At 27.9% G+C, this 122,236-nt stretch overlaps 12 protein-coding genes across 15 annotated transcripts in view; 10 read left to right on the forward strand and 2 right to left on the reverse strand.

Annotated features, from left to right (window-relative positions):
* The window catches only part of LOC140671306 (uncharacterized), a 3,295-nt gene extending 2,981 nt beyond the window's left edge, over positions 1 to 314 (forward strand). The window contains exons 7-8 of the mRNA XM_072902564.1: positions 57 to 189; positions 249 to 314. Of these exons, the coding sequence (XP_072758665.1) occupies positions 57 to 189; positions 249 to 314 (199 nt within the window). The remainder of the gene's footprint in view (positions 1 to 56; positions 190 to 248) is intronic.
* Positions 315 to 4,022: 3,708 nt separating this feature from the next.
* LOC140671307 (uncharacterized) lies at positions 4,023 to 9,099 on the forward strand. The gene is made up of 9 exons (XM_072902565.1): positions 4,023 to 4,166; positions 5,300 to 5,413; positions 5,596 to 5,713; positions 7,292 to 7,553; positions 7,690 to 7,806; positions 7,885 to 7,975; positions 8,482 to 8,606; positions 8,788 to 8,920; positions 9,046 to 9,099. Exons 1-9 carry the CDS (start codon positions 4,023 to 4,025, stop codon positions 9,097 to 9,099), a joined length of 1,158 nt encoding a protein of 385 aa, XP_072758666.1.
* Positions 9,100 to 12,041: 2,942 nt separating this feature from the next.
* On the forward strand, positions 12,042 to 17,658 carry LOC140671079 (uncharacterized). The gene is made up of 9 exons (XM_072902131.1): positions 12,042 to 12,366; positions 14,252 to 14,365; positions 14,555 to 14,672; positions 15,865 to 16,126; positions 16,264 to 16,380; positions 16,459 to 16,549; positions 16,951 to 17,075; positions 17,257 to 17,389; positions 17,501 to 17,658. Exons 1-9 carry the CDS (start codon positions 12,223 to 12,225, stop codon positions 17,552 to 17,554), a joined length of 1,158 nt encoding a protein of 385 aa, XP_072758232.1. The 5' UTR covers positions 12,042 to 12,222; the 3' UTR covers positions 17,555 to 17,658.
* A 3,221-nt stretch (positions 17,659 to 20,879) lies between these two features.
* On the forward strand, positions 20,880 to 27,699 carry LOC140671128 (uncharacterized). Its single transcript, XM_072902247.1, has 9 exons — positions 20,880 to 21,042; positions 22,444 to 22,557; positions 22,739 to 22,856; positions 25,223 to 25,484; positions 25,621 to 25,737; positions 25,816 to 25,906; positions 26,328 to 26,452; positions 27,341 to 27,473; positions 27,600 to 27,699. Exons 1-9 carry the CDS (start codon positions 20,899 to 20,901, stop codon positions 27,651 to 27,653), a joined length of 1,158 nt encoding a protein of 385 aa, XP_072758348.1. The 5' UTR covers positions 20,880 to 20,898; the 3' UTR covers positions 27,654 to 27,699.
* A 3,240-nt stretch (positions 27,700 to 30,939) lies between these two features.
* LOC140671129 (uncharacterized) lies at positions 30,940 to 38,492 on the forward strand. Its single transcript, XM_072902249.1, has 9 exons — positions 30,940 to 31,117; positions 32,914 to 33,027; positions 33,213 to 33,330; positions 34,919 to 35,180; positions 35,317 to 35,433; positions 35,512 to 35,602; positions 36,050 to 36,174; positions 38,106 to 38,238; positions 38,361 to 38,492. Exons 1-9 carry the CDS (start codon positions 30,974 to 30,976, stop codon positions 38,412 to 38,414), a joined length of 1,158 nt encoding a protein of 385 aa, XP_072758350.1. The 5' UTR covers positions 30,940 to 30,973; the 3' UTR covers positions 38,415 to 38,492.
* A 3,698-nt stretch (positions 38,493 to 42,190) lies between these two features.
* On the forward strand, positions 42,191 to 61,237 carry LOC140671150 (anoctamin-4). Of its 3 annotated transcripts, none has more exons than XM_072902291.1 (13): positions 42,191 to 43,253; positions 43,964 to 44,282; positions 47,263 to 47,410; positions 50,738 to 51,020; positions 51,101 to 51,255; positions 52,603 to 53,048; positions 53,139 to 53,276; positions 54,448 to 54,665; positions 54,771 to 55,079; positions 55,156 to 55,465; positions 57,652 to 57,857; positions 59,353 to 59,643; positions 60,776 to 61,237. In XM_072902291.1, exons 1-13 carry the CDS (start codon positions 43,155 to 43,157, stop codon positions 61,061 to 61,063), a joined length of 3,210 nt encoding a protein of 1,069 aa, XP_072758392.1. In that variant the 5' UTR covers positions 42,191 to 43,154; the 3' UTR covers positions 61,064 to 61,237. The 3 variants fall into 3 exon arrangements, with proteins under 3 accessions (XP_072758392.1, XP_072758393.1, XP_072758394.1); XM_072902292.1 differs by having other exon boundaries at positions 42,193 to 43,253; positions 51,104 to 51,255; XM_072902293.1 differs by having other exon boundaries at positions 42,193 to 43,190.
* A 724-nt stretch (positions 61,238 to 61,961) lies between these two features.
* LOC140670982 (protein son of sevenless-like) lies at positions 61,962 to 70,055 on the reverse strand. The gene is given in 17 exon segments (XM_072901943.1): positions 61,962 to 62,019; positions 62,100 to 62,500; positions 62,929 to 63,050; positions 64,392 to 64,521; positions 64,603 to 64,739; positions 64,961 to 65,078; positions 66,083 to 66,265; positions 66,351 to 66,506; positions 66,604 to 66,840; positions 66,925 to 67,111; positions 67,187 to 67,553; positions 67,627 to 67,851; positions 67,933 to 68,179; positions 68,317 to 68,500; positions 68,571 to 68,779; positions 68,843 to 68,971; positions 70,019 to 70,055. Coding segments are annotated over 15 exon segments (2,997 nt in total). The 5' UTR covers positions 68,963 to 68,971; positions 70,019 to 70,055; the 3' UTR covers positions 61,962 to 62,019; positions 62,100 to 62,125.
* A 6,057-nt stretch (positions 70,056 to 76,112) lies between these two features.
* LOC140670853 (fatty acid synthase-like) lies at positions 76,113 to 77,007 on the forward strand. Its single transcript, XM_072901638.1, has 3 exons — positions 76,113 to 76,340; positions 76,440 to 76,671; positions 76,889 to 77,007. The coding sequence occupies exons 1-3, from the start codon at positions 76,113 to 76,115 to the stop codon at positions 77,005 to 77,007; spliced, it is 579 nt and encodes a 192-aa protein (XP_072757739.1).
* Positions 77,008 to 79,457: 2,450 nt separating this feature from the next.
* On the forward strand, positions 79,458 to 80,403 carry LOC140671397 (fatty acid synthase-like). The gene is made up of 4 exons (XM_072902641.1): positions 79,458 to 79,545; positions 79,633 to 79,793; positions 79,899 to 80,216; positions 80,343 to 80,403. Exons 1-4 carry the CDS (start codon positions 79,542 to 79,544, stop codon positions 80,358 to 80,360), a joined length of 501 nt encoding a protein of 166 aa, XP_072758742.1. The 5' UTR covers positions 79,458 to 79,541; the 3' UTR covers positions 80,361 to 80,403.
* A 4,223-nt stretch (positions 80,404 to 84,626) lies between these two features.
* Positions 84,627 to 85,579, forward strand: LOC140671452 (fatty acid synthase-like). Of its 2 annotated transcripts, XR_012047738.1 has the most exons (4): positions 84,627 to 84,714; positions 84,802 to 84,962; positions 85,068 to 85,381; positions 85,508 to 85,579. XR_012047738.1 is itself a non-coding variant. In XM_072902754.1 (3 exons), the coding sequence occupies exons 1-3, from the start codon at positions 84,711 to 84,713 to the stop codon at positions 85,272 to 85,274; spliced, it is 372 nt and encodes a 123-aa protein (XP_072758855.1). In that variant the 5' UTR covers positions 84,627 to 84,710; the 3' UTR covers positions 85,275 to 85,439. The 2 variants fall into 2 exon arrangements, 1 of the variants encoding a protein (XP_072758855.1); XM_072902754.1 differs by lacking the exon at positions 85,508 to 85,579 and having other exon boundaries at positions 85,068 to 85,439.
* A 4,351-nt stretch (positions 85,580 to 89,930) lies between these two features.
* LOC140671202 (fatty acid synthase-like) lies at positions 89,931 to 105,459 on the forward strand. The gene is made up of 19 exons (XM_072902384.1): positions 89,931 to 90,196; positions 91,198 to 91,448; positions 91,549 to 91,783; positions 92,001 to 92,419; positions 94,073 to 94,366; positions 94,444 to 94,654; positions 94,742 to 94,902; positions 95,008 to 95,325; positions 95,431 to 95,930; positions 97,471 to 97,766; positions 97,873 to 98,277; positions 98,410 to 99,428; positions 99,768 to 100,012; positions 100,076 to 100,769; positions 100,911 to 101,742; positions 102,196 to 102,665; positions 104,078 to 104,332; positions 104,805 to 105,056; positions 105,138 to 105,459. Exons 1-19 carry the CDS (start codon positions 90,028 to 90,030, stop codon positions 105,237 to 105,239), a joined length of 7,128 nt encoding a protein of 2,375 aa, XP_072758485.1. The 5' UTR covers positions 89,931 to 90,027; the 3' UTR covers positions 105,240 to 105,459.
* Positions 105,460 to 106,914: 1,455 nt separating this feature from the next.
* LOC140670924 (protein son of sevenless-like) lies at positions 106,915 to 119,148 on the reverse strand. Its single transcript, XM_072901799.1, has 17 exons — positions 118,373 to 119,148; positions 115,046 to 115,198; positions 114,774 to 114,982; positions 114,505 to 114,688; positions 114,150 to 114,396; positions 113,845 to 114,060; positions 113,406 to 113,772; positions 110,925 to 111,114; positions 110,609 to 110,845; positions 110,361 to 110,516; positions 110,097 to 110,279; positions 109,122 to 109,239; positions 108,760 to 109,049; positions 108,501 to 108,678; positions 108,148 to 108,263; positions 107,317 to 107,708; positions 106,915 to 107,220 (listed from the first exon to the last, which is right to left on the reverse strand). The coding sequence occupies exons 1-16, from the start codon at positions 118,406 to 118,408 to the stop codon at positions 107,322 to 107,324; spliced, it is 3,267 nt and encodes a 1,088-aa protein (XP_072757900.1). The 5' UTR covers positions 118,409 to 119,148; the 3' UTR covers positions 106,915 to 107,220; positions 107,317 to 107,321.
* Between the last annotated feature and the right edge of the window lie 3,088 nt (positions 119,149 to 122,236).

The raw sequence follows: 122,236 nt of genomic DNA on the forward strand, positions 1-122,236 counted from the left end.
AGATACATTAAAGAGATTTTCATGTAAATTTATTATTTAAAATATACGTTTTCTAGGTATAGCGTTCGGTGGTATGTAGCTTCATTGTACATACAGAAAATGATACTGTTCCTGTTACAAAGAAATTCGATAGTCTTTGCTCTTAAAACAGGTGGAGTGTTTGTTGCATCTATGCAGTGCTTTGCTTCGGTATGAAAAAAAAGATGTAAAATATATCTAGAAGAGTGCATAATAAACATAAAAATTAGATTTTTTTTATTCCAGCTGATAAGACTTCAGTGTCTTATTTTACAGTCATATATTCCACACAATGACGAGATTAATATAATTTTAGTTAAATGAAATCACGATAAAAGAAAAAATAAATATGGAAATTGTAATGAAGAAAAAAAATATATAACTCACATATTTTTCATATATTAGAAAAATAATAAAATTTATTTTTTTGACGTAGTTTAGATTATAGTTAGAGGCTTTCTTGTGCAGCGAATAAAAGAACGTAGTTATTAAATCTCTCTCTCTCTCTCTCTCTCTCTACACTTCTAAATAAATATTTATTGGTACATCCGTACAATCATTTAATTTGTAAAGTTTTAATAATACATATGTATGATACGTATGTGCACTAAATTAAAAAAAATATACATATATAATTTTTAATATAAAGAATGATATATTAATATAAATGCTATAAAAAATCTTCATTGCGTTAATTGTCTAACTTTTGTTTTTAATTCGAAAGCGCATTTTTACTTTGACTCGTTTTTGAGAAAATGTTTACATAAAGGTATAGTGCAGAATTGTTTTTACGCAAAAGGGAAAGGAACATTCACGCACGCGCTTTTAGGGTATCGATCGTTTAATCGTGCACACTTCATTTTTTTGAATCGCACGTGTTTGATCTCACGCTGGCACTTTGCGTACCTTTTTTTTTTGTATTACACATATTACAATAATTTGCTATTTTAAAAATGCTAGAAAAGGAAGAAAAATGACCAAGAATAAAGGAATAAGATAAAAATTTACTGAAAGAATATAGAAGTAAAGAATAGCAATATTCTTTTTCATGCTCTATGTAAATTGGAACATGTTAAATTATATTATCAAAGAAAAAAACCAAAAGACAATTTTTGAAAATAAAAATAGTTAAAGGAGAAGTGAGATTTGAGATAAAAGATACAGAAGAATCAAGTAATAATCTAAAAAAGATCGTTTTAGAGAAATAAAAAATCGAATAACAAAAAATAAAAACAGATGAGAAGAAAGAGATAATGAAATGTATATTTGTAGAAATGGAATGTTAGGAATGTTAAAATATTAATAGAAATAATAGAAGAACGTTTTAATTAAATAACGTTTTAATTTAAACGTTAAATCTTTAAAGTAGTACATTAGTTATTCGAAAGAATAGTAAAGACTCGAGAACAAATTTAACAGGAAAGATTGAGAATTTTACATAGATATAAGATATAGAAAATTGTGTATGATAAGAAATGAAAATATCTCAAAATACTTAAGACAACAAAATCAAAAGGATTTTCAAAAAATTATTTCTAGATTTATAATAGATGTAAAAACGAGGAACTTTGTAAGAAATTTTGAACAGGAAACGAAGGGAGTGAGCGTAATGTCATCGAATTTTTCGTAGTCACATATTCTGAAGTTTATAAAAAATAATCAATCGCTTAACAATATCGTGTAATGTTAATAAGATAGTCCTTTTATTGATTTTCTTTTTTGATATTCTGACAATCTTGACTATTTTCTTTCAAGTAGAACAATGTTTAAACTGTAAGGAAAGCTAAAGTTTATATAACACATACTTTTTTATTTTTTATCATATATTTCAATTATTTATAATTTATATCAAACTGTATTTACAACTAAAAAATTAAAAAATTTTCTATTATATATACAAAGTAAAGATAAAACAATACAGTACACAATAAAATAATAATAAACTTTGTAAAAAATTATTGAAAGATATAGAATAAGATAAAGATAAATAAAACTATTTTGTATATAAAAAAATTAATTTATAACGCGTTAATGTATGTATATTATCTTATATATTTCGTGTAAAATATGTATATGTTAGGCTCAAAGATGCAGGTTTGACGTTACATGATAAAAATACCTTGTTTCTTAGATACAATAATAGAAAAAAATCGATTGCTATTCTAATACAGAATTTAATGTTATCAGATAATTAATGATTTTTCTATTTAATTACTGCGCATATTGTTTTTTTTATATTCAATGAGGAAATCTACTGCAATTTTACAATAATTTACTTAGCTTAGCGAAATTATATATTTGGCCTACGAATTTATCTCGTCCACCAGGACTCGATAAACACACTGACAAGTCTTTTTAGGTCTCTTTCGCTTCAACAATCCCTTTTTACTTATTTGTATGTTTAGCACTTAGGGTAATTCCTCCAACATCGCTTATCCGACCCTCTCAACCATAATTTCATATTTTTGCCCGGTGAATCGTTGTCAGTGACGTTGTATATGTGACACTGACATATAATATTTATATTATTTAATTTAGTTTTTTAAATTTCCTTATAATTAATAATTACTTTTATTATATTTTTAATTTAATTTAATTTCACATTATGTATATTTATAAATAATTGCTTTTAATTTAATAATTTAACAGTAATTTTTTCAAATAAATGATATACATTATTTTCTGTTGTATTTTTCTTTTCTTTAATACTGCTTTCAAATATAATATTATAATATAAAAATAATATAAAGTTTATTCCGTTTTATTATTGAAAAAAATCTAATTAAAAAATCTATTCGTAACTTGATCTTTCGTCATCTTATTAATCCATTATTAAAAGTCATTCTATCTGCATGTGGTGTCGAAATGACAAAATTAACACTTTCTTAAGAAAACCTAATTTTCTAAAAATAATAATTTATTTATTAATTTTTCAATTATTATATATGATAAACAAAAGCTTTAAAAAATTTGAAAAAATAAATTAATTTTATAAAAATGTTCATAAAAATTAGGAAAAATCAACAAACTTTAAAATCATATTATTTTATTTTCGCTTTCTTTAAAATGTACAAGAACTTTGTTTTTCTTTCAAAAACATATTATAAATCAGTCTCAAAATATACACTTATATAATAAAAGACAGAAAGAGAGAGAGAGAGAGAGAGAGAGAGAGAGAGAGAGAGAGAGAGAGAGAAAGAAAGAGACAGAGGAAGAGAGAGAGAGAAAACGAAAAGACAATTATATTTAAATTAAGTAAATTAATATTTTTTATTAAAATAAAAAAATTTTAAATTAAATAAATTTTAAAAATTGAGAGAAACTCGAGAGAATCTCTATTAAATTTGACTTACCAACATTACACGCAGACACGTACACATATGAATATACACGTATATATAATTCAACGTAAGACAATTTATTTATAAATACACAATTTCTAATACAAATTTCAAAATATTGAATTAATAAACAAAAATACTTTATAAATAAAATTAAAAAATTATTAAAAATGCCGTACGTAATTCTGATTAATTCGGAAATAGCACAAGCTGTAAAACCGAAAGATACTGAAAAGCTCAAAACTGAATATTCTTCTCGAGGAGTTTATGTTATGGAGAGAAGTGTATGTTACGAATGCGCACAAGAAACTGAAGTGTGTGAAATTGTGGTATAAAAAAAGTGACCATTATGCGTGCGCGACTTTTGCGTAAATATTCTCAATGAATGTATTTTCTTATTTTCTTATGGAAAAAAAGACATTCGGTTAATTTCATTTATTATATCGATCGCATAGATAGAGACTGTATTCCGAGTAAGATAAAGAAAATGCACAAGATAATATCTTATGTCGCCTTGTATCATACGAAATTAAGTAATTTGTGCTAAAATTTACACCAAAAAAAAAACAGTAAATAATAGTTGATCGATCAATGGAAAAGAGGGGATAAGAGTAACTCGTCAGCTACTCCACCATTCATACACGTCTCACTCCTTTGAAAAAAATGATCGACATCGAGACTAAATTCTTTCATTTGAACAAGATTCTTCTACTCGCTGTTGGCCTGTGGCCTTACCAACAATCAAACTTTACTCGATTTCAATTTATTTGTCTATCTGGTATTCTAACGACAAACGTTATATTTCAGGTAAGTTTTAATAGATTCAGTAAATATTTCCATATGATTAATTACTGTGAAGCAATATTTTTTTATATTTTTGATATAGAATTTGAATATCATAAATTAGATATACATGAAATTATTATGTCAACTATATTACAATTGTATATAATAGTAACACTTTGCTTATAGTTCAGTTATATAATATATATACATACACATACATATATTATATACACATACATATAATATATATACATACATTAATATATATATAATTTTTCTTTGAGTTGCAATGGTTTCAAAATAGTCAAATTTTTAGGGTATGAAAAGCGTTCCTAAAAGAATAAATATTAAACATTTACCCAGATGTAGAATTCTACATATACGTGCAGTCTATTTTTTTTAATGTTTATATTATAAATGAAATTATAAAAAATCTGTCATAAATATTATCAATTCTGAGAAAAGATTTAATAATATAAAATACACATTTTATGTGTTTATGTTCTTTCTCTATGTGTGTGTGTGTGTGTGTGTGTGTGTGTGTGTGTGTGTGTGTGTGTGTGTGTGTGTGTTTGTGTGTGTATACGAATAACTTTAGAGAAATAAAAAAATAATAAACATATAGTATATAAATAAGCTCTCCTGATAAAAAAATCAAAATTGGAATAAACAAACCAATTAGAACCAAGATGTAGCAAATAGATGTAATGAAGTATTAAATATCAAAGAAATGCGACTTTATTTTTATTTTCCATTTTAAATGGTACACTCACCTGTAAAAGTTTGATCAATGCCACTATATACATGGAAGAGGGTTAGGTGAAGCGTCAAAGAGGGAAGAGTTAGGTCTGTCTTCGTCGTACAATTGAATGCAAAAGTTTTGCTGTGCTATCAGAGCATATGTATACCTCTGTTATCTTACAAGCAAGGTAAAATTTTAATAAATTTTTGACGTTGTCTGTACTACTGTATACACAGTATGTAACTTGTAACGTTCTGCGCAGACACAATAACGAAAGAAGAAAAGAAAATAAATCGTCAAGTTATTACGTACTACTTTCTGCGTCCTGGCTCTAATGGACCTGTTTCTTTTTCCAATTTTGATTTAAGAGAACTTTTCAGTGTAAATTTGTAAGTAAAATTATTATTTGCAGTGTACCATATTTATCTCACAAAGATGTACTCCGGACCTCTTTACCAAAGTTCTGTCTTCCGTAATTTTCTATCTTCTCTTTGTAATCAAATACAGCATGTTCTCTGTCAAAGCAGTAAGTTGGTAGCTTACAGAGTTGAAAACTTATATAGCTTAAATACAGTTAATAACTTTATGAGTTGACTCATAGTTTACTTATCTGACGGGATAAACATACTTGTCGAATAAATTTTTACGTTTTTATGCTTTCCGTCTTATTAAGTAAAAAATCAATATATAAAATTGCTAAAACAATAGGTGAGGGATGTATTGGAAGAACTACTACATGTATATAATAAGTTAACAGATAAAACAGAAATTGCTATTGTAGACGAATATAGACGTAATAGCAAACGTTATACCATTGCACTTTCAAGTAAGACAATCTTCTTAACCCGCAAGAACTGTCAAGATTTCACTTTCAGAAAATCGAAAAACTGGAAAATGATTTTACAATTATAATAATCTTTCTGTGTACACGTATTTATTATTAATTCTCTTTGGGATTATAAAAATAGTAGTAATATTTTTTTAGTTCTTTCCTTTTATATATAAATTAAAAACAAAATTAAATTTAAGATTATTAACCAGGAAAAAATATCAATATATATATATATTTACATATATATATATATTATATATGTGAGAGAGAGTGTGTGTGTGTGTGTGAGAGAAAGAGAAGATGCATTTGTTTTATGTACGCGTGATTGGTGTGTACGTATGATTGATGCATGATTGGCAGCGAAATGCGCGACGCGCGTATGCATACATGAGAGCGCGACATAAGTCCGCGACAATTGAATAGCAAAAAAAAAATATTATGACACATCAGGAGAAGACATTAAGACATTAGTGTGTGTGCAGTTTTATCGCGAGGTTTCTTTTTGAGGTGATTTAATTTTCCGTTTGATTAGTGTCCCTTTTCTTTCGGGATAGTTTAACTATTTAATAAATAGCAAGAAAATATTATCCCACATATATATATATATATATATATATATATATAGATATATTCAATACAAATAAATATTATATATAAAATATGTCCATATATGTTTCTTGTGTATAATCATTGTTGTATATACAAGAAAAATAGTAAAAAATAAATGAATAAAAAAATAATCAAAAGAAATTTTTTTTGGAACAACACATGTTTTAAGAAGTCAGACAATATTATTTAAACGTTATTATACAGAATGCTGCCAGGTTACATAGCTAAACTTGAAATATGCATTTAGGATTCAAAACAAAATAAATTTTTTCTAGAACACTTTCTTCACAAACGTTTCCTTCAAAAAATATTAACTTCTTAAGTTACAGAATTATGGAAATAAATAATGTTGAAATAATCTTTTAGATTTATTCTCTTTTTTGTTTTACAGTAATTAATATTTAATTGTTAAATGTTTTGTTGATGGTCCCTAACCCGAAGGCATGTATCAATCGATGAGAGAACGACTGACATTCAAAACAAAAAAAAAAGAGACATTTCGACATTATTCATTCTGTAAAACTTAAACAAAGGGTTTTTGAACATACTTCCAAAGAGTTTTCTTTTGTTTTAAGGTCTTAAATACATAATTCAAGTTTGGAAAATTAATTCAAAAACACTCTGGATCTACATTTTTATATGCGCAATTTCGTCTCACTTATTCAAATTTCTAAATTTTTTCTAAAAAAAAAAATGGTAAAATTATTCTTTTATTTTTCAATTATTCTTATTATTTTATTTATCTCTTTTTTGTATATACGGACAGAGATTGCACAAGAGAAAAAAAACATATATAAACATATGTTATAATATACATATAATTACAAAAATAAATTTATATTTGATTGTATATAAATTTTTTCCCGGATGTCTATATACATAAATATAAGATAACGTATAAATCAATGTAAAACTTATATAGAAGAAATTTAAATGGCAATATATTTTCTAACACCTTTTTAGTGTATGCCGTTATCATAATGTTGATTTTTATTGTTGCATCACTTTGGTCGAATATTTTGAACATTTTTTTCCCGACAAACGTGTCAATATCACATCACTTGCTAATTATGACGGAATATTTTTTTGATGAAGAAGAATATTTTTATATTATACTACTTCACTCTATTGCATCGGTGTGTATTGGAGCAACTACAGTGGTAGCGACAGGAACAATGTTTCTCTCGTACCTTCAACATGTTTGTGGAATGTTCAAAATTGCCAGGTATCAGCAGGTGAACGCAAAAATGGCCATATAGATTCGGATAATTTTCAAAAAAATCAGTTAAATTTAATCAAAAACAATTATTCTCTATTTGATAAATATTTGTAAATAATTACAACACGAACATTATTTATAGTTATTGTATCCAATGTGCAATGAGCATGGACATGTTACAAAATATTAATCTCAGAAAACAAATTTTGATATTTAAGGGTTTAATTTGTGCTGTAAATATTCATCGAGAAGCTATGAAGTTTGTATAAACTCGATAATCAAAATACGTTATATGTAGACATACATATTACATTAATAAATTTTTTTATTTTTATAGATTGTCCAAACACTTGCAATACAGTTGTGAAACAATGATGTTTTGTTTAATATTATTTGGAGTAGTCTCGCTGAGCCTCAATTTATTTCGAGTAAGATTTCTAATTCATTGTTATTATACATCTACTCTCGGCCGATAACATGCATAAGATGTACAGAAATACAAATGTTTTATTATATTATTACGTGACAGTATTCTTTATTAAGTACAGCTAGAGTCGCTTATTTTAATGAAAAAAACAAAACAAAATAATTATTATTTTTTAACTATTGCAATCTATAAATTTTTGGTAATTATTTACTTTTTAAGAAATAACAATCGACGGTTAAAACCTTTTGAACATTATGCAGGACAGTGACCTTGACAACATATGTCAAGATCAAGGTCATTGAAGCTGCCTTTCCTATAGTAAATAATTACCAAATTTTTTATTGCAAAAAAATTATTTTTAATATATTTTACAGGTATTTTAAATGTGCTATGACTCTAATATACCATTGTAGAATTTTTATTGCAATTAATCAATATATAATATTAAGTATATTATTAGAACTATTATTAAATTATTGAGGATCAAATAATTTTCAATTTTTTCAGATAGCATCTGCAGAGGAAGTAATATTACCCTTTCTATTTACTTGTGGCACTATCTTGTATGTGTTTTTAGCCAATTATGTCTGTCAAATTGTAATGAATCACAATCATCACGTATATATTATCGCGTAAGAAACGAATCTACACTAAAAAATATGCAGTATGCACAAGGAGTCACACTTACATTAAATGTAGAAATCAATAACTCAGCTCAACAAGCATAATGTTGAAGTTAACAAATACAAAACATTTTGCAAAACACTTCAGAGATTTTATCGGAAAAATTGTCACTTGTAATTCATTTTCTAGATATAATGCTCGATGGTATGTAGCTCCATTGCATATACAACGAATGATACTGTTTCTGTTACAAAGAGAATCGAAAACTTTTAATTTGTGCGTCGGTGGATTGTTTATTCCATCTATAAAGAATTTTACTACGGTATGAGAAAAGATGTAATAAAATATGTACATATATTAAAATATATAGCATATGTGATAAAAGTGATAACTATAATAAGCAGCATAAATAATAGTCTCAAAAAAATGAGATAAATTTCATTGCAGCTCCTGAAGACTTCGATATCTTATTTTACAGTCATATATTCTACACGGAAATAAGATTATAATAGTTTGAATTAAATAAAATTAAGAGATAAAAGAGACAGCATAATAAAGAAACATTATAATTAAAAAACAAAATATTGTGTTTTTATTATAATTATGTGTGCGTGCGTGCGTGCGTGCGTGCGTGCGAGCTGAACAAAATGCAAAATTTGTTTTATACTTTCTGGGCCTGTTACGTGCCTAAAAAAAATCTGCGAAAATTTTAAACTTTCCAATGTGAAAACTTACAGTTTTCTCTGTAAAATCATTTTTTTTATTTGTTAACAATTTTTTTACTGAGTTGCCTTTCATCAAATAAAAAGTGAACACCTTGACTTTGATTGTTAATAACTTCGTATCGTATACCGCTATGAGCAAAAAAGATTCTTAAAGCTGACCCTTTGCTCTATTAAACGGAATAATAATCAGATTTTTTAAACAAACATTTAATCATGCTATAAATGAATAAAAGTAACATAAAAATTCTCAACTTTTCCTTTTTTTTTTTTAAGAAAGCAATTGTGTGGATTAATCACAAATTTTTGAACTACACGTTTTCTTACACTTTGAAGTACACTATATTTGACAAAGAATGGTCGAATAGCTATAAGATTTTTTCATGATGGTCACTATAATTTTATGAGACAAAATGTACTAGAAATTGTGAAATTGCTTAATTTCAGTAAGAAAAAATGGGAAATAAAGTCAATTAATGTTAAAAAATTGGTTTCCAGTACATTGACACTACATTGTGTTTTACTAATTGTAAGTGGCAGTAAGAGGAACAAAAACATTTTTTTATTTTTTTTCCATTAAAATTTAAAAAAATTTCAAAACCGCAAAAATTTCAAGGTTTAAAACTCCTTTCTTTTAAATTTAAGTTTCGTTCATTTTTATCAAAGTTACAGCTGTTTGAACTTTGTCTATTTTTAAAAAAAATGTAAATGTTTTCTTTCTAATTATTGTGCAGTATGTATATATAAAGCATAGATAAAGCACAGCATAATACACAAGAAAGTAATAAACTTTGTAAAAATTAATTAAAAAATATAGAATAAAACTGTTCCGTACATAAAAAAACTAGAAAATGAATTTATAATGCATTAACTATATGTACATTATCTTATATATGTAAATTTGGTGTAAAATAAGTATACAAGAACGTATGTAAATATTCTGTGAAAGAAATTAAAAATGTAATATTTTACAAGTAATTTATTAGATAGAACTTCATTATTTTAAATTACTTTATTATAAATTATTGCTTTGTGTAAATACATTAGAATGTGAATAAGCTTTTTACATACTATAGCAATAGAAAAAAATTGATTGCTATTCTAGAAGATTTAATAATGTCAAATAATTAAAAATAATTATAATTTAATTACTGCACATATTGTTTTTTTTATTCAATGAGAAAATCTAATGCAATTTTACGATTACTTATTTGGCTCGGTAAAATGTATTTGACTTGCAAATCCATGTTTTTTAGGTGTTAGTACTCTATAAACGTACTAACCAGTCTTTAGGTCTCTTTCACTTCAACAGTCCCTTTTTCTTTGTACGTTTGACACGTGGGGTGAGTTCTGAGTCCTAACATCGCTTGTCCGGCCCCACTCAACCGTATCGTCATGTTTTTGCTCGGTAAATCGTTGTCATTGACGTTGTATTAGTGACATTGACATATGATATTTATATTATTTAATTTAGTTTCTTAAATATTTCTAAATAATTAATAATTATTTCTATTATACTTCTAATTTAATATAATTTTACATTATGTATATTTATAAATAATTGCTTTTAATTTAATATTTTAATAATAATTTTTTCAAGTAGATAATATAAATTTTATGTTGTATTTTTCTTTATGTTTATGTTCCTTATATTTTAATACTGCTTTCGAATATAATGTTATAATATAAAAACAATATAAAGTTTATTCTATTTTATTATTGAAAAATATCCAATTAAAAAAGCTATTTGTAACTTGATCTTTCGTCATCTTATCCATTACTAAATGTCATTCTATCTGCATGTGATGTTGATATAACGAAATTAATATTTTGTTAAAAACAACTAATTTTTAAAAAATACTAATTTATATGATTTTTTAATTTTTACACATATGATAAGCAAAACTTTAATAAATGTGAAAAAATAAACTATTTTTATATTTTCGTAGAAATTAAGATGAATCGACAAACTTTAACATCATTATTTTAGTTTTGTTTTCTCCTAAATGCACAACAACTTTGTTTTTCTTTCAAAAACATATTATAAATCAGTCTCAAAACATACACTTATATAATACAAAAAACAGAAAAGAAAAGAAAAAAAAGAAGGGGAAACAAAGAAGAGACAATTACATACAAATTAAATAAATTAAAAATTTAGAATAAATTTAACAAGTTTTATTTAATTACATAAATTTTAAAAATTTTGAAAAACTCGAGGGAATCTCTCTTAAATTTGACTTACCAACATTACACGCAGACACGTACACATATGAATATTCACGTATGTGTAATTTACCATTGAACATTTATTTATAAATACACGATTTCTAATGCACATTTCAAGAGATTGAATTAATAAACAAAAATGCTGTATAAATAATATTAAAATAATTATTAAAAACGCTCTACGCAGACCTGATCAATTCATCTTTAAAAGTAACACGAGCTATAGAATAGAAAGATACTGAAAAGCTGAACATTTCTGTCGAGGAGTACATGTTATGGAGAGAAGTGTACGTTACGAATGCGCACAAGAAACTGGAGGGTGTGAAATTGTGGTATAAAAAAATGTGACGACTACGCGTGCGCGACTTTTGCGTAAATATTCTCAATGAATGTAAGTATTTTCTTATTTTCTTATAGAAAAAAAGATATTCGGTTAATTTCAGTTATTATATCGATCGCATAGATAGAGACTGTATTCCGAGTAAGGTAAAGAAAATGCACAAGATAATATCTTATGTCGCCTTGTATCATACGAAATTAAGTAATTTGTGCTAAAATTTACACCAAAGGAAACAGTGAATAATAGTTGATCGATCAATGGATAAAAGAGGGGATAACAGTAAGTCTTGTCAGCTATTCCACCAGTCATACACGTCCCAGTGTTTTGAAAAAAATGATCGACATCGAGACTAAATACTTTAATCTGAATAGAATTCTTCTACTCATTATTGGCCTGTGGCCTTATCAACAATCAAATTTTACTCGACTTCAATTTCTTTGTCTATCTTGTATTCTAACGACACACGTTATATTTCAGGTAAGTTTTAATTGTGAATGTAAATATTTTCATATAATTTTAATTACTATGAAGCAATCTTTTTCTATATTTTTGATATAGAATTTAAATATCATAAATTAGATTAACATTAAATTATTATGTCAACTATATTACAATTGTATATAATCATAACTTTGCTTATAGTTTAGTTATATAATATATACACACACACACACACACACGCACACATATTTACATAAACTATGTATGTATATAATTTTTCTTTGAGTTGCAATGGTTTGAAAATAGTCAAATTTTTAAGTATGAAAAATATATTTTTAAGTAGTATACACACACATTACCTGTATATGTAGAGGGTATTTTATTTTAAACAATACATTTAACATCTTTTTTTGTAACTTATAGACAAAAATTGTACATGTTCGAGAAAAACACATAATAAAAATATAGATTTGATCTCGGGTATAATCTCCCGAAGTTTAGATCAAAGTCATCAATGTTTTTTGTAAATAAGGTCATATATTTTTGAATGTAGATTATGTTATTGTTTGAAAAATTTTTGTTTACAAGATTGCATTATTTAAAATGAGACACTATACATATACATAATAAAATTACAACCTACATACATAAAAAATTAATATTAAACATTTGCACAGATGTATAATTCTACTTATACATGTGTTCTGTTTTCTTAAATGTTTATATTGTTGTGAGTTATTTGAGCGCTGTGAGATCGATTGAATTAGTTAAGATCACGCGTTATTTGCGTGGTAACTGTGCTCTCTTTCCCTTCGGGGTAGGAGAGATTTGGCCAAGGGAAGGGAAAGAGTCGTCGCTCATGGGAAGTCGTTCTCGAAAACGGTAGGACTCGAGTGGCAGTTCGTCTGTAGATCCATATTGGAAAGGCGTTAATGTGTAATTAATGTGTGTCGCGTCATCGTGCTTAGATGGTATAAGGATCGTTAACTATTGTGACGCGGATGACTCTAAGACATGAAATTACATTAATTATTATAAATTATAGTGGATTATCGCATCTCGACTAGGGCGGTCGTGCGGTGGACCGCTGCTCATCGCTGCGCTCATCGAATAACAACTTAATAAACCAGCAATTATTATATGTGCGTGTAATTATTGAATTTCCAATATAACTAGCAAAGATCCACGCGCGTTTAAGAAATTCACAAACATATATTATAAATAAAAATTTGTCACATGTATTTTGTCAACATGTCAATTTTGAGAAAAGATTTAATAATACAAAATTCACATTTTATATCTTTTTTCTGTGTGTGTGTGTGTGTGTGTGTGTGTGTGTGTATACGAATAACTTTAGAGAAATAAAAAAATAATAAATATATAGTATATAAATAAGCTCTCCTGATAAAAAAATCAAAATTGGAATAAACAAACCAATTAGAACAAGGCTGTAGCAAGTAGATGTAATGGAGTATTAAATATCAAAGAAATGCGATTTTATTTTTATTTTCCATTTTAAATGGTACACTCACCTGTAAAAGTTTGATCGATGCCACTACTGAACTATATACATGGAAGAGGGTTACCTGAAGCGTCAAAGAGGGAAGAGTTAGGTCTGTCTTTGCCGTACAATCGAATCCAAAAGTTTTGCTTTGCTATCAGAGCATATGTATACCTCTGTTACCTTACAAGCGAGGTAAAACTTCAATAAATTTTTGACGTGTTCTGTACTACTGTATATACAGTATGTAACTTATTACGTTCTGCGTAGACACAATAACGAAAAAAGAAAAGAAAATAAATTGTCAAGTTATTACGTACTACTTTCTACGTCCTAGCTCTAATAGACCTGTTTCTTTTTCTAATTTTGATTTAAAAGAACTTTGCAGTGTAAATTTGTAAGTAAAATTACTATTTGCAGTGTACCATATTTATCTCACAAAGATGTACTCCGGACCTCCTTACCAAAGTTCTATCTTCCGTATTTTTCTATCTTCTCTTTGTAATCAAATACAGCATGTTCTCTGTCAAAGCAGTAAGTTGATAGCTTACGGAGTTGAAAACTTATACAGCTTAAATACAGTTAATAACTTTATGAGTTGACTTATAGTTTACTCATCTGACGGGATAAAACATACTTACCGAATAAGTTTTTACGTTTTTATGTTTTTATGTTTTATGGCTTATTAAATACAAAAATCAACATATAAAGTTGCTAAAACAGGTAAGGAATTTATTGGAAGAACTACTACATGTATATAATGGGTTAATAGATGAAACAGAAATTGCTATTGTAAACGAATATGGACGTAACAGCAAACGTTATACCATTGCACTTATAAGTAAGATAATCTTCTTAACCCGCAAGTGCTGTCAAGATTTCACTTTCAGAAAATCGAAAAACTGGAAAATGATTTTACAATTATAATAATCTTTCTGTGTACACGTATTTATTATTAATTCCCTTTGGGATTATAGAAATAGTAGTAATATTTTTTTAGTTCTTTCCTTTTATAAATAAATTAAAAACAAAATTAAATTTAAGATTATTAATCAGGAAAAAATATCAATATATATATATATATATATACATGTATTTAATACAATTAAATATAAATATATATAATTATATATAAAATATATCCAAATATGTTTCTTGTGTGTAATCATTGTTGTATATACAAGAAAAATAGTAAAAAATAAATTAATAAAAAAATAATCAAAAAAAATTTTTTTTAGAACAACATATTTTTTAAGTAGTCAGAAAATATTATTTATACATTATTATACAGAATGCTGCCAGGTTACATAGTTAAACTTGAAATATGCATTTAGGATTCAAAACAAAATAAATTTTTTCTAGAAAATTTTCCTCAAACGTTTTTTTCAAAAAATATTAACTTCTTAAGTTACAGAATTATAGAAATAAATAATGTTGAAATAATCTTTTAGATTTATTCTCTTTTTTGTTTTACAGTAATTAATATTTAATTGTTAAATGTTTTGTTGATGGTCCCTAACCCGAAGGCATGTATCAATCTATGAGAGAACGACTGACATTCGAAACAAAAAAAAAAAAGAGACATTTCGACATTATTCATTCTGTAAAACTTAAACAAAGAGTTTTTGAACGTACTTCCAGAGAATTTTCTTTTGTTTTAAGGTCTTAAATACATAATTCAAGTTTGGCAAATTAATTCAAAAACACTCTGGATTTACATTTTTATATGCGCAATTTCGTCTCACTTATTCAAATTTCTAAATTTTTTCTAAAAAAAAATGGTAAAATTATTCTTTTATTTTTCAATTATTCTTATTATTTTATTTTTCTCTTTTTTGTATATACGGACAGAGATTGCACAAGAAAAAAAGACATATGTTGTAATATACATATAATTATAAACATATATTTGATTGTATATAAATTTTTTCCCGTACATCCATATGTACATAAATGTAAGGTAACGTATAAATCTACGTAAAACTTATATAGCAGAAATTTAAATTGCAATATATTTTCTAACACTTTTTTAGTGTTTGCTGTTATCATAATGTTGTCTTTTATCGTTGCATCATTTTGGTCGAATATTTTGAATATTTTTTTCCCAACAAACGTGTCAAGATCACATCACTTGCTAATTTTGACGGAATATTTTTTTGATGAAGAAGAATATTTTTATTTTATACTACTTCACTCTATTGCATCGATGTGCATCGGAACAACTTCAATGTTAGCGATAGGAACAATGTTCATTGCGTACTTTCAACATGTTTGTGGAATGTTTAAAATTGCCAGGTATCGGCAAGTGAACGTAAAAATGATCATAAAGATTTGGATAATTTATTTTTAAAGAAAACAATTAAATTTAATTGAAAACAATACTCTATTTGATCAATGTTTGTGTATAATTACAACACAAACATTATTTATAGTTATCGTATCGAATGTGCAATGAGCATGGACATGTTACAAAATATTAATCTCAGAAAACAAATTTTGATATTTAAGGGTTTAATTTGTGCTGTAAATATTCATCGAGAAGCTATGAAGTTTGTATAAACTCGATAATCAGAATACGTTATATGTAGACATACATATTATATTAATAAATTTTTTTATTTTCAAAGATTGTCCAAACACTTGCAATACAGTTGTGAAACAATGATGTTTTTTTTAGTATTATTTGGAGTAGTCTCGCTGAGTCTCAATTTATTTAGAGTAAGTTTTCTGATTCATAATTATTATAAATCTACTCTCAGACGATAACAAGCATAAGATTTACAAAAATACGAATGTTTCATTACATTATTATGTGCCAATATTCTTTATTAAGTACAGCCAGAATTGCTTATTTTAATAAAAGAAACAAAAAAAACATAATTATTATTTTCTGCAATTATTTTTTAACTATTGCAATCTATAAATTTTTTATTGCAAAAAAATTATTTTTAATATATTTTACATGTATTTTAAATGTAATTTATCGTGCTATGTTTCTGTTATACCATGTATTATAGAATTTTTATTGCAGTTAATCAATATATATAATTATATAATACATAATATTATTAGAACTATTATTAAATTATTGAGGATCAAATAATTTTCAATTTTTTCAGATAGCGTCTGCAGAGGAAGTTATATTACCCTTTCTATTTACATGTGGCGCTATCTTGTACATGTTTTTAGCCAATTATGTCTGTCAAATTGTAATGAATCACAATCATCACGTATATATTACCGCGTAAGAAACGAATCTACACTAAAAAATATGCAGTATGCACAAAGAGTCACACTTACATTAAATGTAAAAATCAATAACTCAGCACAACAAGCATGATGTTGAAGTTAATTAATATAAAACATTTTGCAAAGCACTTCAGAGATTTTATCGAAAGAATTGCCACTTGTAATTCATTTTCTAGATATAATGCTCGATGGTATGTAGCTCCATTGCATATACAACGAATGATACTGTTTCTGTTACAAAGAGAATCGAAAACTTTTAATTTGGGCGTAGGTGGATTGGTGATTGCATCTATAGAGTGTTTTGCTACGGTATGAGAAAAAGATGTACATTTATTAAAATATATAGCATATGTAAAAATGACAACTATAATAAGCAGCATAAATAATAGCCTCAAAAAAATGAAATAAATTTCATTGCAGCTCCTGAAGACATCGATATCTTATTTTACAGTCATATATTCTACACGGAAATGAGATTATAATAATTTGAAATAAATAAAATTAAGAGATAAAAGAGACAGCATAATAAAGAAACATCATAATTAAGAAACAAAATATTGTATTTTTATTATAATTATGTGTCATGCGTGCGTGCGTGCGTGCGTGCGTGCATGCGTGCGTGCGTGTGTGTGTGTGTAAATTCTGTACACACACATACACACACAACAATTATGGGACAGTCAAATTTTTTTAAAAAGTAGCAAAAATACGACCAGCTGTAACTTCTAAAGTGAACAAAATTTAAATGCGAAAAAAGATTTTTAAAACTTGAAATCTTTACTTTCAAAAGCTTACCATTATTTATATGTTCCTGTGAATTTGATTACTTTTACATGTAGAAAACTACGAGCTTAACAAAATGCAAAATTTGTTTTATACTTTCTGGGCCTGTTACGTGCCTAAAAAAAATCTGCGAAAATTTTAAATTTTCCAATGTGAAAACTTACAGTTTTCTCTATAAAATTATTTTTTTTATTTGTTAACAATTTTTTTACTGAGTTGCCTTTCATCAAATAAAAAGTGAACACCTTGACTTTGATTGCTAATAACTTCGTATCGTATACCGCTATGAGCAAAAAAGATTCTTAAAGCTGAAACTTTGCTCTATTAAACGGAATAATAATCAGATTTTTTAAACAAACATTTAAACATGCTATAAATGAATAAAAGTAACATAAAAATTCTCAACTTTTCCTTTTTTTTTTAAGAAAGCAATTGTGTGGTTTAATCACAAATTTTTGAACTACACGTTTTTTACACTTTGAAGTACACTATATTTGACAAAGAATGGCCGAATAGCTATAAGATTTTTTTCATGATGGTCACTATAATTTTATGAAGCAAAATGTACTAAAAATTGTGAAATTGCTTAATTTCAGTAAAAAAATGAGAAATAAAGTCAATTAATGTTAAAAAATTGGTTTCCAGTACACTGACACTACATTGTGTTTTACTAATTGTAAGTGGCAGTAAGAGGAACAGAAACATTTTTTTATTTTTTTTCCATTAAAATTTAAAAAAAACTTCAAAACCGCAAATATTTCAAAGTTTAAAACTCCTTTCCTTTAAATTTAAGTTTCGTTCATTTTTATTAAAGTTAGAGTTGTTTGAACTATGTCTATTTTAAAAAAAAATGTAAATGTTTTCTTGCTAATTATTGTACAGTATGTATATATGAAGCAAAGATAAAGCAAAGCACAGTACACAAGAAAGTAATAAACTTTGTAAAAATTAGTTAAAAGATATAGAATAAAACTGTTCCGTACATAATAAAACTAGAAAATTAATTTATAATGCGTTAACTATATGTACATTATTTTATATATGTAAATTTGGTGTAAAATAAGTATACAAGAACGTATGTAAATATTCTGTGAAAAAAATTAAAAATGTAATATTTTACAAGTAATTTGTTAAATAGAACTTCATTATTTTCAATTATTTTATTATAAATTATTGCTTTGTGTAAATACAATAGAATGTGAATAAGCTTTTTACATACTATAGCAATAGAAAAAAATTGATTGTTATTCTAGAAGATTTAATAATGTCAAATAATTAAAAATAGTTATAATTTAATTACTGCGCATATTATTTTTTTTTTTATTCAATGAGAAAATCTAATGCAATTTTACGATTACTTATTTGGCTCGGTAAAATGTATTTGACCTAACCTGCAAATCCATGTTTTCCAGCTGCTAGTACTCGATACACGTACTAACCAGTCTTTAGGTCTCTTTCACTTCAACAATCCCTTTTTCTTTGTACGATTGACACGTGGGGTGAGTTCTGAGTCCTAACATCGCTTGTCTGGCCCCACTCAACCGTATCGTCATATTTTTGCCCGGTAAATCGTTGTCATTAACGTTGTATTAGTGACATTGACATATGATATTTATATTATTTAATTTAGTTTCTTAAATATCTCTAAATAATTAATAATTATTTCTTATATACTTCTAATTTAATATAATCTTACATTATGTATATTTATAAATAATTGCTTTTAAATTAATATTTAATATTTTAATAATAATTTTTTCAAATAGATAATATAAATTTTATGTTTATGTTTCTTATATTTTAATACTGCTTTCAAATATAATGTTATAATATAAAAACAATATAAAGTTTATTCCATTTTACTATTGAAAAAAATTCAATTAAAAAAGCTATTTGTAACTTGATCTTTCGTCATCTTATCCATTACTAAATATCATTCTATCTGCATGTGTTGATATAACGAAATTAATATTTTGTTAAAAATATCTAATTTTTTAAAAATAATTTATATGATTTTTTAATTTTTACACATATGATAAGCAAAACTTTAATAATGTGAAAAAATAAATTATTTTTATATTTTCGTAGAAATTAAGATGAATCGACAAACTTTAACATTATTATTTTAGTTTTGTTTTCTCCTAAATACATAACAACTTTGTTTTTCTTTTAAAAACATATTATAAATCAGTCTCAAAACATACACTTATATAATACAAAAAACAAAAAAGAAAAGGAAAAAAAGAAAGGGAAACAAAGAAGACACAATTACATACAAATTAAATAAATTAAAAATTTAGAATAAATTTAACAAGTTTTATTTAATTAAATAAATTTTAAAAATAGTGAAAAACTCGAGGGATTCTCTCTTAAATTTGACTTACCAACATTACACGAAGCCACGTACACATATGAATATTCACGTATGTGTAATTTATCATTGAGCATTTATTTATAAATACACGATTTCTAATGCACATTTCAAGAGATTGAATTAATAAACAAAAATATTTTATAAATAAAATTAAAATAATTATTAAAAACGCTCTACGCAGACCTGATCAATTCATCTTCAAAACGAGCTATAGAATAGAAAGATACTGAAAAGCTGAACATTTCTGTCGAGGAGTACATGTTATGGAGAGAAGTGTACGTTACGAATGCGCACAAGAAACTGAAGGGTGTGAAATTGTGATATAAAAAAATGTAACGACTACGCGTGCGCGACTTTTGCGTAAATATTCTCAATGAATGTAAGTATTTTCTTATTTTCTTATAGAAAAAAAGATATTCGGTTAATTTCAGTTATTATATCGATCGCATAGATAGAGACTGTATTCCGAGTAAGGTAAAGAAAATGCACAAGATAATATCTTATGTCGCCTTGTATCATACGAAATTAAGTAATTTGTGCTAAAATTTACACCAAAGGAAACAGTGAATAATAGTTGATCGATCAATGGATAAAAGAGGGGATAACAGTAAGTCTCGTCAGCTATTCCACCAGTCATACACGTCCCAGTGTTTTGAAAAAAATGATCGACATCGAGACTAAATACTTTAATCTGAATAGAATTCTTCTACTCATTATTGGCCTGTGGCCTTATCAACAATCAAATTTTACTCGACTTCAATTTATTTGTCTATCTTGTATTCTAACGACACACGTTATATTTCAGGTAAGTTTTAATAGTGAATGTAAATATTTTCATATAATTTTAATTATACTATGAAGCAATCTTTTTCTATATTTTTGATATAAAATTTAAATATCATAAATTAGATTAACATTAAATTATTATGTCAACTATATTACAATTGTATATAATCATAACTTTGCTTATAGTTTAGTTATATAATATATACACACACACACACACACACACGCAAACATATATATATAAACTATGTATGTATATAATTTTTCTTTGAGTTGCACTGGTTTGAAAATAGTCAAATTTTTAAGTATAAAAAGTATTTCTTATATTTTTAAGTAGTATACACACACACTATTTGTATATGTAGAGAGTATTTCATTTTGAACAATACATTTTAACATTTTTTTTGTAACTCATAGACAAAAATTGTACAGTTTCGAGAAAAGCACATAATAAAAATATAGATTTGACTTTGGGTATAATCTTCTGAAGATTAGATCAAAGTCATCGATGTTTTTAAATAAGATCTTTTTGAAGATAAGATATTTTCGAATGTAGATTATTGTGGGAAAAATTTTTGTTTTAAAATTGCATTATTTAAAATGAGGCATAATACATATATATAATAAAATTACAACCTACATACATAAAAAATTAATATTAAACATTTGCACAGATGTATAATTCTACGTATACATGTATTCTGTTTTTTTCAATGTTTATGTTATAAATAAAAATCTGTCACAAGTATTATCAATTTTGAGAAAAGATTTATTAATATAAAATACACATTTTATATGTTTATGTTTTCTTTCTCTCTCTCTCTCTCTCTCTCTCTCTATGTGTGCGTATGCGCGCATAGCTTTAGAGGAATAAAAAAATAATAAACATAATATGTAAATAACCTTTTCTGATAAAAAAATCAGAATTTGAATATACAAGCCAATTAGAACGAGAATGCAAAAAGTGTAGATGTAATGAAGTATTAAATATCAGAAAAATAAGCATTTTATTTTCTTTTTCCATTTTAAATGGTACACTTACCTATAAAAGTTTGATCCATATCACTACTGAACTATATACATAAAAGAGGGTTGCCTAAAGCGTGAAAGAGGGAAGAGTTAGGTTTCGTCGTACAATCAAATTCAAAAGTTTTGCTTTACTATGAAAGCATATACCACTATTATCTTAGCAAGGTAAAACTTCAATAAATTTTTGACATTGTCTGTATCACTGTATACATAGTATGTAATTTGTTGCGTTCTGCGTAGGCGCAGTACCAAAAAAAAAAAAAAAATTAAATTGTCAAGTTATTACGTACTACTTTTTACATCCTGGCTCTAATTGACCTGTTTCTTTCTTTCAATTTTCATATAATGGAGCTTTTCAGTATAAATTTGTAAATAAAATTACTGTTTGCAGTGTACCATATTTATCTCACAAAAATGTACTCCGGATCTCATTACCAAAGTTCTATCTTCCATATTTTTCTATTTACTTTTTGTAATCAAATACAACATGTTCTCTGTCAAAGCTGTAAGTTGATAGCTTACAGAGTTAAAGACTTATACAGCTTATATACAGTTAATAACTTTATGAGTTGACTCAAAGTTTACTCATCTGACGGGATAAAACATACTTATCAAATAAGTTTTTACGTTTCTATATTTTCTGGCTTATTAAATACAAAAATCAACATATAAAGTTGCTAAAACAGGTAAAGGATTTATTGGAAGAACTACTACATGTATACAATGGGTTAATAGATAAAACAGAAATTGCTATTGTAGACGAATATGGACGTAATAGCAAACGTTACACCATTGCACTTACAAGTAAGATAATCTTCTTAACACGCAAGTGCTGTCAAGATTTCACTTTTAGAAAATCGAAAAATTGAAAAATTGATTTTACAATTATAATAATTTCTCTGTGTACATGTTATTATTACTCTTCCACTTTGGGGTTACGGAAATCGTAGTAAAATTTTTTTAGTTTTTCTTTTTCTTATGCATGCTTACAATAACTAATCTTATTTAACTTATATTCTGTTTTTAATCTAGTAATTAATCTTTATTACTATCTCTTATTTTATATATTATAATATCTAACTTCTTTGCTCATGCGACTCTCTTTCTTCCTCTCTCTCCTCTCTCTCTCTCTCTCTCTCTCTCTCTCTCTCTCTCTCTCTCTCTCTCTCTCTCTCTCTCTCTCTCTCTCTCTCTCTCTCTCTCTCTCTCTCTCTCTCTCTCTCTCTCTCTCTCTCTCTCTCTCTCTCTCTCTCTCTCTCTCTCTCTCTCTCTCTCTCTCTCTCTCTCTCTCTCTCTCTCTCTCTCTCTCTCTCTCTCTCTCTCTCTCTCTCTCTCTCTCTCTCTCTCTCTCTCTCTCTCTCTCTCTCTCTCTCTCTCTCTCTCTCTCTCTCTCTCTCTCTCTCTCCTCTCTCTCTCTCTCTCTCTCTCTCTCTCTCTCTCTCTCTCTCTCTCTCTCTCTCTCTCTCTCTCTCTCTCTTCTCTCTCTCTCTCTCTCTCTCTCTCTCTCTCTCTCTCTCTCTCTCTCTCTCTCTCTCTCTCTCTCTCTCTCTCTCTTTCTCTCTCTCTCTCTCTCTCTCTCTCTCTCTCTCTCTCTCTCTCTCTCTCTCTCTCTCTCTCTCTCTCTCTCTCTCTCTCTCTCTCTCTCTCTCTCTCTCTCTCTCTCTCTCTCTCTCTCTCTCTCTCTCTCTCTCTCTCTCTCTCTCTCTCTCTCTCTCTCTCTCTCTCTCTCTCTCTCTCTCTCTCTCTCTCTCTCTCTCTCTCTCTCTCTCTCTCTCTCTCTCTCTCTCTCTCTCTCTCTCTCTCTCTCTCTCTCTCTCTCTCTCTCTCTCTCTCTCTCTCTCTCTCTCTCTCTCTCTCTCTCTCTCTCTCTCTCTCTCTCTCTCTCTCTCTCTCTCTCTCTCTCTCTCTCTCTCTCTCTCTCTCTCTCTCTCTCTCTCTCTCTCTCTCTCTCTCTCTCTCTCTCTCTCTCTTTCTCTCTCTCGCACAATATTTTTTTATTTCTATACCTTTTATTCTCTTTTCTATTTTTCCTTTTATCAGCATCAATCTTCTTTGTCTGCATCTTCTATCAATCTCTTTATAATATATAATGTATAATATATAGTATAATATAGTATACAGTATACAGTAAACAATATATAGTAGTAAAGATATAGTTGCAATGTATTCATGATTGCAATTAAAAGTGAATGCGTAAATGGATAAAAAAAAATTAAAAGTAAATTAGAGAAAGTAAATTAAATATTAAATTATTATTCAGGAAGAAGTATCAATCAATAGAAGTATCAATTAAGATACAATCAATAAAATTTAATATAAATGTATACAATTACATATAAAATATGTCTATATATGTTTTTTGTGTGTGTAATTTTAGTCTTACATTCAAGATAAATAGTAAAAAGCATGCAAATAAAAAATAATTAAGAAGAAATTTTTTTTGACACATTTTTTAATTATTAAGAAAACATTATTTACACGTTATTATGCAGGATGCTGACAGGTTAAGTAGCCAAGCTTGAAATATAAATTTAAAAATCAAAAAAATAATTTTTTATAGAAGTCTTTCTTCGCAAACGTTTCCTTTAAGAAATATTAGTTTCTTAAGTTAGAAAACTATAGAAATAAATGATATAATTTAGGTTTATTCTCTTTATTGTTTTACAGTAATTAATATTTTTTAATTATTAAATGATGTGTTAATTGTCTCTAACCCGAAGGCATGTATCAATCGATGAGAGAACAAGTGACTTTCAAAACAAAAAAAGAGATATTTTGACATTATTCATTCTGTAAAACTTGACTAAAAGACAAGTTTGGCAAATTAATACAAAAACATCCTGGATATACATTTTTATATGCGCAATTTCGTCTCACTTATTCAAATTTCTAAAAAAAACTATTCTAAAATTATTCTTCTATTTTTCAATTATTCTTATTATTTTATTTATCTTTTTTTGGTATATACAATAAGAGATTGCACAAGAGAAAAAAAATATATAAACATATCTTATAATACATATAATTATAAACATATATTTATATTTTATTATATATAAATTTTTTTCACGGATATACATATGTACAAAAATATAAGGTAATGTATAAACCAATGTAAAATGTATATAACAGAAATTTAATTGGCAATATATTTTCCAACATTTTTTTAGTATTTGCCGTTATCATAATGTTTGCTTTTATCGTTGCATCATTTTGGTCGAATATTTTGAACATTTTTTTCCCGACAAACGTGTCAAGATCACATCACTTGCTAATTATGACGGAATATTTTTTTGATGATGAAGAATATGTTTATTTTATACTATTTCACTCTATTGCATCGATGTGCATCGGCACAACTACAGCGGTAGCGACAGGAACAATGTTTCTCTCGTACCTTCAACATGTTTGTGGAATGTTCAAAATTGCCAGGTATCAGCAGGTGAACGCAAAAATGGCCATAAAGATTCGGATAATTTTCAAAAAAATCAGTTAAATTTAATCAAAAACAATTATTCTCTATTTGATAAATATTTGTAAATAATTACAACACGAACATTATTTATAGTTATCGCATCCAATGTGCAATGAGCACGGATATGTTACAAAATATTAATCTTAGAAAACAAATTTTGATATTTAAGAGTTTAATTTGTGCTGTAAATATTCATCGAGAAGCTATGAAGTTTGTATAAACTCGATAATCAGAATACGTTATATGTAGACATACATTTTATATTAATAAATTTTTTTATTTTCAAAGATTGTCCAAACACTTGCAATACAGTTGTGAAACAATGATGTTTTTTTTAGTATTATTTGGAGTAGTCTCGCTGAGTCTCAATTTATTTCGAGTAAGTTTTCTGATTCATAGTTATTATAAATCTACTCTCAGACGATAACAAGCATATGATGTGCAGAAATACGAATGTTTCATTACATTATTATGTGCCAGTACTTTTTATTAAGTACAGTCAGAATCGCTTATCTTAATAAACTAAAAAAAAACACAAGAGAAATAGTAGTTATTTTTTACAATTATTTTTGAACGATTCCAGTCCATAAATTTCTTATTACGTCAAAATTTTGAGATATTTGCGATTATATTCGCAAAAAGATTATTTTAAGATATTATAGATATATTTTAAATGTATTTTATCATGTTATGACTTTGATATATAATGTATTTTCATAGTAATTAATCAATATATAATATTAAGTATATTATTAGAACTATTATTGAGGACCAAATAATTTTTAATTTAATTTTTTTAGATTGCGTCAACAGAAGAAGTCATATTGCCGTTTCTAGGTGCATCTGCGGCTATCTTGTATATGTTTTTAGCCAATTATATCTGTCAAATTGTAATGAATCATAATCATGACGTATATGTTACCGCGTAAGAATCTTCAGTAAAATATATACAGTATGCATAAAGACTCATATACTTATATTAAATGTAGAGATCAATAATTCAGCACAACAAGCATGATATTGTTAAAGTTAACTCATAACAAACATTTTTCAATGCACAGAGATTTTATCGAGAGATTTGTCGCTTATAATTCATTTTTGGTAGTTATACAGAATAACGGACCACCTCCCGATGTCAATGACCTTGACATAAATTATCAAGGTCATGAGTAAGGTACTGAAGGTCTTAGGCGCTCGTTGTTTATTAAAAAGTTATTAATAAAAAATGTATAATAGACAATATGTAACTTTCGGATACCGTGTAGCCATGTTTTCGTATTGTTATATTGTATCGCTGAGAATAGTAATTCGTCTTTGTTTATCTTTTTTATTGAAATTTTACTTCTATGTTCGTGACATTTCTTGTAAACTTGAAATTCTTTTGAGGACAATAATGAATCGTACTTTCAATGGATCTATTAAATGTGATACATTGAATGCGTAGGCGGAGCCCCTCCCCTTGCAACCCTTCCCCACAAAAAACTAACCCAACTCCACCTGTATCTAAAGTATATTAGATTTTGCTTTGTGATACAGATTGGGTTGGGTTCGTTTTTTATGCGATAGGAGTGCAGGCGCCCACGCGTTTACTATAAAGTCATTATACATTGTTTAATGTTACTTCACTTTCGACAAAAACGAAAAATTACATCTCATTTTTCAAACTATTTTTTTTTAATAACTTTTTAATAAACAACGAGTGCCGGCTAAAACCTTGAGAACCTTATTTAGGGTCATGACCTTAATAATATATGTCAAGGTCATTGACATCAGGAGATGGTCCGTTATTCTGTATAATTACCTCATTTTTTAGATATAATGCTCGATGGTATGTAGCTCCATTGCATATACAGAGAATGATACTGTTTCTGTTACAAAGACAATCGAAAACTTTTAATTTGGGCGTTGGTGGATTGTTTATCGCATCTATAGAGTGTTTTGCTACGGTATGAGAAAAAGATGTAATAAAATATGTACATATATTAAAATATATAGCGTATGCGATAAAAATGACAAGTATAATAAGCAGCATAAATAATAGCCTGAAAAAAATGAAATAAATTACATTGCAGCTCGTGAAAACCTCGATATCTTATTTTACAGTCATATATTCTACACGGAAATAAGATTATAATAGTTTGAATTAAATAAAATTAAGAGATAAAAGAGACATAATAAAGAAACATCGTAATTAAGAAACAAAATATTGTGTTTTTATTATAATTATGTGTGCATGCGCGCGTGCGTGCGTGCGTGCATGCGTGCGTGCGTGCATGCGTGCGTGTGTGTGTGTGTGTGTGTGTAAATTCTGCAATTATGGAACAGTTAAATTTTCTTAAAAAGTAGGAAAAATTCGACCAACTGTAACTTCGTTAAAATGAACAAAATTTAAATGTGAAAAAAATTTTTAAAGCTTGAAACCTTTACTTTCAAAAACTTACCATTATTTATATGTTCCTGTGAATTTCATTACTTTTACATGTAGAAAACTACGAGCTGAACAAAATGCAAAATTTGTTTTTTACTTTCTGGGCCTGTTACGTGCCTAAAAAAAATCTACGAAAATTTTAAACTTTCAAATGTGAAAAGTTTTCTCAATAAAATCATTTTTTTTATTTGTTAACAATTTTTTTACTGAGTTGCCTTCCATCAAATAAAAAGTGAGCACCTTGACTTTGATTGCTAATAACTTCGTTAAAAATCATCGTACACCGCTATGAGCAAAAAAGATTCTTAAAGCTGGAACTTTGCTCTATCAAATGGAATAATAATCAGATTTTTTAAACAAACATTTAAACATGCTATAAAGAGATAAAAATAACGTAAAAATTATCAACTTTTCCTTTTTTTTAAGAAAGCAATTGTGTGGATAATTCACAAATTTTTGAACTACACGTTTTTTTACACTTTGAAGTACACTATATTTGACAAAGAATGGTCGAATAGCTATAATATTTTTTCATGATGGTCACTATAATTTTATGAGGCAAAATGTACTAGAAATTATGAAATTGCTTAATTTCAGTAAGAAAAAATGGGAAATAAAGTCAATTAATGTTAAAAAATTGGTTTCCAGTACACTGACACTACATTGTGTTTTACTAATTGTAAGTGGCAGTAAGAGGAACAGAAACATTTTTTTATTTTTTTTCCATTAAAATTTAAAAAAATTTCAAAACCGCAAAAATTTCAAAGTTTAAAACTCCTTTCCTTTAAATTTAAGTTTTGTCCATTTTTTTCAAAGTTACAGTTGTTTGAACTTTGTCTATTTAAAAAAAAAATGTAAATGCTTTCTTCCTAATTATTGTGCAGTATGTATATATGAAGCAAAGATAAAGCACAGCACAATACACAAAAAAGTAATAAACTTTGTAAAAATTAGTTAAAAGATATAGAATAAAACTGTTCCGTACATAAAAAAACTAGAAAATTAATTTATAATGCGTTAACTATATGTACATTATCTTATATATGTAAATTTGGTGTAAAATAAGTATACAAAAACGTATGCAAATATTCTGTGAAAGAAATTAAAAATGTAATATTTTACAAGTAATTTGTTAAATAGAACTTCATTATTTTCAATTACTTTATTATAAATTATTGCTTTGTGTAAATAAAATAGAATGTGAATAAGCTTTTTACATACTATAGCAATAGAAAAAAATTGATTGTTATTCTAGAAGATTTAATAATGTCAAATAATTAAAAATAATTATAATTTAATTATTGCGCATATTATTTTTTTTTTTATTTAATGAGAAAATCTAATGCAATTTTACGATTACTTATTTGGCTCGGTAAAATGTATTTGACCTAACCTGCAAATCCATGTTTTCCAGCTGCTAGTACTCGATACACGTACTTACCAGTCTTTAGGTCTCTTTCACTTCAACAATCCCTTTTTCTTTGTACGATTGACACGTGGGGTGAGTTTTGTGTCCTAACATCGCTTGTCTGGCCCCACTCAACCGTATCGTCATATTTTTGCCCGGTAAATCGTTGTCATTGACGTTGTATTAGTGACATTGACATATGTATAGTTTCTTAAATATCTCTAAATAATTAATAATTTTTTTTTATATACTTCTAATTTAATATAATCTTACATTATGTATATTTATAAATAATTGCTTTTAATTTAATATTTAATATTTTAATAATAATTTTTTCAAATAGATAATATAAATTTTATGTTTATGTTTCTTATATTTTAATACTGCTTTCAAATATAATATAAAAACAATATAAAGTTTATTCCATTTTACTATTGAAAAAAATTCAATTAAAAAAGCTATTTGTAACTTGATCTTTCGTCATTTTATCCATTACTAAATATCATTCTATCTGCATGTGTTGATATAACGAAATTAATATTTTGTTAAAAATAACTAATTTTTTAAAAATAATTTATATGATTTTTTAATTTTTACACATATGATAAGCAAAACTTTAATAATGTGAAAAAATAAATTATTTTTATATTTTCGTAGAAATTAAGATGAATCGATAAACTTTAACATCATTATTTTAGTTTTGTTTTCTCCTAAATGCACAACAACTTTGTTTTTCTTTCAAAAACATATTATAAATCAGTCTCAAAACATATACTTATATAATACAAAAAACAGAAAAGAAAAGAAAAAAAAGAAATGGAAACAAAGAAGAGACAATTACATACAAATTAAATAAATTAAAAATTTAGAATAAATTTAACAAGTTTTATTTAATTACATAAATTTTAAAAATTGTGAAAAACTCGAGGGATTCTTTCTTAAATTTGACTTACCAACATTACACGCAGACACGTTCACATATGAATATTCACGTATGTGTAATTTACCATTGAACATTTATTTATAAATACACGATTTCTAATGCACATTTTAAGATATTGAATTAATAAACAAAAATGCTCTATAAATAATATTAAAATAATTATTAAAAACGCTCTACGCAGACCTGATCAATTCATCTTCAAAAGTAACACGAGCTATAGAATAGAAAGATACTGAAAAACTGAACATTTTTGTCGAGGAGTACATGTTATGGAGAGAAGTGTACGTTACGAATGCGCACAAGAAACTGAAGGGTGTGAAATTGTGGTATAAAAAATGTGACGACTACGCGTGCGCGACTTTTGCGTAAATATTCTCAATGAATGTAAGTATTTTCTTATTTTCTTATGGAAAATAAGATATTTGGTTAATTTCAGTTATTATATCGATCGCATAGATAGAGACTGTATTCCGAGTAAGGTAAAGAAAATGCACAAGATAATATCTTATGTCGCCTTGTATCATACGAAATTAAGTAATTTGTGCTCAAATTTACACCAAAAGAAAACAGTGAATAATAGTTGATCGATCAATGGATAAAAGAGGGGATAACAGTAAGTCTCGTCAGCTACTCCACCAGTCATACACGTCCCAGTGTTTTGAAAAAAATGATTGACATCGAGACTAAATACTTTAATCTGAATAGGATTCTTCTACTCGCTATTGGTCTGTGGCCTTATCAACAATCAAATTTTACTCGACTTCAATTTATTTGTCTATCTTGTATTCTAACGACACACGTTATATTTCAGGTAAGTTTTAATAGTGAATGTAAATATTTTCATATAATTTTAATTACTGTGAAGCAATCTATTTCTATATTTTTGATATAGAATTTAAATATCATAAATTAGATTAACATTAAATTATTATGTCAACTATATTACAATTGTATATAATCATAACTTTGCTTATAGTTTAGTTATATAATATACACACACACACACACACAAACTATGTATGTATATAATTTTTCTTTGAGTTGCAATGGTTTGAAAATAGTCAAATTTTTAAGTATGAAAAGTATTTCTTATATTTTTAAGTAGTATACACACACACTATCTGTATATGTAGAGAGTATTTTATTTTGAACAATACATTTTAACATCTTTTTTGTAACTCATAGACAAAAATTGTACAGTTTTGAGAAGAGCACATAATAAAAATATAGATTTGACTTTGGGTATAATCTTCTGAAGATTAGATCAAAGTCATTGATGTTTTTAAATAAGATCTTTTTGAAGATAAGATATTTTCGAATGTAGATTATTGTGGGAAAAATTTTTGTTTTAAAATTGCATTATTTAAAATGAGGCATAATACATATATATAATAAAATTATAACCCATATACATAAAAAATTAATATTAAACATTTGCACAGATGTATAATTCTACGTATACATGTATTCTGTTTTTTTCAATGTTTATGTTATAAATAATAATCTGTCACAAGTATTATCAATTTTGAGAAAAGATTTATTAATACAAAATACACATTTTATATGTTTATGTTTTCTCTCTCTCTCTCTCTCTCTCTCTATCTCTATCTCTCTCTTTCTTTCTCTCTGTGTGTGTGTGTGTGTGTGTGTGTGTGTGTGTGTGTGTGTGTGTGTGTGTGTGTGTGTGTGTGTACGTATGCGCGCATAGCTTTGGAGGAATATTAAAGTAATTAACATAATATGTAAATAACCTTTCCTGATAAAAAAATCAGAATCTGAATATACAAGCCAATTAGAACGAGGATGCAAAAAGTGTAGATGTAATGAAGAATTAAATATCAGAAAAATATGCGATTTTATTTTCTTTTTCGATTTTAAATGGTACATTTACCTATAAAAGTTTGATCCATATCACTACTATATACATAAAAGAGAGTTGCCTAAAGCGTGAAAGAGGGAAGAGTTAGGTTTCGTCGTACAATCAAATTCAAAAGTTTTGCTTTACTATTGTGGGATAATATTTTCTTGCTATCTATTAAATAGTTAAACTATCCCGAAAGAAAAGGGACACTAATCAAACGGAAAATTAAATCACCTCAAAAAGAAACCTCGCGATAAAACTGCACACACACTAATGTCTTAATGTCTTCTCCTGATGTGTCATAATATTTTTTTTTTTTTTGCTATTCAATTGTCGCGGACTTATGTCGCGCTCTCATGTATGCATACGCGCGTTGCGCATTTCGCTGCCAATCATGCATCAATCATACGTACACACCAATCACGCGTACATAAAACAAATGCATCTTCTCTTTCTCTCACACACACACACTCTCTCTCACACTATGAAAGCATATACCACTATTATTTTAGCAAGGTAAAGCTTCAATAAATTTTTGACATTGTCTGTATCACTGTATACATAGTATGTAATTTGTTGCGTTCTACGTAGGCGCAGTAACAAAAAAAAAAGAAGTAAAAATTAAATTGTCAAGTTATTACGTACTACTTTTTACATCCTGGCTCTAATTGACCTGTTTCTTTCTTTCAATTTTTATATAATGGAGCTTTTCAGTATAAATTTGTAAATAAAATTACTGTTTGCAGTGTACCATATTTGTCTCACAAAAATGTACTCCGGATCTCATTACCAAAGTTCTATCTTCCATATTTTTCTATTTACTTTTTGTAATCAAATACAACATGTTCTCTGTCAAAGCTGTAAGTTGATATCTTACAGAGTTAAAGACTTATACAGCTTATATACAGTTAATAACTTTATGAGTTGACTCAAAGTTTACTCATCTGATGGGATAAAACATAGTTATCAAATACATAAGTTTTTACATTTTTATGTTTTGTGGCTTATTAAGTACAAAAATCAACATATTAAGTTGCTAAAACAGGTGAGGAATTTATTGGAAGAACTGCTACATGTATATAATGGGTTAACAGATGAAACAGAAATAGCTATTGTAGACGAATATGGACGTAATAGCAAACGTTATACCATTGCACTTACAAGTAAGATAATTGTCTTGACACGCAAGTGCTGTCAAGATTTCACTTTCAGAAAATCGAAAAATTGGAAAATTGATTTTACAATTATAATTATCTTTCTGTGTACATGTATTTATTACTCTTTCCCTTTAGGGGTTACAGAAATCGTAGTAAAATTTTTTAGTTTTTTTTCTTTTATATGTTTATAAAAACTAACCTTATTTAATTTACATTCTGTATTTAATTTAGTAATTAATCTTTATTACCATCTCGGATTTTATATATTATAATATCTAACTTCTTTGCTCATGCAACTCTTTCTCTCTCTCTCTCTCTCTCTCTCTCTCTCTCTCTCTCTCTCTCTCTCTCTCTCTCTCTCTCTCGCACAATATTTTTTTTGTTTCTACATCTTTCATTCTCTTTTTTCTTATGAATTCATAAAGGCTTGAATTGCTGTTTACAATTCTATTTCTCATCTTTTATTTTTTTTTCTATTCTTCCTTTCTTCAGCATCAATTTTCTTTGCCTTCATCTTCTATCAATCTTTTTATAATATATAATGTATAATATATAGTATAATATACAATACAGTATATAGTAGAAAAGGTATAGTTGCAATGTATTCATGATTGCAATTAAAAGTAAATGCGTAAATGGATAAAAAAAATTAAAAATAAATTAAAGAAAGAAAATTAAATATTAAATTATTATCCAGGAAGAAGTATCAAGATACAATCAATAAAATTTAATATAAGTGTATACAATTACATATAAAATATGTCTATATATGTTTTTGTGTGTGTAATTTTAGTCTTACATACAAGATAAATAGTAAAAAGTATACAAATAAAAAAATAATTAAGAGAAAATTTTTTTCGACACATTTTTTAATTAGTAAGAAAATATTATTTACACGTTATTATGCAAGATGCTGACAGGTTAAGTAACCAAGCTTAAAATATGAATTTAGAAGTTAAAAAAATAATTTTTTATAGAAGCCTTTTCTCGCAAACGTTTCTTTTAAGAAATATTAGCTATTTAAGTTACAAAACTATAGAAATGAATGATGTTGAAATAATCTGGGTTTATTCTCTTTATTGTTTTACAGTAATTAATATTTAATTGTTAAATGTTTTGTTAATTGTCTCTAACCTGAAAGCATGTACCAATTGATAAGAGAACGAGTGACCTTTAAAACAAAAAAAGAGACATTTTGACATTATTCATTCTGTAAATCCTGACTAAAAAGCAAGTTTGACAAATTAATTCAAAAACATTCTGGATATACATTTTAATAAGCGCAATTTCGTCTCGCTTATTCAAATTTCTAGAAAAAAACAATTCTAAAATTATTCTTCTATTTTACAATTATACTTATTATTTTATTTATCTTTTTTTTGATATATACGGACAGACATTGCACAAAAGAAAAAAAATATATAAACGTATGTTATAATACATATAATTATAAACATATATATTGATATTTGATTGTATATAAATTTTTTTCACGGATATACATATGTTCAAAAATATAAAGTAATGTATAAACCAATGTAAAATGTATATAGCAGAAATTTAAATGGCAATATATTTCTTAACACTTTTTTAGTATTTGCCGTTTTCGCAATGTTTGCTTTTATCGTTGCATCATTTTGGTCGAATATTTTGAACATTTTTTTTCCGACAAACGTGTCAAGATCACATCACTTGCTAATTATGACGGAATATTTTTTTGATGAAGAAGAATATTTTTATTTTATACTATTTCACTCTATTGCATCGATATGTATTGGAACAACTACAGCGGTAGCGACAGGAACAATGTTTCTCTCGTACCTTCAACATGTTTGTGGAATGTTCAAAATTGCCAGGTATCAGCAGGTGAACGCAAAAATAGCCATAAAGATTCGGATAGTTTTCAAAAAAATCAGTTAAATACAATCGAAAACAATTATTCTCTATTTGATAAATATTTGTATATAATTACAACACGAACATTATTTGTAGTTATCGTATCCAATGTGCAATGAGCATGGACATGTTACAAAATATTAATCTGAGAAAACAAATTTTGATATTTAAGGGTTTAATTTGTGCTGTAAATATTCATCGAGAAGCTATGATGTTTGTATAAACTCAGTAATCAGAATACGTTATATGTTGACATACATATTATATTAAAAATTTTTTTTATTTTTAAAGATTGTCCAAACACTTGCAATACAGTTGTGAAACAATGATGTTTTTTTTAGTATTATTTGGAGTAGTCTCGTTGAGTCTCAATTTATTTCAAGTAAGTTTTCTAATTCATTGTTATTATAAATTTACTTTCAGACAATGACAAGCATAAAATGTACAGAAATATACAAATGTTTTATTACATTATTATGTAACAGTACTTTTTATTAAGTACAGCCAGAATTGTCTATCTTAATCAAATAAAAAAACACAAGAGAAATAATAATTATTTTCTGCAATTATTTTTTAACGATTCCAGTCCATAAATTTTTTATTACGTCAAAATTTTGAGATATTTGCGATTAAATTCGCAAAAAGTTTATTTTATTATATTTTACATGTCGTTTAAATGTATTTTATCGTGTTATGACTTTGATATATGATGTATTACAGAATTTTCATTGCAATTAATAAATATATAATATTAAATATATTATTAGAACTATTATTTGATTATTGAGGAAATATATTGACCAAATATTTTTTAATTTAATTTTTTTAGATTGCGTCAACAAAGGAAGTCATATTGCCATCTCTATTTACATGTGGCACTATCTTGTATATGTTTTTAGCCAATTATACCTGTCAAATTGTAATGAATCATAATCATGACGTATATATTACCGCGTAAGAATCTTCAGTAAAATATATACAGTATGCATAAAGACTCATACTTATATTAAATGTAGAGATCAATAATTCAGCACAACAAGCATGATATTGTTGAAGTTAATTCATAACAAACACTTTTCAATGCACTTCAGGGATTTTATCGAGAGATTTGTCGCTTATAATTCATTTTTGGTAATTACACAGAATAACGGACCATCTCCCGATGTCAATGACCTTGACATAAATTATCAAGGTCATGAGTAAGTTACTGAAGGTTTAGCCGACGCTCGTTATTAAAAAGTTATTAATAAAAAATATTTAATGGACAATATGTAACTTTCGGACACCGTGTATCCATTTTTTCGTATTGTTATATTGTATCCCCAAGAATAGTAATTCGTCTTTGTTTATCTTTTTTACTGAAATTTTACCTGTATGTTCGTGACATTTCTTGTAAACTTGAAATTGTTTTGAGGACAATAATGAATCGTACTTTCAATGAATCTATTAAATGTGATACATTGAATGCGTGGGCGGAGCCCCTCCTCTTGCAACCCTTCCCCACAAAAAACTAAAGAACAAATTTATTAAGACACACAAAAATCCTATCCCTAGTCCCATGAAAACAAACGTGGTATACAAAATTAATTGTCTAAATTGCGACGCTTCTTATGTTGGTCAAACGGGCAGAAAGCTGAATACTAGGATAAAAGAACATAAGACCAACATAATGAAGCCCAATAACAACAAATCAGTGATCACTGACCACCGCCTAATATACAATCATGACTTTGATTGAGACAATGCACAAATACTAGATAATGAGCCCTATTACACAAAAAGACTGATATCTGAAATGTTATACATTAAACGACAAATAAATAGCATAAATCTACAAACAGATATAGAATGTTTGCCAGCTATTTACAATGATATAATAAACAAACTGCCTAAGATCTAATGTCACCTATCTAACTCTTTCCATCTTAAATGTATTTTTCGCCCTTGAGCTCATTACCATCTGTACCATCGGCATAACCACACGTTAAACATCAGTTGTCGCGATATATATACCATAGATTCAACAACACACAAACGGAATGCATATCCTGTCAGCTTTTTCTGAGTCACCACCATTATACACAAACTAACGGTAAATTACTTTATTACAAACAGGTATTTATTATACTCATTTTACTAATACAGACTTAACCCCTCAATCTAACTGCATACCTCCCTCGGTCTGGAAACCTCGGAGAATTGCCTCGCGGGATTATTATGCAAGCCGTACAATAAAAGAGCCGAACAAGTTGGATCGTTTTATATATATGTAATTTATACAACTAACATGCGATAAATATGTACAGCGGTTCTGAGGCATTGATCCATTTAATCATGCGAATACGATCACGAATTTTATGTTCACACATGTCTTACGCCTTTATTATGCGATGTTTTTTCATTAATTTCTTTTTTATCTATTTATAATTCATTTATTTAATTTATATATTATGCTGAAGAGGATTCAAAACATGAATCGAAACGTTCAAATCTTTATTATAATTTCCGTCATTCTATAGAATGTTACTAATGTACTTAATGTCAATACAATTGCGACACATCACCTATATAAAAAACTTATAATTTTATATTCACATCTCCTCGCTTCTATTGCCTCTTTCTTACTTACTTATTTATATTTATTAATTCGGAGCTCTTTCGATAATTTTATCATTATACAATGTTTAATGTTACTTCACTTTCAACAAAAACGAAAAATTACATCTCATTTTTCAAACTATTTTTTTTAATAACTTTTTAATAAACAACGAGTGCCGGCTAAAATCTTGAGAACCTTATTTAGGGTCATGACCTTAATAATATATGACAAGGTCATTGACATCAGGAGGTGGTCCGTTATTCTGTATAATTACCTCATTTTTTAGATATAATGCTCGATGGTATGTAGCTCCATTGCATATACAGAGAATGATACTGTTTCTGTTACAAAGACAATCGAAAACTTTTACTTTGGGCGTTGGTGGATTGTTTATCGCATCTATAGAGTGTTTTGCTACGGTATGAGAAAAAGATGTAATAAAATATGTACATATATTAAAATAGCATATATGATAAAAATGACAGCTATAATAAGCAGCATAATTAATAGCCTCAAAAAAATGAGATAAATTTCATTGCAGCTTGTGAAGACCTCGATATCTTATTTTACAGTCATATATTCTACACGGAAATAAGATTATAATAGTTTGAATTAAATAAAAATAAGAGATAAAAGAGACAGCATAGTAAAGTAACATCATAATTAAGAAACAAAATATTGTGTTTTTATTATAATTGTGTGTGTGTGTGTGTGTGTGTGTGTGTGTGTGTGTGTGTGTGTGTATGCACGCATAGCTTTAGAGGAATAAAAAAATAATAAACATAGTATGTAAATAAGCTTTCCTGATAAAAAAATTAGAATTTGAATATACAAGCCAATTAGAACGAGGATGCAAAAAGTGTAGATGTAATGAAGTATTAAATATCAGAAAAATGCGATTTTATTTTCTTTTTTTATTTTGAATGGTACTTGTAAAAGTTTGATCCATACCACTACTGAACTATATACATGGAAGAGGGTTGCCTGAAGCGTGAGAGAGGGAAGAGTTAGGCCTGGTTGTACAGTCAAATTCAAAAGTTTTACTTTGCTATGAAAGCATACCACTGTTATCTTAGCAAAGTAAAGCTTCAATAAATTTTTGACATTGTTTGTACCATTGTATAGATAGTATGTAACTTGCTGCGTTCTGCGCAGGCGTAGTAAAAAAAAAAGTAAAAATACGTCCTGGCTCTAATTGATCTGTTTCTTTCTTTCAATTTTTATATAATGTTAATTTCTATTTTTTACCAATGTTTGTAATTTTTTAAAGTTTTTATATACATTTATATTCTTTCTTAATTTAAAAATAATTAATGTATAAGTTTAAACTTATTTCTTTCGTTGATTAAAAATTGACTTTTCTTATACCGTCTCGATTCCTAGATCGCACAAGGTCCCCTCCGGCGTAATAAGGATTAAATTGCCTTACGAAAAGGGACGAAACCCTTACCGAACGAACGCTCTACTGACCTGGTAAGAGCGACCGTCGAGGTTGTTAACAGGTCTTGGGCCTTGCACAGTTTATTCGAGTCAGAAGCGCTCGAATAATAAGTGTGTTTTGACAAAGGTAAATAACGTCCTTCCGTCGACTCATCACTCAAGTCTGGACGTAACATTGTGATTATATATATATACAGGGTGCTTTTTTAAGTGATATGGTCGATTTTGTCTTAAACTTATGAATTTTGGGATATTACAGTGCATAGATTAAAATGGCCTACCCTGTATATACAAGGTGTCCCGGGACACCCTTAACAACGCTTGTGAGCAGGTAAGGCACAGTAAACTGAGGAAAAAAGTCTTGTACCATTTTGCCATTTTCACAATAATTATTAATTAAAATATTAATTAAAAACGCTTAGCGAACAATATTATACATATCTACAAGATGTTCGGTAATAATCGCCCCAACTCTCTAGGGAAGATAGAGCAGGTCAAACTGAACATAAAAGTCTTGTATCATTTTGCAATTAGCGCAATAATTATTGAACTATTAATTAAAAACGCTCAGGGCATGATAAGCGCTATATGCGGCGCGCGCTTATACACTGAGCGTTTTTAATTAATATTATGTTAAAGGTGTTTCGCGACACCCTGTATATATATTGTTAAAAAAATTAAAATTTCTATTTTTAGCGTATACATGTAGAAGTAAAAGTTTTTACATATAAAAGTAAAGAAAAAAATAAATAGTCAATTCGTGATATTATTACCTCTTACATTTTTATAACATTTATTACTGCGCACAAGTAATGTAAAGTCACTTTTAGTATAATAAAGTATAATAAAAATTGAATTATTTTATCTGTTTTTCAAAAAATTTGGCATTGCTACGTGGAATTATTTTCACAAATTCTTTTATTATATTTTATTACAATAAAAACATTAATAATAATACTTCTTTATAAGAATTAGTCAAAATGTTATTATTTATTCCCATAAAACGTCAAGTTTTTTGCAATAGATTTTATTATTTTTAACTATTTTATTTTATTATGTTTATTAACACATATTAAATTTAAGAAATTTTCCATCAGAATATACAGGGAATAATAAATATATATAAATATGTATATATATAAGTATATAATATACTTATTTAAATAGTTTCTGTGTATTATATTTCAATTCAATAAAATTATAAACAAAAATCTGTCCCGAATTTTATTGCAAATTATAGATCATCTAAAACTTGCAATTAATAGTTGCCATAATATCTTGAAATTAATTAGCGAATGACAAGAGATACTCTCCTGTAATTTTCTATTTCATACACTAGAATATTTAATAAAATTAAAATTTTAAAAAAGCACATATTATGTACCTGCTATTTATAAGATGTTCCGGTTAGCTTTGAGAGATTTTTTTGCAAAAAAAAAAAAACAACTTTATTTCAGAGAAACATTAAATTACATTTTATTGAAAATACTTTCCATCGCTAGCCATAACTTTTTCCCACTTTTCTGACAATAAATGAATTCCACAGTAAAAAAAAATAACTTTTCTTGATTATCTGAGCATTTTTTGTCTTTCAAATAAAAATCATCACTTTTGAATTATCGAAACCAGTACTCATTACACACACACACACATACACGTGTTGTAAGAGTGCGTGTATAAAATAAAAAAAATATATTTTTACGGACCAGAAACTGCAAATATTGTAATAAAAACAATCTTATCTGAATTAATGTTATCTGAATTTTTTAGTTGAATCGCAAATACAGATATAATGTCACAATTATTTTATAGACTGATTTTTAAAATCCATTTAGTGAGTTATATCACTTTTCATAACTGATTTGTGATAATGACACATTTATGACAATGATTTCCTTGGCGCGACTATAAATATAAGTAATTTAGAGAAAGAATAGACTGAAACCTAAAGACATAAATAAAAAAATCAATAAATGAGCACTTTTCATAACTAAATAAGAGATGATGAAGATAAAAATAGAATAATATGTGCCATTAAGACGGATGTTTTAAAAACACTTATAATAATTCTAATCTTTTTCTATTAATATATTCTCAATGCAATCGTATACGTTATTATCGTATTTTTTCCTAAACTAATGTTATATATAGATGATAAACTACAATTTAAAATATATATATTTTTAGGTTTTTTTTTAATTTGTTAATGTAAATGGTTTAAATATCTCTTAAAATTATAATATATCAAATCATGATGACGATCAAATTTAAAATATATGCATATTTTATATTTGTAATAGTTATCATACACACTTTATTGCCTCAAATTCTCTCAATGAGTTCTTAAAAATAGCATTTATTCACAGAATGCATTTCAGCAAAGTTCTTTATATATAAATAAGATACTCTCCTATTTGTATACATATATTCTATCAATGTCAACACAAAAAAATAATGTAATAATATATGATAATTACGAAGAAACAACACAGTTTGTCGAAATAAACTAAATGCCGAAGTCAGAACAATTGTTTAATCAAAGTGCAACAACTGTTTCAATAAAAAGGTAATCTCATGTAATAAGATGTTTTCAACTTTAGCTTTAGCTTGTCAACGGTTAACGCGGCAAAGTGGCTTGGCATAGATCATGCGCGTTTATATCCACCGACATTCTTCAAGTTCAAGCTCAAAAGAAGAACCGGTAATGCGTTTAACATGACGTATGTAACACATGTTGTGTCCATCAGGTAACCATAGCAATTTCGAAAGCCTCGACATTCCGCCTCCGCTGCTTCCACTCCCGCGTGAGGGAGGTGAAATCTGCACCCCCCGGTAAAGGTAATGCACATACACGTACACACATACAGCCTTGTGAAATGTGTACAAGCACATAAATAAGAGACACTGATGGGACGATACACGTGTGTGATATGTAAGGATTACGCCACTATCCATTGGCCAGTACATGTCACACTACCGTCGCGCAAGAACAGTATCAGTTCGATCGAGGACGCTTCGTCCATACAAACGTGTTCTCCAACGCAGTTCAACACAAAAACGGCCTACAACAAGCTACTTAGGTGTACAACTCAATCGCTTTATTTGGATACTGAATTCTTCTGTACTCAATTTTTATCTAGAGATACTCCTCAGAGACATTAAACAAAATCCAAATTGAAGAAATGACAGCAAGTACGAACCAATCGCTGATATTGTGTAGACGATCAATCTAAATGTGAATCCAAGTGATGAGCGAGATTTAAAATGCAAAATTAAAAAGCGCCGGGGATCCAACACTATGGTCCGCTGCTTGAAAACATACTCATGGCGATTAAATTGGCAAGGGTCCTTCGAAATCTTCGAATCTTCTCTCGTACCCCCGTAAGCATAACCATAGTTGAAGGCCCAGTCGGTGGTAACGGCTTTCTTCCTCCTGGGAATACATGACCCTGACCACCAACCGTATTTCTTCGAGCATAGTTGAATCGTGACCCATTCATAATTAAACGATTATCCAACCGACACGAGGCCATCACCACAACTATCCCGACCTATCGACACTGATCGATGTTCATTTTCTTGCGATCAACTATCAGACGCGATCGAGGAAGCTCACCCAAAGTGTGTTCTGCTGATGCCTGGACGGATATCTTGGAAAGGGCCTCGCAAAAGTATCTAAATCTTCTCTCGGGATGATCTGCTTAAAAAACAAAGTACTCTTCTCGACAGTATCGTGTGCAAATTAATGGAGGAATCATTCGAATAGTCGTCTCGGAAAATTCCTGAAAAAGAAAGGAAAGATGTTATCCGATTTGGCAACACTTGGAACACTGTCCGCCGAAAGTCTTCCGATCTGCCTTCGTGTGTCTTAAAAGGGACTCAAGAAGAGACTAACATGGAAGATAACAAGCTGCAAGTAGATGACAGCCAGGTATACTTAACATCGTTCCAAAAATCGGTTTTGCATCCCGCGCATGTGAGAATATTTCTCATAGTGAGTTATCGTTTAATGTTTCATATACATGCATACGTATATATGTGTATTACGCACACGCACATGCATGCACAGAAAAGAAATCATATGTTTATTCTAGTGAAATTTTTTTTTTCTTTTTTTTGTCCGATTAACTCTAAAAAATAATATTATTACAATAAATATCCCGTATACAAACAAACACACACACACACACACACACACACACATTACATTTACAATGCACGTATGTATGTATATATGTATATGCGTGTATATGTAAAATGCAAAAGTAAAGCGCGAACATAAAGATAAAAAAAATGAAGGATGCATAAAATATTTTGAAGAAACATATTTTAATAATGTTATCTAAATGTTTTGTATCACGATAGCTATCATTTAACAAGGAAGTCATTAGATAAAAGTACTCTTTATCACAACTTTTATATATACATATTATCGAGTCTAACCTATAATATTTATTCAGCGTAATAGCATTCGTTTTGCCGAGTAATGTTAATGTTAATGAGAATATTATTGATTTTTGATCTTTGAATACGATATTATCCAAGCATTTTATTCATCGCGAACTCATTTCTATCTTTGATTAATATTGCCGATTTTATTATAGGATTCGAAGCCTGACAATAACTCATTGTGATCCTTTTTGATCGCAAACGAGAATATGAACTGGATGACGTGAAAAGTTATAGAGGTTTGAATAATTTCAGCATAGCCGAAGGCCCAGTAGCTGGGGAGCCTTTCCTCATCCCGACGACAACAGCCCGGTCGAGCATCAGTTCAACGATGAAAAGTCAAGCGGTTCGGGAAACACATCTCACGCGTCTTCGGCAAAGTCGACATCGACGAGGAGCGAGTCCAAATCGCCGGAATATAACAGCTGCGTCTACTCGAATAAGGAGGTCATTTTCGAGCTCGACAAAAACGGTCTGCCGTGCGGAGGAACTCCGGCAAGTGTCAAGAGAAAATTGTCGAGAGCCAGCCTGGTCCATCCGTCCGGGACGACTCTGATCCCTCAGGATGCCTTCGGTGAGAATTGAATTTGACGACGAACCGGAGCGGTTGTACGTACAGAGTGTTTCGTAAAAATTCAGTTGACCACTTGTAGTCAGGTTCTTCTAATTAAAATGGAAAAAGTGTTTCTATAAAACATGTTCCTAAAATGCTTTATTAAAAAATACTCCTGGAGTATTTTTCATCACCTTAAATAGCAGTATCCATTACGTTAAATTATTATTTAAATATACTCAATTTTTTTTAATTTCTTTAAATATGTAAAGGAACGTGGGGTAGAACGGCCAACGTAAGCATTAAGCAAGTTTTCAACATATTAAAAAAAAATAAATCCATCTTTTTTTTTACTAAAAATATCCTTTGGAATATTCACTAGAAAAAATACAAGTTTATTATAAAATAATAGTTTAAATAGACGAAATTATTGATTTAGTAAAAGCCTAGATTTTCGTGATATGCTTTTCATGCGGGGTATAATGGACTACCTCCAAAACTTGTTTATTTTATTAACATTGATGTCTAAAACTTCTTAAAAGTTGTATATTATAATATGATATATAAAACATAAGAACATAGATTTGTGTTTTTAAATGATAACTATAAATTAATAAATAAAAACAATTCTCTTGTTATAATAAATATTTTTCTCTTTAAAACATGGAAAAATATCCTTTAATGTAATAATTTTTGGTATTAATTTTGAAAGACAGCATCTATGTATACTCTCTTTCTTTCTCTAGTATAAAAATAAAAAGTACATTTCGTGGGCTAATATTTCATTAAGCCTCAAAACGTATTTATTTACTTTTAATCATATAAAAAATTATAATTAATCAATATTTACATAGACACAGTATGAAATTAATAAGAAAAGATCATTTTAAAAGATAAATGTATTTACAGTAATAAAAAATAGAATTTTATCATTGTTTACCTTATGTAAATATATGGAAGAATTACAACTCAGTGGCGGAGAGCACAGCAAGTGCATTAAATAATTTCTAACAACTTTCAACTAAAAATATTGCGACCACTGATAACAGCACGCAGAAAGAGATACCTAATAGCAATAATTGCAACATATTTCATGACATGGTAGCATCTCAAAAGATATCGACTCTGCACCATTGTACCCCGCGATGCCGTTCTACCCCACGTTCCCCTATCATGTATTACTGTAACATCAAAATTTATTCATTTAATCCTAATTTTTTAATCCTAACTTTTAACAAAGCGTTTTAGGAACATGTTTTATAAGAATTTTTTTATTTCTCTTGACTATAGAACATGACTACATATGCCAGTCCAACCTTTACGAAACATTTTGTATAGTCGGGGAAATTATTCCAAGGTCCCTTATATAAGGTCGACACGAGTATAGCATACTAATTATCAACACTTTGCAGTTTTCTCACGTTTTTTAAAAATTTGACTTTTTGCACGGCAATATAAACTAATTTTAGCCCCAATTTTCATTTGTTTAATGACGAAATTTGCTGGAAGTAATGAGATATAATCTACGCGTCTATAAAAAGAATGAAACGAGACACACTCGTGAAAACGCGCAACTAACGACTATAATACAAGCAATAAAGCTATGTCAGTAAACCACGATCAATATGCGTACGAATGTCAGCGTGTCACGAATATCGGATATTAATAATGTAACGTTTAAGACTTGGTTCTCGTGATATTATAGACCGTCCTATATAAACGCTTCAACTTCGCATTTAATCTCTCTTTACATTTTTTTTTACAAAAGTATGCTCCATACTTAGAAATATTAACAGTTTCAAAATGAAGAACATAAGTTTTGAACCAGAGATTTTTATACGATATTAATTAAGTCAGAAGAGTAATCCAATTCTTGCATACATCTTTTAAGGAGGACTGTACGAATTAATTATGTCAAAAATTAATAAATCTAATACATTTCAAGATTCATGAATTGAGCATTGTGTACAAAGCACATTTTGCTTTTTAAAATATAATGAAATAAATTATAATATAAAATAACAAAATATAATATAATATAAAATGTAATAATTTTAAAATATAAAATTAATAATTAATTTGTAAATTAAAGTAAAAATTTGCACTGCAAAATTAAAATTTTCAATTTAATAAATTTTTATGTACCGTATAAAATTTTCGTGATAAGGTCACTATAAAAAAAATTAGTTTGATAATATTTATACGATAAAATTTATGATTTTAAGAGTAAATTATATTCTACAGGGCAAATCTTTACTTGAACTCACAAATTAATTATTAGTTTTATATTTTAAAAGACTGAAAATACTTTTTGCATAAAGTTAAATTCAATGAATCTCAAAATGTATTTATTAATATTTATCGTAGCTAATTCTTATAATTCTTTCTCAATTGGTTCTCACAATTAATTTTATTCATATTTTTTCGATAATACAAACAAAAAAGAATAATAATAATACACTTACAGAAAATACACTATAAAAAATTGACTATAAATACATTAATTATTCTAATTATTCGTACTCAATATTGATAAGTATCAATCATTGCATATAAATAAAATTAACATTTTTATTCACAGTCGTATAGAGTCACAAGAAAGAATTTATATTTTTCCAAATTTGTCAATTTCAAACATTTATTTTTTATAAGAAATATTATTATTAAAATCTTTTATTATGCGAACACACAAACACACATATATGCATATATTAATTAAAATAAGAAATGCATATTGGATTGTGTGTTGAGCTTTCAATTGATATAAACTTTATTAAGAAACAATAATTCAGCGTAATAAAAGTAAAAAAGTCTATCTTAAAAAATTCGAAATTGTATGAAATGAATAAGATGAGAGGATATATTAATATTTTTAGTAGTAGTTTTTCCTAAATATTTCTATCAATGACATTTTTATTAACGTAGTAAAAAAGGTGATAATTAAATTAACTTGAAAAGAATCATGTACAGAATTATGATAATTCGATTTAAATTGGGCAAGGTCCTAAACTCACGGCACCAGCTACTCCGGAAGTCAACCCCTCGCTACCAGATACGCCAGTCTCGCTGGATTTCGCTGAGGCCACTAGGAATTCATTGCCGGCGAAGGAAATGGAAACGGGAATCGATTGCGAGACACTTTATTTTCGGTAAATAGTTGTCTGTCGTAGTTACATATGCCAGTTATTGCAGTTATTCTTGAAGCACACGAGTGCATAAGTGTATATATAGATCGACATGTATAAGGCACACATGTATGGACATTTATAAACCTTCTTTCTATTATGACAAGCTTAATACAATTCTCTGGGACGTTAGCGATTGTCTTATCATTTTTCTATCGTTATACAACACATACAAACGATGACACGAGTGTAGAGAACGCGGAAAGTCATTTATTTCCAAGTCTCGTTTATTTTTAGATTTCCTTAATAAACGTAAAAGCACATGCGAACAGGAAAAAGAATTATTATTTAATTAATTAGTTTTTTAAATGATTTCTTAGAGGAAAGATATCAAAATCTATTATAGATTTTCTTCTTTTTTTTCTTTATAAAACGGCATATCTATAATAATTAAATATTGATATCAGAGTTGTATAAATTTGATCTTGATTGATTCAAATTGATGTTTAATTAGTCTATTTATCAAAAATTTATGATTCGTCCATTTATTACTTGTTTGTATATAAATTAACTTTTATAGGAATTTTGCAAAAAATTTTTTTTGGCTTTTTTTTGATAAATTACATATTTTAAAAACATAAATTTTTATTTTATAACAATAAATATCTTTTATGATAATTAAATTATTCTAAAAGGTTCAAGAGTTTTTCAAATAAATACTATTTGTTTATATAAACTAGTAAGTTTATAAACAAGTAGTATTTATTTAAAAAACTCTTGAAGCTTTTAGAATAATTTAATTATCACAAAAGATACAATATTTATTGCTATTTATATATTATTTATTAGAAAAAAGGCAGGACAAATTTTTGTAAAAATCCTATAAAAGTTGATTTATATCTAAACGAGTAATAAAAGCAGGAATCATAAATTAAAATAATTGTCATAACACATTCAAAGGAAAAAAATAACTTTATATAAATACTTTATATAAATTATTTTTTTTTATAGTTTCTTATTTTTTTCTTTTCAATGTGCGATGAAAATTATTTTATTTTTATAAATAAAGAAATTTCTAATTTTATTCTTTTTCATTACATATTCAAGAAATTTGTATAATTCGAAAATTTATTGCAATAAACTTTTCTACATTTTTACTATGCTTCTACAATTCTCGATGAGTATGTCAGTTTTAAGGACGATGTTTTAAAGACTAATTTCTCAAATTTTGATTTATGTTTGTTTTTTAAAGCTATTTACTTAAAAAAATAATAATAAATATAAGAGCAATCTTAGTAAATTTATTTGAGTACAAAACAAAATATTCATATAATCAAGAACTTATTATTTTATTGTTGATAATAATATATAAAAAAATAGAATTATATTAAATATTGTTAAGAAAGATAGAAGCGAATCTTTCGGTCCAACTTTTTGATCTAGCGCAAACATATAATTAATTAACATTAAAAATTAAAATATATAAACACATTTATAGGACTAGTAGATAGAACTTTTTTTTTTACTATCACATTCTTGATTCCACTAAAAAAAAACCTTGAATCCATAGTTATTATTAGACAACTGTTATCTGATAAACATGATCCTTGAAACAATTAATTATTGCCTAAAATTTTTGTTTAACAAATTTTATAACTTGTAACGTTCTTTTTTCAGAAGAAAAAATGTGAAAGACTTACTAGTACAAATTCCTAGTAAAATTTTAATTTTAGAAGCTCATATATTAGATAAAAATTGCCATCTATTAGAGATGACATTATCAAAAGCTAAATCTATAGGAACGTTAGTAAAATTAGAAACTATACCTAAGAAAATTAACCTACAATCATTAAATTTATATAAATGTCAGATGGTTTACTAATTCAAACCTATCATCAATATAAGCTTTAGCCTTAGGGGAACCCTTGATTATAAATCTATATAAAAACACCACTAGAAATCAAATGGACTACTGATAAAGATAATAATCAATTTATAAAGATAATTAACTTTATGGACTTTTGATCATATGCTTTAGGTAATGTCCTGTTCCTAAAAATAAGTCGACATAAAAATATAACCCTGGCCCAGGGTTAGGTTTGAAAAGTAACACGTTACTTGTAACACCGTTACCGTTACAGTTACTTTTTTTTTTGTAACGAAGTGATAACGACGTTACTATTTTTTTCTGTAACTGTAGCGGTAACGTAGTTACATTTTTTAGTAACAGTAACGAATTTAACACTTTTATCGTTACTTTTTATATATGGATCCTATTTGTGACATATTATATTTTCTATTTTCGTATATCCAATCTTCAATTATCAATAGATATTCATATAGATCCGTATTTAGAACGTGCAAACATCTTTGTAAGCGCGTTCTGAATGCGGACCATAATTATGAGAGTACAAAAAATATATCTTGTATTTGATTATAGTTATAAATTTAATGCAAAGTAAAATTTTTTTATTTATACTTTGAGTGTTTAAAATTTTTTTCCTTATTATTTATGGTGTTAGAAATTTAAAATAAAAAATTTTAAAATAATTTATTGATATTTTATTAATATTTTAATTATTAATTTTTTTGATAAAATATATTACAAAAGTATATTTTTTATTTAATTTTTAGTCTTGTTTTAACATTAAAAAAGTAACAAATAGTTACTTTTTTTAATGCTAATTATACCATATGTTTGCGTTAAGAAAGGTCCAAACAATTGGATCGAAACATTCGCTTTTAGCGTTTCTTAAAAGTATTTAATATAGGCTATTCTATTTTTTGTTGTATACTATTATCAATGATGTAGGTTCTTGATTATATGAATATATTTTGTTTTGTACTCAAATAAATTTACTAAGATTGTTCTTACATGCCTATTATTTTATTTATTATTAAAAAAAGAAAGTTTAAAACCACACTATATCAAAACTTCGTTACAATATAACAGAGACCAGTAAATAATTGTAAGCGTAAATTTTTATATTAACTTTTTCAAAGACAACAATATACATATATATATATATATATGTATATGTGACCATTAAGTTTTACTACATGAAATTTTTTCACGAAGAGTTAATCTTAACGTATAATAACCATATATGTGTACGTACATTATTTTTTTCAAGCATTCTTCAATTTTTTTATTTTGTTTAATAATTATAAATATATTTTAATCAAATATATAATTTAAAAAAATAAAATAATTTTGTCCGACTTCAAGAAATCCATCTTTGAAGAAGTCAAACTTTAAACTCGAGCTTAAAAACAAAATAATGTGTTGCTTTTGATACATTTTTTTCTCTTGGCATTATTTACTGATTTGACTCAATATGATAATTTTAGTGACGGTCATCGAAGAATCGATATGGTATTGGTCTACCAGGAAGAAAACGAAGGTGTCATGACCGAAATAGAAGCTCGTCGGCGAGAACAGAGAAAAATCTTTCAACAAAATCTTTTAAAAGATGGTCTACAACTGGAATTAGAACCGAAGCAGAATTCATTTGATGGGAAAACGTATTTCTTAAAGTTACATATACCTTGGAAAATAAAGGTGCAGTACGCAGAAGTAATGAGTCTGAAACTACCCACAAAGAGATTCAAGACCATTCCTATGAAAACTTGGGTACGTCTCTTTTACAGTTAGGTACACTCGTACTGTATTCCATACTATAAATGTGTGATATATGTGACCTAAATTGAAAGCAGGATACTGACGGTGCCAAAGACACATCGAAATATTTGAAGAGATGGAAACGATGGTCCCAGTGGATACGTAAAATACATACTTGGGACACGACAAAGTATCCCGAGGAACCGCACTTTTATGATTATATAGATTCCGGCGATCTCGAAGAGAGGTAATATACATTTATATAAGGTGTTCCAAAACAATCAAATGTCATTTTTCTTCTTTAATTTTTTCCTCTTTGGTTTTTCCTTTAAGAATGTTTAGTACCTATTTTTTAAAAAATAGGAATTTAATAAAATTTGCACAGATTGTTCTGATACATGTTCAGAGACTTATAAAAAAACCTGGAGTTGATTCCCTGAAGCAATCAAAAGTTATAAGGATTTTAATTTGCAATGAATTTACCTGTCGATATTATTATAAATATAATTATTTTGTGGAGCTAATTATAAGTAAAAGTATTAATATAATTATAAATATAATTATTTATATAAATAAGTATAAATATAATTATTTCTGTCCTTTTTAGTCCTTAAATTGATACGATTACGGATTTTCTATCTTATAAAAAACCTATAATTGTGTTGATTTAAGAACTAAAATAGATAGAAATAATAATAGAAATTTATTCAAAATTTGCAAAAGTATAGTTTAAATATAGAGGAAATATTTGATCATATAATTTTGGTCAAGTACTGACTAGTTCAAAAGATATTGAATATAATTTTCTCAATTTCGTCCTATTATCCGAGATGACATATTATTTGTTGTGAAAACGTGGCAACATAGCATTCAACTGAGCCTTCTTTTGACATTTTAAATAACTTATCTTTTCATCTGAAGAAGCCTCTACATACAAACTTGTAAGCGAGAAGCGACTAGGCCTCATATGTCAATTTGCAATTTGATCAAGTTATGACAAATTATTAGTTGCCACATTTCTTTCTTCTCGGAGAAATGACAAATTATTAAATTTATCAAAGAAATAGTTAAAAATCTTCTATATTTTGTCATTATTCACTATTATAATTTTTATTCTGACATTTTAAATTACTCTATACGAGTAAATTCTTTTATTTTTATAATTCATATTTGGGTTGTAATGTTGAAATCGAGATACTGTCAATGATAAAAGTTTCTCATTATAATTTAAGAAACACGAAAATTCTCCGAAAAAGAGCAACAGAAGTTTGAAAATACATTTCTACACTCTAGCTATGAATAAATAATAAGATTTTATGCAATCTTTATAATAATCATATATTAAAATATATAAGAAAAGTATATATTTGTCAATTTCGACTACTTTTTGCTCCGATTGTAGATGCTAAACATCCTTAATTATTATAAAGTACAATAGTTACAAATATATATTATGGCAAAAATTGTCTTCAAGTTGACCAAAGAATTTATTAAAATGACATCCAATGGTTTTGAAATACTCTGTATAAACACCGTGCAAAATAGAAAGTTATTGTCATTAAACTTTACTGTTGAATTTTACATAATTTCGAAGGTTTATCGTAAAGGAAAGAGACAACGCTTATACGCCTGCTCAGAGATCGTTGATAGTAATGCAAATATTGTTAAGAACGAGATATGACGAGACCCACGAGAAATCTGGTATTCGCAGACTGCTAGCAGATGGAACGTACCTCGATTGCTTTTCATTGCACGAGGGTCCTTACAATAAACCTATGAGCAATGGAGATATTCTCGATAGGTATCTGTTGTATCTGATATGGGCAAGACCCTCGCAATGGTATAAGAAACAACCATTATGGCTGATAAGACGATATTTTGGCGAGAAAGTTGCCCTTTATTTCGCATGGCTAGGATTTTACACGAGGTGTTTATATCCGCCGGCAATAGTGGGTCTTTTGTGCTTTATTTACGGTCTTGGAAGTATGGATGGCGAAGACAACGTGCCCAGCAAAGAGATTTGCGACTCTAATATAGCTGGTACTTTGCTTCTCATATTGTATAATTTAAAAAATTGTATAATTTTAACATATTAATTAATACTCATTATGATTTTATTCAACTTCTTAGGAAATATCACTCTATGTCCTCTTTGTGACAAAGCGTGTACCTACCAGAGACTCGGCGATTCTTGTATATTTTCGAAATTGACTTACCTATTCGATAATCCAGCGACTGTCTTCTTTGCCATTTTTATGTCTTTCTGGGGTAAGACTTGAGAAAGAAAAGAAACCATTTTCTTCTTCATTCTAACGTAGGGGAGACCGGCGTTAAAAGTAACATTTTTTAATTTTGATGAAATAAATAAATTCTATATTTTTCTTAGAGATTTAATGTTTATTTATACGGATAAGTTAAAGATTTAAGATTAGTTTGATAGCGATAATGTGTCATTAAATATTTTGAGAAAAATGTTATAACCCTGCAAAATGACCGAGGAGAGTTGTTACCTTCTACCCCGACTTTGGGGTTGAAAGTAACAACGCTGGGTTGTAGCACAAATAGATACAAACTGAATTATAAAATGAGAACTAACAAATAATTAAAAGTAACTTTAATTAATAATACTCAACATATTAAAAATAATCAACGTAACATAAATTGTCTTTTCTTTAATTGATACAACATAAATAGTATTTCTTAATCAGTAATCAACGTAACATAAATTGTTTTCTTTTTACTTAGCACAACATAACATTAGCGTTTTAATGACATCAATTAAATGCAAATAATTAATTAAAATTAATTGTTTTAGTTCTCACTCGAAGACTCATCTGAGTAGCAGTTGGAACACATAAAATTAACCTTATCAGATTTTTTAATACAATGCTCATGTCTCATAATTACATAATTAGTTAGGTATGTTGATTTATTCATACAATATTTCGTGTTGGAGTAAGTTGTAACATGTTACAATTTACCCCAACGGCATGTTACTTCTGACTCCAAAATACGATATATTCTAAACTAAAGTATTTATATTAAAAACGTTTAAAATATAATGAAATGGCAACATATATCTATCTACCGATTAACTCATAAGATATGAAGAAAAAATAATTGCTGATAAAGTGTAAAATTTACGAATAAATCCAAAAAAATATCATTGAAACTTATTTGCTCACATGATGTGTAGTTACCTCGTACACAACACTCGTTAATAGAGTGGCACTAAAAGCAACTATCATGATGACAGCGTAACAGTGGTAAACAAGTATTTGACCCGTTTTGTTTTCATAATGATATCTATTTTCTTTACAAAGTTATCAGCCGTGTTACAACCTATCCCTGTTACTTTTAACCCTGGTCTCCCCTACCTGTGTGTTTTAACGTTAATGTTTTAATATACATACATATATCTCTTTCCTCAACAACGCAGCTACTACGTTTCTCGAACTTTGGAAACGACGACAAGCAGTGATTGTCTGGGAGTGGGATCTTCAGAACAACGATTACGACGAAGAGCCCAGGCCCGAATTCGAGGCGTCCGTTAAAACGTTCCGAATAAATCCCGTAACGAAGGAGAAGGAGCCATATTTACCCGCGATGTCTAAAGCCATACGATATTTGGCCACAGGCTCGATAGTATTTTTCATGGTAATTACATCACTTTACATCTCCGAGCATTTTCCTCGATACCCAGTATTCTTTATAATTGTACACTATTCTCCCTTATCTTTTTATACATCCTTATTTTTATAGATATGCGTGGTCCTTGGGGCGGTCTTAGGGACAATCGTGTATCGCATCTCGCTGGTCGCCGTCTTCTACGGTGGCGGTGGTACTTTTCTAAAAAGGCACGCAAAGATATTCACCTCCATGACTGCCGCTCTTATTAATCTGGTGATAATAATGATACTCACACGGATATATCATCGATTGGCACGATGGATGGTCAACATGGAGAATCCGAGAACACAGACGGAATACGAAGCCAGCTATACGTTCAAGATCTTTCTATTCGAATTTGTCAATTTTTATTCCTCCTTGATTTACATCGCCTTTTTCAAGGTATCTATAAAAATCTATAAAAGTATAATAAAAGACGATATATACATTGAAAACTCCTTAATATGTCAATTTTTAGGGAAGATTTTTCGTCTATCCTGGCGACGCGGATGCGAGAGCCTCGGACTTTTATCGCATCAAAACAGATGTGTGCGATCCCGCTGGTTGTCTCTCGGAAGTCTGTATTCAACTTGCGATTATAATGATCGGTAAGCAGTGCTTCAATAACTTCGTCGAGATTCTATCGCCAAAATTGTGGAACTGGTGGCGCAAGAGAACACAAGTAGCGGCGACGAAAGATCACGATAGGAGGTACACTTGTTGGGAGCAAGATTATCAGCTTCAAGACCCGGGAAGATTAGCTTTGTTCGAAGAATATTTAGAAATGAGTGAGTAATTGTATTTTATGCGCGCGCATAATACAATGTGTTCTAAAAGTACCGTATGCCTTTTGAATAGCAAATTCTTTAATATAGATTGTTTTACTGTTTGAAGATCATTTTTTCTTCAAAGACAATATCAAGAAAGTCATAAGAATTTTCAAGTTAATGATTAAAAAGAAGAATTTGTAAAATCGAAAAGTTAACATTCAGTTAATTTCAAGTAGACTTTAGTTTAAGAATGTTTAGCACCTACAATCGGAGCAAAAAGTAGTCGAAATTGACGAATATATACTTTTCTCATATATCCTAATATATGATTAGTATAAAGATTGCATAAAATCGTATTATTTATTTATAGCTATAATGTAGAAATGTATTTTCAAACTTCTGTTGCTTTTTTCGGAGAATTTTCGCGTTTTTTAAATTATAATGAGAAACTTTTATTATTGACAGTACCTCGATTTCAACATTACAGCACAAAATTTGAATTATAAAATTAAAAGAATTTACTCGTACAGAGTAATTTAAAATGTCAGAATAAAACTTATAATAGTGAATAATGACGAAATATAGAAGATTTTTAACTATTTCTTTGATAAATTTAATAATTTGTCATTTCTCCGAGAAGAAAGAAATGTGGCAATATGGTAATTTTTCATAAATTGGTCAAATTGCAAATTGACATATGAGGCATAGTCGCTTCTCGCTTACACGTTTGTATATAAAGGCTTCTTCAGATAAAAAGATAGATTATTTAAAATGTCAAAAGAAGGCTCAGTTGAATGCTATGTTGCCACGTTTTCACAATAAATAATATGTCATCTCGGATAATAGAACGAAATTAAGAAAATTATATTCAATATCTTTTGAACTAGTCAGTACTTGACCAAAATTATGTGATCAAATATTTCCTCTATATTTAAACTATACTTTTGCAAATTTTGAATAAATTCTTATTATTATTTTTATCTATTTTAGCTCTTAAATCAACACAATCACAGGTTTTTTATAAGATAAAAAATCTGTAATCATATCAATTTAAGGACTAAAAAGGACAGAAATAAATATATTTATACTTATTTATATAAATAATTATATTTATAATTACATTAATACTTTTACTTATAATTAGATTCACAAAATAATTATATTTATAATAATATCGACGGGTAAATTCATTGCAAATTAAAATCCTTATAACTTTTGATTGCTTCAGGGAATCAACTCCAGGTTTTTTATAAGTCTCTGAACATGTATCAGAACAATCTGTGCAAATTTTATTAAATTCCTATATTTTTAAAAATAGGTACTAAACATCCTTAAACAAATTGGAAAGGCTATAGCCGGATAAGCATACTAAAAGTGCTGTCCCCGACAAGTTTTCAAATAACATTTGGCCTGTCATGTCCTTACTGTAAAAAACAAAATTTTTCTCAAAATTTTAGTTCCCTAACTCTATTGTTTTCCAAGTTATCGAGAAAAACGTCATTTTCAGTTTTTATTTTTCTTTTCTGTAAAGATTTGAGATAATCCCATATCAATTTTTTTTCAGAACATTTATCAACAAAAGACACAGAAAAATATTTTTTTATTAATCTCGAATAAAAGCTCGATTTTTTAAAAAAAGATTGAAATTAAGAAACGGCTTTTTTAATATGTTTCTTTTGAGGTTCAATCATCAAATTTTTATAATATACTCTTTTTATACATCTCAATACTTTCAAATTTTTTCAATATTTTTGAATTGGTGCAACATGATGGAAAAAATGGAAAATTCTTTTTTTTTTATTTTTTGATAATAGGACGGAAAATTATTTATTTTTTCGTAATAATTATAATAGTAATTATAAGAATTGTAATAGTTATAATTATACTGCAGGATAGAAATATTTTTTTATGCAAAAACAATTTAAAAGATGTATTTATGAAAATTGTTTTGCATATAAAATATTTTTATTTTGCAGTATAATTATAACTATTACAATTATTATTATTAATGATTTCTTTTTTTGCGAAAAAATTGACTTTGTAAATTGATAAGAAAGTCTGTTAAAAGGGCATTTAATTATTTTGGAACACTATATATATATATAGATATATATATATGTATGTGTGTGGGTGTGTGTATGTATACTTTACGGAGAAATATATTTTTGCGAATATTTCATTTTTTTTGCAATGTCTGTTTATAGTTTTACAATACGGATTTGTAACGTTGTTCGTGGCAGCGTTTCCTTTGGCACCGATTTTCGCTTTATTAAATAATATCGCCGAGATAAGACTGGATGCATACAAAATGGTGAAGGAGGCTCGACGACCGTTGGCCGAGCGAGTAGCGGATATCGGCGCCTGGTTTGGCATTCTCAGGGGTATTACTTACGTGGCGGTCGTATCGAATGTACGTACAGAAATTCCCATAAAATTTTATTCAAGTCACGCACGAGACAGCTATTAAGTTTCCATCAAGTGACAAAAAATTACAAAATACACACATACACAGACACACACAGACCGCCTGTCTCTCTGTGCAATTTGAACAAAATTCCAAACAAAGTAATTATTTTCCATCATTTATATCCACTTATTATTCATTTTTATTTGCCATTTTTAACAAAATGTATAATTATTTTCCAACATTTACATCTATCTGTTATTTATATTTTATTGTATCAATTTTTGGACAAAATTCATAATCCATTATTTTATTCATTTATAGTTCATTATTGCAGCCATTATTTATATTTATTTGTCATTATTATGTTCAAATTTTCAAATTGTTTTCTAATAATAAAATAGTTGAAACGCATTTAATTTACTATAATCTGATAATAATTTCATAACACATCCTATACATATATTTAAAATCTCTTAAACAAAGCAATTGCAGACATATCTCTAAACCAACTTTCTTACTCATTTTAAGGACTTTATTTTAATTTATATTTAAAGTTAGAATTTTCAAACCCAAAACTTTTTATATATAAATATATACATATAATATACATACAATGGTTTATTAAATATTTATATAACACTAATATAATAATATATAATAAATATATATAACTAAATTAAATAAATTAGAGGCTCTAAATATTACTAACAAAAGTAATATAATTATATAAACAATTAGGGATTAAAGAGCAAACACAGATGTAGAGCGTAAATTGACATCCAATTAAATATATATAGAAATATAATAATATATAACAAATATACAGGGTGTCCCATTTTAATTCCTCCAGTCGAATATCTCGAAAACCAAGCCTGGGAGAGAAAAATGTTTCAGGCAAAAGTTGTATGGTTTCGAGGGGGCCATAAGATGGTACCATTGGTCTGCTCTTGAAGAGTCATTTGAAAGTCACGTGAAGATCACTTCAATTTTTTTAAATGGCACTCCCTAATTTTTGTTACATATTCTTGTAGCTAATTTCGAGAGCTTTTCAAAACACTATGATAAAATGTTTTTTCATTAAACACTTTTCGAATTATAAGGCTTCAAAGTTGCAATATTTTGCAATAAAATACAAGATATCTCGTAAAATATTCATTTCTCGATTATCTTACCCTAATACTTTTATGCACAGAATAATGAGACGAATCAATTGGTGTAAAGAAAACACATAGTTATCTTTAAGGAAAAATCTGAATTTGCAACTAGCAGTTACACATTTTTACTTTAACATAATTATGTGTTTTAATTACGCCAATTGATTTGATTATTTATTCTGTGCATAAAAGTATTAGGGTAAGATTTTTTTAAAAATTTTTCGAATTTTCCATATTTTTCGAGATATTTCACTGGAGGAATTATAATGAGACACCCTGTATATAAATATAATAATAAATAATAAATATATATTAATGTATAAATATATACAAATATATTTTAGGCCTTCGTCATTGCGTATACCTCCGATTTTATTCCACGAAGTGTGTACGCATTTGTTTATTCGCCCACTGAGGATCTAGTGGGTTACATCGATAGCTCGCTATCAGAATTCAATACTTCTGATTATCGTGAAGATATGAAGAGCGACGTAGAGGCGGAACATCCGGAGACATGTCAATACAGAGGCTACAGAAACGGTCCGAATGATTCTAAAGAACCTTACGGTCTCAGTCCACAATATTGGCACGTCTTCGCCGCACGTTTGGCCTTCGTCGTTGTTTTCGAGCACGTTGTAAGTACGCTATACATATGTAGGGGAGACCAGGGTTAAAAGTAACAGAGCTAGGTTGTAACACGGCTGATGAACTTTGTAAAGAAAATAGATATCATTATGAAAACAAAACGGGTCAAATACTTGTTTACCACTGTTACGCTGTCATCATGATAGTTGCTTTTAGTGCCACTCTATTAACGAGTGTTGTGTACGAGGTAACTACACATCATGTGAGCAAATAAGTTTCAATGATATTTTTTTGGATTTATTCGTAAATTTTACACTTTATCAGCAATTATTTTTTCTTCATATTTTATGAGTTAATCGGTAGATAGATATATGTTGCCATTTCATTATATTTTAAACGTTTTTAATATAAATATTTTAGTTTAGAACGTATCGTATTTTGGGGTCAGAAGTAACATGCCGTTGGGGTAAATTGTAACATATTCCAACACACTCCAACACGAAATATTGTATATATAAATCAACATACCTAACTAATTATGTAATTATGAGACATGAACATTGTATTAAAAAATATGATAAGGTTAATTTTGTGTGTTCCACTGCTACTCAGATGAGTCTTCGAGTGAGAACTAAAACAATTTATTTTAATTAATTATTTGCATTTAATTGATGTCATTAAGACGCTAATGTTATGTTGTGCTAAGTAAAAAAAAAACAATTTATGTTACATTGATTACTGATTAAGAAATACTATTTATGTTGTATCAATTAAAAAAAAGACAATTTATGTTACGTTGATTATTTTTAATATGTTGAGTATTATTAATTAAAGTTACTTTTAATTATTTGTTAGTTCTCATTTTATAATTCAGTTTGTATCTATTTGTGCTACAACCCAGCGTTGTTACTTTCAACCCCAAAGTCGGGGTAGAAGGTAACAACTCTCCTCGGTCATTTTGCAGGGTTATAACATTTTTCTCAAAATATTTAATGACACATTATCGCTATCAAACTAATCTTAAATCTTCAACTTATCCGTATAAATAAACATTAAATCTCTAAGAAAAATATAGAATTTATTTATTTCATCAAAACTAAAAAATGTTACTTTCAACCCCGGTCTCCCCTACGTTATAATTTCTTTCATTGACAAGGCGATGCAAAAGATTTGATTTTACAGGTTTTTGCACTCACCGGTATTATGAGTTACGTTATACCGGCCGTACCACATTCTCTGGCGACTCAGTTACAACGCGAACGATTGATCGCGCAGGAAGAAAAGTATGAGAAAGAAATAAAGGGAAAGGAGGACGAGGACGATTTAATTTCGGTTTTGAGAGAAGCCGGTAGCATCGGTAGAGGAAGCTGGGCCAGACGATTCAGCAAACTGAGCGACGCTGTGGATGTTCACAATGACATTAGGCATAGCAGGCGCAGTGACAGCTCCACAGTATGGGAAGTCCCATAGTAATGTTCGGGAAGAGAAACGGAGCGTTAACTTCTCTATCAAATACATTTCATTCATAACATGCTCACATGTGAGAATAATGAGAAGAAAACCAAATAAAATCAAATGTGCTATACTCTTAGATAGTCTGTAAATCAAGTTCCATATAATAAATAAAGTATCATATTTTTAACATTCTTGCCTCTAGTTATTATCGACGCACATTTCTTAAAAGGATCCAAAATTATCGACAAAACGTGAATTACAAATTTTGAAAATCTTTTTTTTGGTTGCGAGGATTGATAAATCCTTTTTCAAAATTAAAGTACTTATAAAAACAACACGCGGAGGCTAATAATTTCATATAAAAATGATAAAAAATTAAAAAATGACAGTTACGTCACATACAACAATATTTATTTAATATAAAAAGTTCTATGGTATATCCGTGCAAGAGATATGGCGCCCGCGTTTGCGAATAACATAACAAAATATTAGTAAAAAATTTGAAAATGACCTAGAAGCCTAGTAAAAAAGATTTTTAAAATCTGTATAAAATTGCTCTCGTGCATCTGCGAGTGTGCGAGATTAAAAGACAAACTCGCGTCAGACGTTATTTCTAAAAGTTTACAAATATTTCTTCATGCAATTCTTACAGTGGGAACCTATTTTATTTTATGTGTATAAATTGCAACTTTTATATTAAGAAAATATATTGTTTTGTTAAGTTAGAACTCGGTCGGTAGTTCGGTGTTAAAATAAAAAGTACCACAAAATGTTTTACACAATATATTTTTTTTATTTTACATAATGTCATACTTTTTCTAACAATTATTACAATAACTACTATGTAAATTTACTTATTAAATATATTGATAATATATATATATATATATATATATATATATATGAGAAATAATTCCAAGTTAACATAATAAGATTTTAGAGTTGTATATACGTCATCAATAATTGAAAGTCTAAAAACAATGAATTCATGATCTTTCTGTAAAAATATAAAATTCTTTACAAACTTTACAAAACTTTGAATAGTACTCACAGTCGCAGAGTAGAAGGAGATCTTCTCTACAATAAATTTTTCCAATTTGTTGCTAAGGCTCTCGACAATAAAAAATTTCCCTCGAAAAAGTAATGATTGGAGATCTCATCAACAGCGGTTGTAAGCTGATTGACAGTTCTCTTGAATTGATCCAGAATGGATTTCTCAGAATCTTTCATCTGTACTAAATGCACTAGCTCATCATACTCGATCTCTATATCATGGAGTTTGGATCTCATTATATCGATGGGGGATGAGATCTTGCTCAATAACTCCTTCAAATCGGAGAAACCGACAACAGCAGGGTCAACAACAACAGGCGGTTGTATTGAACCAAAAGTAGAAGAAGACGATGTAACATATCTCGGTGAAAAAATTGATACGTCTTGCGATTGCCTTGCCTGTATTTAAAAATAATTTTTTTTAGATTCTCTCAATCACGTGTATGCGCAATGATTACGCCAGTTTTAATAAATCTTGCGATGCAGAGATAATCATCTTTAGTATAATATTGAAATATCTTTGACAAAAGAATTTGGCAAGATTGATATATAATATTTATCAAAGTATCTGATACTGGGTAATACGTAATCATGTAATACAAATTGTACAACGATATTAACTATCATGTTTGATAAATGTTAAATAACATAAAAATAATAACTAAATTATACTTAAAAATATGTTATTTATTACAGAAAAAAAATTTAAGCTCGCACTATCTCATCATCTAAAGATACTTCAGTATTAAGTTGAATTGGCGCGATGTTTAGGAAACTCATTAAATTAAGCGACATAATCTTATAATCAGTTAATAATGGAAACTTACTTGTTGTGGTAATGAACTTTCTCCTTTTGCACCTACACTGATTCCAGATGATAAAACATGATCACCAAGTCTTCTGTTAGATACTACTGATACTAATGGTGTTGATGCTTCAAAGCATTTACCTGACAATGATACAACGTTAAAGCATCATGATTATAACGTCGAGATTAAAGCTAAAATAAGTAAGTTATTGTTTCGTGTCAAAGAGATGTGTGGAGTCCCAATTGAGGCTGCCCACATATCTCAATGAACGGAAACCTCAAACATATAATTAGATACAGTTTTAGGTCGTAATCATTATTTAAGGATATTTAGTACCTATTTTTAAAAATATAGGAATTTAATAAAATTTGCACAGATTGTTCTGATACATGTTCAGAGACTTATAAAAAAACCTGGAGTTGATTCACTGAAGCAATCAAAAGTTATAAGGATTTTAATTTGCAATGAATTTACCCGTCGATATTATTATAAATATAATTATATTGTGGAGCTAATTATAAGTAAAAGTAATAATATAATTATAAATATAATTATTTATATAAATAAATATAAATATAAATTATTTCTGCCCTTTTTAACCCTTACATTGATACGATTACAGATTTTCTATCTTATAAAAAACCTGTGATTGTGTTGATTTAAGAGCTAAAATAGATAAAAATAATAATAAGAATTTATTCAAAATTTGCAAAAGTATAGTTTAAATATAGAGGAAATATTTGATCACATAATTTTGGTCAAGTACTGACTAGTTCAAAAGATATTGAATATAATTTTTTCAATTTCGTCCTATTATCCGAAATGACATATTATTTATTGTGAAAACGTGGCAACATAGCATTCAGCTGAGCCTTCTTTTGACATTTTAAATAACCTATTTTTTCATCTGAAAAAGCCTCTATATACAAACGTGTAAGCGAGAAGCGACTAGGCCTCATATGTCAATTTGTAATTTGAGCAACTTATGAAAAATTACCATGTTGCCACATTTCTTTCTTCTCGGAGAAATGACAAATTATTAAATTTATCAAAGAAATAGTTAAAAATCTTTTATATTTTGTCATTATTCATTATTATAATTTTTATTCTGACATTAAATTATTCTGTTCGAGTAAATTCTTTTATTTTAATAATTCAAATTTTGTGCTGTAATGTTGAAATCGAGGTACCGTCAATGATAAAAGTTTCTCATTATAATTTAAGAAACACGAAATTTCTCCGAAAAAAAGCAACAGAAGTTCGAAAATACATTTCTACACTTTAGCTATGAATAAATAATAAGATTTTATGCAATCTTTATAATAATCATATATTAAGATATATGAGAAAAGTATATATTCGTCAATTTCGACTACTTTTTGCTCCGATTGTAGGTGCCAAACATCCTTAAATCGCAATTTAAATATTAAATGAATTCCTTAATACAAAATTTTCCAAACCGTAATCCATATATGAAATACCTGTAGCTGATTGCGTTTCAGACACAAGTCCACTGCACCTCAATCGAAAAGATCTTCGTAGCACTGTCATGTTCGAACTTCTAGTCTTAATACCCGGCGATTTCAAGTTTATTTCCGACCATTTACGTGGCTATTGTTACCAAATTATATTGTATTAAAAAAGATTGAAATGATAATTATTTATATCGAATTAAATATATGAAGCGCTTACAAATTGTATAGGTTCTATACATTCCCTCGGTTCTATCTCCAAACTTTTGTTATACAGATAAGTATCTATATCATCATTTGGTATATTAATGTCAAAAGGACATATATTTTCAATATATTTTCTTATTTTAGACTCCACTGAAAGACAATAAGGTTGATTTTGGTACTGTTGTATTTCATCAGTTATCTTCGCCACTTTTCGCCATTTACTAAAATTAATAAGCTCCAGATTTCCTGATAAATAATCTGGATTTCCTTCTTCAATATGCAAAATATTAGTCAAGTACATACCTAAGAATGTGTGAAAAGATTTAAATCCTTTAATAATTTAATAATCGTCGTTATTTTGTGATCCTTACCTAAAAACGGTACACAAGGTGGATTGATAGATCGTAATTTATCTTGATACTTCCAAAAATGATTGATGTTAAGTTCTTGCGCTTTTCTCAAAGCCCATATTAACCTGTATTGTATTGGCTGTGAAAATAAACGCTTAGATTATTGGAATGTTATCATTCTGAATTTCTTTAACAATAAGTAGAATTTTCATAATTTTCAGATTTTTGGAAACAGATGCCAAATCAGAAGAATATCAATAGAATAACAATCAAGTGATCAAGCACTACGACTGTCTCAGGCGAGTAATATTCGAATGGAAAAATACCACTCTATAATTTTTTTTATATAAACTATTCTATAATTCATCGCAATATTCTACGTAGTAGTTATAAGAGTATGATAAAAAATTGAATAGTTTACAAAATATTTCATAGTTTATATAAAATTATATTAAATTAAACTATTAAATACCTCGAAAACTAATTAATTTTTAATTATCTTACTCTTATGATTATTTATGCTGAATATTACGAGAAATAAATTTTATATAAAAAAGTTGCATTTAAAAAACTAAGTTGACCATAAAACCTCGACATACCCAAAATCAAAGCAAAAACATCCTCAAAATCACAAAACATAAAGCAAAAGTTAGAAATACTCTGTTAATTCAGATGAGGAAAAAGAACATTTTAAACATTCAATAAATTGAATAAATCAGAGTAGAATGTTGCAATTTTGATTTTGTGTGATTATTCCCGCGGTTTAAATAGTTTTAAATCCAAACTTCAAATCATATTTCTTTATAGAAACATTTGACAAAAAAATGTGTCGAATAAAACTAAATTGTTCCATAAAATTCAAAATTATAATTTTGTATAAAAAGCCCTATTAAACATTTTAAAGTTAACTTTTATCCCATTCACACAACCAGGGTTTAGAAACTAACTTCCATTCACATTTGAAAACTCAACAGATACAACAATACAAGATCTACATCTTTAATATCAAGTATATTTTACATCGAGCTGTAAAAAGTAAGTCACCCTGTATATATTTTTATACATTCTTTAAACAAAAACAGCCTTCAAATTTTGCGAATTGTGCAAAACTTAGCAAACTTTGTAAATTATAATTATACGTACTTGAAATGTCAATTTTAACCTAAAAACTGAAGCTGATCCCATAGCACTGACAATCGCTAAAACACCATTAAAATTGTTGAGATCCTCCAGCACAATCATTATTTCAATTACGCGTGACACGATAGCTACTCTCTCTTCAAAATTTTGAGCCTCCACTATTATTTTCTCTAGCCATCTTGTAAACTATTAAAAAACAGTGAAGCACAAGTTAATGCTGTGTTTTCTCATGGTACGTATATTCACAAAGATTTAAAATACAAAACCTTACATTTGTCGTGTGTTTAATCATTTTCATTAAATTCGGCGACATCTTATCCTTGTCTTTCTTTGTCCAAACACAACCAACTAACTCGGAAGGCTTTATTTCTCTGTACAGTTCAAACTCCAATAATGTTAATTGTCTCGCTAATTCGGTAGGATGTATCTGTAATTGACAAGGATATTTTTAAGTATGCGTGATTCAGTATTGAATGCTTTCTTAAATAAATCACAAGGTTGAAAAATATCTTGTATACGTATACCGCGAATATTCCATATTCTTCATTATTTTCTGGAACTTGAAAATGCGATTCAATCGGTGGAGGTAATCGCTCAAAATTAAACGTGATAGATGATTTTTCCATCGATTCGCATTTTCTTTGTACAATCTTTAGTAATGAATCAACCCATTTTCGCATAGATCTGCTACTATTTAAAAATAGTTGCAATCTTTCCAATAGAATCTTGTCACTTCCAAAATCATAAAAATGATGGTTTACCTAATAGAAAAAGTTTTTTAAATAGACGGTGTTTGAAGAATTATGAGAAATACATGGGAAATAAGAAAAATATATATTACTAACCCAATGTCTTAAAACATTCAAAACTCTAAACTGCACCGGTCGGCAGAATTCTCTTCTGTATCTTTTCTTGTCTTCTCTCGTTTTACACGCAGAGAAATTTTCATCTTCACCGTAGACTAACGAGGGATCCGATAAATCAAATCTCTCTATCAACAATGCCAATAATTCTTGAGGTGAGCAAAAATTCCTATAAAATCAATTGTTAAAAATTATAAATTTATTGTATATAAAACTGTTATAGCATGCAATGGCTGTTATTTACCTGTAGGTAGTAAGGAAAGTTCTTACAAAAGCTGGATCAGCATATACATGATAAGTTAATCTCTCTATTAACTTTATTAAAGTTGCTCCCTTAATCAATGAAACATTATTATTTTTTCTGGCCTCTAGAATAATGTTTCCCTCGCTATCTTACTCGGCAAATTTATACAAGTGAGCTGGAGGTAGCTTTAACGGATACTTCCTTTCTTCGTCCTCCAAAAGAATATTATTCAATGTTCTTTCCAACATACTTTTTGTATTCAACATCACTAAATCCGCCATCCAATTTTTCTTATCCTCGACAGATTTGACAACAAGAATGACATTAGGATGATCTCTCGGTGCAATCTCGAAAGCATTTCTCAACTCTATAAATACATATTGTGCATTGTTAAACAAAAATTTGATATAAAATCGCAAAATTTAGATGTACTTTTTTACCTTCGGTATCTTCTCTATCAATAATATCAACTTTTTTGATGAAAAATCTCTCTTTCAATCGGGATTCTTGATGAATCGGATATCCCTTTGCAACATTATTCCCTGCAACAGTAACTTTAATTCTTTTACTACTACCTGGTTTACACAATATTAGCAACCCGTCGAATAATATAGCTTTCCTCTCAGTTAATTTTCGTCCAACAGTTACTTTTTCTAAAGTATCCTCTATACAAAAATTTTTGATATAATTATTAACAAAATTGAAGGTATCGAAAAATATATAATAACAAAACATTTGCTAATTACCTCTAATTAGTTCATTGCAACACTGGCGGATATCCATTTGATTCCAGCCGTATACAGTATTTTGTAATTCACTAATTTTTTCCACTGTCGTTTGTCTCTTTGCTCTCCTCTGAATTGGCAAATCCGTATTCTTTTTCGGGAGACGCGCCACATATTGCATCAATTCCGTTTGTAGCGGTCTTAATAAATCTTGCACTCGTCCCAGAGATTCGCCATCTTCTGTGCTAAGTGTACGTTTATGTAAATCCTAAAATTTTTTGTGAAAGATAGGAAGTATTGAAAGATTGTCACACACGTATGATCAATGCATATACCTTTATTATCAGAGCCACATATATGTATATATGTATATACGTGGACAATAAGTATAATAAAATATAATACCTGTATGTAATCAAAATACAGAAAGCAATGCCATATAGGTTGCAATAAGAGTTTTGGCAAATAATATTTAATAGCTTCTTTAATACTGTAGCCTGCCACCCGTAAGATAACATTAGCTTCCGGTTTTGATAATAAATTCATTAAAACTTCCTCATTAGCTGGACTGTTAATATCTTTAGCGTATCTAATGAGATAAAGTGTAATTAATAAAAATTTTTATACATAATATTACAAGTAATATATTTAATGCATACTTTATATAAACGTCAAATTCTGCCGCCTCTGCTAATTCGTCAAAACATGAACCAACTGTAGGTGTTTGCTTCTCCTCTGCAATTTCTATTGCGTCTTCTAAACTGCCGAGTAATGTCACAGTAAGCTCATAAATATCTGTAATATTACTGAAGAGCGTTTCGAGTTCGTCCTTGTCTTGCGTCAACTTCGAAATTTCTTCACGAAATACCTTATAACGTAAATTAATTTAATTAACTTTCTTAATATTGCAGTAACAAATTTTATATATTACTTTGATAATCATATGCAGATCACGAATGTAATGTCGTTCATCATCAATGAGATCTTGCACAGATTCTTCATAAGCTCTTTCTTGCAAATTTTTCGAGCAATCATCTTGAACCATATCCATTATTAGCACCTGTCGATACATTATATATTATTATTACAAATAATAATCTCTGATATATCTTTTTATATCTTTGTTGTTGTATATTATTATTGTATATTATTGTATTATTGTATATTTTATTGTAGCTAGCTTAAATTATCCGGCGTTATCCCGATTTCTTATATTTCACCAGCATTTGTGAAAATGTGAAAATCAAACGATAACATTGAAAGTTAATTCATAATGATATAATTAAAAAACTTAATTAATGTACCATATGTTTAATTAGTGTATCATTTGGTATACTAAATATATACACGTATTGTTGCAACAGGCTAAATTATTACAAAAGAAGTATATTAAAGTTTGAAACTTCTTTTTTTAAATATCTTTTGCGGATTTTAATAATCCTTTCTTTTTACAAAATGGCATACTAGTAAAAGCTCGATCCATCAAAATAAAAATTTTTAGTACAAACAGTTGGCAACGCAGTTGTTTACATAAGATGTATTGTTTCATATGAGATTTACAATTATTACACGGTAAAAAAGATTTTGTATTTTTGTTGAAATTTTCTTGTGTAGAAATTTTAGTTTTAAATTTTTAACATACTCTTATGTTAATTATAACATACTGTCGTTATGTTATTTTAACTTTTCTGCATTGAGTTATCATTCACCGTTTCTAAAAGTTAAAACAACACAATTAACAAATAAATCTTACACTAATTCACATTTTTGTGTTAATTTTTTACATATTATTTGTGTTATTTGTTTACATATTTGTCTTTTGTTAAATTAACATTGAAATTAGAATGGATAAATTGGGACACGAGTAATGCGTTAAATTTAACACAAAATTTTTTACCATGTATAAAAACGGTATTACTAAAATTTGTCAATGCGTTTACATTTGATTCACTGATTGTGAGTGCATCCACAGCCACATTTGTGAGGTTAATCAATGCCTTTGAGTTTATATATTGTAAAAATCTTTTCTTCTCGATATTTTTACACACATTAAAACTATGTACTAAATAAAATGATACATAAAGTAATAAGAAAATCTATATTTTACCACAGATTTATTGTAATCACATGCACGATAATTTGCAAATAACTTACATAGGCGGCAATACGACTACGCACAATTTTTCTTATCACGATGCACTTGAATATTTGATTATATATATAGTCATATCAGCTAATGCGCGATATATGTTTTCTTAGATAATAATATCGCTTCTCAAAATAATAATACACGTATCAGATAACAGTACAATTACATATCTCTTAACTATTTTTATAATATGAGATGCATTAGGCAAAAACACATTTATGTGTCATATAGATAAATAAATAAATTATTTTTAATTGATACGTATTTACCTGATATTTTCTGATTTTGGTTAAAAAGAAATATCCGTTGCATGCGCATTTGTGAGATAATTTGTATTCTTCTAATTGTAAGACTTACAATTAGTTCCACAATCAACAAATAACTAATAAACATAAATTAAACATAAATAAAAATAAACATCAACAGCATTAAAATCTTGTGTCAACAATACTAAATCTCGTTTTTAATTCTCAGTCCGAGTTCTTGGAAATTATTATTTACATTTAGATAAATGTAGACAGCGTCATAATTAAGTTACAAGATAATTATGCTTATCAAAATATGATTCAATATGACATATTTACACATTCTTCACAGTAATATTTAATTTCTTTCTGGTCTTGATTTCGTCCTCGAGCAGATTTTTTTTCTATTCCTTTTACAATATTCAAATCTGTTTTTTCTTTACATCTATATTGTGTACATATACAAATTAAACAACGTAGGACTTGTAAGACATCCCTGGCTAAATTGCACTCTTTGTCCAGAACTCCTCTGATTTTCTGATTCTTGCTTTTACTACTTTGCATTTGATTTCAATAATTAATCAGGAATCAATATTGGATCTCAAATTTAAATATTTAATTTCAATATAAAGTAAAATTAAAAAACTAAACTCTTTATTGCTTGAAATGTCTAATTCTTGAGAAATTATGACACACGCGCAGATATATGCTTTCATGAATATCATGGCCGCCTTGTATATCAGATAGATAACGAAATATATGAAAATATAGATTTGTATTTTTAAATGATAACTATAAATTAATAAATAAAAACAATTCTCTTGTTATAATAAATATTTTTTTCTTTAAAACATGAAAAAATATCCTTTAATGTAATAATTTTTGGTATTAATTTTGAAAGACAGCATCTATGTATACTCTCTTTCTTTCTCTAGTATAAAAATAAAAAGTACATTTTCTGGGCTAATATTTCATTAAGCCTCAAAACGTATTTATTTACTTTTGATTATATAAAAAATTATAATTAATCAATATTTACCTAGACACAGTATGAAATTAATAAGAAAAGATCATTTTAAAACATAAATGTATTTACGATAATAAAAAATAGAATTTTATCATTGTTTACCTTATGTAAATATATGGAAGAATTATAACTCAGGCGGAGAGCACAGCAAGTGCATTAAATAATTTCTAACAACTTTCAACTAAAAATATTACGACCACTGATAACAGCACGCAGAAAGAGACACCTAATAACAATAATTGCAACATATTTCATGACATGGTAGCATCACTGTAAAAATATTTCGACTCTGCACCATTGTACCCCGCGGTGCCGTTCTATCCCACGTTCTCCTATATATCGAACCAATCATAAAATGTGGATTTTTCTTGAAAATTTCACGCAATATCTTTTTTGCGGTACTAACAAGTCAATAACAATAGAAGAACCAATTATTTCTTAATTTCTTTTATAAATCTTGCATCAGAATTTTGAAAATAATTACTACCGATAAATGGCGCCCATCCTAACGAATCAAAAATTTTGCAATAAATGAAGGAATCTAACGTTTCGTATTTACTAATAAATGACGGTACAATTTAAAAACGAAACGTCTTCTCGCAGTACTCACGTAAAACCAAGTATTTTAAATGTGTTATTTTTGAGTGATTGAGTGATTTTTGGTTAACAATCAATAAGATTCAATATATATATATATGTATTGAATTCACTCTATACAGATATATTTATAGAGTGAATATACATAAAATATATTTATTTTTTATTTTTGCAAAAAATTAAGAAAATATGCAACACAATTTTTATAATTAAATTCTAAAAAAACTGCAGATTGATCAAATAATACTGTGAAATAATATCATCTGAAATCCTTTTTGAAAGTATTCTGTATCTTGAGACGAGCTCGAGGAGACCGTAAGAGATTAAAAAAGAACTATTGTGTAAAGAAATGTGGCGAGATACGAGTCCCACGTTTTATGTCTCTAATTATACCAATTTTAAGAAACTATCGCGTTTAGCATCTTTTAATACTTGTCGCGTAATTATATTTAGAGAGATAATTGAAACCATGTAGCGGAGCTCGGACCGCTAGCTTACTACTGTTCGAGAGTCACCGAGAGAATGACAAGGTCACGACCAGTCTCGCGCATGTATATAAAGTGTAACAATAGCGTGCCACGCACCAAAAATATGTAATATATATCTTATTAGTACGTCATACTATGGAATGTGCTACTGTGACGTGCGCGTACGACACTCGTCGCGACCTTGTCATTGGCGCGGTGACTCTCGAGCAGTAAGGTAGCAGTCCTACGGACCTACGTAGCTTCAATTATCTCTCTAAATACGATTGCGCGACAAGTATTAACAGATGCCAAACGCGATAGTTTCTTAAAATTGGTATAATTAGCGATCATCAACTCGCGTAATTGATAAATCATCTCTTGTAAATATATAGGTCGATAGAAGATTTAATACGTTGTTACCACAGTAAAATAAATTCATAGGAAATTCTATTCTTTCATATTAATTATCGATTAATCATTAATGTATTATTTGGATTATTTAATTTACTCGACTTGTATGCTATTATACGCTCTCAATCTGAAAATGGAAAATGGTCGGTGAATAATGTAAAATGTTAAATAGCGAGTAAATGAATATATTGATTATATTAAAAATATAAAAATTATCAAAGGTTCAAATAAAGTTACACTCATTTTAATGAGCAAACCCAGAATAGGATTTTGGGGATTAATAATCGGTATGAAAAGCGCTTTAAAACTTACACATTACGTTTTCCAACAAAAATTGATGACGCATTTTTTGACTTACAAATTGTCTCAAGATCATTTTGAAACTTTTTTTTCATGTATTATAAAAATGGGTGGATTTAATAATAACCCAACTTGTCGACAATTTAGGTCAAGCTATAAAAAAGTTGTTACTCATGTAAATTCTATCGTACTAGATGAAGCAAATTGCATATAGCAAGATAATACTAAATTGTTAAAATCTGCAAATTATAAACATAATGATGAATCTATAAATGAAAAATTCATTAGTATAGTATTTGATCATGATTACGTTGGCTGTAATGGTTGGACATGGAATAAGTATAATAGCGAAATTATTACGTATATATCAGGTTTTATTAAAGCTATTTTATTTGTTTATATGTCGATTTGTTATTAGATAAAGAATTATTAGAGTGCTTGGAAAAGAAATAAATTGGAGACTTTAGAAGAACTCTATTTTAAGTTCCAATTAATAGTACAATATAAAGAAAAATCTAAAATAATAAAAAGATAGTCTTTTATAATTTATAAAAAAGAAAAATATATTTTCTACTTTTTTATATATCTTTTTATTATAGCCTAATTGAAATATCAATTAAAAGATTAATTATACAAAAAATGTAGTTTTATATAATTAACGTTAACTTTTAACTTTAATTTTTAACTTTTTAACTTAACTTTTAACTAAGATAGTTTTTGTTTTTAACTTTAAATGTTAACTTATTTAATTTATTGCCAATTAACTTTCAACTTAACTTAGTTAAAAAAAAAAAAAGATTAACTTTCCCAACCCTGTATTTATAATAATATCGACGGGTAAATTTATTGCAAATTAACATCCTTATAACTTTTGATTGCTTGAGTGAATCAACTCCAGGTTTTTTTATAAATTTCTGAACATATATCAATCTGTGCAATTTTTATTAAATTCCTATATTTTTAAAAATAAAAACTAAACATTCTTAAGTAGTTTTATTTCAAAATTAGTGACTTGGAAAGACCAATAAATAGATTATTTATATTAAATTATATAATTAATAAATTAAACAGAGTATCAAAAAAGCTAATTAAAAATGTTTAGCTTATTATTTAATGTATGTTAAAAATTTTACATTTAATATTTTATTTTTATTTTAAATAATATATATAAACTAAAATAAAATTTATTTTTATTTTACAAAGCAAATACAAAAGTGATTATACATTTCCACTTTCACTTCCATTTTTATTTATATTTTCACTTTCTCCCCCTTATCGCCTGCTATGCATCTCCATGGCAACATCTTCCCATTCTCTGTTGTGTGCGAGAGAGAGAGCACGACATAAGGGCTATCTTTATCCTTCGGGGTCTGCGTCAGCTAGACCATAAGAACGTGCAGTCTAATATTTAAGCCTATGGTAATTTCTTGAAATTAAAATAACTTTACGTAAATTAGCTCTCTCACATTATGTAGAACAATGTTTTATGTATGGTTCAAACATTTCCTTTGGAAATGATTAGAATTACAAAATTGTACAAAAAAATTGTACAAAAAATTGAAAATACAATGACCTACTGTCAGTAATTATACATTCGCAAAAATTACAAAAAATAAAAAGTAACACTCTTTATATAAATTACGATTCATTCATTCTATCGTCTATATTCTTTTACTCTTTATCTATACTAAAAACTATATAGCAAATATAGTTTTGACATTATTATAAATAAAATAACACATTTGTAATCTATATACTATTATAACTTATATACTATTATATCCAAATTAAAATATCTGAAAATAATGGACATCATGGAAGAAAAAACATGCAGAGAGTGCACTAGTTTGGATTTTGGTGAGAAAATCGTTATTTCAGGTATCGCTGGTAGATTTCCAAATTCAAATAATATGACTCAGCTACGAGAAAACCTATTCAACAAAATTAATCTTCTTAGAATAGATCACGGTCGATGGAAAAAAGGTAATTACAATTAATAGTTTTACATTTATTTGCGATTTGTTTTAAGGTAAAATATATATGTTCTCTTCTCCAATAATTAGATAGTTACATACTTACTAAAAAATTATATATATATATATATATATATATAAATATTTTCCTTTAATAAAATATGTGACACATTAAGTTTGTCTAGTAAAAGCGTGACCGATATAACTTCTAAGCTATTTATTATAAACAAATAAAGTAAATTACATATACACTACTCATTCAATACTATGACGCTATTGTATTGATATGTAATCCAATCATCATCGTTGTCAACTATTGCTTGAGTTTTTCGAAGCATGTTTTCTATCAATTTTAAAGCATTTTTTCGAAATAAAAATTGCTATATCGAATTAATCTGTAGCGATAATTATTTTATCATGTACACTTTTTTTACGTAGATATATATCTTCATTAATTTCCAGACATTTTAAATAAGATTTGCATTTGCTGATGATTAGTTTAATGTTTTGATGTTATTTTCTTTTTTCCACTGGCAGCAAAAGTGGCTTCGGTGTTTTTAGATCGTTGTCTTCTTGAAGAATCCAATCTTGATTGTTGTATTGAAAGCACTTTAGAAAATAACTGTACAATCAGTTCGTTCACTGTCTTCAATCTTTTTCGTGTTTTACTGCGATTCTGGCAAATCATCAACGGTATTTGTTGTATCATTCACTTGTTTACAAATGTTTTTGAATTTTTTATATATTTAGTTCTTTTAAATACGTTCAAGATCATATAGTTTCGAATCTTATTAATTTTAGCGCAAGCGTTAAATACGTCATTCTCGAAGGTAAATTGATAGACTGAGGCTTTTTATGCGTCGTAGAGGAAAAGTCCCTCCAGCTGCTCGTTCGAAAATTTTCGTTGTAATGATTGTCAACAGAAGTTCGCCCGATCACGCTCTTATCAGACAGACTGTATATTAAAAATTTATTATTACGTACATGTAATAATTTTTATTTGTAAAAAATCATCCAGATTTACCGGAACGCATGGGAACAATTAATAATGTAGAAAAATTCGACGCCAACTTTTTCAATTTATCTTTCGAACAAACGCACACTCTCGATTCTATGTCGAGAATGTTATTAGAACATACTTATGAGGCAATTATTGATGCGGAAATTAATCCAAAACAATTACGAGGAAGAAATACTGCCGTGATCATAAGGACGTGTTTTATTGAATCGCAAAAGAAATTTATGTATAAAAATCCTAAGGTAGAAAAAATTATTAATTAAAAAATAAAAATAATAGTTGAAATAAAGAATTATTAAATTTATTGTTTACATATGTAAATTGTTGCTTATAATTAGAAGGTAGAGGGTCTAGGCATTGTTGGATGTAGCAAATCTATACAGCCAAATATGCTTTCACGTTTCCTGGATTTAAAAGGACCTTCTTATACAGTCGATACAGCATGCAGCTCTAGTCTTCATGCTATGGCCCTTGGTTATCGTCATATTATGTCGGGTGAATGCGACGATGCGATAATTGGAGCCACAAATCTATGTTTAAATCCCGACATAAATCTGCAGTTCTTTCGTCTTGGTATTATTATTAAAATTAATTAATATCTCATCAGATTCTATACCAGAGTGTTCGTCTATCCATCTTTTACTTGATAGTAATTGTTAAAAGGAGGTTCGAGTAATATTGTCAGTCTTTATTTTATATTTATTTTCACTTCATAAATTTAGTCTTTAGAAATGAGATATGACTTATGAAACACTCTGTATATACATACTTATACTATATGATTTTTTAGGTATTTTGTCACCGGATAGTTACTGCAAACCTTTTGATACCGCTGCTAACGGTTATTCGCGTAGCGAAACCGTGTCGGTGCTATATCTTCAACAGGCAAAAAACGTTAAAAGAATTTAAGCTACATGTAAGCATATTAAATTAAATAACGATGGATATAAGAAAGAAGGAATAACGTTTCCATCGATGCATATCCAAAACATGTTAATGACAGAATGTTACGAAGAATGCGGAGTATTACCATCCTGTCTAGATTACGTTAAAGCGCATGGTGCGGCTACCAAAGCAGGCGATCCTGAAGAAATAAATGCTGTCCTTAATGCTTTGTGTAAAAATAGAAAGACTCCGCTAATGATCGGTTCCGTAAAATCTAATCTTAGTCGCTGTGAACAAGCCAGTGGTTTCGCTCAAATAGCTAAGGTAGGATAAGTAAATAGCATCTACTATAATGTTTTCACGATGAGAAAAGTAATATATGGCAAATTCTGCATATATAACAAATGATTTTTATCTTTTATATAAAAAAAAGTCTCTCTACTATTTCTCTGTATTATGCGTGAACGTGAGAACCTCAAAGATTATGTTAATTAAATTATCTACACAAAAGATATAATTGTTAAAATTCTTTTATTTTTTTATTAATTTTTTTAATAAAAATTAATGAGACATTTGTAGAACAATTTTTTTTAATTTATTATTTATTATAAGCTGTAAAATGAGCACATTAATTGCCTCGAACTCTTAAAATATATAAATCTTAACATCTTAGTCAAGTTGCTTAAAAAAGTCTCTCCTTATCAGTATCATACAGTGTATAAATCTTTCAAACTATTAAACCATTTATTCGCTGTCGTGCAAATAAATTTTTAATTTAATTAATTAAATAAATAAATAAATAAATTTTTAATAGTAGTAGTCAAGTAGATGCATTAAAGATGTTTAGCACCTACAATCGGAGCAAAAACTAGTCGAAATTGACGAATATATACTTTTCTCATATATTTTAATATATGATTATTATAAAGATTGCATAAAGTCTTATTATTTATTTATAGTTAGAGTGTAAAAATGTATTTTCGAACTTCTGTTGCTTTTTTTCGGAGAATTTTCGTGTTTCTTTAATTATAATGAGAAATTTTTATTATTGACGGTACCTCGATTTCAACATTACAGCACAAAATTTGAATTATTAAAATAAAAGAATTTACTCGTACAAAGAGAATAATTTAAAATGTCAGAATAAAAATTATAATAGAAAATAATGATAAAATATAGAGAATTTCTAACTATTTCTTTGATAAATTTAATAATTTGTCATGTCTCCGAGAAGAAAGAAATGTGACAATATGATAATTTTTCATAAGTTGCTCAAATTGCAAATTGACATATGAGGCCTAGTCGCTTCTCGCTTACACGTTTGTATATAAAGGCTTCTTCAGATGAAAAGATAAATTATTTAAAATGTCAAAAGAAGGCTCAGCTGAAAGCTATGTTGCGACGTTTTTCACAATAAATAATATGTCATCTCGAATAATAAGACGAAATTGAGAAAATTATATTCAATATCTTTTGAACTAGTCAGTACTTGACCAAAATAATGCAATCAAATAATTTCTCTACATTTAAACTATACTTTTGCAAATTTTGAATAAATTCCTATTATTATTTCTATCTATTTCAGCTCTTAAATCAACACGATCACAAGTTTTTTATAAGATAGAAAATCTGTAATCGTATCAATTTAAGCGCTAAAAAGGACAAAGAAATAACTATATTTATACTTATTTATATAAATAATTACATTTATAATTATATTAATACTTTTACTTATAATTAGATCCACAAAATAATTATATTTATAATAATATCGATAGGTAAATTTATTGCAAATTAAAATCCTTATAACTTTTGATTGCTTTAGTGAATCAACTCCAGGCTTTTTTATAAGTCTCTGAACATGTATCAGAACAATCTGTGCAAATTTTATTAAATTCCTATTTTTTAAAAAATAGGTACTAAACATCCTTAATACAAAATACATATTGTTATTAATTCCATTTTTCAAGGGCATAATAGCATTTGAAACCGGTCTTATTTCACCAAACATCAATTATACATCACCAAGAAATGATATAGATGCCGTTGTAAATGGAAGCATTCAAGTACCTACAGAAGCAACGCCAATTAAAAATGGTTACATAGGCATTAATTCTTTTGGCTTCGGAGTATCTAATGCTCATATGTTAATAAAATGGAATACCAAAGAGAAAATTAATAATGGAACAGAAAACGACGGCTTGTCAAGACTCGTGGTATTATCTGGACGCACAAAAGAATCAGTAAATTTGTTTTTGAACGATGTTTGTAGATATTTTAAGCAACGTTAAAAAATATTATATTTCTTGCAGAAAATTTAAGAAAATTATTTTTCTCGTAGGTCGCTAATTGTTTTACAGATGCCGAATATATTCGTTTATTACACGATATTTTTGCAGACAATATAGAGGGAGAAGATATATTATCCATGGAAAGGATATATTATACTGAAGCAATGCACTTTGCAACAAAGTTCAATAAAAGAGATTCAAATTTATGAGAATGTAAAAAGATTTATTTGGTTTATATTCTCTGCCTTAGGCGCGCAATGGCCAGGAATGGGTATAAATATTCAATATTTAACGTTTCACGTATGATAGTACATTGAAATAATGACATGATATAATTCCTAAATTAAATCTTTATCAGGTCGAGATTTATTAAAATTTCACGTCTTTGCAAATGCTATAGAAAAGTGCGACAATATTTTAAAATTATATGATATAAATATCATGGACATTTTAACAAAGCAAGACGAAGAAGGATGCAAAAATGCTTTACATGCATTTGTCAGCATTGTTGCTATTCAGGTATATTATTAAAAACATTATAAATATATATAAAGAAATATGCCCAATTTTTAAATATAACATGTATAATACAATATAAAAAAATAACTCTGTATAACTTTATAGATCGCCTTAGTAGATCTTCTCACATCTTTAGAAATTACTGCAGATTACATGATTAGTCATTCTGCTGGTGAATTGGGTTGCGCATATGCGGATAAATGTCTAACTCTTGAACAAACTATTTTATCAGCATACTTTATTGGTATAGCCTGTGTCGAAAAAAATATAATTCACAGTTCTATGGCAGTTGTGAACCTTGATTACAAACGCCTAAAAAATATATGTCCAGCAAACATTGAAATAATATGCTACAATAATCAAAACAGCAACATAGTATGTGGTCCTGCAGAATCCATAAAAAAATTCGTGAAAAAATTACAGGTATTGTTTTTAATTTAATTTTTAATCAAATTGATTTTCTAACTTGAACTTTTTGGTTTAAAACTATTAAATTCTAAGATTTAATTTATTTTACACTTCCTTGCATCGATTAACTTTGTTTGGCAGATTAACAACATTATGTGAACGAAATTTCCTGCGATATACCATATCACAGTCATTATCTCGCATCCATAAAAATCACCCGAAATCTTTTTATCATAACTTTTTTTGTTATTTTTTAAATGCACTATTTTACCATAACCTAGCACAACTTGTTATAATTGAAAATATTGAAAAATTCCGAAAGTGTGGTACTGACCTAAAAAATTGTTCAATTTCTTTTTCTATCATGTTTTTCATATTACAGTTTTAGTATTTGAGCACAATATGGCACAAATATAGCACAATTCAGCACATTAGTTAAAATACGTTAATTTGAAAAATAAGAGGCTAATTTTTAATAGGTTTATTCGATAAAATTCTGCATTATGAAACATGTGTTCCACTATGTTTTGTTTACGAACTTTTTACCCACATGTGTATCTACGTTAATGCCACGTAGCACATCGGACGGAATTATAATATAGCTAGAATTTCAAATCAAATCTTATCCGAATTCCACAACCTAACGCCACATCCTGTATACATAGAATGATATTAAAATAATTTACTCGGCTATTACGCACATGCTATGACACTTGCAATTCAAATCTCGTACATTACCATTTTAATTCAAGCACACTCGGTAGCGCCCGTTACTTTCGTAACGTCAGTGCAAAAATTCTGATTTTGATGAAATTTTGCACACATGGCAGTTTAAGATAAATAAATAAATTTAGAAAATTTTAAATTTGTTACTAATAAAGATTCTAAGGAATGAAAGTCTCTCTCATATATGTAAAGTAGCTTTTCGCTTTTTTCAATATATCTTGAAAATATTACGTGAACGATAAAATAAGTATGTAACATGTGATGTTAATATATTCCATGATCTTTCAGATCACATTATACTACACAATATAAAAAAGATATTTTAGCGTAATTTCCCCTATTCAGAAAATTCAATGACGCAACGATACTACTTTTGTAAGTTAAGGAATGGAAAAATACGTTTAATTAAGCAAAATATTAGTATCATTATCAATTATGAGTTATTTTATGAAAACATAAAAATATGTATAGATAATAAAATTAATATTTTATATAACTAAAATTATTAATTGATCGAATTGAAATGAAAAAACTTTACATAAATAAATAAGTTGACGATAAAAAACCTTACCAAAATTTTAATTTTGATAAAACTATAATATATAATATATGATATACAAATACATAGCTAAATATAATTAGAAATTTTTAGTTGCCGGTAAAATTATTACAATATTATTTAAAGAATTATTACATTCAGAGTAAAAGTATATCTTCATTTTTATTTATATTTATTTTTATTGATATTTATTTAATATTTAATATTTAATATTTATTTTATATTTTTTTATTTTATTTATTAATTTTAATATTATAACGCAATAGTTAGAGATCTTTTATAAAAGAAAAAATTAATTTTTGAGACAAATATAATAAAAAATTGTTAAATTTTAAACAAATTTTTTTTTTATAATAGGTAAGATAGTAGTGTATAAACTTGATTACAAAAATTGTAAGATTTTTTGAAAAAGTAAATTTTATAGTAACAGATAATAAAGACGAATCGAAATTCCAAAATTGTTTAAAAATGTAATATTTTTTTAATCATTAAACCTTATTTGATACGTGTAATTAAAGTCGAAATTTTAAATACAACTCTATCAAATTTTACGAGAGAGAGAGAGAGAGAGAGAGAGAGAAAGAGAGAGAGAGAGACAGAAATCTTTGAACTATTAGGCAAACTAGTTACATTATTTATCGAATTCATATAACAGCTAGAATATAGTTGTATAATTAACATTTATAACATTTAAGCATTACCTGATATGACTTTTCTTGTAGTATTCTAATATATTTAATTAATTTTTATTGTAGTATTATAATACATTTTATTACTCAATTGCATGATAAATGTGTATAAGCGCAATCCCAACGGAAACTTAATTTTTTTATAAATATAAACAAAACTATGATAAAAATAAAACGTACAAAAGTTTTTAGGAAGGAACAATCTATTTTTATATAAAAAGTTATAAGTAAATAAAAAAAGTTAAAAGTTTGAAATAATAAAGCTCTTGCTAACAATAAGCTCGTTGTTTATTAAAAACTTATAAATAAAAAAAGATTCAGTTATTATATCTATCTTTTGCACATTACATGAAAATACACTAAAAATTTGTATATATTTTATTTTTACAATAGTTTTGTTTATATTTATAAAAACACTAAGTTTCCCCCAAGGTAGTATTTATACACATTTATATTTCATGTTATAATTGATTAAGTATGAAGAATGTTGTTATTCTAATATTATTCTCATTATTAATGTCATATTAATATATTTCTCAGAATATGCCGTGACTTTTGACACCGCAACAATTTCAGTCACACATACATAAATGTATTTTATACAATAACAACAGTAATAGGATAATCGACTTACTAGGTCATCTGCAAATCATTATTAAAAACAAAAACTTATTTATACTAATATTTATCCTTTACATAATCGATTGCCAAAAAAATTTTTTAAAGTCATAAACATAAACGGCTTATTTCCATACTCGATTAAACTCCTCGCGAATAAATTATATTCGACATAATGCAATTTTTTAACGAATCTTCTATGATGTTTTTCGCCCAGATATTCATTACTAAAACAAAATCGAGTTATTGACTTTGGACGCTAATAACTAGTGAAAAATGATCGTACAATAATCATATAAAAGCAATTTAAAAAGAAAAGAGCACTTTAAAATGCTCTTATTGTTTTTTTAATCATTAGTTATTTTTAAAGCGTAATTATTACTTAAATAGCAAATAAAAGTTGCACTTTTATCATTCCTTATTTAAATCAATGAAAGTTAAGGAAAGAAACGCTAAAATTTTCATGAACTTTACAACATTTACAAGTAAAAAACATTCCAGTTACTCGTACAAGAGACCAAAGTGTAAAATTTATTCTAAATATTTCAAAAACTTAAATTAATGATTATTGTACAATCATTTGTATCACTGAGAAGAAAAAAATGTGGCAATATGGTAATTTTTCATAAATTGATCAAATTGCAAATTAACATATGAGGCCTAGTCGCTTCTCGCTTATACGTTTGTATATAGAGACTTCTTCAGATGAAAAGATAGATTATTTAAAATGTCAAGAGAAGCTCAGCTGAATGCTATGTTGCCACGTTTTCACAATAAATAATATGTCATCTCGGATAATAGGACGAAATTGAGAAAATTATATTCAATATCTTTTAAACTAGTCAGTACTTGACCAAAATTATGTAATCAAATAATTCCTCTACATTTAAACTATACTTTTGCAAATTTTGAATAAATTCCTATTATTATTTCTATCTATTTCAGCTCTTAAATCAACACGATCACAAGTTTTTTATAAGATAGAAAATCTGTAATCGTATCAATTTAAGCGCTAAAAAGGACAAAGAAATAACTATATTTATACTTATTTATATAAATAATTACATTTATAATTATATTAATACTTTTACTTATAATTAGATCCACAAAATAATTATATTTATAATAATATCGATAGGTAAATTTATTGCAAATTAAAATCCTTATAACTTTTGATTGCTTTAGTGAATCAACTCCAGGCTTTTTTATAAGTCTCTGAACATGTATCAGAACAATCTGTGCAAATTTCATTAAATTCCTATTTTTTTAAAAATAGGTACTAAACATCCTTAATACAAAATACATATTGTTATGTATGTTATTAATTCCATTTTTCAAGGGCATAATAGCATTTGAAGCCGGTATTATTTCACCAAACATCAATTATACATCACCAAGAAATGATATAGATGCCGTTGTAAATGGAAGCATTCAAGTACCTACAGAAGCAACGCCAATTAAAAATGGTTACATAGGCATTAATTCTCTTGGCTTCGGAGTATCTAATGCTCATATGTTAATAAAATGGAATACCAAAGAGAAAATTAATAATGGAACAGGAAACGACGGCTTGTCAAGACTCGTGGTATTATCTGGACGCACAAAAAAATCAGTAAATTTGTTTTTGAACGATGTTAGTAGATATTTTAAGCAACGTTAAAAAATATTATATTTCTTGCAGAAAATTTAAGAAAATTATTTTTCTCATAGGTCGCTAATTGTTCTACAGGTGCCGAATATATTCGTTTATTACACGATATTTTTGCAGACAATATAGAGGGCCATCCATGGAGAGGATATATTATACTGAAGCAATGCACTTTGCAACAAAGTTCAATAAAAGAGATTCAAATTTATGAGAATGTAAAAAGATTTATTTGGTTTATATTCTCTGCCTTAGGCGCGCAATGGCCAGGAATGGGTATAAATATTCAATATTTAACGTTTCACGTATGATAGTACATTGAAATAATGACATGATATAATTCCTAAATTAAATCTTTATCAGGTCGAGATTTATTAAAATTTCACGTCTTTGCAAATGCTATAGAAAAGTGCGACAATATTTTAAAATTATATGATATAAATATCATGGACATTTTAACAAAGCAAGACGAAGAAGGATGCAAAAATGCTTTACATGCATTTGTCAGCATTGTTGCTATTCAGGTATATTATTAAAAACATTATAAATATATATAAAGAAATATGCCCAATTTTTAAATATAACATGTATAATACAATATAAAAAAATAACTCTGTATAACTTTATAGATCGCCTTAGTAGATCTTCTCACATCTTTAGAAATTACTGCAGATTACATGATTAGTCATTCTGCTGGTGAATTGGGTTGCGCATATGCGGATAAATGTCTAACTCTTGAACAAACTATTTTATCGGCATACTTTATTGGTATAGCCTGTGTCGAAAAGAATATAATTCACAGTTCTATGGCAGTTGTGAACCTTGATTACGCCTAAAAAATATATGTCCAGCAAACATTGAAATAATATGCTACAATAATCAAAACAGCAACATAGTATGTGGTCCTGCAGAATCCATAAAAAAATTCGTGAAAAAATTACAGGTATTGTTTTTAATTTAATTTTTAATCAAATTGATCTTCTAACTTGATCTTTTTGGTTTAAAACTATTAAATTCTAAGATTTAATTTATTTTACACTTTCTTGCATCGATTAACTTTGTTTGGCAGATTAACAACATTATGTGAACGAAATTTCCTGCGATATACCATATCACAGTCATTATCTCGCACCCATTAAAATCACCCGAAATCTTTTTATCATAATTTTTTTTGTTATTTTTTAAATGCACTATTTTACCATAACCTAGCACAACTTGTTATAATTGAAAATATTGAAAAATTCCGAAAGTGTAGTACTGACCTAAAAAATTGTTCAATTCCTTTTTCTATCATGTTTTTCATATTACAGTTTTAATACTTGAGCACAATATGGCACAAATATAGCACAATTCAGCACATTAGTTAAAATACGTTAATTTGAAAAATAAGAGGCTAATTTTTAATAGGTTTATTCGATAAAATTCTGCATTATGAAACACATGTTCCACTATGTTTTGTTTACGAACTTTTTACCCACATGTGTATCTACGTTAATGCCACGTAGCACATCGGACGGAATTATAATATAGAATTTCAAATCAAATCTTGTCCGAATTCCACAACCTAACGCCACATCCTGTATATATAGAATGATATTAAAATAATTGACTCGGCCATTACGCACATGCTATGACACTTGCAATTCAAATCTCGTACATTACCATTTTAATTCAAGCACACTCGGTAGCGCCCGTTACTTTCGTAACGTCAGTGCAAAAATTTTGATTTTGATGAAATTTTGCACACATGGCAGTTTAAGATAAATAAATAAATTTAGAAAATTTTAAATTTGTTACTAATAAAGATTCTAAGGAATGAAAGTCTTTCTCATATATGTAGAGTAGCTTTTCGCTTTTTTCAATATATCTTGAAAATATTACGTGAACGATAAAATAAGTATGTAACATGTGATGTTAATATATTCCATGATCTTTCAGATCACATTATACTACACAATATAAAAAAGATATTTTAGCGTAATTTTCCCTATTCAGAAAATTCAATGACGCAACGATACTACTTTTGTAAGTTAAGGAATGGAAAAATACGTTTAATTAAGCAAAATATTAGTATCATTATCAATTATGAGTTATTTTGTGAAAACATAAAAATATGTATAGATAATAAAATTAATATTTCATATAACTAAAATTATTAATTGATCGAATTGAAATGAAAAAACTTTACATAAATAAATAAGTTGACGAAAAAAAACCTTACCAAAATTTTAATTTTGATAAAACTATAATATATAATATATGATATACAAATACATAGCTAAATATAATTAGAAATTTTTCGTTGCCGGTAAAATTATTACAATATTATTTAAAGAATTATTACATTCAGAGTAAAAGTATATCTTTATTTTTATTTATATTTATTTTTATTAATATTTATTTAATATTTAATATTTAATATTTATTTTATATTTTTTTATTTTATTTATTAATTTTAATATTATAACGCAATAGTTAGAGATCTTTTATAGAAGAAAAAATTAATTTTTGAGACAAATACAATAAAAGATTGTTAAATTTTAAACAAATTTTTTTTATAATAGGTAAGATAGTAGTGTATAAATTTGATTACAAAAATTGTAAGATTTTTTGAAAAAATAAATTTTATAGTAATAGATAATAAAGATGAATTGAAATTCCAAAATTGTTTAAAAATATAATATTTTCTTAATCATTAAACCTTATTTGATACGTGTAATTAAAGTCGAAATTTTAAATACAACTCTATTAAATTTTACGAGAGAGAGAGAGAGAGAGAGAGAGAGAAAGAGAGAGACAGAAATCTTTGAACTATTAGGCAAACTAGTTACATTATTTATCGAATTCATATAACAGCTAGAATATAGTTGTATAATTAACATTTATAACATTTAAGCATTACCTGATATAACTTTTCTTGTAGTATTATAATATATTTAATTAACTTTTATTGTAGTATTATAATACATTTTATTACTCAATTGCATGATAAATGTGTTTAAGCGCAATCCCAACGGAAACTTAATTTTTTTATAAATATAAACAAAACTATGATAAAAATAAAACGTAGAAAAGTTTTTAGGAAGGAGCAATCTATTTTTATATAAAAAGTTATAAGTAAATAAAAAAAGTTAAAAGTTTGAAATAATAAAGCTCTTGCTAACTAACAATAAACTCGTTGTTTATTAAAAACTTATAAATAAAAAAAGATTCAGTTATTATATCTATCTTTTGTACATTACATGAAAATACACTAAAAATTTGTATATATTTTATTTTTACAATAGTTTTGTTTATATTTATAAAAAAACTAAGTTTCCGCCGAGGTAGCATTTATACACATTTATATTTCATGTTATAATTGATTAAGTATGAAGAATGTTGTTATTCTAATATTATTCTCATTATTAATGTCATATTAATATATTTCTCAGAATATGCCGTGACTTTTGACGCCGCAACAATTTCTGTCACACATACATAAATGTATTTTATACAATAACAACAGTAATAAGATAATCGACTTACTAGGTCATCTGCAAATCATTATTAAAAACAAAAACTTATTTATACTAATATTTATCCTTTACATAATCGATTGCCAAAAAAATTTTTTAAAGTCATAAACATAAACGGCTTATTTCCATACTCGATTAAACTCCTCGCGAATAAATTATATTCGACATAATGCAATTTTTTAACGAATCTTCTATGATGTTTTTTGCCCAGATATTCATTACTAAAACAAAATCGAGTTATTGACTTTGGACGCTAATAACTAGTGAAAAATGATCGTACAATAATCATATAAAAGCAATTTAAACAGAAAAGATAGCACTTTAAAATACTATTGTTTTTTTAATCATTAGTTATTTTTAAAGCGTAATTATTACTCAAATAAAAATTGCACTTTTATCATTCCTTATTTAAATCAATGAAAGTTAAGGAAAGAAACGCTAAAATTTTCATGAACTTTACAACATTTACAAGTAAAAAACATTCCAGTTACTCGTACAAGAGACCAAAGTGTAAAATTTATTCTAAATATTTCAAAAACTTAAATTAATCATTATTGTACAATCATTTGTATCACCGAGAAGAAAAAAATGTGGCAATATGGTAATTTTTCATAAATTGATCAAATTGCAAATTAACATATGAGGCCTAGTCGCTTCTCGCTTATACGTTTGTATATAGAGACTTCTTCAGATGAAAAGATAGATTATTTAAAATGTCAAGAGAAGCTCAGCTGAATGCTTTGTTGCCACGTTTTCACAATAAATAATATGTCATCTCGGATAATAAAACGAAATTGAGAAAATTATATTTAATATCTTTTGAACTAGTCAGTACTTGACCAAAATTATGTGATCAAATATTTCCTCTATATTTAAGCTATACTTTTGCAAATTTTGAATAAATTCCTATTATTATTTCTATCTATTTCAGCTCTTAAGTCAACACGATCACAAGTTTTTTATAAGATAGAAAATCTGTAATCGTATCAATTTAAGGGCTAAAAAGAACAGAGAAATAACTATATTTATACTTATTTATATAAATAATTACATTTACAATTATATTAATACTTTTACTTATAATTAGATCCACAAAATAATTATATTTATAATAATATCGACAGGTAAATTTATTGCAAATAAAAATTCTTTTAACTTTTGATTGCTTCAGTGAATCAACTCCAGGTTTATTTATAAGTTTCTGAACATGTATCAGAACAATCTGTGCAAATTTTATTAAATTTCTATTTTTTTTAAAATAGGTACTAAACATCCTTAAATAGTTTTATTTCAAAATCAATGACTTCCAGAGACCAATAAATAGATTATTTATATTAAATTATATAATTAATAAATTAAGCAGAGTATCAAAAATGGTAATTAAAAATGTTTAGCTTATTATTTAATGTATGTTATAAGTTTTGCATTTAATATTTTATTTTTATTTTAAATAATATATGTAAACTAAAATAAAATTTATTTTTATTTTACAAAGCAAATACAAAAGTGATTATACATTTCCACTTTCACTTTCATTTTTATTTACATTTTCACTTTCTCTCCCTTATCGCTTGCTATGCATTTCCGTGGCAACTTCTTTACATTCTCTGTTGTGTGCGAGAGAAGAAGCACGACATAAGGGCTATCTTTATCTTTCGGTGTCTGCGTCAGCTAGACCATAAGAACGTGCAGTCTAATATTTAAGTCTATGGTAATTTCTTGACCAAATAACTTTACGTATTAGCTCTCTCACATTATGTAGAACAATGTTTTATGTATGGTTCAAACATTTCCTTTGAAAATGATTAGAATTACAAAATTGTACAAAAAAATTTTAAATGCAATGACCTACTGTCAGTAATTATACATTCGCAAAAATTTAAATAATTAAAAAGTAACACTCTTTATATAAATAACGATTCGCTCACTCTATCGTCTATATTCTTATACTCTTTATCTATACTAGAAGTTATATAGCAAATATAGTTTTGACATTATTATAAATAAAATAACACATTTATAATCTATATACTATTGTTCCGGATTAACATATACGAAAATAATTGACATCATGGAAGAAAAAACATGCAGAGAGTGCACTAGTTTGAATTTTAGTGAGGAAATCGTTATTTCAGGTATCGCTGGTAGATTTCCAAATTCAAATAATATGACTCAGCTACGAGAAAACCTATTCAACAAAATTAATCTTCTTAGAATAGATCACGGTCGATGGAAAAAAGGTAATTACAATTAATAGTTTTACATTTATTTGCGATTTGTTTTATGGTAAAATATATACGTTCTCTTGTCCAATAATTAGATAGTTACATACTTACTAAAAAATTATATATATATATATATATATATATATAAATATTTTCCTTTAATAAAATATGTGACACATTAAGTTTGTCTAGTAACAGCGTGACCGATATAACTTCTAAGCTATTTATTATAAACAAATAAAGTAAATTACATATACACTACTCATTCAATACTATGACGCTTTTGTATTGATATGTAATCCAATCATCATCGTTGTCAACTATTGCTTGAGTTTTTCAAAGCATGTTTTCTATCAATTTTAAAGCATTTTTTCGAAATAAAAATCGCCATATCGAATTAATCTGTAGCGATAATTATTTTATCATGTACACTTTTTTTACGTAGATATATATCTTCATTAATTTCCAGACATTTTAAATAAGATTTGCATTTGCTGATGATTAGTTTAATGTTTTGATGTTATTTTCTTCTTTCCACTGGCAGCAAAAGTGGCTTTGGAGTTTTTGGATCGTTGTCTTCTTGAAGAATCCAATCTTGATTGTTGTATTGAAAGCACTTTAGAAAATAACTGTACAATCCGTTTGTTCACTGTCTTCAATCTTTTTCGTGTTTTACTGCGATTCTGGCAAATCATCAACGGTATTTGTTGTATCATTCACTTGTTTACAAATGTTTTTGAATTTTTTATATATTTAATTCTTTTAAATACGTTCAAGATCATATAGTTTCGAATCTTATTAATTTTAGCGCAAGCGTTAAATACGTCATTTTCGAAGGTAAATTGATAGACTGAGGCTTTTTATGCGTCGTAGAGGAAAAGTCCCTCCAGCTGCTCGTTCGAAAATTTTCGTTGTAATGATTGTCAACAGAAGTTCGCCCGATCACGCTCTTATCAGACAGACTGTATATTAAAAATTTATTATTACGTACATGTGATAATTTTTATTTGTAAAAGATCATCCAGATTTACCGGAACGCATGGGAACAATTAATAATGTAGAAAAATTCGACGCCGACTTTTTCAATTTATCTTTCGAACAAGCGCACACTCTCGATTCTATGTCGAGAATGTTATTAGAACATACTTATGAGGCAATTATCGATGCGGGAATTAATCCAAAACAATTACGAGGAAGAAATACTGCCGTGATCATAGGGACGTGTTTTATTGAATCGCAAAAGAAATTTATGTATGAAAATCCTGAGGTAGAAAAAATTATTAATTAAGAAATAAAAAAAATAGTTGAAATAAAGAATTTTTTATTAAATTTATTGTTTACATATGTGAATTGTTGCTTATAATTAGAAGGTAGAGGGTCTAGGCATTGTTGGATGTAGCAAATCTATACAGCCAAATATGCTTTCACGTTTCCTGGATTTGAAAGGACCTTCTTATACAGTCGATACAGCATGCAGCTCTAGTCTTCATGCTATGGCCCTTGGTTATCGTCATATTATGTCGGGTGAATGCGACGATGCGATAATTGGAGCCACAAATCTATGTTTAAATCCCGTCATAAATCTGCAGTTCTTTCGTCTTGGTATTATTATTAAAATTAATTAATATCTCATTGGATTCTATACCAGAGTGTCCGTCTATCCATCTTTTACTTGATAGTAATTGTTAAAAGGAGGTTCGAGTAATATTGTCAGTCTCTATTTTATATTTATTTTTACTTCATAAATTTAGTCTTTAGAAATGAGATATGAATTATAAAACACTCTGTATATATATACTAATACTATATGATTTTTTAGGTGTTTTGTCACCGGATGGTTACTGCAAACCTTTTGATGCCTCTGCTAGCGGTTATTCGCGTAGCGAAACCGTGTCGGTGCTATATATTCAAAAGGCAAAAAACGCTAAAAGAATTTATGCTACATGTAAACATATTAAATTAAATAACGATGGATATAAGAAAGAAGGAATAACGTTTCCGTCGATGCATATCCAGAGCAAATTAATGACAGAATGTTACGAAGAATGCGGAGTATTACCATCCTGTCTAGATTACGTTGAAGCGCATGGTACGGCTACCAAAGCTGGCGACCCTGAAGAAATAAATGCTATTCTTAATGCTTTGTGTAAAAATAGAAAGACTCCGCTAATGATCGGTTCCATAAAATCTAATCTTGGTCACGGTGAACCAGCCAGTGGTTTCACTCAAATAGCTAAGGTAGGATAAGTAAATAACATCTACTATGTTTTTACGATGAAAAAAGTAATATATGACAAATTCTGCATATATAACTAATGATTTTTATTTTTTTATATGGAAAAAAGTCTCTCTACTATTTCGGTATTATATGCAATCGTGAGAACCTCGAAGATTATTGTTAATTAAATTATCTACACAAAAGATCAAATTGTTACGTCTTTTATTTTCTTCATTAATTTTTTTAATAAAAAATAATGAGATTTTTGTAGAACAATTTTTTTTTAATTTATTATTCATTGTAAGCTATAAAATGAGCACATTAATTGCCTCGAACTTTTAAAATATATAAATCTTAATATCTTAGTCAAGTTGCTTAGGAAAGTCTCTCCTTTCCAGTATCAGACAGTGTATAAATCCTTCAAACCTTTAAACCATTTATTCGTTGTCGTGCAACTAAGTTTTCAGATCAATTAAATAATTAAATAAATAAATTTTTAATAATAGTAGTCAAGCAGATGCATTAAGGATGTTTAGCACCTACAATCGGAGCAAAAACTAGTCGAAATTGACGAATATATACTTTTCTCATATATTTTAATATATGATTATTATAAAGATTGCATAAAGTCTTATTATTTATTTATAGTTAGAGTGTATAAATGTATTTTCGAACTTCTGTTGCTTTTTTTTGGAAAATTTTCGTGTTTCTTAAATTATAATGAGAAATTTTTATTATTGACGGTACCTCGATATCAACATTACAGCACAAAATTTGAATTATTAAAATAAAAGAATTTACTCGTACAGAGTAATTTAAAATAAAGGAATTTACTCGTACAGAGTAATTTAAAATGTTAGAATAAAAATTTAGAATTATAATAGTGAATAATGACAAAATATAGAAGATTTTTAAATATTTTTTTGATAAATTTAATAATTTGTCATTTCTCCGAGAAGAAAGAAATGTGGCAATATGGTAATTTTTCATAAGTTGGTCAAATTGCAAATTGACATGTGAGGCTTAGTCGCTTCTCGCTTACACGTTTGTATATAGAGGCTTCTTCAGATGAAAAGATAGGGTATTTAAAATGTCAAAAGAAAGCTCAGCTGAATGCTATATTGTCATGTTTTCGCAATAAATAATATGTCATCTCGGATAATAGGACGAAATTGAGAAAATTATATTCAATATCTTTTGAACTAGTCAGTACTTGACCAAAATTATGTAATTAAATAATTCCTCTACATTTAAACTATACTTTTGCAAATTTAGAATAAATTCCTATTATTATTTCTATCTATTTTAGCTCTTAAATCAACACGATCACAGGTTTTTTATAAGATAGAAGATCTGTAATCGTATGATTTTAAGGGCTAAAAAGAACAGTAATAATTATGTTTATAATTATACTAATACTTTTACTTATAATTAAATCCATAAAATAATTATATTTATAGTAATATCGACGGGTAAATTCATTGCAAATTAAAATTTTTATAACTTTTGATTGCTTCAGTGAATCAACTCCAGGTTTTTTTATAAGTCTCTGAACATGTATCAGAACAATCTGTGCAAATTTCATTAAATTCCTATTTTTTTAAAAATAGGTACTAAACATCCTTAATACAAAATACATATTGTTATGTATGTTATTAATTCCATTTTTCAAGGGCATAATAGCATTTGAAACCGGTCTTATTCCACCAAACATCAATTATACATCACCAAGAAATGATATAGATGCCTTTGTAAATGGAAGCATTCAAGTAGTTACAGAAGCAGTGCCAATTAAGAATGGTTACATAGGCATTAATTCTCTTGGCTTCGGAGGATCCAATGCTCATATGTTAATAAAATGGAATACCAAAGAGAAAATTAATAATGGAACAGGAAACGACGGCTTGTCAAGACTCGTGGTATTATCTGGACGCACAAAAGAATCAGTAAATTTGTTTTTGAACGATGTTAGTAGATATTTTAAGCAACGTTAAAAAATATTATATTTCTTGCAGAAAATTTAAGAAAATTATTTTTCTCGTAGGTTGCTAATCATTCTATAGATGCCGAATATATTCGTTTATTACACGATATTTTTGCAGACAATATAGAGGGCCATCCATGGAGAGGATATATTATACTGAAGCAGTGCACTTTGCAACAAAGTTCAATAAAAGAGATTCAAAATTATGAGAATGTAAAAAGACCTATTTGGTTTATATTCTCTGCCTTAGGCGCGCAATGGCCAGGAATGGGTATAAATATTCAATATTTAACGTTTCACGTATGATAGTACATTGAAATAATGACATGATATAATTCCTAAATTAAATCTTTATCAGGTCGAGATTTATTAAAATTTCACGTCTTTGCAAATGCTATAGAAAAGTGCGACAATATTTTAAAATTATATGATATAAATATCATGGACATTTTAACAAAGCAAGACGAAGAAGGATGCAAAAATGCTTTACATGCATTTGTCAGCATTGTTGCTATTCAGGTATATTATTAAAAACATTATAAATATATATAAAGGAATATGCTCAATTTTTAAATATAACATGTATAATACAATATAAAAAAATAACTCTGTATAACTTTATAGATCGCCTTAGTAGATCTTCTCACATCTTTAGAAATTACTGCAGATTACATGATTAGTCATTCTGCTGGTGAATTGGGTTGTGCATATGCGGATAAATGTCTAACTCTTGAACAAACTATTTTATCGGCATACTTTATTGGTATAGCCTGTGTCGAAAAAAATATAATTAACAGTTCTATGGCAGTTGTGAACCTTGATTACAAACGCCTAAAAAATATATGTCCAGCAAACATTGAAATAATATGCTACAATAATCAAAACAGCAACATAGTATGTGGTCCTGCAGAATCCATAAAAAAATTCGTGAAAAAATTACAGGTATTGTTTTTAATTTAATTTTTAATCAAATTGATCTTCTAACTTGTTTCTTGGTTTGAAAAAATTGAACTCTAAGATTTAATTTGTTTTACTTATGTTTGGCAGATTAACGACATTAATGTGAACGAAATGTCATGCGATATACCATATCACAGTCATTATCTCGCATCTATAAAAACTCGACTTTTATTTGACTTGAATCAAATAATAACACGGCCAAAAAAACGAAGCCTAAGGTGGATCAGTACTTCCGTACCTTGTATCGAATGGTCCAGTCAGGCAGCGACATTATCTTCAGCATATTATCACACATATAGTATTTTAAATGCCATACTATTTGAACAAGCAACGAATTTAATTCCAAATAACGCAGTGACTATCGAAATTTCACCGGATGGCATTCTGCAGCACATCTTGAAGAAATCTTTACATCCAAAAGTGACAAACATCGTACTGACTGAGCGCACTGAGCAAGATACTGATGTAACTTTACGAGAGATTGGAAAACTTTACAATTGTGGCTTACAACCGCAGATCGCTAATTTATATCCGCTAGTAGAATTTCCAGTTAGTCGAGGCACTCCTATGATCTCTCCATCTATCAGGTAAAATGCAGTGTCATAATTAATCTCTCTACATGTTGCTTATGTATAAATAAAAAATATTTAGATACATACGAGCATATAGAGGAACGTGGGGTAGAACGGCATCGCGGGGTACAATGGTGCAGAGTCGATATATTTTTACAGAGATGCTTTCATGTCATGAAATATGTTGCAATTATTGCTATTAGATGTCTCTTTCTGCGTGCTGTTATCAGTGGTCGCAATATTTTTAGTTGAAAGTTGTTAGAAATTATTTAATGCACTTGCTGTGCTCTCCGCCACTGAGTTGTAATTCTTCCATATATTTACATAAGGTAAACAATGATAAAATTTTATTTTATATTACCGTAAATACATTTATCTATTAAAATGATCTTTTCTTATTAATTTCATACTGTGCTTATGTAAATATTGATTAATTATAATTTTTTATATGATCAAAAGTAAATAAATACGTTTTGAGGCTTAATGAAATATTAGCCCACAAAATGTTGTACTTTTTATTTTTATACTAGAGAAAGAAATAGAGTATACATAAATGTTGTCTTTCAAAATTAATACCAACAATTATTACATTAAAGGATATTTTTCCATGTTTAAAAAAAAAAAATATTTATTATAACAAGAGAATGGTTTTTATTTATTAATTTATTGTTTTTATTTATTAATAGTTATCATTTAAAAATACAAATCTAAATCCTTATGTTCTATATATCATATTATAATATACAACTTTTAAGAAGTTTTAGACATCAATGTTAGTGAAATAAACAAGTTTTGGAGGTAGTCCATTATACCCCGCATGAAAAGCATATCACGAAAATCTAAGCTTTTACTAAATCAATAATCTCGTCTATTTAAACTATTATTTTATAATAAACTTGTGTTTTTTCTTATAGTGGATATTCCAAAGAATATTTTTAGTAAAAAAAAGATTGATTTATTTTTTTTTAATATGTTGAAAACTTGCTTAAAGCTTACGTAGGCCGTTCTACCCCATGTTCTTCTATATATAAAAAATTCAAATATATAAATAAGTAAATATATATATATATATATATATATATATATATGTATATACAGACTGTTCGACAACAGGTGGGACAATATTTAAGGGGTATGTTTCTACATGATAAAATAAGACAAAAATTAAGAATAACAAAATTGCGATAGAGGCTTCGTTTTTTAGCTATGAATATTTGAAAATTTGCGTGAAAGGTGTCCGAAGCATGGTAATCCGCAAAATCTTTGACGTGCGTAAGCTACATCGACTGAATCGCTCTCAAAATACTCTGTAACGCAAAAGTACGCAGCAAATTGCCAAGTTTTAGATACCTTTTACACAAATTTTCAAATATTTATAACTAAAAAACAAAGTCACCATAACAATTTTGTTATTCTTGATTTTTGTCTTATTTTATCATGTAGAATCACTCCTAAATATTTGTCCCACCTGTGTCAAACGCTCTGTATATATACATATGTATTATATGTATGTATAATTTATATATACAAATAAGTTTTTAATGTCGGGATATAGATGGGATCATTCTGAAGATTGGTTTGTAGCAAACTATCAATCACAGAAGCGTATACAATCCAGAGAAAGACACATCAAAATCAGTCTCAACGACGAAAGTTATGAGTACATGGTCGGTCATGTAATCGACGGAAAGAATTTATTACCTGCGACAGGATATCTTGCGCTTGTTTGGGAAACCGTAGGCATGATGGAAGGAAAAATATACACAACTATGCCAATAATATTTCAAGACATAAAGTTTATTCGTGCTACTCATTTATCGAATAATGTAAAATTGACAATTAGCATACAAGGTATTTACCAAACTATTAAATCATTTTACAATTATTTTACAATAATAATATTAAAATTATATGATATCGTACTTATATGTGTAATATCGAATAAAAAATATCACAGATAGCGGAAAATTCGAAATTATCGAAGGAGATAGTGTTGTGGTAATCGGAAAAGTGCATACCGTATCAAATCCGGAGAAGGAAATGATTCCTACCAATCTATTACCGGAAGATGACGACGAAGAAGAACACATGACTACTCAAGACATCTACAAAGAGTTGAAATTACGCGGCTACTTGTACAGTGGCTGGTTCCGTGGATTAAAAAGTGCAACCATTTCAGGCAGCAAAGGACATATCTCTTGGACAAATAATTGGGTAACATTTATGGATGTTATGTTGCAATTGCATGTACTTGGATACGATACTAGGGATTTATATGTACCTACTAGTATTCAAAAATTGGTGATCCATCCTGCCCTTCACATGTCAAAGCTGCGAGAAATAGTGACAGAAGAGTATAAACGTATGTTTTTCGTCAATTAAAAATTTCATAATTTAAAACTGAATACATATGTATTAGAAATTGCATTATCATTAATATCATGTAAAGGAATTTTTGGGGGAAATTGCTATTTCAGTTGTTATCTCATTACAGATTTATCAGTAAGGAAATACAGAAAAATCGATACGATTATATCTGGTGGAATAGAAATTCAAGGCGTTAGCGCTACCGCAATTTCTCGCCGAAAATTAATTCAAGATCCCGTTATCGAGGAACACGTATTTGTAGCTCATTATGATCACGCGAAAATTTCTTTAAATGAAGCGATCCGAATATCGGCGCAACTTGTGTTGGAAGATTATCAGATCACTAAAGTAACAGCCATTGAACTAATAGAGGATGTCGATAACGTAGCGTTGGAAGAATTATCATCTTTCTTACTGACTGAAACTTTTAATAATATGCCACAAATACAAGCAAATATTGCTTTATTAACATTATCGAATCGTTTCAATCCTATAGAATTGCCACAAAATATTACAATCGCAGATTTAAACAAACCCTCTATAAATGATAAAGCCTTAATAGCTGTCGGATTTAATCTCTTGACAAAACAACAAAACTCATTAGAAAGACTTTTGCCATTCATAAGAGACGGCGGTTATTTGTTGACACGCGAAAAGGGTGACATAACTAATTGCGACAAGTACTCGAGACAATATGAATTAAATGTTATTCTTCAAAAGCAAACTGAGACTGAAGTGATTGTGCTTCTGAAGAAAAAAGTTCAGATAAAGAAAAGGACTGTTGTTTATATAAATAATGACAACTTTAATTGGCTAGAAGAATTAAAGTTGCTCATGAATAATAAAAATCAGCTTGATAAAGACAGTAGAATCATAATTGTTGGAGAGGGAGACTTTGAATGTGGCTTGTTAGGCCTTGTTAACTGTTTGAGAAAAGAAACAGGCGGGGAATTTGTCAGAAGTGTACTTATTCAAGATCAAAAAGCTCCTAAATTCTCTTTACAAAATCCTTTTTACATACAGCAATTGGAGAAGGACATGACTATTAATGTTTTGCGCTCTAATCAGATCTGGGGTTCTTACAGGCATCTAGAATTACCAGGTCTAGAACCCAAACCTGTACCTACCGCCTATGTCACTCAAATGGTACGTACAAATCTTTGCAAATCTTCAAATAATATATCAATTATTTATATGAACAATAATATGTACGTTAACTTATTTTTACTTTGACGTGAGAAATATACACTCTATAAATTTGTTCAAGTGTATTTTAAGCACCTTACATAATGTTATTTATGTGGGAGCGTCCGAAATGGCCACGTTCGGATTGGACACCACCAATCATATCGACCGATGCTTAAGGTCACCAGCAACGATTAGTTAATCAGAGAGTCCTATTTTGAATTGGCCAATCAGATACGTGGCCATTTTATACTCACTTTATTTATGTTTGTATATAAAATGATTTTTATATTATTATAGGTTCGTGGTGATCTAAGTACATTATATTGGACAGAAAACAATCTATCCATCGAGTCTCATCCCGAAGAGTTGATATATGTAATCTATTCTTCTATTAATTTCCGGGATGTAATGTTAGCCACCGGCAAATTAAATTCATTTCCGTTGGCAATGTCGCAAGGAAGATTTCAGCCTATATCTCTTGGATTGGAATACGTAGGATTCGATACCAATGGACGTCGCGTAATGGGACTTCGTGATAATAAGTAAATATAATGTCATTGAAAATCACTATATAAAATATCATTGACTAACATTGCCCTTTCCAGATGTATAGCAAACGTCGTTATAAAAGACAAAGATTTATGTTGGAACATACCTGATACGTGGACATTTGAAGAGGCGGCTACAGTGCCATGCGTTTACAGTACGTGTTACTTCGCCCTATATATTATTGGAAAGATGAAAAAGGGCGATAAAGTACTTATACATTCTGGTACTGGAGGCATTGGACAAGCAGCTATCCACTTGGCTCTCAGCGAGGGATGCGAGGTATTCACTACCGTGGGTACAACTGAAAAGCGAGAATTTATTAAGAAAACATTTCCCACTATTATGGATGAGCATATTGGAAATTCTCGAAATACAAATTTTGAACAAATGATAATGATGCGAACAAACAATCGCGGAGTGGATATAGTGTTAAATTCATTGGCGGAAGAAAAATTAATCGCATCCGTTCGTTGTCTAGCACGAAAAGGTCGTTTCCTAGAGATTGGGAAATTTGATCTTATTTCTAACAATCCTTTAAATATAAATCTGTTTCAAAAAGGCATTAGTTTTCACGGTATTTTATTAGACAATATGTTTGTCAAAGATCACAAGCATAAATCCCTGTTGTCTAAAATGATGGCTAACGGTCTGAAAAATGGAAAAATCAAACCACTTCAAGTAAATATTTTCCAAAAATCAGAAATGGAGGCGGCTTTTAGATATATGACAAGTGGGATACATATAGGAAAGGTATGCTAATAGTATAACTTAATTCACAGTATTTGTAACGAATATATATTTTATAACAAAATGCATAAAAAAAACTTTTAACCAAAAAGTTTGAAATACTATAATCATTTCGGAATCTCTAATATATAAATATTTTTTTAGATAATTTTAAAAATTCAAGAGGAAGACCAATGTTTGAACGGACTTGTTATGGCACATGGTCGCTATTACTGTCTCAGCGACAGAAGTTACATTATATTAGGAGGTCTTGGCGGTTTCGGATTGGAATTAACTGACTGGCTGATATTGCGAGGAGCTAAAAATATCGTCCTGATATCGCGAACTGGAATAAAAAATGGTTATCAGCGCATGAAAGTTCAATTGTGGAAATCCTACGGTGTAAATGTACTCATTGTTAAAAATATTGATATCTCCGATCGTAACGACTGTGAACATCTTTTGCGAACTGCTGAAAGAATAGCACCGGTGGATGCGATATTCAATCTCGCTGTGGTGCTGAGAGATCACATTCTGGAGAATCAAACCACGGATACCTTTATGGAATCCTTCAAATCGAAAGCCTGGGCGGCGCAAATTTTGGACAAGTTATCCAGAAAAATGTGTTCTAAACTACGGCACTTTGTAATGTTCTCTTCCGTTTCTTGCGGCAGAGGAAACGCTGGACAAACTAATTATGGTATGGCCAATTCCGTCATGGAGAGGGTGTGTGAAAAAAGAGCAATGGATGGATTACCTGGATTGGCAATTCAATGGGGAGCCATAGGTGACGTGGGACTTGTCGCAGATATGCAAGAGGAAGACAAAGAACTTGTTATCGGTGGCACTTTACAGCAAAAAATATCCAGCTGTCTCGACAAACTCGATATATTTTTACTTCAAAGTCGGCCAGTCGTAAGCAGCATGATCGTTGCTGAGAAGAAAGTAGAATCTTTCGACATTAACAATATAGTGGAAGCGGTCGCCAATATTCTAAGTAAATATTTACACGTGCGCAGACTCGATTGCTTGTATCGCTTATATAATTACACAGGCCTGCAAAATGGAAGCTATTAAAAGCTGAATGAAAACTGTGAGCGATTTCTTACGTAATTTGGTGCGCTGAATCCAAATCTGGCGACAGAATTCGTCTATCACGTCAGGTTATCGAAATATTTGAAGTTAGAATGCTCAAAAATGCCCATTTTTACCTATTTTAGAAAAATATTGAAATTAATTTGGATCCCACACAATAAAGCTCTAAAATATTTCGATTACCTGACGTGACAGGCAAATTCTGTCACCAGATTTGGATTCAGCGCACCAAATTACGTATGTAAGAAATCACTCACATTTTTTGAACAACTGAACCTTGTAGACCTATGTTATTATTGTTAAACTTTTGCATGAAGTATAAAAAATTATATTTATTTTAATTTTATCTTATCAGATATAAAAGACATAAATATGATTAGTCAAAATGTATCACTGGCTGAGTTCGGAGCAGACTCTATGATGGTCGTAGAAATCAAGCAAACCATGGAACGAGAATTTGATATCTTTTTAACTGCACAAGAGATACGGAATCTTACTTTTGAAAAACTCATTGCGATGTCCAATGCAAACAGCGATAATACGCAAGTTGAACAGTCAATCGAAATAATGAAACCAGATAACGTTGTGAAATTATTTGGTATTGTAAAGGACGAAGACTTTGTGACAGAAACTTGTTTAGATCTTTCGACTAAAAAGGAAGAAAATACTGTCCAAGTATTTCTTATACCAGGAATCGATGGCTGTGAAACTGTATTTAAACACTTAGTATCGAGTGTTAAGTTTTCTCTAACATTTCTACAAATTAGCACAAACAATATTGAGGTTACAAACATAATATCGGAAACGACGAATTATCTTTTAGAGGTATCACGTAACCTGAATTAAACTTATCATTTTTTTTAGATTTTTTTATGCTAAATTTAAATTTGGCTCTAAAGTGTCATAACTTTACGAAACATGACGTAGAGGAGACCGGGGTTGAAAGTAACATTTTTTAGTTTTGATGAAATAAATAAATTCTATATTTTTCTTAGAGATTTAATGTTTATTTATACGGATAAAGTTGAAGATTTAAGATTTGTTTGATAGAGATAATGTGTCATTAAATATTTTGAGAAAAATGTTATAACCCTGCAAAACGACCGAGGAGAATTGTTATTTTCTACTCCGACTTTGGGGTTGAAAGTAACAACGCTGTAAGTTGTAACACAGATAGATACAAGCTGAATTATAAAATGAGAACTAACAAATAATTAAAAGTAACTTTAATTAATAATACTCAACATATTAAAAATAATCAACGTAACATAAATTGTCTTTTCTTTAATTGACACAATATAAATAGTATTTCTTAATCAGTAATCAACGCAACATAAATTGTTTTCTTTTTACTTAGCACAACATAACATTAGCGTCTTAATGACATCAATTAAATGCAAATAATTAATTAAAATAAATTGTTTTAGTTCTCACTCGAAGACTCATCTGAGTAGCAGTTGGAACACACAAAATTTACTTTATCAGATTTTTTAATACAATGCTCATGTCTCATAATTACATAATTAGTTAAGTATGTTGATTTATTCATACAATATTTTATGTTGGAGTAAGTTGTAACATGTTACAATTTACTCTAACGGTATGTTATTTCTAATCCCAAAATACGATACATTCTAAACTAAAGTATTTATATTAAAAACGTTTAAAATATAATAAAATGACAACGTATATTTGTCTACCAATTAACTCATAAAATATGAAGAAAAAATAATTGCTGATAAAGTGTAAAATTTACGAATAAATCCCAAAAAATATCATTGAAACTTATTTACTCACATGATGTGTAGTTATCTCGTACACAACACTCGTTAATAGAGTAGCACTAGAAGCATCATGATGGCAGCGTAACAGTGATAAACAAGTATTTGACCCGTTTTGTTTTCATAATGATATCTATTTTCTTTACAAAGTTATCAGCTGTGTTACAACCTATCCCTGTTACTTTTAACCCTGGTCTCTTCTACTTTAAATATGATCAAATACTCATTTTTTAATTTTCTGTCTTTTTTCTCAAAATTGTAACATGGTAGAGTAATTCTGCGGCCGAATTCAACATAAAAAAATTTACAAGAAATTATGAGGATCTATTCAGGTCTTAAAATTCTGTTGAACTGTAATTTTATGTTTTATTAATTGAAGAATTGTGTATATTATGTATTTATTGTTAAAACCATAGACATTTGCTGTATTACTTAAATATTTAAATATTTTTACAGCACGTATCATCAAGATTGAATGATAGAAAAGATTTTGTAATGGTAGGATATTCTTTCGGATCTATTTTTGCAATTGAGTTAGCAAGAAAATTAGAGGCTATGAATTATAAAGGGCGACTTGTGCTCATCGATGGTGCTCCTCAACAATTGCGAACAATGTATGAACATTATATATCATCTTCTAATGACACTGAACTTCAGATTGATATATTAACCACTGTTATGGAAGTTTATAAAGCAGGAACCAGTAAAAAGGTATAATTTCTTTTTTTACACTACATATATTTCTCGTTACAAATATTAAATCATCTTATGATTTTTATATTTTTTTTTATTTAATCAACAGTCATTAAAAAACAATCATATTAGAAGTATTTAACTTTTTACAATCTGATATTTCTGACATTTCATTTCAGTCGGTTATGGGCAATTTAATTATTTCCCCTTGTATTCTATAACTTATATGTTTTTCTATATTTTAATAATCTTTTATATTACATAACACACATTAAAAAAGGAAGAAATCTTCATAAAAACGTATGCAATCTTTAATACTACAAGAAAAATTTACAAAATTGCTAAAATGTTTGTAAATAATCATAAATTTTTATGTCAAAATAGACTGATAATCTGGAACAAAAAGTAATGTTGAGATTCAGTAGGACTGCAAAAAGCTAGAAAAATTTTTCAAAGACATTTAAAAGACGTATAAATTCATTTTCAACAGATTTCAATGATACTGAAGGAATGTAAATCTTGGGAAGAACGGTTCGATAATTTTGCCAAATACTTTTTGGCAATAAATACATCGCTGTCATTCATAAATCTAAAAACACTATGTACAACAATATATAAAAATGTAGTCGCTATTCGACAATATAATCCTTCCGCACTACCGCGTATTAAATCACCTATAACGTTGCTAAAAGCTAGCTTATCATATGTTCCTGATATTGAAGAAGATTATGGTTTGCACAAGGTATTTTGACAAAGTTTTGCTAAGATCCAATAAATTCATTTTAACAAAACTTTACCATTAATAAATTATGTTATATTTAAGATAACTGAAAGTAAAGTGGAAGTACATTATATCGAGGGTGATCACATAACAATTTTGGGAAACAAAAGAGTGGCAACTGCGATTAATGGCGAGACACTGTGATTAATTGTGAACAACTGCGATTACTATCGCGCAAAAGTGCAAAAATCCTAATTCAACGACAGCTGCAGTGCACTAAACGCTAGAAATTCTTGCAAGAATTTTATGGACTAATCAGGATAAAGAAATCTTGGTTTCTCGATTGTTCAGTTAAATTCTTTTAAACATTTGTAGGATCTAATCGACAATAGCTGTGGATGCGTGATTAAAGATTCTATCCGAAGCGTAGCTGTTAAACAATATACTGAAATTGGAAATGGTTTTTTAATTAAATTTAAAAATTTTTTACTTTGTATTAATTTTTAATTTTTAATTTTCTAAATATTATTATTTTTGTAAAAAACATGGAAACAGTTGTTTTGTGCAAAAAGTTTTCTCAATTAAAATATGTTTTTATTAAAAATTTTTATTATATATATATATTACAATTTTTATAATTAAATCCGAAATTTGACACGATCTGGCCATATATAACATTTTTTTAGATGTACTATATGAGATTTACTACATTTTAACAAAATTTTTTTTATTTAAAATATATTCATAAGATTGACTTTTATTGTGTAACTTTCACAGAATAAATGATGGAAAATATACTTGAATAAATGTCAGAATTAGAATTATTGCAGAATATAATTTCTTGATTTTTAATTATAACTATGTATGTATTAATATATTGATAATAAGTCCAGCAATTAAAAATGTTTTCATGTTTATTATTATTATTATATTATATAATATTATATTATACTGATTGTACTGTTTTTAAATTTAAAATAAATTACGACAAAAAAAAGTTATAGACAAACAAAATAATTGTCATATAAATTGCGATATGTCGTATTTTGTATTTAACAAATTTTTAATTTTATATATATTGTTAATTGTTTTTATTATCATATTAAAAGAATCTCTACAGGTGCAGATAAATATAATAATTTTGATACGGTAACAACTCTAACGAAAGAAATATTTTTATAATGCATTCTTAAAGACATAAAATCCGACAATTATTATCTGTATATATATAATTTCTTATATGGAACACCCTATATATTTTTGCATATTCTTGTAGCTCATCTCGAGAGCTTTCCAAAACACACCATAATCAAATGTTTTTTCGTGAAGTACTTTTCGAGTTATAAGGCTTCAAAGTTGCAGTATTTTGACATAAAATATAAGATATCTCGAAAAATATTCATTTCTCGATTACCTTAACCTAATACTTTTATGCACCGAATAATGAGACAAATCAATTGGCGTAATTAATCCAGCTGTACACATCCGGCTATAGCCTTTGCAAAATTTATATTTTTATGTGTTTTCGTAATTTTAATTTCTGAGTCTTTTAGTCTTCATTGTTTGAATCTTACGTCACAACATCCTTTTGTCAAAAAAGAAGTACAGTATTATAAATTTCATTGACAGAGCGTTTTTATTATCACACGCACAATTTCACACTTAAAATATTGAATTTACAATTAAAACTTTATTGCATAACAATTTCCTATTAGATTTAATTTTCAAAATTATTAATGAATATTTAAAAGTTTTAATAAACTATTCTAAAAATAACAATGTCAAAATACAGAAGAGAAACGCTGCTGATGAAACCATTTTTTTTTTATTATGCTATAATACGTTTCTTCCTTATCAAAATAATTTTATCATATTTCAATCTCAACTAAATAACTACATAAAAATATATAAAGATATTCTCAGAACATCTCACAATAATGTTGTTTTATAAAAGTAACAATACAAAAATTATAGTACTCCTACGTAGAACAAACTGATAGACGATTACGCACAAGAATTTCCGTTCTCATCATATCAATAAAAACTGCACAAATTTTCATCATTACTAATCGTTGCGTCTGTTGACAGACATGACAAGACAACTGGACAAGAAGAGAGGCGATCCATCACATTCAAATTGTCGGACGAAGATTGAAAATTGCATACATCATCGACAGCTGGAAGTCTAAAAATAAATAATTTATATCTCTATAAAAATTTAAAAATCTTGATGTAATTTTTAATACTTTTTAATATTTCGAACAAAATGACAATACGGCACCTTCTCTATAACAAATTTTTCAGTGTAATGCACTTGCTTTCAAGATTACAAAAATCTCTCTTTAATGAGAAATAACCACCGGAAATATCATCAATAGCAACAGCAAATTGGTCAAATATTTTCTTGAATTGATCAAGAATCCTCTCGGGATCGTTCAGTTGTATTAAATAGTCGAGTTTATAGTACTCGAGCTCTATATCGTGGAGTTTACGTCTCATCATATCTGTGGCAGATGAGATCTCGATCAATAAATTCTTGAAATCAGAGAAGACAGCATCAGTGGAGACAACATCAGGTGGTTGTACTGAATCCAAAGAGTAAGGATGAGCATTCAGATAAGATGATACAACCTCTCCTGGTGAAAGAATTGCTGCGTCTTGCAATTGCCTTATCTATATTTATTTAAAAATAAATTTCTTAGACTTCCTCTATTATAATATGTTTGTTCAATAATTTTCCTACTCTTTAATTTTCCTATTTAATGAATCACCCGATGCAGAGATATTTATTTTTAATACAATGTTGAAATATCTTTGATAAGTTTGATGCAAAAAATTGATATGTATATTTATCAAAAAATCTGACACAATCATGTAATACAAATTGTATAACGATATTAACTATTGTATCATGTTTGACAAATGTTAAATAACATAAAAATAATAACTAAATTATACTAAAAAATATGTTTTTTATTACAAAAAAAAATTTGAGCTCGAACTATCTCATCATCTAAAGATACTTCAGTATTGAGTTGAATTGACGCGACGTTTAGAAAATTTATTAAATAAAACAATATAATTTCATAATCAGTTAATATTGGAAACTTACATGTTGCAATGATTCGTTACATGAATTTTCTTTCCTGTTGGATTCAGGCGATAGAGATGGAAGTGTGTTACTTTTAGATATTTGTAACGATGTTGGTGTTCCAATAAAATAATTACCTACAACGATAAACGTTAAAGCATTCATGTTTATAATGTTGAGATTAACGCCAAAATAAATAATTTATTATTTCGTATCAAAGAGATGTGTGGTCCCAGTTGAGGCTGCTCACACATCTCAATGAACGGGAAGCTCGAACATATGATTAGCTGATACAATTTCAGAACATCCTACAGCGAGAAAAAATTGATGGTCGTAATTATTATTAAATTATAATTTTACTATTAATTGAGTACCTAATAAAGCATTTCCAAACTCGTCGTAATAGCTTCCATACGAAATGACTCTAGATAGTCCCGACTCAAACTTGGCAACTGTTCTGCATGACATAAGAAACGATCGAAGCGATTTCATGTTCAAAGTTCTAGTCTTAATACCCGGCGATTTCAAATTTATCTCGGACCATTTACGTGGCTATTGTTACAAAATTATATTATATTAAAAAAGATTAAGATGATAATTATTTATATCAAATTAAATATATGAAACGCTTACGAATTGTATAGGTTCTTTACATTCCCTCGGTTCTATCTCCAAACTTTTCTTATACAGATAAGTATCTATATCATCATTTGGTGTATTAATGTCAAAAGGACATATATTTTCAATATATTTTCTTATTTTCGGCTCCACTGAAAGACAATAGGGTTGATTTTGGTACTGCTGTATTTTACAAATTATTTCCGTCACTTTTTGTAGTTTACTAAAATTAATAAGCTTCGAACTTCCCGGTAAATAATCTGGATTTCCCTCTTCAATATGCAGAATATTAGTCAAGTACATACCTAAAAATGTGTGAAAAGAATGATTTAAATCTTTTTATAATTAAAAGATCGTCGTTACTTTGTAATCCATACCTAAAAATGGTACACAAGGTGGATTAATAGATAATAATTTCATTTTATAGTTCCGAAAATGATTGTTTTTAAGCTTTTGCGCTTCTTGCAAAGCTCTCATTAATCTGTATTGTAATGACTGTAAAAATAAATGTATATTAATAAGAAAATACGCGTTGTTTGATGCAATAGTTTTCTCAATTTAAAATCTTTCTATTTTATATACAGAGTAGGCCATTTTAATCTATGCACTGTAATATCTCAAAATCCATAAGACAAAAATGTTTCAAACAAAAGTTGTATGATTTTAAGAGGGACATAAGATGGTACCATTGGTTTGACCTTGGATAGACGTTTGAAGGTCACGTAAAGGTCATCTTTAATTTCTTAAATGGAACCTACTATTTTTCATTACATATTCTTGTAACTTATCTCGAGAGCTTTCCAAAACACTATTATAAAATATTTTTTCATTAAATATCTCGTAAAATACTCATTTTTCGATTATCTTACTCTAATACTTTTATGCACAGAATAATGAGACGAATCAATTGGTGTAAAGAAAACACACATAGTTATCTTTAAGGAAAAAATCTGAATTTGCAACAAGCAGTTACACATTTTTACTTTAATATAATTATGTGTTTTAATTACGCCAATTGATTTGTCTCATTTCTTAATTTAATCTTAGTTTAAATCTTTTTTTAAAAATCGAGCTTTTATTCGAGATTAATGAAGAAATATCTTTTTTGTGGGTAAATGTTCAGAAACAAATTGATATGGAATCATCTCAAATATTTACAGAAAAGAAAACATAAAAACTGAAAATGACGTTTTTCTTGATACATCAGAAAATAATAGAGTTAGGGAGCTGAAATTTAGGGTGAAAATTTTTTTTTACATGACAAACAAAATGTTATTTAAAAACTCGTCATTTTTAGTATGCTTATATAGCTATAGCCTTTGCAAAATTTTTTTGGATTACGTCATACGTACTTGAAACGTAAAATTTAGCCTAAAAACTGAAGCCGAATCTATAGCGCTGAGAATCGCCAGAACACCATTAAAATTGTTGAGATCCTCCAGCACCATCATTATTTCAATTATGCGTGACACGATAGCTACTCTCTCTTCAAAATTTTGAGCCTCCACTATTATTTTCTCTAGCCATCTTGTAAACTGTTAAGACACGATAAAACACAAGTTAGTTATATTTCCTCGTAATATATTTTTACGATGATTTAAAAAACAAAAATTTACATTTGTCGTATGTTTAATGATTTTCATTACATTCGGTGACGTCATCTCCTTATCTTTCTTTGTCCATACACACCCAACTAACTCGGAGGGCTTTACTACTCTGTACAGTTCAAACTCCAATAGTGTTAATTGTCTCGCTAATTCGGTAGGATGTATCTGTAATTGATAAAATTACGTTCAAGTATGATTCAGTAATTAATACTTCCTTAAATATAACGCAAGATTAAAAAATATATTTTTACATATACCGTAATTATTCCATATTCTTCATAATTTTCTGGAATTTGAAGATGCGTTTCAATTGGTGGAAAAGATCGTTCAAAGCTAAATGTGATAAGTCGTTGTTCCGACGGTTCGCATTTTCTTTGCACAATTTTGAGTAATGACTCAACACATTTCCGCATATACTTGCTATTATTCAAAAACAATTGCAATCTTTCCAAAAGATTCTTGTCACGTTCAAAGTCGTAAAAATGATGGTTTATCTAATAGAAAAAAAAAATTAAAATAGTTTGAAGAATTATGAAAAATACATGGAAAATTAAAAAAATATACATTACTAACCCAATATCTTAAAACATTCAAAACTCTAATCTGCACTGGTTGACAAAATTCTTTTCTGTATCTTTCCCAATCTTTTTTCGTCGTTTTACATACTGAGTTTTTTTCTTCTTTACCATAGACTAACGAGGGATCTGGTATGTCAAACCTTTCTATCAGCAATGTCAATAATTCTTGAGGTGAGCAAAAATTTCTATAAAATAAGTTGTTAAAAAATTAGAAATTTGTTATATACATACACTACGCAAAAAAATTAATGGGCTACTTTCTTCCAAATAGAAAAGGCCAAATTTCAAATAGTTGCAACTTTCTTAAAAATAAATTGGAATGAGATCAATAAAAAAGCATTTCAAACCTTGAAGTTTCTAGTTTTAGAATTTTTAAATGAATTTCAATTTTCAAAAATTTGTCCAAGAAAACTGAATTAAAAAAAAATTAATAAAAAATCTCAGGATTTCATTAATTGGATGTTAAAGAGAAAAGTTTTAACTTTAATTTCTTTTTTTAACAAATGTTGTATAATTGTTTTATCGAGATATTTATTATTAAAGCAAAATCGAGTTATTGACTTAAAAATGATGGTACAATAATCATTAATTTAAGTTTTTGAAATATACAGAAAAAAACTTACCACTTTGACCTTTTGTATAAGTAACTGGAATGCTTTTTACTTGTAAATGTTGTAAAATTCATGAAAATTTTAGCATTTTTTTCGTTAATTCATTGATTTAAATAAAAAAAGATAAGAGTGCAATTTTTACTTGATTTGTTAGTGACAATTTCGCTTTAAAAATGAATAATAATTGAAAAAACTATAAAATCATTTTAAAGTACCAACTTTTCTCTTTAATTGCTTTTTTAGTGATTATTATATGATCATTTTTTCACTAGTTATTACAGTTCAAAGTTAATAGCTTGATTTTGCTTTAATAATGAACTACATAAATAAATGAAATCAGTGCTCTCTTAAATATAAATTAAGAACAATAAATAACAAACGGCCTTAGAGAGCAAAACCTGTGTACTGATAAACGAGTTAGGTGATAATTAACAAACCATATAATTAATCGACAAAGTAAAATGTATTATAATTAATATCAAAAACTTCAACTTTATCATACATATGTCGTGAAATCACCAATAATAAATCTATAATATCACAATTATATATCGCACTATCGCATCATTACCTAACCTTATATTAAACGATAAATGTTTAGAGAAATTAAATTAACAATTAAATATAATTCGAGTGCGTACGTTTCGAACTAATTTTCGAGTCTTCTTCAGCGCAATAGTAAAAATACAAATTTTCAATTTTAATAGAACGAGAATTATTAGTAATAATTTATAAATGTAAGTGTAATGAAGTTGATAACTTAGTTGTTAAGACCGTCTCCGATGTGTGTTTTTTAAAAAATTTTTGGCAGACCACAGAGTCAACATTACCAAAATTCACTGACCTTATAATATTGTATGTGAATAGCAATGATCATTGAAATCTGTAAATAAGTGATGTTTTTACTAAAGTAATTTTTGCCATAATAATCACTAATCAGTAACTGATAGGCGCTCACTCACTCGTTAACAATATATATAGTGACGGTTGGTATTAAATTGTTGACTCGTGTACTGTGGAGTTCACTCGGATAATGTCAGAACACAATAACAAGTTACGTAAGATAACAACTTCATTACACTTACATTTATAAATTATTACTAATAATTCTCGTTCTATTAAAATTGAAAATTTGTATTTTTACTATTGCGCTGAAGAAGACTCGAAAATTAGTTCGAAACGCACTCGAATTATATTTAATTGTTAATTTAATTTCTCTAAACATTTATCGTTTAATATAAGGTTAGGTAATAATGCGATAGTGCGATATATAATTGTGATATTATAGATTTATTATTGGTGATTTCACGACATATGTATGATAAAGTTGAAGTTTTTGATATTAATTATAATACATTTTACTTTGTCGATTAATTATATGGTTTGTTAATTATCACCTAACTCGTTTATCAGTACACAGGTTTTGCTCTCTAAGGCCGTTTGTTATTTATTGTTCTTAATTTAATAATGAATATCTCGGCGAAAAAAAATTATACAACATTTGCTAAAAAAACAGAAATTAAAGCTAAAACTCTGCTCTTCAACACCCAATTAATGAAATCGTGCTAGGATTTTTTTTTAATTCGGTATTCTTGAATAAACTTTTGAAAAATTTGTTTAATCGACGAATGTCGCTTTCTTACAATATAATTTTGTAACGAATAGAAAGAATTGAAATTTATTTAAAGATTCTAAAATTAGAAACTTCAAGCTATGAAACGCTCTTTCATTGATCTTATTCCAATTATTTTTTTAAAAATTGCAATTACTTGAAAATTGGCCTTTTTTATATGAAAGACAGAAGCCATTTAATTTTTTTGCCTGGTGTATATGAAACTCTTACAACATGCAGTGCTGTTATTTACCTGTAAGTAGTGAGGAATATTCTTAGAAAAGTTGGAGAAACATATATATGATAAGTTAATCTCTCTATTAATTTAATCAAAGTTGCACCCTTTAATGGATAACTGTCATTATTTATGCCCTTTAAAACAATGTTGTCCCTGCTATCTTGCTCGGCAAATTTGTACAGGTCAGGTGGAGGTAATCTTAATGGATGCTTCCTCTCTTCGTCTTCCAAAAGAATATTTTTCAAAGTTCTTTCCAACATACTTTTTATATTCAACATCACTAAATCCGCCATCCAATTATTCTTGTCCTCGACAGACTTGGCAACAAGAATAACGGAATTAAAATGATCTCTTGGTGCAATCTCAAAAGCATTCTTCAAATCTAGAAATACATACTATGCATTGTTCAAAATTTTAACACAAAATTACTGCAAACTTTAGGTGAATTGTTTACCTTCGGTATCTTCTCTATCAATAATATCGACCTTTCTGATGAAAAATTTTTCTTTCAATCGGAGTTTTTCGTGAGTCTGATGACTGTCTACTCCAACTGCAACATTAACGTTAATTCTTGTACTACTAATTGGTTTACATAATTTTAGCAACCCATCAAATAATAAAGCTTTCCTCTCGGTTAATTTTCGTCCATTAGCTTTTTCCAATGTATCCTCTGTATGCAAAAATTATCAATATATAATCATTAACAAGGTTAAAGATAACGGTTGAAAAATATACAATAAAAATGTTTATTTTAATTACCTCTAATAAACTCGCTGCAACAATGGCCGATATTTAATTGATTCCAGCCATCTACAGTCTGTTGTAATTCCCTAATCTTTTCCAATGCCATTTTTCTCCTCGTCTTTATTTGCATTGGTAAGACCCTACTCTTTTTCGAAAGACTCGCCACATATTGTATCAATTCCGTTTGTAGCGGTTTTAACAATTCCTGGACTCGTTCCAGAGTTTCGCTGTCCTCTTTGCTTTGGGTGCGCTTCTTAAAAATCTACGATTTATTAAGAAAAATGAAAACTTGATGATTGAAAATTTATCCCAAAAATATGCGTAAATAATGTAAATACATTACACATACGCAATAAATAAATCTTAATACCTTTATGTAATCGAAATACTGGAAGCAATGCCAAATAGGTTGCAATAAAAGTTTGGGCAAATAGTATTTGACAGCCTCTCTAATACTGTAGCCTGACATCCGTAACACCGAGTTAGCTTCCGGTCTTGACAATAAATTTTTTAAAACTTCCTGACTGGCTGGACTATTAATATTTCTCGCGTATCTAACGAGATGTAGTATAATTGATAAAAAATTTGTACACATGATATTTATCGCACATAACATAAATGATATATATATATATATACTTTATGTAAACATCAAATTCTTCTGCTTCTGCTAATTCTTCAAAGCATGAACCAACTATAAACATTTGCTTCTTCTCTCTAATTTCCATTACTTCCTTTAAACTGCCGACTAATGTATTAGTAACCTCAGGAATATCTGTAATGTTACTGAACAGCGTTTCGAGTTCGTTTTTGTCTTGCGTCAACTTTGCAATTTCTTCACGAAATATCTAATAACGTAAATTAATTTAATTTTCTTTCTTAATATTCGAATAATATGTGTTATATATTACTTTGATAATTATATGCAGGTCATGAATATAATCCTGTTCATCAGAAATGAGGTCTGACACAAATTTTTTATAATCCTGGGAAATAATTGAATCTAAGCTACTTTGAGGATCTTCCGTATAATTGTCTTGATAAAACATATCCATTTCGAGTACCTGTCGACAAATTACATATCATATTATAAATAATATTCTCTAATATTTAATATATGTTATGTCTCATTTGTACAAAAAAAAAAAACGACATAGAATAAATAAGCTATAAACAAGACAAAAGACAGATAATAGATTTTGAACTATTGTACACAATGTTTTTAGATAAAGAAAATTAGTCCCAATGATTTTAATCTTGACACACATTTTCACCATTTTTATCATTAAGTAAAATTAAATCCTATTTTAAATTAAAATCAGAAATAAGTTGATTTAGATTATTCCTTTTGAAATAGAAAGTGCAAGGAAAAAGGCTGAACCCTTCCCCCGCCCATCTGTTTATTAAAATATTTATTTTTTTATTTTAAAAATAAATACTCTTTTAATAAAATATTTAGATTAAAAAATATAAACAAAAGGAAATTCTTAACAAAACTAAAATAATTTTAGAGTATGTGGATACTCCATGATAATGACGCAATAACGAGCAAATGTGAACAGAAGAAATATAAAACATAAGTAAGATATAACGAAAAGATGATGATACAAATAAGTACAAAAATTGCGATATTTCAAAATCACATATCTCAGGCATCGAAAAAAGCGCCCCAAAATTCAAATTACTCAGAAATGTACCTCCCATTATATAAAATAAAAATAAAAATGATTTATAGATTGCAAGTTAATCCGAACATTTACCAAAATATTTATTTGATCACCAATAGAAAAACAGAGACAAAAGAAATCAAAGCCTTAACAATTTAAATTAATTTATTCCGAACTCGCAGACCCCGTGACTGACAATGAATGCACTTGAGATCTTGAATCTGAGATGGAAAAATACTTTTTAATTCGGAATCGATCAAGTATATTCTATAGATACATCAGCATATTTTCATAAATATTACTTTAATGCATAAGTGCCACATTTGTAAGATTTTAGATTGAATAGATCATAAATATTTTCCATAAATATCCAGTAAATATTTAAAAAATATTTAAAAAATAATTACTATAAAAATTTATTTTTTACTTACCGTAAGTATCATATAAAATATTTTATCTATATTTTAAAAATATATGGAATAAAGATTTTTATAAAATATATTTGATCTTTCAAGTAGTACTAAAAATATTTTACTAAAATTTTAAAGAAAGATTCTTAAATAAATAAACAATGCACACGCGAAATTGCACTCATCAACGAATCCATATTACTTGACATCAGCTAAATTTTTCTGATGTATGTCGTTTTTCTGATATATATCGAATCAATTATAAAATGTGTATTTTACTTGAGAATTTCACGCAATATCTTTTTTTACAACTCTAACAAATAAATAGCATTAAGAGACCCAATCATAATTTCTTATCCGTAAATTCTGAATCAGAATTTTGAAAATAACTACTACCGTTGACGCCCATCCTAACCAATTAAAAAAATTTCGCGACAAATGAAAGAATTGAATGTTTCATACTCATACGAGCAAATGACAATTAAACAATTTAAAAAGAAAACGTCTTCTCGCAGTGTTCACGTAAGACAAAGTACTTACCCAGACAGCACGCAATATTTATGATAAAAATTTATAAATATTTATGAAAATATATTTTTTTGAAATATTATATAAATATTTTATAAAAATCTTTATTCCATATATTTGTAAAATATAGATAAAATATTTTATATGATACTTACGGTAAGTAAAAAATAAATATTTATAGTAATTATTTTTAAAAAATTTCTCAAATATTTACTGGATAATTATGGAAAATATTTATGATCTATTCAATCTAAAATCTTACAAATATTTTGATAAATATTTATAAACTATTTAAATAATCGTTATAAATATTTTAGAAGTATTTTATGAATATTTTGTGCTGTCTGGATAAGTGTATATCTTTGAGTGGTATTCGATAATTCATATTTTCTCGAAGAGGTGTTATTTAATAATTGTATCAAATTTATAGTTCATTTTTGCAAATGAAAACTGTCTCAGGTCATCGATTTCGTGAATTGACCATGACTTTCTCGAAACTATGGAACGTCATCGACATAAAATCTTGCATGATAGCTAGCTCTTGAAGAAAAGGACGATCTTCTTCAGTGCCAATTGATTGATATTAAGTATCATTAAATACAGATCTGAGACCATAACATGTATGGTTAACAATTAATGAGATTCAATCATGGTCGTCTTGATAAATGTTGATTTGTTTCTCGATTATATCGTCTGTTTAGACATTGCAAAACTGGTATTAGCAAGTATTATTGATGATAAATTGTGTTGTAATTTTAATCCGATCATTAAATAAATCAGAACCACAAAAAAATAGCACTGCTTGAAATAAAATATTTAAATTAAAAATAATTCAATGTCACCTGCCATTTTGATTTTTATAAATCTTTATTATATAATATTTGAATATTTTTGTGTTTATTTTCGGGACATATTAACGCGATAAACAAAACACAGGATAACAAAGTAAAAATTTTAATTAGTACTAACTTAAGGATAAATAATAAAAATGTTTAAATCACAAATAGTTTACGCTTTAAATAAAAGAAAATGAAATTTTATTTATATAAAAAAAATAAAACATACTTTAATATTTCAAAAATAGTTTACATTACACTTTTCTCCAGAATAGCATTTCTGAATAATTTACTCAAGTAATCACTTTGCATTACTTTTTATTCATCACATCTAAATAATATTTATTATAAATATCTTGGAAACGTAAAGCAAACATGAATAATTATATTGTATACGTACCAGCATGTGCATTAATGATTCATTAATAATAAATATAAATCTCTTTAAAGAGCCAAAGAAAGGTTTATAAAATTTTCAAATATAAAAAATTTAAATAAGATTAGGTCTTGGTAATTACACCAAGAAAATTATGTGCCCTGTGCACTTATCAATTTCACAAAAAAATTATTTTCTGCGAAATCAACGCACTATCGTCCGCGTTTGGCTCTTAATCGTTCAGATTTCAAAGTTTCTTGTTTGTGAACATTAAAGAGCCTTATTTCTCAAGGAATTTAATAAATATAAAATAATAATATACTATAAAATTGAGAATATGAAGAACATCCAGACACACATCAATACAAAGGCTACAGAAACTGTCTGGATAAATTTAAGGAACTATCTGGATAATCCTTACCTCAGTTTCGTCTTCATCGCAGTTGGTATCTGTCATGATTTTCGAACACGTTGTCAGTACGCAATAGATACGTTTCTGTCTGACGAGACAACGCAAAAGATTTTATTTTACAGATTTTTTTCACTACTTCTCAATATTAACAACTACTTTAACCAGTCGTATCGCTTTTTTCTGGATACTCAGCTACAACGCGAACGGTTGGTTGCACAGAAGAAAAAGTATGAGATAAAGATAAAAGAGCAAGGAAATGAAGATGATTTGATTTCGATTTTGAGAGAAGCCGATAGCATCGCTGAAGGAAGTCGAGCCGGACGATTCAGCTAACTGAGTGGCGTTCTGGATATTCACGATGAGATTAGGCATAGCAGACACAATAGCCCCATGGTGGGCAATCTCGTAGTGATTGGATAATCGGAGAGAAGTGTTAATTCTATCATATACATACATTCCATTCATAAAATCGCTCGATTCATATGGGAATGATAAAAAAATAAACCCAAATGTACTCCCAGATAATCTGTAATTTAAGTTTATTATGTAATAAACTAATATTCTTTTAACATTCTCGCCTCTAGTTACTTCGACGCACATTTTTTGAGGATAAGGTAAAAGTTACTACGAAAATTTTACACAATATATTTTTTTATTTTACATAATGCCATATTTTTCCTAGAAATTATTACAATCGCTATTATGTAGAGAATATATTTATAATATACATGTATATATACATATATGTATATTATATATATATATATATATATATATATATATATATATATAAATAAATATACATATATATAATATACTTACATATATACTCCTTTCTTGGTATTGATTCCACTGATTCCATTTATGTATAATTATTTGTATATTTATTTCGATACACATCACTTTCTTACGTCGGTTACTTTAAAATCTATAAACGTCTATAATTACATTAAAATATTTTTTTATGTTCAAACTATATCACAGTTGTGTTTGAGGGAAAGACAGGGATTTAAAGAAAGAAAGAAAGTAGTAGTCGTTCAAGTAGTCAAAATTTTTCAGCATAGTCCAATCAGTAAGATTAAGAGTGCTTTTCTGCAAGCATCACTGTATAACACAATGTCGACACAGATGCTTTTCAACTACGACACAATTGTACACATCTAAAATATTGTGTACAATTCGTCATTTTGTGTCACACATTTTTGAATTTCAACATTTCGTATCACTTATTTTTTTCTGGAGTAATATTCCAATAGGAGAGAAATAAATTTTAGATCATATTTGAACGTGGATGGTATCATTATAATTTTCAAGTGAAAAACTACCCTGCACTCTAATGATAAAAAAGCTAAGAAGCATTCTGGCTACAAGTCAACATTATGTAACATTGTGTCACACAGTGTATGACTGCGTTCCATCAACTGGAAAGTACCTAACAAAATACACAGTAAACACAAACCGTTATTTATAATAAATGGAAAATTTAAAATTAATTGAATTGTCAAAATGTAGCGAGTCGTTTAACCCCTTGACAAATTTTTACACGATATTTGTTCCACATATTATTATCCAAATCTCTGACATTTTTTACAATAAAAAGGACATAATATATTATACATTTAGATCTGATATATTTTTACCGCTGTATCAATTGTTTTTTTTTCGGACACAATTTTGAAAACTTGTAAAGTGGAAAGTGTGTACAATAATTAAAATATATAAAATTATATATTAAAAAGTAAAAAAATAAAAAAAAATTTCTGTCGAAAAATGTATAAACAAGACCGGCACTTGAAGCATAAAGGGTTGATAATTCTTGGTATATTTACTTTTGACAACTTGTTAGTAGCAGAACTCCTCTAGTTTAACCCCGATAACTTTGTTTCCAGATGTGCTGACATTGATGTCGTACTTTCTAATGTATGACCTTTATGTCATAATAGCCCGATAAAAAATTTTTATATATAATCAGACAAAAATGGTCGTATCTAATTATACAAATAATGATTTAAATTTATATACGAAATTTGTCGACAGATGACGTTGTATATGATATAATAAAACAGATATATTCATATCTCCGTGAATATGTGATTCAAAGTATTTTAATCAATCAGGAGTGATCCCAAACACGGCTGTATCAATTTCAAAATTTCTCCTAAATACATTATTTCTGATTAACTAGCCAATAATATCGTAACTATATATAATCTTGTATAATCTTATGCAAGCGCATAAATAATTTACACATACTGAAATAAGTCCGTATAACAAATATCAATGACTTGCAAACAGCAAAAAGAATAGGGTGAAGATTATCTTCCTCCCTTCACGCGTCACTTTCTCTCTCTAGTAATACATTACATAATCATGTATAATTCAATGGTGTAGTGTAGATAAATATTGAGGACATGGCACAGTCCTTGCAATATACATGTGCAAAGTTTTATATTCCTAAAGTTATCGGAATTTTACTATATTTAAGGAGAGCTGCTATATAAATTGATAAATACCTTTAACTATAGAAGTATGAACTGCTTGAATGTACTCTCATTATAATTGATATCATAATATTGGCCAAATATGGCCAATTATATTATTAGATATGGCTAAGAATGTGCTTATAAATCTGAAGTGTGATATTCTACATAATAGATAGGCAATTTTTGTCCTACTCTAAATCTAATATTTAGTTATAATAAAAAATAAATTTTATAAAAATAACATTTTATGTAATATAAATAAAATTACACAGAGCAAAAGATAAGCAATTATTTATAAATAAATTAAATTCAATATGTATATGTTCTTCATCGTGATTTGTTTTCGTTTAATTATTATTATATTTACGTGCCATATTTTTATTTACCGCGAATAATACCATTTTGTCATATATATATAATATCGTGTAAAATAAAACTGCCATTTTGTATCTACATCTATATAGAATAACTTTAAGAATGACATTATGGTCAGAAAATTATAAAATAGAAATACAAATAAATGATTTAAAATAGGAGAGGCTTGTCTATCTATCTTTGTGGAATTATAGTCATATTTCAAACTTATAAATAACACTTATAAGCTACAGATAATTAGTCGTGCCCAACAGTCACAACATAATTGCTTTTAACAGAATTATTTAACATAGCCAATAAGTAGAGATACCTATATAAGTTTGTACCGATAATGATCCGAGCGAGTTTACATAGAAAAAAGAGTTTACATTCCTACACTTTATCTCGTTAGCGAAATGGAACGAATCATTGTCCGGTACATCCTGCTTATAGAAAAAAATGTGTTATGCCACCATCGATCAAATGAGCAATGCAAAAATTAAAATGACGTTACTGTTCGGATATCTCAAATATATTTGAACGGAAAAGCAGCCATCTCGATAAATCTTTAATTCTGAGCCTTATTCTATATTTCTTAAAAGATTAGTAAATCTTTTCATAATGATTAAGATAAATCGAATTCAAAAAAAATTATTTACATAATTTTGTGTATCATGTATGATACACAAAAGTATAAGTTTAATTTATAAACAGAGCACAGATTAAAATATTTAAATTTTTTATTATAATATTTAAATTTAATTATAAAATTTTAATGTAATTAATTTTTTATTTAAATTTATACTTAAATTTAATTTTAATTTACAACAAAGTACAGCTTAAAATATTTCAATTTGCCGGTCTTTGGTCGATGTTGGAACCTAAAATATCGAGAAATATGATAGCGAATTCGGTTGCACTGCAACAGTGCGTTCTGCTGCACACAAAGATTATCGTACACATTAGCATAAGTAATTAAAAAATAGAATAATTAATACTAAAAGCTACTATTACTGTTCAATAATAATAATAACTT

The sequence above is a fragment of the Anoplolepis gracilipes genome, chromosome 11 (assembly GCF_047496725.1).
Source record: "Anoplolepis gracilipes chromosome 11, ASM4749672v1, whole genome shotgun sequence".
NCBI lineage: Eukaryota > Metazoa > Arthropoda > Insecta > Hymenoptera > Formicidae > Anoplolepis > Anoplolepis gracilipes.

Bases quoted from the DNA above. Each gene is read 5' to 3' on its own strand.
- LOC140671202 (XM_072902384.1), top strand. From the start codon at position 90,028: ATGGAAGAAAAAACATGCAGAGAGTGCACTAGTTTGAATTTTAGTGAG. The intron at 100,013-100,075 runs GTAAATATAATG...TGCCCTTTCCAG, and splicing joins ATGGGACTTCGTGATAATAA to ATGTATAGCAAACGTCGTTA. The intron at 100,770-100,910 runs GTATGCTAATAG...ATATTTTTTTAG, and splicing joins GTGGGATACATATAGGAAAG to ATAATTTTAAAAATTCAAGA.
- LOC140671452 (XM_072902754.1), top strand. The intron at 84,963-85,067 runs GTATATTATTAA...ATAACTTTATAG, and splicing joins TCAGCATTGTTGCTATTCAG to ATCGCCTTAGTAGATCTTCT.
- LOC140671079 (XM_072902131.1), top strand. From the start codon at position 12,223: ATGATCGACATCGAGACTAAATACTTTAATCTGAATAGAATTCTTCTA. The intron at 16,550-16,950 runs GTAAGTTTTCTG...CAATTTTTTCAG, and splicing joins TGAGTCTCAATTTATTTAGA to ATAGCGTCTGCAGAGGAAGT. The intron at 17,390-17,500 runs GTATGAGAAAAA...ATTTCATTGCAG, and splicing joins CTATAGAGTGTTTTGCTACG to CTCCTGAAGACATCGATATC.
- LOC140671129 (XM_072902249.1), top strand. From the start codon at position 30,974: ATGATTGACATCGAGACTAAATACTTTAATCTGAATAGGATTCTTCTA. The intron at 33,331-34,918 runs GTAAGATAATTG...ACACTTTTTTAG, and splicing joins TTATACCATTGCACTTACAA to TATTTGCCGTTTTCGCAATG. The intron at 38,239-38,360 runs GTATGAGAAAAA...ATTTCATTGCAG, and splicing joins CTATAGAGTGTTTTGCTACG to CTTGTGAAGACCTCGATATC.
- LOC140671128 (XM_072902247.1), top strand. From the start codon at position 20,899: ATGATCGACATCGAGACTAAATACTTTAATCTGAATAGAATTCTTCTA. The intron at 25,485-25,620 runs GTATCAGCAGGT...CATTATTTATAG, and splicing joins GGAATGTTCAAAATTGCCAG to TTATCGCATCCAATGTGCAA. The intron at 25,738-25,815 runs GTTTGTATAAAC...TTATTTTCAAAG, and splicing joins ATTCATCGAGAAGCTATGAA to ATTGTCCAAACACTTGCAAT.
- LOC140671307 (XM_072902565.1), top strand. From the start codon at position 4,023: ATGATCGACATCGAGACTAAATTCTTTCATTTGAACAAGATTCTTCTA. The intron at 7,554-7,689 runs GTATCAGCAGGT...CATTATTTATAG, and splicing joins GGAATGTTCAAAATTGCCAG to TTATTGTATCCAATGTGCAA. The intron at 7,976-8,481 runs GTAAGATTTCTA...CAATTTTTTCAG, and splicing joins TGAGCCTCAATTTATTTCGA to ATAGCATCTGCAGAGGAAGT.
- LOC140671150 (XM_072902291.1), top strand. From the start codon at position 43,155: ATGGAAGATAACAAGCTGCAAGTAGATGACAGCCAGGTATACTTAACA. The intron at 53,049-53,138 runs GTACTTTGCTTC...TCAACTTCTTAG, and splicing joins TTGCGACTCTAATATAGCTG to GAAATATCACTCTATGTCCT. The intron at 55,466-57,651 runs GTGAGTAATTGT...GTCTGTTTATAG, and splicing joins CGAAGAATATTTAGAAATGA to TTTTACAATACGGATTTGTA.
- LOC140670924 (XM_072901799.1), bottom strand. From the start codon at position 118,408: ATGACAGATACCAACTGCGATGAAGACGAAACTGAG. The intron at 114,983-115,045 runs GTAATATATAAC...TTACGTTATTAG, and splicing joins ACCTGCATATAATTATCAAA to ATATTTCGTGAAGAAATTGC. The intron at 114,397-114,504 runs GTATTAAGATTT...AATAAATCGTAG, and splicing joins AGTATTTCGATTACATAAAG to ATTTTTAAGAAGCGCACCCA.
- LOC140671397 (XM_072902641.1), top strand. The intron at 79,794-79,898 runs GTATATTATTAA...ATAACTTTATAG, and splicing joins TCAGCATTGTTGCTATTCAG to ATCGCCTTAGTAGATCTTCT.
- LOC140670853 (XM_072901638.1), top strand. From the start codon at position 76,113: ATGGGAACAATTAATAATGTAGAAAAATTCGACGCCAACTTTTTCAAT. The intron at 76,341-76,439 runs GTAGAAAAAATT...TATAATTAGAAG, and splicing joins TTATGTATAAAAATCCTAAG to GTAGAGGGTCTAGGCATTGT. The intron at 76,672-76,888 runs GTATTATTATTA...ATGATTTTTTAG, and splicing joins TCTGCAGTTCTTTCGTCTTG to GTATTTTGTCACCGGATAGT.